General features: G+C 43.0%; 3 protein-coding genes and 1 long non-coding RNA gene across 12 annotated transcripts; 3 read left to right on the top strand and 1 right to left on the bottom strand.

Moving 5' to 3' along the window:
• Nucleotides 1-18,491: 18,491 nt before the first annotated feature.
• On the top strand, nt 18,492-38,092 carry ZBTB21 (zinc finger and BTB domain containing 21). Of its 5 annotated transcripts, none has more exons than XM_030477893.1 (3): nt 18,581-18,637; nt 23,145-23,320; nt 29,704-38,092. In XM_030477893.1, the coding sequence occupies exons 2-3, from the start codon at nt 23,187-23,189 to the stop codon at nt 32,891-32,893; spliced, it is 3,324 nt and encodes a 1,107-aa protein (XP_030333753.1). In that variant the 5' UTR covers nt 18,581-18,637; nt 23,145-23,186; the 3' UTR covers nt 32,894-38,092. The 5 variants fall into 5 exon arrangements, with proteins under 5 accessions (XP_030333754.1, XP_030333753.1, XP_030333750.1 ...); XM_030477890.1 differs by lacking the exon at nt 18,581-18,637 and adding an exon at nt 19,361-19,615; XM_030477892.1 differs by lacking the exon at nt 18,581-18,637 and adding an exon at nt 20,652-20,726.
• Nucleotides 38,093-46,557: 8,465 nt separating this feature from the next.
• LOC115604595 lies at nt 46,558-48,409 on the bottom strand. Its single transcript, XR_003990338.1, has 2 exons — nt 48,343-48,409; nt 46,558-47,207 (listed from the first exon to the last, which is right to left on the bottom strand). It is a non-coding gene; the product is annotated as an uncharacterized LOC115604595 (long non-coding RNA).
• C2CD2 (C2 calcium dependent domain containing 2) lies at nt 47,668-85,767 on the top strand. Its single transcript, XM_030477889.1, has 14 exons — nt 47,668-48,106; nt 50,258-50,356; nt 60,336-60,455; nt 60,880-60,978; nt 64,760-64,882; nt 65,180-65,300; nt 68,327-68,435; nt 71,528-71,589; nt 72,198-72,337; nt 72,616-72,787; nt 73,521-73,634; nt 76,045-76,172; nt 77,323-77,635; nt 82,958-85,767. The coding sequence occupies exons 1-14, from the start codon at nt 47,813-47,815 to the stop codon at nt 83,188-83,190; spliced, it is 2,127 nt and encodes a 708-aa protein (XP_030333749.1). The 5' UTR covers nt 47,668-47,812; the 3' UTR covers nt 83,191-85,767.
• A 4,726-nt stretch (nt 85,768-90,493) lies between these two features.
• Nucleotides 90,494-128,852, top strand: PRDM15 (PR/SET domain 15). 5 transcript variants are annotated; one of them, XM_030476072.1, is made up of 25 exons: nt 90,494-90,595; nt 95,928-95,972; nt 98,474-98,567; nt 101,045-101,198; nt 102,043-102,295; nt 103,472-103,594; nt 106,078-106,176; nt 106,962-107,183; nt 107,911-108,046; nt 109,135-109,316; nt 109,995-110,089; nt 111,010-111,097; nt 113,315-113,482; nt 114,784-114,878; nt 115,976-116,107; nt 117,163-117,297; nt 119,139-119,302; nt 119,767-119,846; nt 120,450-120,569; nt 121,298-121,429; nt 121,856-121,939; nt 122,140-122,312; nt 123,345-123,425; nt 123,650-123,862; nt 124,352-128,852. In XM_030476072.1, the coding sequence occupies exons 2-25, from the start codon at nt 95,936-95,938 to the stop codon at nt 124,826-124,828; spliced, it is 3,537 nt and encodes a 1,178-aa protein (XP_030331932.1). In that variant the 5' UTR covers nt 90,494-90,595; nt 95,928-95,935; the 3' UTR covers nt 124,829-128,852. The 5 variants fall into 5 exon arrangements, with proteins under 5 accessions (XP_030331932.1, XP_030331929.1, XP_030331931.1 ...); XM_030476069.1 differs by having other exon boundaries at nt 122,137-122,312; XM_030476071.1 differs by having other exon boundaries at nt 109,138-109,316; nt 122,137-122,312; nt 124,352-125,076.
• Nucleotides 128,853-143,105: the final 14,253 nt, after the last annotated feature.

Genomic DNA, 143,105 nt, shown 5'->3' with positions numbered 1-143,105 from the left:
ATTTTTTTTATGAAATAATCACTATTTCAGATGCCCAAAATGGTGACGACATTTCAAGACAGACTACTTTGCATTGAGGAAACAGAACAGTGCATTTGGGCAGTATGGGAATCTAACAAAAGCTGTCTTGTGCTCCAGAAGCCAGCATGCCTTCCTGCAGATGTATAGGATGTAAAGATTGAGAACCATTAAATCATTTAACCTGGCCTCTCAAAATCAGCTCTCGTTAAATTTCTCCCAGATACCTCTTCCAGACTCCCACATTTCAATCTGATTACAGCCTGTCAGTCTGAGAAAGCCCAGACTATGGCCACAGCAGACTGTGGGAATGGATGAAGGTGCCACCGGTCCTTCAGATCTCACAGTGGAAATAATAAACTCATCCAGATCAGGAACACAAAGGCAAAACTATGCTGCTAGCTGCCAATGAAGGTGACAAGAAGTTCAGATGAGACCTGATTTCTGCTCCACGATTGTGTTCCCTGGTGCCTGTGACTCCCAGTGAATTTTGTCTTACTGTTAGGGCAGTCTTAAAAAGTGCCCCCCTACTGTGACATTTCAGATGTCTAGTAAGGGCTGAGTTCAAACTAATCCTTCCCATAGTGGGGCGTTGCTAAGGTTTCTTTCATCTTCACTCCTGATCTTTGCGAAGCCTGCAGAAACTTAATTGCCTTTGAGCCTGCAGCTGATCTGTCAAAACTGGCTTGAATTGGTCAGCAAAGCCAAAAGGTGTTAGAAGAGTGGAACAGCCAGAGTTAGCCAGAAGCAACCTTTTTGCAGCTAAAGACAAAACAAAATAAATCACTCCTGCCATCAGGATACAAACTTATTCCAGCTTCTGAAAATCAATACATATAATGGACACCTTAATGTCTACTCCTCCCCACAGAGAACTGAACTTCTCAGAAATTTTAAATATTTAGCTCTCAGAGATAAAATGCTAATCGGCAATTCCAGGGACTTGAATCCCCTGCCCCTGCCACAGACCTCTTGTGCAGCCACAAGCAAGTCACATAGGTCAAATCTGCCACTGCAGTGAAGTCATGATGGTGACAGAAAGCCCACTATTTCAGACCTCATGAAATTCACAGCTACAATACTAAAAATATGCTTTTGCTTATTTTAGCTGAGAAAAAAAGTAGAACAGAAAAATCACTGTTTTGCCAGCATAGACTATGTTGGGATGGCTAACTGCTAAACTGGCAATTTTTAGAAAGGGTCCTCGTTTCTCTGAGCTTCAGACACACATCCAGAAAATGGAATAGTACACTTGCTTATTTCACTGATGTGATTCAGAGAAAAATGCATTAAAGATGAAGGGACATACACAAACGACAGTAAAAAACCCATTCACTTATAGCCTTACAAGTTAATTAGCTCAGCTGTGCAGGCAGAACAGTCTCTCACTGCATTCAGTGATTTGTTCTGTCTCACCAATAAACTGTTCCTCAGGAAAATCTTTGGGTCGTGTTCTTTTCCTGAACACGCACAAACTGTTTTAAAGTGACTCATGAGGAAAAAGTTCTTATTGGTAACAGGAGGAAAAAATATGAGTCAAGCGGAGGTCATGCTGACCCTCTGCCTGGCCTTGCTCCTCCAACTGAGTGCTAGTTGTGCAATCTCAGCACAGAGAAACTCTTGTTTGCTCCAGTGCTTTGACGGCATGGTCCCATTCCCAACACTGAGTTTGGTACCAGATGAGACTGTTGACCACACCTCACATGTGATTTAGCAGCGTTGCAGGGATGTAAATCCTATATAAGACATTTCATAGCATGCTGTTTGGTTTTAACTCTAAAACTGGGCATTTTTGAAAGCAAGCAGTCTGGGCAGTGGGTATTGCTGTTTTCTATGAAGGCTTACTTGGAAGAGAAGTCAGAGGGTCTCCTGCTCAGCATTTCTCCGTGGGGTGCAAGGGCCCAGTCCACCTGAAGGTCCCATTCAGCAGAGTGTTGTGCCTGGCCTGTATCAGCACTTGGCGATGGGACTAGAGCCCCTCCTCGCTCTGTCTCTCTGGCTGGACCATCAGCTCCCTGCAATGAAGGGCTGGGAACTCGGCCCCAACACCGATCTCACGCTTCCCTGCTGACCCAATACCACAAGGCTAAAGAACAGCAATATCTTGCAAACAATAGTGACCAGCCCATGGATGTGGCCAGGCTTCACTGGTTTGTGCCAGTGCTGCTGCCTGTAACCCTAATTTTTGACTGAAAGCACCTGCTGCTCCTCTTGGAAAAAGGATCATTTCCCATTTCTTATGCCTCTTAAACTCATCTGACATACAGCCAGGATATGGACGGGATGGAGAGGACTGTGAATGCAACTGGCAGTTCCCCTTGTGAATCCATCTCTTGCACACACATGCAAAGCCTGCCTCTGTTAAGCAGATTTGAAGCACAAAATAGACCAACCAAAATACACAATGTGCTTTTCGCTGTTAGTCAACGTAAGATTTGGCCCTTACCTTCCAGCCAAGAGATACAGACGTATACACACAGACCCAAGCACGCGTTTCTGATGAGAGATTTTTCTAGATTGTTGCAGAAGATAATCTGTAGTCCAAACCACTGAAAACCTTTCACAATTTGTGTAAGAGCTTTTATCGATGCATTAGATTTAAACGCTTATATGAAGATACTCACTTTGAAAGATCTAAAGGAAAATTGTTTCTGCATGCTCCTGAGCCAGCTCAATTAAAAGCAAAGGAGCTCATGAAGTCAGAGGAGCCTTTCAAAGCAGAAACACTGGACTAAGGGAACCTAGTGCACAGGCAAGGCAAGTGACAGCACTCCATTCCTACTGTGTGAATACTGAGTAAGGACTTGAAGAAAGGTTTGCAAAAAAAACCCAGCATATTTTAACCTGATGAGAAGGTACAAGCACTTGAATAGGTTTGTTTAGAAGAAGGAATGCAGGAAGTTATTTTGGGGAGGTATATAATTTCTTTTTTTCTACCTGTTAATACCTGTAATTGCGATCAACCCAAACACTGGATTACTAAGTACAAGGGAGGCAGGGAGTTCTTTCAGTGGGCAGAAAAACACCAAATGACTAAACCACCAAATGATTAAAAACCATATGGAGTGGAAGTTTGGGGTAAAGGGAAGCTGGGGCTGAAGGAAGAAGACTTTTAATCTTTTTGCCAAAATGTAATGAAGACAAGTTATGAACTCAAATCTGTGTGTCTGAGGGAATCTGAACAATTAGAAAATTCAGTGATATTTTCAGAGATCTCACTGTATACAGTGAGGAAATGCTTCTCTTTTTTTTTTTAATAAAATCTTGGCTTGCTGTCAAGTGTAACTGCTGTTTTGAAATTATTTCTGTTTTGAGATTGATACTAAATCATCAGCGTGATTAAAATCAAAGGATCTTTGGGTTTTCCATGCCCTTGCTCATACCCTTCCCCCAGATAAAGATTACAAACTACTTTTAAGAACCCCTGCACTAGGCATCTGCCAGAAACAAGTCATGTCTGAACATCCAGACTTGCCCAGAAGGCGCTACAGGGCTAAACCACCCTCTGAATTACTCAGCAGGAGGCTATTAGCATCCTGCTCTGACTCTGCATTTTGACACGTATACATTTGCCATCGTTTCGCCCACCACGTGGGTTCTGTCATCTGAAGCATCTGTTGAGTTCAAGCTTTTGCTTTAACAGAAGAGAGCAAAGCTCCAGCTTGCTCAGTGTTTTCCAGCACATCAGCAGGATTTATTCCATCAGTACCCGTGGATTAAGTAATGGAAGAGTGGAAGTCTAATATTAGCCCACAGGTCTCACAAGGGGGGTGCTTTGCAGGACTGTGCAGCCAGAAGGAAGCCTCCAGCCTGGAGCGTGAAGAATTTTATACATTATACTGGGTAAGAACTGTGCTCCATCTCAAAAGAATTTCTCAGCACTGATATTTCCACTTCCAATGCCAGGAAAGCTACTGCTCTTTCTACACCCTCTCCTACATGCAGCCCCTGCCCCAGTTAAACAGCATCACCTGCTTTTCCAGGTACTCAGGAAAAGAAAATTATTCCTACCTCTGAACAGCATCAACTGCTGACACAAGCACTGGCAGTTTCTCTACAATTGCATAGTGCTGAAAGGGGAAGTAGAAGCCTAAATGCTTAGTTTGGAATAAAGACTATATTGCATCACTGGCTTGGTAATCTAAAAGAAACAATCGATCACCTTCTTTGCAAATCTAATCAGGAAAAAGGAGTGATGCATGGCGAGAAAGTTCAATGTTTGGAGTGAAAAGAGACTTCACACCAGGTTTTGGCATTCTCAGGTGAAGAGCAATATGTGGTCATGCACTGTAAAATAGGAGGAAAATAATTTTCTTGATTTTTCTCTCCTTCCAGATTTCAGACCACAAAAACCGCAACTAAAATTATCTCACTCTATTTAACTGGAAAGAAAAAAAAAAAAATCACATTTTGCCAGCTATTGACAGTTGATATTTAAAGCTCAAAAGGAGATGCTTTTCAAAATGTTTATTGGCTTGTGAAAACAGTAGGTTATTTACTGAATCTCTTCTGCACCCTTAATTAGCACAAATGCCAGTAGGGAAACTTCCTGCGTGCTTTCTCCCATGCTGACCTTCCACATGAGAAAAATTCCCTAGTGAAAATAGATTTTCATTCCCTCCTTGAAATCAAACATCTGGCTTTGGTTAAGAGGCACATAACCCCGTCCTTTGTGATATTTGGATCGCAAGTGCTGTGGGGCAGGGAGCATTTTCTCTGTTATTTGCTGCTGAAAATGACAGGGCCTTTAGTTTATAGATGCAATGATGACAATGCTACCACTGAAGGATGATGAGAACATGATTATTGTCATGATTAACATTCATTTATAATTCAAATGCCAAGTATAAATACCAGCATGCATTTTTCATCATTCTTCATCTTTGCAACTATTTTCTATCATATTCTAAAAACTACTGAATATTGACCTACTTGAGAGATGGAGCTCATGAACTGATCTAATGCCTCAAATTGAAAGGTGGAGTCAAGAGTGTGTCAGTATCTCCCAAAAGCTAGTACTGCTGATATAATTCTGTGCATCCGTTACATCAGTTTAATAAGAGAGAAAAGAATATGTGTATGCTTCTTAAAAAGTGGGAGGCAAGTGAAATAGGATTGCATTTACTGTATTTTTGTTTAGTTCTTCTCAGAGATATGATGGGAGGGATGGATGGATCGGGGCACACTGGCAAAGTCAGTAAAGGCTTTAGGACGGTCTACAAACCTTCCATGTCTTAGCTGCAATGGATTTAAGAAAGCAAAAGCTTAGCTAATGAGAAGAGTAAATGAATGCTTTGCCTATATGCCCCTGGTTCTAAGCAATCATGCGCCTAAGAGGAAATACACTGAAGAGCAACATCATTTCCTGCTTGCAAAAGATCTGGTTTTGATGACCTTCTACTTCCAGAAGCAAGAGGGACAAGAATACTTTAGACACCAAAAAAGCTCACATGATGAGCCCCGAGGGCTTATAAACAGCAGCAGATGGGTAGACCCTTAATCATCAGTCTGAGAAAATCACCCTGATGTCACTGCTGGAATTTGATGCTTACTCCAAGATGTGATAAGTAAATTTCCTTACCAGCAACGTAGAAACCTCATGCTGTGGAAGGACACACAAAAGTATCCTCCTGGTAACAAGTGTATCTTTACAGTAACAAGGGTCCAGTAAAAGTAAGAAAGCCTTTATCATATGGCCCTCAACTAAAGCAGTGTTTCCATGTCAAAAATGGGACGGCTGAGTCAGTTTTCCACTCTGAAGAGCTGCAGTGAGCGACAGAAAGCAGACAAAACCTCATCAAATTACCTGGAGCTTCATTTGGCACAAGGGTGATGCAGACCTGGAAAAATGGGCTGTGCAATTCTCTGGCCCTTGGGGCAGAGAAAAGGAGGAACAGACAGAACATTTTTGCCTTTAAGATGCTGCTGAAGCACCCTCCACCAAGGAAAATATGACCAAAAGGAAGCAAAGGTAAATTCCAGAAATACTGGTATTCCGCTTCCTTTTGCTGTGCCAAGGAGAAAAATGGGAGGTTTAGCTTCTCTATTTAAAAACAAACAAACATCTGAGTTTTGAAGTAATGTACCTACATTATGCAACTACATAGTCCCCAGCAAAATGGGCTGATTTTCAATCTAGAGTTGTCTAAAAATATATCTGGGAGGACTGTTTCCAAAAAGGGTAAGGGTTATGCACATAACTCAATGTCCACTTACGAAAACCCTTCTGTATTCCTACAAATAGCATGACTGATTATTCAAGCTGAAAGGTCTTTTTAATCTAATTTACTTTTAGGCCCTCTTCTGTCTTTCCCCTTTTACATTTCTATGTAAACGAAGATGAATGTTTTGCTTAGTTTCTATTTCTTATCATGTCTCTGCCATTATATAATTTATTTTTATACACATATCTTTATATTCACAAACATATGCACATATATATAAACAAATACATACAGGTACATGCATAAATACATACATGTATATACACATATATGTGCAAAGATACAACCATTACAATAGGAATTTGATTTGATTCGGCACTGTTAATATTTAAATTGAGGATGGAACGGTATCAGCCTGTTGAAACCTGATCTTTTGCAACCATGATTAGTACACTCTTTAAGCATCACAACTGATACAGAAAACAACTGCAACAAGGAGGGAGCAGTTCTGTCACAGGCAGATGAGATAGAGTAGAAAAAAATAAGAAACAGAAACAGTGGCTTGCATTACAGTCCCCAGCAACTGCGTGCAACCAGTGAGGAGGGAAATGGATCCCTGTACACTGGATGCTTGAGCTGGATGTTGTAAACACCCTCTAGAAGCTTTTATCTATCAGTTCAGTTTTAGCCTCTATCCTTAATAAGTCTTAACATGCGCACCATAAAGGCAAGTCCCATAGCACCTTATTAACTTGTTTATTCTTTCCAGCTCTCTGCATTCAAGCTAACTCACATTATGCAATTAGCTGCTATGAAAACAAATGAATCATATTTTGGTTTTGCGTGTTTAAGGACCAGTTCAAAATCTGTTCTCTTCAAAAAGTTTCACGGACTGACTTAGGATCAGCTTGATGTCTGAATTATTTTCCTACACTACGAAAAGAGGCTGCTGCTGAGGTTATGTTTAAAACTATTGAGATGGTGCAAAAAAACCCCTGTGACTCAAACAGTGAATTTTGGTGATTTGGACAACTTAATCACCTTACCCATAGGATCAAAAGAATTCATTATTTTTAGGAGGTAGGTGTGACTGGGTGGTCAAATTCCACAAAGTTCATCCTGTAGCATATTAATATTTTTTCCATTGAAAAGTTTAAATATCAGTGTTCAAGTGATTCAGTTATTAGCAACTTCTTCTGGCAAATAAAAGGCAGCACATCTCATCTATGCTACATGACATTTATTTGTATGGGAAAAGGAAAGAGACAGTTACCATGTAAACAAAAGAAAAACAAGGACAAAATCACACTCGCTCAGTTGAGCTCATCACCAGCTAAGCCTAATTTTGATGAGCTCTCCCATCAACAGCAGGATCCACTCTAATAGAACTTACCATAAATGGAGATTTGGGGGTTTACTGTTATCAGAGGGATTGACCAAAAGTTAAAATATCAACGGCAAGAAGAAACTCAAACTATATGAAATTGTTGGTTTCAGTATGCATTTGTTTTCTAAATGTGTAATAGGTCCACTGTGGCCGTCATCGGAATGGCCCTGCATGATTGATTTCATGACCCTCCTCACGGAGTCAGTTCTCACATGCCTATTTCCAGTGTTAATGTGTTCCCCAGAAAACGCATATTGAAGGCATACACAGGGTGTATCCCAGGTCACAGGAAAAACTCATCACAGCCCAAGAAACCATTTGTCCTCCTCTTATCAGTATATTCCGGGAAAACAAAGGCTTCAACTTCTTTTTATTACTGGGGGATGTATTCAGTCACAGAAATATCCCAGTCCTACAAGTGATGCTAAATGCTGTTGTTCGGGGGGGGGTAGGCAGCAGCTTCGGTGCCTGAAGCATACTATGAAATTGGGGTCTTCACATTTTTTTATCAAGCACAGGACATCATGGGTGTATGAGGTTCCCTTTAAACCAAATAATGCATACTGTATGGGCAATAAACTATCATCTAGAGATATATTAGAAAAATTCTTAGTACTCTTTTTAGAAAAGGGAAAAAATTTTGCATGCCATGTGAAGACAGTATTATTAAAAAAGAGTACTTACAAATAAACTAAAATTTATATTATGCTATAATAAGCTATTTAGAATAAGTCCAAGCTAGCTCCCACTGAAAATAAGTGGGATGAATCTGAGAAAACACAAGGGTGTCTTTCAGTAAATATTTATGGGAATATAGAAAGAGGAACAGAAACTTGGCCATAAATTTGCCAGGAAGAATAGAAGGTGTCGTTAACGTTTGCTCTCTCTGTATGAGCCATCGGTTCTTCCTCCTGGGGAAATTACAGTGGAAAATTGTAAACAAATTTTTCTGCACAGCATCATAAAATAAATTCCCAGCTCTGTATTCAGTGCTGGAGATATTGCCAGGCAACAGGAAATGATTGCTGTATCTTGAGAGAATGCCCTGAATTTATTATTTTTAGGTCATCTGTTAGTGACACAACACAAAGTTTCGCCTAGGTTTTACTCCAACAAGCCCACACTTGAAGCTAAACAGATGTCCAGAAATTTCAGCAGATTAAAATACACAAACAGATCTCTTTAGTTCACTAAAATCTGTAGCTATCAAGTGACAACAATCAGTGTGCAGTTTAGCAGGAATTAAGTTTGGCTATGCCCACTCAACATTACCTTTTAGGCTGCCCCATTCAGAGGTTCAGGAAGTCTTGTTAGGGTTTTTTGCGATAGCATTAATTACCTTTTTTGCTTAAAACATATTCAGAGGAAATGGCCCTTACTTTTCTATTTTTATTTTTTTTTAAATTGGAGAGGAGATGATTTTAAAAAGTTCAAGTCTTTCAAGCAAGCAGAAAAGGTAAACCTCTACCAGAAGCTATAAATTCAGGCCTGGGTTAACAAAGAGTTTTGTGGACTGTTTACATGCAGAGGTGCATTACATGATTGTAATAGTCCTCTTTAACATCAGATTTTTAAAATCCCAGCAAGTTCTGTGTAAGTAGTAATGACAAATTACTTCGTTTTCAGATGCTTCCTTTAAAACGTAAATGCATGCATCATCTTTGAACACAAATCTATTAACAATTTGGCATCATAGATGGCATTTTTAAATAATAAACACTTTGATATTCACCATCCTTAGTGGTATTTTATTTTGTCCACCAACTGTCTAAAAACATGTTTACAGGCAGATTTTTCAGCTTAGGCGGCACACAGTAATCTGTTAAACTACAGTTAGCTACAACACTTGCAACAGCCTCTCCATACCCACCAGCTGCACCTAACTCACATATGGAGATACGGAGATGCAATGAGGTTGAGCCCAGTTTTTAACCACTGTATACAGATGCAACTGTTGTTCTTGTGTTGGTCTGTGCTCAGGCAGAGGGCTCTTCTTGGTGGCTGAAGGCACAGGGGAAAAAAGCAAGTATGTCACCCTCTGTCTGCTGGGACCTGCTGCTAAAATTGAACAGCGATAGCTGCTGACACAGTATCTGAAATACTCAGCAAACGTGCTGGTCCAGGGTGTCTCCTGGCATCTGGCAAGGGTTTTAGGGGATACCTGGCTGTAACTTAAAACAGCATGAAAACTCATAGGGACTTTCTTCTGACCTAACCCATGGCTAAAGAAAACAAGTCACATTTTAGCAGCACAGTGAGCAAAACCCTCCTGCTCACTCCCTGAAAAGCTGTAGTGCAGTAAAGATGAAGAAAGAAATCACCTGGGGCTGAGGAAGGTGAGGAGGAGGAATCAGGGAAAGCAGAGAGGAAGGGAAAAAACGAGGCAGGAATGAAAGGAGAAATGCAGGGAGGGAGGAGACAAATCTGTACGTTGTTAGAAATAGCATTTGTCAATTCCATATAGGCTGTAGTAACTCCAAAAGACCCAATTAAGGCAATGGAAATGCAGAAACAGTAATGCAGAGATGAATCATCTGACCTAAAATAGAGGGAATGATGAAACACATAAGGGAAGAAAGTATGTCATTTTAGCTTGAACAGCAAAATAATTCCAGATATAATTTTTAAAAAATATTTGGCCAATAGAAACCACAAGACAGTGTTGGTTACTACAGCTTTATCCAGGTACAGTGGAGAACTTTTATCTATTACAAGCTATCGTTTAAAACGGACATGTCTCAGACACAAAAGCTAGGCAGCACCCAAAGCACCACACATGCCAGCCAGTCTCCAAGAGTGACACCGCCAATGAAGGATACAAAATAGAATAAAGATCAATTTATCAGCTTTTTAAAATAGGATGTCAAATACATTGAGAATCCCCTCACACTTTGCCTCTTGCAGGCCAGCAGTGCACTAATAAATATGAGACCACAGAGTAGCTCTCATCGCAGTGTAGGTCTGCAGCAGTTGTGAAGCAATGGAGAAAAAGTTTCCAGAGTAGACTGCCTGTACATATTCCCAGAACTTTTACAGCCCTAATTTAAATGAAAAACTGTCAGCTGAAGCGGGGGGGTACCATATCCAGGCAGCTGAGCAGCCTGCCAGAGGAGACGACAGAATTTCTGTTCCATATCACACATTTCTGCAGATTCCTGGGAACAAATACGCCCCTTCAGTAACTCCAGAGTCCATTGACAAGACTGCAGGGGTCAGATTCCTCAACCACTGATGTCAGGATTTAAGACTAGCTCTAAATCACTCAAACCTACCCTCTCCTCCCACCTGAAAAATGTTAATCTCTCCTGCCACTGCGTCAGGTTCCAGCAGCAGTTCCCCTGTATTTCATCGCGGCCGCACACATCTGCTGCCTTTTCCAAGTTCAGCTATCTCCATTGTCCACATACAAAGGGAAATTTGTATTTTCACCAGGTTCTCTCCAACAATGAAACTTCCCTTTCATATTTAAAGACAATTTTAATACTACTTTGTGCTACTTTGGAAATAGCAGGAGACATTAAGAGGACAAAGAACAGCCACATACACTGAAACACAACAGTTAGTCCTTCCATGCCACTCTGAGACTCTCGGTATTTTCAGTGCTTTAATTAGCCATCTGTTAAGTGCCATCATCTTTTAACCCAGCATCAGAATATACCCGCATTAGCATAAAGCCAATTTCAACTTAACAGCCAACGTCAACTTAAGATTTCTCTGGAGCTAAGCCATCAGGTATCACAGCTCACCAAATGTCTTCTATGTGCGGTACAGACAATAATACTTTAGACATACAAACATCACAAAGTACAAAACCAAAAACCAGCTTAAAGCCAGCAAAGCTTTATCCTCTTTGCAATGATTCTGTTTAGCTTCATGATTTGTGCAGAAAAACTTCAGATACTCAGCGTCTTGTGACAACATGCCACATGAAGTATAATGCTGAGGCTTCACTGCAGTCTGCTCAGAAGTCTACATTACCTGTGAGGTGGAAGTCCACAGCTGCATTAAAAGCAATGCTTAGATAAGGTGCACCAAGGCACATGTAGCGCATGTGTATTTGCACCACCATACAACCCCAGTTCAGACTGAAGAACTGAGGCACACCGCCTGAAGTCCTCCTTTCTACCATTTCCATCTCGCTGACCCCAGCTCTTTCTTACTTTAATGCCAAGTGAGAATTCTTGACAAGAAACCTGCTGCTTAGCTAGCTGTGTAGGAACCTCCCTTAGGTCTTCAAACTTTCATCAAAACTTTGGGTAGTCTTCCCATTAAAAAGATTTTTCTTAAAAAAATTGTGGGTCTTTTTTTCCTTCCAAAAGGCCCATGACGACACCATGGGAGACGCTGCAAAAAGTCATCAGATTGAGTCCAGCAAACCAAACAGCGTGGCTTATGTGTGTGATTTTACTTTTCAACCAGAAACACTTGTTCTGCAGTTCTCCAGCACATATTCCAGTTGTACTGGTCACACACAGTCTACAGCTACGATCTCTGCCAACGTAACTAAAAGAATGACATTAGTGAGAGCAATGTTTATAACAACTGAGAAAGGGGAAGTCAGCTGTGTAATGGCATAGCCAAACTTTGCCTCTTCCTATTTAGCATTCAAAATGGCACATATACATAGCACTGTGTAACCACATGTACCTACCAAATCCCTGGAATACAATACATTAGAGCCAGCTAGGCCCCAAGCAAGACGCCTGTACTAGAGAGGCAATCGGCCTCTCTGTTGTCCATGCATAATTGGCTCACATATACCGAATTGCCACAGGGAACTGGAGGGGAAGGGAGTTAACTTGACAAAAAAGCAAGTCAGGTGAAAAGACCTCTTCCAGAGCACTGTTTCTGTACTTCAGCAACCTCCACCAAATAAATCCCCATTCTGTTTTGGGCCTGAGCAAATCATGCAAAGAATGTAATCTGACAGTACAGAACTGACAATAATAAATTCAGTCAGTAGCCTGAACATAAAGCGATAATTCAGTGTCTTGGTTATTTTTGCTATGCCACTTGAACTTTCTACTCAGCAACGGATAAATCAGCACTGAGATGACATCAGTAAGGCTGCACAGGCCATAGAAATGCAAAAGTTGACCCATGCATTTACAGGGCAGTATTTCTGTATTCACTGCTTGAAAGCAAGTTTCACTTCCTCATCCCAAATCATGGGCCTGTCTTTATAGCGCACAGAAAGGCACGAGAATAAGCTTAAAGCTGTTATAAATTGCAACCTCTCCTTGAAATATGCATTTTGTAGTCTTGGAATCAGCATGTTAGTATCATATATGAAATTACTTAGGTTACACAACAGCACCCTTGGGTATAGTACCTGAGGAAACAAAAAATAAGCTTTTTTTGATTGCAAAACCAAAAAAAATACCATCTAGAAATAACATTTCTGGCACTATTTGATGAAGCAAAGAAATGCAGACACAGTTTTTCAGCAAGACAATAGGTTTACTTCATAACTGATGCATTTTTTGCTTGAGAGAACTTACCACAAATCACCTCTAACATTTGGATAAAATCTTCTGAAAAGAAAAATAATCTACTCAACATACACCACATTCTTCCAGCATCTTAGCAATGCATGAACACAAACTTGCTGCAATGCTGAAAATTGTATCCATCTCTGCATAATCTCTTAACGCCAGCAGACTGCTGTTTGAGGCCAAACTGTCTGACTGATACTGAGGAAATTAAAGCATCAAGCTGACTTTTAAAATACACCATAGCACTAACAGCATTTTGGTGCTCTCTGTCATTCACTTATATAAACCTTCTAGAGAACTAAGGCTACAGTCATAGCACTTTCTGCCAAGAAACTTGCTCCCTAAAGCCACATATACAGGAAAACAGGACAATAAATGTATCTATTGTAGTGACGTGAAATTTTGCACAATCTTTCCATTTGTTTTTCCTGAAAATAAAAGTTGCTAAACATAAACCAAAAGCCTGAGCCTTCCTTTTTTTATAAGCACAAGACACTTCATCATCCTTTGCTCTTCCTTACTTGAGAGTTAGTGTACAGACAGCATCATAGAATATACTTGCCCTATCATCTGTCTTTCCATTTGCTTTTTCCTTCTTTACATGCAGTTTGTCTCAAATAAAAGGCCAGGATGTACACACTTGTAACTAGGAAATCAAAGCCACTTTCCAATAGTGGCTCGGGCACTTCCACTGTAATCAGAATACTGAGGATTTTATTTTTAGAAGACTGAGACACTGAACTCCAGCTGAAGTTAATCAGAGCTGTGAAAACTGATAACATGAAATTGCGCCCTGTCTGCTGCACCGTGTCAGATTTTGTATTTCAGTTGCTCCTGCAGCTTTTTATCAACGTCTGTCTTTTTAAGTACCCATGAATGGTTTACTAGTTGCAAATGAAAATATTCTTTTAAACAATCATAGTACCATGACCATCTGCCCGCTAAGAGAACGTGTGCCTTAATACTTGGAGCGTATTTTTCTCTGAATCATTGTCTGACCTGTGGAACTATCACCTGTTTAAGTGGGTACCTGTTTACAACTATGTAGTAACATTGCCCTAGAAAACTATCTAGCTTGTCGTGTCTGGCAGTGTTTATCTGAAACTGCCCAAGCCATTAGGCACATGGATTCTGAATGGAAAATATTAACTAGATTGTGCTATCTGCAGAAGAACGAGGGTGACAGTTAAAAAAAAATGTTGAGACTTGGCACTTGGAAACTGCAATACCAGGAATTAGAAGAGTTTTACGTTATAGTATGTTACAGTTATTTTCCTGGTAAGAAACTTAAATCTTCAGAAAGAGTCTTGTCTGTGTACTTTGCTCCACACTGGTTATGGGAACACAGTGATTTTTTTTAATATTCCCATTGTGTACCTTACTGCCTGCTTGTCTCTCTGAATAGCGGTAAGTACTTTTCTAACAAGTGACAGATTTGAAGTGGAAAAAGTAAGATTTCTTTTTACCTGCTAGCATCCATTATGGGAGGTTTCATACAAACATATTAGGAGAAGAAAAACATAAAAATCGAGGCACACTTTTCCATGCAGAGTTGTCAGCAATAAGAAACTGGTAGAAAATTCTATGTCTGTGTTTTGGCAAGTCATTAAGTTTTGGCAGAATATTTGGAATTAAAGCTAGACCTCTAGGGTTTCCAGAAACATTGGCTGCATTCAACAGTGGCTGAAAGGAACGGGTTCATTCAAGTGTCTTCTGTGATCACAAGTGACAGCACTTCATCTCTTGGAAGTTCTGGGACAGAAGCTGGTATCTGACGGCAAGGGGGTAGCAGCCGTAGTGCGTGCTGCAGCATCGGCATTTGCTCCACTGATAAGATTTTGAGGGCCAGCTGAGAGACAAGGCAGTTTCTTAGAGATTAATTATCTCCCTCTGCAGTATGTCCTTGGCAATAGTAATTCCAGAGTTTTTGGTGGGAAACAAGACCAGACATAACACACTGTCCCTCGGGTACTGCATTTCTGTTGTTACAGCAGCTGCGGGAGAACCCTAGGCTTTGAAAAGCCACACTGCTGAGGAAGAGGGAATGCAGCAGCAGCACATATTCCTAAATCTATCAAAGAACAGAATGGACCTCTCTGTATGGACACGAGGCTCAAAGAAAATTTACCAAGATGAAAAACTTTAGCATCTGTACCTAATCAAGGTTCCCCCACTGAAACGAAGCAAAATTAGCCTGTATGGCGTTCCTTCTGAGGTGTGTTCTTCCTTTAACCTTTCTCCTTTCCCAAAACCAAGCTTTTTTCTGCCGAACCCTCCTGCTAACACAGGAGTGCCTCAGGGCATCTGGGATACTTACAAGGGTCTCTAAAATAACCTGATGTTCATGAGTTTTAAATTAACCACACAAAGTCCAAATCTTCACTGAGAAATTTTTAGGGGTCTATATATCAAAAAGGTCTGAAACTACAGATCTAGAAAGACAGCCTAGCTTCAGGATACAACTCTACTCCAATTATTTTTATACTGAAAACGAAACAAATGTTAACATTAAAAAACCCCCCAAAACTATTTACAGTACACAACTTGGACCTATAATACAGTATTTGCACCACAAAAACCAGTAAATTCTCATACTTACACACACAACCAATGCAAGCGCTTTAGTGTGTTCTACTACTGTACATTTTCTCACAAAATCCATGTCTATTAACCCATATTTTTAGAATAGCTTGCTTTACATTCCACATTTTGCAGGCGTTCGGCTTTTAACAAAACTCCAGTGATTAAGCTTGTTGGCAAGTATGATCAACAGTTGATCTGAGTAGCTACTGGATACTCCGAACGGAAAACAAACCTTATACTCAACAAACACGCATCTGGTAATAACAGCTGCAACTGCACACATAGAGATGAAAAATACATCAAACTCAGCACTCCATCAAAGCATTTAAAATTAGAAATGTTTGGGGAAAAATCTTCATAAACAAGCTATTCTTGAAGAACAAGAAAGTATTCAAATAATGTGAATGGCGTATTTGACAAAATTAACCTACTTAAAGACAACTTAAACCCCAAACAATTCTACAGCATGAATTCCTTGCCTAGATTTCATCAGAATCAAGAAAAATCTGTTTTACAGGGAATTGAGGCATCCATACAACTTGAAAAACATCAAGTCAGATTCCATCATGGAATACTGCCAGATTGAGTCTTCTGTCCCTTCGGACCACAAAACCTTTGAGAATTATGTTCAAAATTATCTCCAATCATTTGCTTAAGAACTACAGAAAAAAACTGCTGTCTGGTGCCAGTGCTCTACAAGCCCCTACACAGGCTCCATTCTAACGGGTGTACTTTCACTAGGGAAACTGACAAATTAAAAATACTGATAATAAATAACTGCACAGTAAGGCACACTTATACACCTCTGTGTGTGTATATACACCTTGAAGGACAGTTTTTTCAGCAGGGTAATTCCAGCATGGAGGTTCTCCATCTGTGACACAGGTCCTTTTGGAGAAAGTGTAGACAAGAAAATAATAATGCAAGGGCAGTTTGTTTCTGCTTGGCTGAGAAACAACCAACTGCACATGAAAAAAGCTAATAGGGCCTTCCTAGATTTATGAGCTCAGGTTAGTTTCACAAATGCTTCACCGACAGCATGGCCAGTGTCACTCCATAAACTGGTTATGCAAACAGATCCAACTGCTTTCCTTGTTGTTTGTTCCCATTAGCACTGTTGGTCCTGTTGTGCCTCTGGAACACAGTTGTCTGTGCTCCTGCACAACAAACCCAACTGGGGAACTATTACAGGTGAAATCAAGTGGCTTGCCTAGTTTTCGTGCCGGCTCATCACAAAGCCACACTCATAGAATCATAGAATGGTTTGGGTTGGAAGGCACCTTAAAGATCATCTAGTTCCAACCCCCTGCCACGGGTAGGCACTCCTCCCACTAGACCAAGTTGCTCAAAGCCCCGTCCAACCTGGCCTTGAACACTGCCAGGGATGGGACAGCCACAGCTTCCTTGGGCAGCCTGTTCCAGTGCCTCACCACCCTCACAGGAAATAATTCTTTCCTAATACCCAACCTATATCTCCCCTGTTTCAGAGTGAACCCATTACCCCCTGTTGGGACAGATGCAGCAGTGGTGCAAACCTGTGACTGAACAACCCCACCGCCTTTAGAGGCAGCTTAGCAAGTTGGCAAAACCACCAAAAGTGCCAGCAATAACAAAAAATACACCTGGAGAGGAAAGAGAGGAGCGGGACCCACTGAGGTACATTGCCACTGCTGCTGCCACCGCTGTTGGCAACAAAAATGTGGCAAAAAGGCTTAAAAGCAGCATTAAACACATTACAGAGATTCTAGTAGCTGCTTCAGAGTATTTGTAACTTAGGTGGAATATCTGAAAGCACAGTTTGAAAACACATATGCAGATTAATGTTAATCTCTAGAATTTGATTCATGCTTAATGAAAAGATAATGGGCCAGATTACCCTTCAACAAACCAAGGGAAATCTTGTAATTCTAATTTATATTTTAATACTTGTATTTTGGCACATAAAGCCCTATTCAGGTATTTAATTCAAAGTGGATAATATCAAATGAGAAGCAAGCCTAAAGCAATGATAACGTCCATTATAAATTGTCAAATCACATCACGACGAACCAGCACAGCAGTTACAAAGGGTCCGAGCCAAAACCTGCCACAGCCCCTACTAATTCCGGGGAACAGTGGACTGGTTTGCAAGGCAGGATGCCACGTGCATGCAGCGGGCACAGTGCTTCTCCAGATACTGCGCTGGGCTGTCATCCCCTGCGTTTTAGAAAAACATGAATTATATAAAAAAAACCAAACCCACCACCACAAACCAAACAAAAAACACCCCAAAAAGCAATACCCCCCCCCCGCATAAAAACCCCCCAAACCACCAAAACCACCTCCAAACCCACAACAGAAGAGGCTATGAAACGGGTTTCCTCCTGCAGCCCCCCACCCGCAGTACACAGGGCCCAGGCCAAGGAGCAGGCACGGGTTACCACAGCAGCGCCCTACCGAATCCCGCTCCCACTGCCACCGGCCCCACAACGGGGACACGGGGCCCTGCCTCTCCGTGCGTCCCCCTTCCCGCTGCCTCAGTTTCCCTACGGCGCGGGAAGTGCGGAAAGCGGGTGGGGGTGGCAGCCGGGGACGTGCCGGGGGACTCCCGGCGTTAAGGCACCGTCCCCGCCACGCGGCACCGGAGGCCATGAGCGTGTGTGAGGGCTCCCGCCCAACCGGCACCTGATGGGAGGAGGGGCAGGCGGCGAGTAAAAGGAGGGGATGCCCCGTTACCGTCCCCTTCCCCGCCGCCGCGCCAGCGCCACGGCTCCCCCCCCTCCACCGAGCCCCCCCCCGCCCCTCCGCCGCTCCCCCGCCGGCCAATCGGAGCGCCGCGCACGTGACGAGCGTTCCCTTCGATGACCTCATCCCTGGTGTGGGATGACGTCAAATTCAAGATGGATGGAATCACGGCGGCGGCGGCGGCAGCAGCGCGCGCGGGCTGAGCCGTGAGCAGGAGGCGCCGTGAGGGGGGCAGCAGCGGTGGGGCGCGGCCGGCGGCGGAGACGGTGAGTAACGGCGGCGCGGCGCGGCCGCTGCGGGGGCTGCCCGCGCCGTGCGGGTCTCCCCGTGTACAAAGGCGTCTTTTCCTGACGTAACTCTGAGGTGGTGGTGGTTTTTTTTACCTCCCCTCCCCCCTCACCGAGCGGGGCTGCGGTCTCCGAGCCGCGCCGCGCGCATGCGCCGGTTACGAAACGCGTGTCGCTCGCCTTCGCCCCCCCCCCCGCGCACGCTCCCTGCGCTTTGAGGAAGCGGCGGGCACCCGCTGCCGCCGGCCACATAAGACCTGCGGGGGGGGGGCGGTGTTGCCTTTCGCGCATGCTCCGTCTGCCCCTCGCGCGGGCGCGCCGTGCACCCCTCCGTCTTCCTCCGCCCCTTTCCCTCTCCGCGCGGCCGGAATCCCGCGCAACTGCGCCTGCGCGGCGGCCGAAGCGCCGTCGGGGAGCGCCCGTCGTCGCGCTCCTACTTTACGCGCATGCGGGACGCCGCCGTTGCTGGGCGGGGGATCCCGCGCGACTGCGCCCCGCTATGGGGCTGGGTGGGGCGGTTGGAGGGTGCGCGCGCCCGCCCCCCCGGTCGTGTCGTGTCGTGTCGTGTCGTGTCGTGTCGTGTCGTGTCGTGTCGTGCCTCGCCTCGTCCCCGTCCCCCCTCTACCTGCGCGGGCGGGGGGGTGGCGGTGATGGCGGCGGCACCGCCTCAGGAGGTGGTTCTCCGGCCCCGCCCCGCCGCAACGGCCGCGTGAGGAGCCGCTGGGACGCGGCATCGCGGCGGTTACCGGCGCTTCCGCCTGCGGGGCTGTAGAAGCCGCGGCTGTCGCCGGGCAGGTGCCGGCTCAGGTCTTGAGCTATGGCAGAGGAGCCGGGGGGGCTGCGCCGCGGTGCTGTAGGTCCTCCCCGGTGTGTCTTGAAGGGAGAGCCGCGCTAGCCTGCGCGTTTCAGGGCGGAAAGCAACCCAGCAAGGTTCCTGCGGCGTATAAGTACATGCAGGTATTAAAGTGTAGCTTCATTAGTCCAAGCGCTCTTCGGCTGTGTTAGTCATGAGTAGGAAAAAGTATATCTCGTAGTCTAGCGGGAAAGTCCTTCCTCTGGGCTGCACAGCAGCGTGTGCTGTGCCTCTACATAAAGCTGTGGGAGGTGTTTGACCTGACCACAGCTGTCAGAGAACCGTTCTTTAATGCTTTTTTAAAGTCCAAATGTCACTGCATGTCCAGATTGGATGCAGCTCATATGAAGTACTGAACGGCAGGAAAACTTAATCTGAAGGAGTTACTATTGAGACAGGAAATACTGTGGAATCTCATTCTGTCCTGAGTAAGCTCTTAATAATGAAATGGCACTTGGTTTAGAAGCTGTTTGGTTTTTTGGTTGTAGTTGGACTCAGAGTGGGAGCAAGGGGTAGGTAGGCTGCAGGTAGAAGAAGAGATTGTGGTGAATTCCACATGGTGAGGATCTTGTAGTTTAGTTAGTATTTTTATCTTTAGGTAAAAGCTCATATGAATATAGGGTTTTTTTTAAGTGTATTTTTTGCACAACAAGGCTTTCAATACTAAATGAGGAGCAGTAAATGTGTATTACAGGTAGATCTACTGCTTTATGTTTGAATTGCCTGAAGGCTGCCAGTTACGGTGTTCTGTTCTGACTTTGCGCTAACTGACAAACCAAGTGCTTTGACTAAAATTTTCCACCAGGGTTATGGTGATGAGGGGAAGTTTTCAGCAAACTTTAGAAACTGTTTTTATAAACACTGTTGGCAAAAAAAAAAACCCCAAATTATGTGGCCACCTCTGTGGTGGAAGGGTATCTGACATTCCTTCTTCTCAGAAATTTTATTACTCACATGCTGTATGGTTGTAATCTCATAAGAGCGTTTGGCTTACCTGTAGGGAATCTAAACAGGTAAAGATGCTGCAAACACCCAAAGAGCTGTCATTTGCACTTTCTCAGCAGGGACTTGCAGGGAGATGTCACAGATTTACAACCTCTGGAGTTTTCGGTTACAACGATGTGTGCCAGACCAGAATTTATCAGGGGGTTCTCCAGCTGTGAGCTCCCCTGAGCCCACTGGAGTGAAGACGACCCCTTGGGAGCGGAATGGAGAGTGACCATGTCTCTCAGTCTCAGTGCTGTTCTTGCTCCTCCACTAATTTCAATATTGCCCTGTGATCCCAGATGGGATTAAAGTCGTAATGAGTTAGGCGCTTTTTAATGCATAAGGTAACTTATCCTTTAGTATGTATTATTACTCCTACTTGATATAAAAAGAGGCAATAGATTCCAAGTTCCTGAAGTCCTCTTTGTGCTCTACTTTTAACCGTACACCAGTGTGATAAATGTGGATATTTGCGCTTCCTTTTCCTATTGTGGAGGTTCTCAGTGGCAGGGTGATACTTTGCCAGGTGACTCAAATTCAACACGCTTCTCAGTCTGAGAACCCTGCAGATAACTAGAAGCTTGATATCGCTAAGAGACTGGGGTTTGTGAGCTCATGTTTTTGTGTCTGTGATGCTAGAGAATATCGATAAGCAGAGAATTAAATAGTTGGTGCTCTGATCTTCATAGTAGTGCTGACTATGCTTTCCTTAAAATTACTTAGAGGCACGCTGATGTTTGGGTTTAAAAGAGCAACTTTACAGGAAGCCGTGAGCTTTTGTACCATATTGAGGTTGTTTCTTTTTGAACTTCAGTAGCTGTGAAGCAGTTACTGTGAAAAAACCAAACCATCAAGTCGTTTCCCATTACAGTATTCAAGATTTGGAAAGTTGTTTTACCTGCAAAACAGTGATAACTACGGGCTATAAACACGTGTAGATTTCCAGGGTAGAGGAAGGAGGAGCTGGGAGAGGAAGTTGGGCTGTAACCACCATATGGTTCGTACTGCACTGGGAGGTACTACACTGTGAGTCACACACCACAGTTGCAGCTATTGCCAGATCTCATTAAAAGAAATTACCAACTTTTGAGCAAGTGAGCTGTTTCATAATGAACTCTGCTACGTTTAATGATCTGAGATGCTTGGTAGGGAAGAAAAAAAAATCTTGAGAGGCAGCAAAATCATTCGTTGCTAGTGGAAAGACTGCAGTACGCCCTGCTTTAAAATGTATATTCTGTGCAAAGAGATTTGCTTTCCACAAATATTTATACTGTAGATTTAATATTAGTCTACATACTGTAATCTTTTTTCCTTTTTTTTTCCTTAATGATATTATTTAAGACGGCAGTTCTCTTACATCTTCCTTCATTCAGCAGTGAAATAAAAAAAACAAGATCTGTTGTCTTTTATTATTGGCTACTTTATGTATTAGGTTGTTCCAGAATAGTTTGGGCATATTTTATGAACAGCAAAGAAAGCATTATGCAGCTCTTCTACCTTCCTAAACTCATTCTGCCTCCACCACTACCGCCATCAGTTCAGGAGCCTTGCAGTCCATCAAAAATAAAGTTTTATCACCTAGTCCTGATTGTTGAGGGGGTTTTCTTTCTGAGATTTAGTAAAACACCACACCTCTGTTGTACAAAATCTTTCCATACAATCTGTGATGAAAAGGCATGAAAAATCCTTTGTCCAAATAATTTCAAAAAAATGTTGTGACGCTTTGTCCTTTCATAGTAATTCATTTACAATTAAATTGCAATCTTGAGGAAAGGAAGAAATATTTTCCCCTTTTTTGTCTCAGAGCATTAATCTCCTTATCCATGGTTTATCCTACATCAGCACTTTAGCAGTATGAGTAATCTTTAGGTTGCATTTCATTCTCAGTAATCCCTTTGATAAGTTGTGGTGAGCACAGGGACGGTTCTTACATGGGGGACAGCAGGTGTCCCTGCCACTCCTCGCCCCACATCCCTCTGACCCACTGCTTTCCCTCCACCATTGCGTGGCTCATGCACAGGCCAGCACCAAGCCTGACACCACAGTACGCTGGAACTAGGATTGTGCCACTATTCCCAGTGGGGTGGGTGCCCACGAGCTAAAAAGCATTAAAGATACTTTGGGGTGAACTGTTTGGTGTTCTGGTCTGAATACATTTGTGAGTATCTTCGGAGACTCTTTCAAAATAGTGTACTTGGTACAGTAAATATGCCTCACAAAAGTCCTTTTGAAGTAAATTAAGAAACGTGGGAGGAAAAGCAGCAGAATTACAGTGATTTCTAGTCACTGTTTGCCACAATGCAATCTACCTGTCACAACCAAGAGGAATTAGTTTAATTTGTGCCAGGACGTAACTCTAAGTACAGTCTTTCAGCTATTGAGGTGAACAGCCAAATTCCCTGGAAGTTCAGTAAGAACAGGACCAACTCCTTTCTCATAAATACTTTTGAGGAATAAGAATACGTAAGTGTTCTTGTTCATGGAGGGGGATTTTTAATTATTTTTTTAAGGTATGTGAGATGTTGCTTACCTCCAAATGCACGTGGACTTTGAGTAAGCTGAAAATCTTCCACGTGCTATTCATGACCTTGTAAATCTGTTATGTAAAACTCATGTAAAATTGCTGTTGTCTTTCCCCTTTTGCAGTATCATCTTCCCAGTATCTTGCCGATAATTAACGATGGCTGGATGGAGATGATGGCTGAATGGCATTATCTTTGGATCCCTTCAGTGGGTGGAAGATACCTGCGTTCCCTGAATCACAGCTTTCTCACTTTGCAATTTTTAGGCTCGGGTTTTATATTAGTTTTGCGTGTTTCAGAGTAAGTGCATGACTTTTTCCCCCATCTCTTGTTTTCTTACAGAAATCTTAGTGTAAACACAATTCTGTTGATAGAAAAGTACCTTATATTGGTATAAGTGGCGTCTCTTCCCATCTGAAATATACTTTGCCTGCACGAAGCACCTTTATATTAATAGAAATATGCCCACAAGTATGGCTTGTCATTTTCACTATACCAGCAAAATTAAAAACGGTATGTAGACAAGATTTTATTGTGAATTTGAGCCAGTTAAACAGAGAAAAAGTGGCTTATATAGTAAAGCAGATCACTGAATATTATTCAGTTTGGTAAGTGTATCCCAGGATTACCAGTAAAACAATAAAGTCAACCTGGAGAAAGAATATACGTGTACATGTTTGGTGTGTGTCTCCCCTTCTTCAAATTCTCAATTTCATTCATGTCTTACCAAAAAGTCATACAAAATATTTCTGGGGATGAGGTTTTTGTAGGTGTTTACATTGTATGGCCGTCAAGCCTTTTGGGCTTGCCCCATCAGAGACTAATGGCAGTGTTACGAAACTCAGGAGAATGAAACCTGAAGAGATGTTTAGGGAAAGGTATTTTTAAGTTTTTTAGTCTCTTGATTTAGTTTACAGCAATTTGGATGATGAGTTAGACACTTTTCAGTCGAGGCATTGAGGCCAAGCACAAATACTTTATCAGACTGTGTTTGCTGTGTTTTAATCTTCATGAACTCTTTCAAGAAGAACCAGAAAAGCTCACAGCCAGCGCACATTCCTGCCCTCTCCCTTACATCTAGTAGCTGTGCAATCCTGCAGCCGGCTGGATCAGTTTGCTGATCTGACAGCAAGCTAGTCCTTCCCTGGTGGGGGAGGAGAGATGGACTGCTCCTTGCAGGAGCAATCCCTGGGTAGATTAGACTGAGCATAAAGTGGCATTGCATCCTTAGCTGCTGCTTGTTTGTAAACAAGAGTAAGGCCCAGTGGAGCTTTCTGGTGCTGCTCTGACATTTTGTAGTTTGCTCCAAGTTGGGAGGAGCTATTTTGAGTGTCATTTGGCAGAACTAAGGGTGTGATCTGAGTGTGAAAAGTAGCCTCTAACTTCGAAGATAATTTCTTGTCTGTATCAGGATAACTGTTAATTCTTTGTCTCTCATGGGGGCAAAATAGACTGCACAATATTATAGCATTTCTTCTTTTGCTCTCCCTAAATTTCTGCTTGTCTCTGTGGAGGATAAATGGTTGGAAATTAATACATCAATTTCACACACTGGCAGATATATTATTTATCTGATTTTATGCCTGACTTCATACCGGTGAGTCTCTCCTTGCTGAAGACCCATTGTAAAAGAAAAAAATTGTCTTCATGGAGAAAGTTTGCAGTAGTATTTGCAGTGAAAACAGTGATAGCCATTTAAATCCCATTTAGTTCAGCTCAGAAAGACAGAATCCCCAAACTTGCAACAAGAGATTACTCAAATACTTGGTTAGAAAAAGATTATAGAAATGTAAACAATCTTGCTCTGCAGGTTTGGAGCTTTTACATACAGCTTTTGGGGATGTGTAGTGGGGGGGGGGGTGTGTAAATATATATATGGACTGTAGGACAGTATCTGTGTTGCCAAGCCTATTGATGGGAGAAGATGCATTTGATAAACCGCTGTCAAACTGACAATAAAATCCAGCATATGATCCTTGAGTAGAAGTTTAAGCAGTGTAGGTTTCTTTTGCATCTGAACTCGTGATGAATAATGGGACGTTTTTCCACCCTTGTGTCTAAAGCAGCATGTGAATTGTCAGAGCCATCGAATCCTCTTTTAAGCACTCACAACTGAGTGCAATATTCCCGCGTTTACACGGGGATACACCAGGAAGTCACTTGTGTTTCTTGGCTGACTTATGATTCATGTTTCTTTGTGTTTTTCAGTGAGTTTGCTTGCACCACACTTCTTGTGTACGTTTTCTCTGTTGAAACCCCTGTTCAGTCCCCTTTGTTGCCAGTCTCCTCTGCGTGTTTCCTCCTCCTTCCTTGTATTCTCTGCTTCTAACTGCAGTTTCTCACAGCCCTGGCACCTCCTTGCTGTGACGTTGCATCTCATTAAGTGTTTCAGAAGGTTCCCACTGCCACCCCCAACATGCTATTAACATAGCTTTAGCTGACAGCTATGTTGTTGTAATGGAAGTGCGCAGGCAACATCAACATCTTATTTTAGTTGCTTGTGTATTTGCCAGTGCAAGCCGTGATGCTGAAATTGTTCACATAAATATCTGCCTGATTCTACCAGTAAGGTTTCAGCATCAGTCGCTTCATTGTTTCTTAAGGTGAAGTTTCAGATGGGCAGAGCTGACTGAACCACTTGCTGACAAAGAATGAGTAGGTTCTTGGCTTTTTTTGCTGCAACTCTGATGCTTATCTGACCTCTCAGTGAGCTGGTTAAGCTCCTAACCAATAAAATAGCAATAAGATCTAAAAAGCTGGATTGATTGTGTTTGTTTGTTTCCTGCTTCATTTTAGGGAGCTGAATCAACTTACTGGGAGGTCAGATGAGCAGCAGAGATGATGAAAGGAAGAGAAGGGTACCACAGGGCTGGGAGGAGGAGATGTGAGAGTAAGGGATGGAGGAGAGGAAGGGGAAGTACCGCTACAAAGGCAGGTATGTGTTGAAGATCAATAAGTTGCTGGGCCAAAGATTGAGCTTTTTCACCCTTTGCTTGTGAAGAGCAATTTCTTTTTTGCAGAAAGTAATTTTGAAATGGTAGAGGTGTCTTTTTCTGTCCTCATTTAAAACCAAAAAGAATAGTCTTGCACCAAATTTGGTACTTAGGTTTCTGAAATCTCCTTTGCTGAGATCAGTAGATGGCTGTTGAAGATTGACACTAAAATCTCTTCTTGGCCTCCTGAAGGAAGGCTGCAAGTGCTCCAGCTGAACTCGCCCTTCTTGGGTCTGCAGTCTTGCTGTCACTGGTCCTCCTGAGGACCAGCAGCTGCTGGCGTGTGGCACATGAACACAGACAACAGGAGATTTTCTGATATGCTCCTACTGTTTCCTTGATGTCACCTGTACATCATGGAATTGAAGAGGAAAAAGCTTAGTTTCCAGTCAGTAACAAAGGCGGCTGGAAAAGAATGGTTGGAATAGAAGCAGATTATCTGGAGGATAGAGCTTAGGTAGTTAATGGCAAAATAATCTTCAGGTGAGGAAGTATGAGTCCTCAAACACCTGTAATCACATCTAGTATTCAAGAGACTGCCATGGTTCTGTTATCTGCAGATAGCAGGCTTAGGCGCACCTTTTGTGTCAAGCTGAGCACAGGGAGCCAAGCATTGGCTGTGAGGACAAACTGTTGTAAGGAGTTCTTGTCTTCCTATGGCTGCTCTGCTACCACCCTTTGCTGCTTCTTCAGTTATGCCAGTGCAATTGTTCTTGAGATTGTGGTTTAATATAAAAATTGACCAGCATTGGAAAAGAAATAGTATTTGGGTTTTTTATTTGTTGTCTGATCTGCAGTGTAATACACACCTGCAAATATTTGTACTGGCACAGCTGAAGGAGGAGTGAACTGCAGTGTGCAGGTAAGATGAACAGAAGAGAGCAGGAATGTCTTTGATCAACTTTGTTACTGAAAAGCGTTCATATAGTGAAATTTTAATACATTGTACATTTACTCTCGTAATCTTTGGGGGTTTTTTACATCTAAGTATTTCAGGCTTTCAGTTGATTGGTGTAAACGTCTTAAAATGGTTCTGCAAACCAGTTCTGGTTTGGTTCTTGAAGTATCATAGCTTATTTTATTTGACTGTTGTTTAAAGGCTATTAAACTGAAAGTTAGGCACTTGAATTAGGAAATTCCAGGATTAATGCTGCCTTTGCAGGATTAATTTGGTTCCTCGCCATTTGTGCATGTTGCAGCCTCGGTTACTGTTAAAGTGACAGATTTACATTGCACAAAAGAGTCCTGCCTCCTTCACTGCACAGGAGAGACTCTGCTCAGAGAATGAAAGGGAGGATTGTAGTGGGATGCTTATCTCTGTCTTGTTTAATGTATTAAATTGAAGGTGTTCTACGAATAAAAAGGAGAATGTGGAAAGAAAGATGGGTGACTTGGATTCTGCTTTAGACCTGCAGATTTTACACCTGTCTCTACTAATGGCATTACTGTGTTATGATGGACTATTGTAAGGAACACATAGTAATTAGATGGTGTTTATTCTGCGAGTGTCTTACACAAAACACAAGGCCTGGGTAAAGCAGATTAACATGAAAGATTTGAAAAATATTTCAAAACATTTGACTAATATACTCCTTTCCTACTGTGTTCTTGAAGTATGGGTTCTACAGCAGCTTCTGTTGGACATCTCTATAATACTGTTTCAGTTCAAGTTTCCTTCATAAGCACACCATTCATCTGTTACCTCCATATCCCATGCTACAACTTGCATCCCCAATGAATCACTTGAGTTTGCAAACTCAGTTTCTTTCAGATGAAGCTAAAGGAAAAGATGCATTCCCAGAACACTTGTTCTAATAATGCTCCACGCGATAATGTGTGCTCAGGCCATGAGACTGGATTAGAGCTAGTCAGACTCCACCACTTTAAATTGCAGTGGCATCAACAAAGGAAATGGGTAGCGCTGACAGTACTTCTAAGCAAAACATAGAAAGCAAACTAAGTCAAATTGGTTTCTCAAATTCATAGAAGCTTGACTGCTCTGCTCTTTTTAGGGAGGATGGGGGGAATTATGCCTTGTAACTCTCTGAGGTGAATTAAGGATAAATTAGTGTTTGTGAAATGATAGTTCAGAGCACTGAAACACTCAGTACCAATCCAGTGAGGAAACAGAATTCTGCTTTTGCTATAGCCATGATGCTATTAAGTCATTCAGACAAGGCAGTTTCAGACATGGAGGTGGTAGCTTAGTCTTATGGTATGATCAGTGCCCTGAGACACTGTATGCAGCACACTTTAAGTCATTTCTCAATATACCAATTTAGACTTTGATCACTTATTTGTATCCATTAGTTGTAAGATTTACCACCCTTATCTATTAATCATAGGGTTACAGCTTCTTAATATTGTTTTTTATTGTCAATTTTCCTTGTGAGCTGATGAATAGTGAAATCTTTTTGTTGTAGTAGCATACATCGTGTATAAATTATAAACTAAAGAGTGGCTTCTCAAATCAGCTGTGAAAGAAGAGAATTGCTTCAATCAGAAAAATCACTGATTTGTTTTACTACCACCATGGAGGAGAGTAGTGTAAAATTCGTACAGGTTAACTTGAACAGAATTGTAAGAGCATCCATGAGAAAAGAAAATTGGATATTGCTGATTTCTCTGTGTGTGTGCATATGCACAGATAATATAAATTTCAGTTCGTGTCCCAGAAGTTCTTGGTTTAAACCAACTTAAAACCTGAATCTCTTCTTTTGTTAAGATCTAATCAGGAGCAGGGTATTGAGTTATTGAGACATCTTGCAGTACGGAGCAGGTTGTGTTTTGAACCATATGGAACATGGAGACATCTGTACTGCAGTTTAATTTGTGCTTATTATACCCTTGGATGCATCCAAGGATAACTGTTCCTCAAGTTTATGGGTTGTGGGCATGAAGTGCTCTTATTTTAATGAATAAAACAGAGAGTCCAGTTCTCTGATTGCTTTTAAGATAGAACAAAGCAATGCAGGGATGCTTCACTTATAATTGTGTCATTTCCAAGAAACCAGATCCTGTCAGTGCAGTTATAAGTGACATATTTGATAGCTAGAAGTATATATTAACACTTATTAAGCATAAGCAAACATGATGAATGAACCTAGATGACAGACAATCATCCTGCTTCCTTCTCCCTTCCCAGTATTAATGCTCTTTCCATCATCCTATTAAAAATGATAACAAAATCCCGTTAATGTGTTTAGTCAGCAGGAAACTGACAGGGTTACTTAGCCTCAGAAAGGTGACTTGGCATAACTAAGCTTTAGATATCTGATTCAAAGAGTTTATCAATGCAGTTCTCAAGATAGATCTTCATAAAGCTAAAGCTGAGAAGAAGATGATAGAGACTGAAAGGATTGAACTGTTCCATCATGCGGACAGATGCATTGCAGGAAGAGAAGACAGTCCCCCCTCCCTAGTTAGTTAGGTGTAATATTCTTGGTGTAAGATGACTATTTAGCACTGTATTTGAAAGCGGGCACGTGAGGTGGTTCTTCTCATGCCTGTGCTAACAGTGTTATTCTAATTCCCGTAGCTTTCCTCCAAACAAGATGCTTTCTTCAGCACTGTTGATGGTGGTTTAGCCAGTTTATGAAGTACAGAGGGATTAGGTGTGTTTACTTTAATCTCTAACAACAATTCACATGAGGCAACCTACAACTTCTTTTTGTTGTTGTTCTTTTTCAGAAACATCAGAATCATGGAGGGGCTCTTGCATTACATAAATCCAGCACATGCCATTTCACTTCTAAGCACACTGAATGAGGAGCGTCTAAAGGGACAGCTGTGTGATGTTGTTCTCATTGTAGGAGATCAGAAATTTCGAGCTCATAAGAACGTTCTGGCTGCCAGCAGTGAATACTTCCAGACTCTGTTCACAAATAAGGAGAATGAGTCTCAGTCAGTGTTTCAACTTGACTTTTGTGAGCCAGATGCTTTTGATAATGTGTTAAACTACATTTATTCTTCATCCTTGTTCATTGAGAAAGGCAGTCTTGCAGCTGTGCAAGAACTGGGCTACAGTCTTGGAATATCCTTTCTTACAAACATTGTTTCTAAGAGTCCTCAAGCTCCTTTTCCTGCTTGCCCTATGAAGAAAATAGTGTATCAAGATGAAGATGAAAGTAGTTCTCAGAAGAGAAGTGTCATTGTCTGTCAGAACAGAATTGAAGCACAAGTGAAAAGTATAAATCAAACACAACATGATTTAAGCCATACTTCTAAACCTTCATCCTCTGTTGCTGTCAAAACTAGCAGTAGACCACAAGTAACAAAACCAACTGAAGCCCTTCACAACTTGTCACTGACTGAAAGGAGATGGTTGAAAGAAAGCCCTGTGAGCTATACCAAGGTTCATGAAACTTCTGGAACTGTGGAGGATCAGAGCAGAGGTGGTTTACTGAAAAGGAACACAATACTTCCTCAGATGCCTTTAGCAGAAAAAGAAATTTCAAGCGATGAACCAGGAAGCAGTGGTCAGCTTTTAAGAGGAAAGGCTGCAGAGATGTCGTTAAAAAGATCACGTCCACCAGTCCTGTCTCTGCGTGGCGCATCAGAATCTACGTTTTTGTTGCGAGAGGCAGGAAAAGGAAGCGGTCAAGGTGAAGACAGGAATTTGCTATACTACTCAAAGTTAGGGCTAGTAATCCCATCCAGTGGGTCTCGTCCAGAAAACCAAAGTATTGACAGAAGTGGGCCACTTGTAAAAAGTCTCCTTCGAAGATCACTGTCCATGGACAGTCAGGTTCCCATTTACTCACCTTCTGTTGACCTAAAACCTTCACAGGTATCATCCTCCTCCTCACCGGGAACTAATGATTCCCAGAAGACATTTAATGTTGTATCTCAAAAGTCATCCTTGAAAGAGTCATCAGAGAAATTAATCGCAGATGAAAAACCACAGATAATACACCCACATCGCCTTAGGTCTTTCAGTGCCTCTCAGTCAACCGATAGGGAGGTTGCTTCTCCTCTCACAGAGGTGCGAATAAAAACTGAACCTAGCAGTCCACTTTCAGATCCTGCTGAAATAATAAGAGTTACGGTTGGTGATGCTTCAGCATTGACAAATAAAGACTTTCCGTTTAAAACTGAGGATGATCATAAGGAACCAAGTAGGCTTCCAGCAAAAAGGAGATTTCAAGCTGATAGAACACTACCATTCAAGAAACTGAAGGCAGATGAGCAGGGTTCTCCTGGGTCAGAAGATAACTTTGAGGAAGGCTCAAGCCCTACACACCTTGATGCTGATTTTCCTGATTCTGATGTCAGTAAAGATGAATACAGTGAGTTGGAAGAAGCAAGACCAAATAAGAAATTTAAATGCAAGCACTGCCTTAAAATTTTCAGGTCAACAGCAGGTCTTCATCGTCATGTTAACATGTATCATAATCCAGAGAAGCCCTATGCTTGTGACATATGCCACAAGAGATTTCACACAAATTTCAAAGTGTGGACGCACTGCCAGACACAACATGGAATTGTGAAGAATCCCTCCCCAGCTTCCAGTTCGCATGCTGTTTTGGATGAAAAATTCCAAAGAAAACTGATCGATATAGTGAGAGAGAGAGAAATTAAGAAAGCTCTAATTGTTAAACTAAGACGTGGCAAGCAAGGTTTTCAGGGACAGTCTGCTTCACAAGCACAACAAGTCATCAAAAGGAATTTAAGATCGAGAACCAAAGGAGCCTATATTTGTACCTACTGTGGGAAAGCATTTCGTTTCCTCTCACAATTTAAGCAGCACATAAAAATGCACCCAGGGGAGAAACCAATTGGAGGAAATAAGGCTCTTAAGCAGAAAGATCATATTCATATTGAAAGTCCAGTAGAAAACAAAGAGGTTTATCAGTGCCGTCTTTGCAATGCTAAGCTCTCTTCGCTTATTGAACAGGGAAATCATGAGCGACTCTGTAGAAATGCTACTGTCTGTCCTTACTGCAGCCTTAGATTTTCTTCTCCAGAGCTGAAGCATGAGCACGAAAGCAAGTGTGAGTACAAGAAGCTTACCTGTCTTGAGTGTATGCGTACCTTTAAATCTTCCTTTAGTATTTGGCGTCATCAAGTTGAAGTTCATAATCAAAACACAATGGCTCCATCAGAGAACTTTTCTTTACCTATCCTGGATCACAATGGTGAAGTAACTAGTTCATCAAGATTGCCTCCTCAGGCAGAATCCAATAAAATGAACAATTTTGTTACTGCAAAGGAAGATGGTGTATTCAGTGATTCATCAGAACAAATAAATTTTGATTCCGAAGACTCCTCATGCCTACCTGAAGACCTGAGTGTTTCCAAGCAGTTTAAAATTCAGATCAAAGAAGAGCCTGCGGATGATATAGAGGAGGAGGTCACCGAAACGAGCAGAGAGCCTAAGGAAGTTGTCTCCAATAAAGATGCTGGTTTGTGGCCCTGTGAAAAGTGTGGGAAGATTTTCACTGTACGCAAACAGCTGGAGCGTCACCAAGAGCTCCTATGCTCTGTGAAGCCATTTATTTGTCACGTGTGTAACAAGGCCTTCCGAACCAACTTCCGGCTGTGGAGTCACTTCCAGTCCCATATGTCACAGGCTGCAGACGAGTCCACAAATAAAGAGCCTGAGATATGTCCACCAGCTAATTCCCCATCGCCCCCACCCTTACCTCCCCCCCCACCCCTCCCCAAAATCCAGCCTTTGGAGCCTGATAGTCCGACAGGCTTATCTGAAAGCTCCACTACTACTGAAAAATTGTTTGTACCACAGGAGTCAGATACACTCTTCTATCATGCTCCACCACTCTCAGCAATCACTTTCAAAAGACAATACATGTGTAAACTCTGTCATAGGACTTTCAAGACTGCTTTTAGTCTTTGGAGCCATGAACAGACACACAATTAGCTTTAACAGATACCTTTAAAAGCTGTTTCAGTGGAGGCTGTGTTCAGGATCTCAGATGTATGCCATATAAACTGGAGATTTAAGAGGATCAGAATGACGACAAGGATGACAAAAATTTGGAATCTGTGATGCTGCTTGGATTTGAAGATTAAGGTAAACTAACTTGGTTAGTAGGTAGAAAGCAGAGTAATTTAAAATACTGTGGTCTGGGATCTAATAGTAACAGAATAATTTTTATTTCATTTAACACTGAAATACGATCACATCTGGATTGTATGCATGGATCTTCATCCTGTGATGGTGTGTGCGTGTGTGTTATATATAAAGTTATATATTAAATGAAAGAGCAACAACAATTTGGAGTCTAACTGTGAGTTTATAGTAGTGAAATACTGTAACCAACTTCATTAATTTTACTCTTTTTTTTTAAAGAAATCAACACATGAGCTCCATATAAATAGTTGCCATGCACTTGCGGTTAGGGAGGAAGTGGATGGAGTGTCTTGCTGTATTGACTTAGGTCTTAGAAACCTTTAGCAATAACAAAGAAACCTCAAGTTTGAGTAATCCTGATGTTATTGGATACGAATGTTTGATATTTTAAGGGAACATAGAATTGTTTTGTTGTTATATGGAACTTGTGCAAATTAAAATAGAAAGTCAGCAATATTATTACCAAGATTTTCTATAAAAAGTAGCAGCAAGCCTGCTTTCAGCCATTTAATTATATGTTTCTACGGAAAATTGGGTGGGAGGGTGTACTTTACTTTATATAATGTCCCAAAGACTAATTTACTATAGATACTTTGGTAGTTGAAGTCATTGTATTAACAGCCATCATAATGCAAATGGTACTGTTTATAATATGAAATAAGATTGAATGGATGTCAGACAAGTTTCATAATTTTGTTTCCACTATTTGTACAACTGTTTGTAATTCTAACTACAAAGGAATGTATAACTATTAAATCAAAAAAAGAGAGCTCATTAAGGGACAGAAGATGAGTTGTGTTCCTACACAGAGTAATAAGCTTGGCCATGAGTACAAAGATATGTTTTAACAAAAACTAAAAATGTAAATATTTATATAGACACCTGTATAAATGAAGAAGTATGTATTTGAAATTTGTATTAAGCATACATATCCAGCTCAAAGCAGAGGAAAAAGCATCACACTACAATCACTGCATTTTACAAATACAATGCATAGAATATTTCTTTCTGACGCTTTCTATCATGTGTGATACTGTGTTGCAGTTTTCTGATTTGTTGAAAATCATGGTAATAATGGGATGCAGATATTCTGTGTGGTTCCATTATTTTACCTCAAATCAACTGGAGCATTTAGTGTGAGATCATTGATATTTACCAGAAGCTATAGTAAGGGTCCAAAATTATTCTGTAAGTAAAAGAAATATTTACCCAGAAGTAGGTGGGAAACTAACAGCAAAAAATTCTTCTGCTAGAATTTAAACTTAGTGGAGTGGTGATGGATTAAAGTGAACATAAATGATGCAAACGGTGTTTATGATCCTGACCAACTTTACCCCATGCGGATTGCGCGAAGGGGATTGCATTCCACACTACGTACTCCAAGTCCAGTCTGTGTTCGCTGAAAGCAACAGGAGTTTGGTCACCAGCTCCAGGGGAAGCAGGAACAAGGCTTGAATGTCAGTATCTCAAGTAAGAAGAATTGCAAGCTGTCACCAAGATCTAGCAAAATTAAGCACAAATGTAACTCCTAAGAATCTGAGGATGGAAATCCTTAGTTAGGCACATGCAGGAGGAGATTTTTCTCAGTGAAAGCCCAAGTGTGTCAGAGCACACAGATTTTTTTTATCATTATTATTTTTCGTGTAAGTTAAAAGAATTGACTCAGGATGGATCCCTGATGTTTGTTCAGCTACCAAAATATTGCAGTGTTGCTTTCAAGCCTCTTCTGTTTCATTTTTGTTTAAAATAGTTACTGAACACTTCTAATTGTAACATGTTGTTCTTTTTTGTCCTCTTTCAAGCAAATTGTAGCTGAATACGATTATGCTAATTTGCTAGAATATCAGTTAAACTCTTTCGGTGACATTGCAATTAAAACAAGGTACTTGCTTAATAGTGACATTTCTTGTTAGAGGTTTTTTGTTTTTTTTTTTATTCCACCTAATTAAGACTAAATCTCTTTCTTACCAGAAATAATTAAAAAAAAAAAAGTTTATTGCACTTAACCTGGTTTAACAAAATCAGAGAAACATAAAGCTTCCCTGAGTATCCTTTAAATGTATTTAAGAAATCTGTGCATATGAAATGTGATCAGGGGGTGGGTTTTTTTAATGGTTCCTAAGTTTTTACCAATGATTCCTCTACACAACAGTCTGAAAATTTATATGTAGCCTTTTAAAAATCAGTGTGCTTTCTGAAGGAACATGGCAACTAGGTCAGCTGTGTCATACTCATCCAACTTCCAACTGGAATTCTGCTATGTTGTCATGCAATGATAAATTTCACACATTTAAATGAAAAGCTTGTGCAACAGCTTTGAAGGAACCTTGACATTTTTCCTGGTACACTATGTGTTATAAAAAAATTCATAAAATATTTTGGTCTAAATAGCCTCCTTCTAAGAGTTTGGGGGTTTTGGGTTTGGGGTTTTTTTTTTCATTGTTTTGGGGTGGGTTTTATTTTTTGTTTGTTTTAGGTTTTTTTAAGTTTTTTTGAGCTGTGTGGGGTTTTTTTTTTTTTAATTCAGGTCCTGTTGTTTAATAAAGGAATTCAGGATCTCTGAAGTTTAAATAGGAGATGTTTGTATAGCAGTTCTGGTTTTCTATTAGCTTTTATACAGTATCTTAAAAAGCCCTTGATAGAAATGTTTATTTTGGAGGATACGGAATAAATATGCTTCCACTTATATAACTTTAATATATGTTTTAAAACTTAAATTATGGAAAAGAAAAGTTAGTTGCTTGTTTATAAATAAAGTTCTTTTGAAGAGTGTCTAGTTTGGCCTCAGCCAAAATAAAAGGCAAATTTATTGATACAAAAGCCTGTCTTCATGATATTTTGTTTAATTTTTTAGCTGTGTGCTAAAGTGACACAAAGTTAGAGGTCTTGTTAAATATAAAAAGTGGTTTGCTTTTTTTCTTAAATTTTGTGACAGGAATGTGCAGATGTTTTAATATATAGATTAGAATCTTTAATTCCTCCTTTTTTTGCTGTTTTTATAATCTGTCAGATAAATCTCAGAGAAATATCCTGCTTCAGTGGAAATACAGTGGAAACTTTTCTTGCATTTAAGAGGAGCAGGGTTGAGCCATTAAATGTGTTTTGATTTGGGTTTTTTTTCTTTTCAGGCACTGTGTTGGCAAAGCATCTAAGCCTATGGTTAAGTTCCATTAAGATCAGTCTTAATTTTTTTAAAACATGTGCTTAAGCTCTTTGGTAAATTGGGACCATGATCAACATTCAAAGAGCAATGGCAGAAAATAGGTACAGATTTATCTTTTTTTAAGTCCTAGAACCAAGAGTTTAAATTAATTTTCCTCTACATAAAAACTGCATATGTAGCTAGGGTATAGTTCTGTAGTTTTACAAAAACGAAGGACGTTTTTTAATAATAGAGCCTCTACTTTTGGGGGATTTTTTTGTAAGGGGGAGCGAAACACCCTGTGGCAGTTAATTGGGCAGATAACCTGCTGAAGCAGTGGGCGACGCTAGAATTTGTCTTGTGTATTTCAGGAGGGAGATGTAGCCTTATCCGTGAAGCAAAACACAGCTCTAAGAGTCTTCTTCCTGCATTTCCTATTTAGGCAGGCCTTCTAGTGCCATCCAGTAGATTTTTTTTGTCTCGTGTTTGTTTGTTTTTCCCCAAGTAAGACATGCAGGTTTGGGCTGAAGCTACACATACTCTGTTTTTGTTTCCAAGCTTCCAGTGATAAAACTAGAAGTTCCTCACATGGGATAAGGACAGACTATGCCTAACTTCTTGGCACTAAACAGCGAGGGTGCAAATATCTGGCATGAGCCTGTAATCTGGCAGGTGCCTATACTGTTTAATAAAATTGTTTACATTTTCCTACCAGAAGATTTAGATAAAAATCAAAGCAAGCTTAGGGGGTTGGGGTTTTGGGTTTGTTTGGGTTTTTTTAATGTTGCTGTTAATGAATCAGTGTTAAAATCTTTGTTGTTGTTTTTGTTGAACACAGCCTGATAGTATTTTTTTAATGTCATTGATTCTTGTTTATTTAAAATGACTTGTGAAAAACTGTACTATAACTGTTGTACATAAAGGGACACTATCAAGAGAAAGGTTGTATACAGTAAATGTACTTATCTGTATTAAGAATACTTGATATTAATAAAATCAAAGAATTTAAAACCAGGAATTGAGTCATAACACTTGAGCTGCTTGGGCATCCTCAGTTGTTGCAAGGATGTCTGAAAAACATATCTGAATTCTGTGGGTTGAGCTTATTTTCCATGTTGCTTTTTCTCTCACTATTCCAGAATAAAGGACTCAATTCATTTTTTGCTTTTCTGGTTCCTCAGCCATACACATTACCTTTTAAAGACACAAGCTTCCCACTATTGCAGCAGCATCTTTAATTAAAATATGTACATAAAACCAGAACAAACTATCTTTTGCAATGTAAAATGCAAAATACATATAGAGTGCACATTTTAAGGCTTATTCTTGGCAGTGTCCCTTTTTAAAAAAACAGGAAAATGGGATCACTTTTAGTGCTTGGGTACAGAGGAATAGTTTCCTACAGTTTCTACAAATTGGAATTACCCAATATATTTGCTATGGAGTTTTCCAGTTACACAAAATCACTTGTCATTTTAAAGGATTATAGACCTAAGACAAAAGAAGCTGGTTTTATAATCCTGTATACCTTACAGTCATTCTATATCCATTCAATACATGAGGATGGCTTTTTACTTTTTTTAGGACTGAGACTTAATAGCTTAGGGTAACTTTTTCTTTAATGTAATGTAAATCCATTGCTGCTTTGTACAACTTTTTCTACTGTGTGTTTTCTTTACTTAGACCTTGACTAAGAAATGTTGGCGTCCAATAAACTTACACTTTGTTTCTTTTGAATTACTGTGTCTTATACTGGAATCTCTTGGCAAAGTGTGATGTTATTGTACATACCATTGTGTCTGCGCGATGGGAATTCTGTTTATAAAAGAACATCTTTTGATCTATTTGTTGGATGTAAATGGTATTTTTTACATTACTAAAATAATGGCTTTTTGTTTGTTTTAAGACATGCCCCACAAAACATTTTACTGGAAAATACAAGAAAACCAACTGCTCTAGACAATCTTTTAAAAACTTGAGTACAGCCCAAATTCTGCTTCCAATGAAATCAGTCATTAAAATGGGACTTTGTGGAAGCAAGGTTACATAACTGAGTATCTCTTTCATCTAAATCTGGATCAAACCAGATGTTTGAAAATACACAGTCAGGAATCTTTATGGTATTTTGCAGTGCTCTCATCGAAAGCATTTTTGCTTCATGTATTTCGCTCTTCAAAACCCCTTGTGTGGGAATGTAGTGTGTGGATTCCCATGATGCAGAAAATGTGTCTTTTTGGAACCGGGTTTACTAGGCCTCTCTTCAAAGTAGATGAGACCTATGTTTGAGAACTCTTAGGCCAGTTTTCTCAACGTCTTGGACTCCACAATTGCTGTCCTTTGTGCAGTTTGGTTGAACCCATTGACCAACTTCACTCACATTTAACAAAGGAGACAAGGTCTCCAGAGTTAATCTTCAACAGGTTTCATAAAAATCATCGACTGAGTAGCAAAGAATGGTCTTAGTGGGAAGGACAGGATTTGCAGCAAGAGCATGTGCTGAGCAGTTATCTGTGCTTTTTACCCCAGCACTTGCCACAGTGTGCATGTGTACTGTCTTGTCAGAGTAAGTGGGGCAGTAGGTCGGGTGAAACATAGGGCACAGCTGAAGTACTGGGTCTGCCAAATGGTCAGAATCAAGGATTGAAAGGGCACTTGAAGCTTAAGAGAGTTTGGGCCTTTGATGCTCTCTAAATCTCTTTGAAAATGGGGACAAAGGGCCCCCGACCTGTCCCTCCATGGAGTATCCGTGCATGTCAAAGGCTAGGTGAGTTGTGGAAAAGGCAAAGAGAGGGCTGAGAGCTGCTCTCTAACTTGTTCACAGAGTCATAAATCACCAAAGGTTTGGCTCCCTCTTTCTCCTTTCTGCATAGGGAACTCCTTCAGCTCTTTCTGCATCCAGTTAAGATCTACATACAGTCTTATCTCTGTTAGTGTTTCAGAGCAGACTAAGATCTACCTAAATGCCTCACAGAAAATGCCTGCTGTAGAGACCATTCAACCTGCATTTGACATAAATGTCAAGAAGCAAACCAAAACGATAGAAAGTTACCAATAATGCCATAAGCATTACGCCTGTTCTCATGGTTGTTCTAATTCCAGCTGTCTGCTTCTAAGACAGTGCTCTGCAAACAAATCCAGTAATGTTTACTTACTTTTCCCTTCATAGGATGTTTCCAGTTATCACCTTTTTTTTAATATACAAACACTAAGAGGATGTTTTTTACTATTAGACCTACATGGATAATATTTGTTTCCAGTCTTGAAATATTCTGGTAATAAAATTTTCAAGGTGTTGGCTGCAGTGAAGCAACATACACAACTTTTTTTTCCCCTTCATATTACATGTGTTGAAAGAGTACATCGAAAGCAAAGCCAGTTTCTGCTAACAAAGAATTTGCTTTAAATTGTCTCCGCAGTTTTGATACTACTCAACAATTTCATAATGTCTTGTCCATTCAGACTCTAGGATGGATACAGCTCTTCGATATCACGGAGCCTGGTTGTAGACATTAGCTTAAGCTGGTGTTTGAGGGCACAGGCTCTCATCCAGCAACATGCATCTCTTCAGTGAAGTCCACTGATGTTAAAAACGAGGAAGCGATGAGGCACTAAGACCTGCTGGAGTTACTAGCATCCAGGGATGCTTCTGCTGGAAGGAACAGACCATGCTGAGGTTTGCCGGCTCTGCAGGCAGGTGTCCGAAGGAACAAAGGGCAACAAGCCAGAAGATGAGGTGAGAGAAAGTAGGATGACAACAGCAGAAGAACATAAGATATTGAAGAGAGCACACTGTGGCCCTGCCAAAAACAAACAAATAAAAGAAAAAAAAGGAAATCACGTCTCTTCTGAGGGATCATTTGTGATGAATACAGCTGTTTGGTTCCAGCTTTTTCCTTTCTTCCCTAATGAACAGCTACGCATTCCTGAGGCTTGATAACTTCTAACCCTTTTTGGGTGACAGGAACTGCATCAGTTACTCTACGCCATAAAGTCCGAGAAAGACTTTAAGGGAAGAAAAACTTCCCAAAAGATTGTTTAATAATATTTCCCTTACAGACTTGCATTGAGGAACATTCAGGTCCTCTTAGAACACTCTTTGAAAACTGCGCATCATGAGGGCTTCACCAGGAGTGGCAATTATACCCGTGGAGATACATTTGCAGTTTCTCCACCTTGCCATCTAAAAGTCTTCCTCTCTGTATGGCAGCCGAGGGCTGTGATTAACAAGGCAGCTGCTATTTCCTGCTGCCTCTTCTTCACTCGTCAATCAACTGAGCAGCCAAACGCAACAAGAAGGAAACTTAGCTTTGTTAGCTTGCGTTCAGATTACTTGTCCCCGAAGAAATTTGACTGAGGCATGTAAAAGCATGTAAACACATTTTTTAAAAGCATGAGAACAAAATCCCAAGCTGTAAAAATACCAAACTGTCACTCTGAGCAAGTCTGGAGGAAAATCACTGATACTAAAAATGAGATTTGAAATTGGGTAAGTTTTTTAGCAAGCATTACTACAAGACTGAAAAGGGGGAGACCCACATAGAACCTTTGTTTTATGGAGATGATCCTATAATCTACTATGTACCTCTAACACTGTGTACAGGCACTAGGAGGAGCCAGAAACAAAAGACTGCACCATCACATCCACCTGAAGAGCCACACTTGAAAGCATCACATGGAAGGTGAACCCCTCTCTCTCTGTGTTTGTATGTATGTATATAAAAATGCATGTGAGTGGGTTTAACTATGGCTCAGTTACACGACAATTGCTGAGTCTGGGGAAAATTCCCTATTAGGTCAAAGGCATGTTACAATACACTTCTGTCTAAAAGCTGTCTTCTCTGGTATTTCCTGCACTAAGCAGCAACTGACAGCTAGAAGTGGAGTGATGAGATGTATCTCCAGACTCTTGAATCCTTGGCTCCTGTTGGGACTGCCAAGGAGGAAGCCACTCTATCCCAATGCTGCAGAGACTGCAGCACAGATGTCTAAGAAAATGCAAGAGCATTAGTTGCAACTTAATACCTATTATTATAACATAGTCATAACACTTGAATATAATGTGAACTGAAGACTGAGGAGTTAAAAGTTTTTTACCCTTTGATGGTATGATGATGGCATTCTCCATGTAACTGGCAGGATTTGCATAACCATATTGCACGTAAGCTAAAACACTCCAGGTGTTATCACAGTACCTATAGGGCTGTGCTCTGGAATGACATGCAACACAAAACCGGTACGAGCTCTTGGGCTTTCTCAGCTGTCTAGCTGAGCTGGAGTATTTTCACTGTTCTTCTAGAAGAAGGCATGGGTTCTGAGATTTCTCAAAAGCCTTTATTTCATATTCTTGCTATTGATTTCCTACAACATTGCTTGAAATGTCTTTGCTCTCAGTCTAACATTCGTAGATCTCTTTTAGTACTTACCGAGTCTTTTCTTCTTTCTGATGCCCAACGTTCCCAAAGGTAGTTGGTCTTAGTGTCCTCAAGCATGTGTGTGAGGGACATATGAGTGTTTGTACTGCATAGGAGAAGCACACATCCCTGGGAAGTCAGCATCTCCTGGGCTGGAGCCTAAGATTGAGGAGAGTCAGGAATCTCTTCAGTAGTTCTTTGCTACTTCTTCAGCTCTATCTTGGACATAAGAAGCCTTAACCAGTTGGACACAAAGTTAACTCTGAGGCTAAATTAACCCACAGACAAGAAGCGATGTAGCTGGAATCACCCATCATGTCTAGAGTGCCGTCCGTGAGGAAGGCAGCCCACAATACTGCTAGTGCGTACAGCAGTCTCTTCATCCCAGCACCATCACCTCTGGGCATACTTGCGCTCCCTGGTGGAGAGAATGTAACTGGCTCCAGCAGGTGGAAATAAAATAAAAAATAAAAGAAGCTCCTCTGTCATGTTTTAGTTTCTAAAAACTCACAGTATGTTAGTAAACGTATTTTTGAAATGTAATCGTCATAGAAAAAATACTTTCAAAAATGCTTTTTCTTCTTCCGTTGCAGTGCCAGATACAAGTAGTAAAAGAAATGATCAGCAATTCCAGACAAAACATCTGTTGCTAGTCTTTGTTCCTTTTGCAAACCACTTACAAATAGACTATTTACTGGGTATTGGGGAGAGGGAGAAGTGTGATCCTACAGAGAAAATCAAAATAGTTATAATACAACAAGATGATAACAGACTTCTCTAATTAATGGGTAGAACACTGACGTGCTACAATAAATACAAACACCATGGTGCCATTATTTTTCTGCTTTCTCATCTTCCACACCTTGATAGGCTGTAATTCTCCTGCATGAATGGCTTCAAAAGAAAGTACAAGTATCCAAGGTGTACCAACTTGGGTCCGTGGTTGCTCTAATAGAGCTGAAACATGGCTTTGCAGTTTTGCTTTATACCTGAATACGTAATTTGAAATTATGATTGGTCAAAATAAAACATTGTGACCAATTTCTTTTGAAACTTAGCCAATTTTGTCAATAGTTATACTTATGGGGCATAGTTATTTTTTCAAGACTTTTTTTTAGGGACAAACACGAATATTAAAAACATATATAATAAAAAGCTATAAGAGCAATTTTCTGATCTAATGAAAAACTCAGTTCCTGGCAGTATGCCTTCCTAAGCACTTAAGAGATATAGGCATTTGGGCAAAGAAGAACTGAATGACCTAAATGAATTGAAGTTTTTCTACTATGAGGTCATGGTGGATGTATTACTTCTTCAGTAGAGACTGGTGTTTGGATAGATCACTATCTCCTGTTTTTGCGAAAGAACCAAAAATAAGAGCAGTTAGTCAAAGTGCAAGTCTAATGATGTCAGCATCTCACAGCCTTTTTGGTGTGGAGCAAGACTCCTCTGTTAAGAAGATGTTCTCTGGAAGACATGAGTTGGGGGTAGTTATTCCAGATCAAAAGCCTGCCAAGTGCTGGCCTCCTTGCTCCCACGCTAGCTCCTAGTTATGAAAGCTTGCTTAGTGGCACTTCCTTGGTGCCAAACTGCTGACCCTCTTCCAACAGGGCTTCTCTGGGCATCCCACCTTGCCCTTATTCTAGCTCTTTGCACGCTCGCTTTTTCAGACAACTGTCGCAAAGCAGGGGACAACATTTCTGGTATGTTGAGTCACATGAGACAAGATGGGTCACGCGTGCTGAATGAATCTCACCTGGAAAGAGGCTACAGAGAACAAACTGGAGAGTACACAAGAGGGCAGGACCAAATGGAGGAGCTTTCGCACTGCGCCTCTTCTTGCCCCACAACTCCTGAGCGAACCTGCCAGTCAGCAGGTAGAAGGACATGCCTGTTACCTGCCTCCGGCACAGCAAATAAAAGAGTGCGAAAGAGACTGGAATGCTACATGTGAAAGGGAACATGGTCTCCTCTTCCACAAGTAACATGCCGAGGGGCCACATTTCAGATGTGAAGATTAACAGGTCTACTTCTGCCAGCTGAGCTGTCAATGAAGAGTGTGTGGTGGTATCACCTTAGGCTGACCATTACGCCAGCAAAATTTCATGCTGAAGACATGCTTCTAGCTACCTCACAGGTAAAGCTGGCATCACACAGAGCCCTGGGACACTGGAAAAAATTCTGCTGGCCAAAGTACAGTTTTGCCAAACTAAAATCTTTTATACTATTACACTGTCCTGACAAAGCATTTCTTTCAGACTTCATGTTAGACTGCATGCATGGCCTCTTATGAACCTTGTCTTTCTTTCATGTGTGTAAAAACTACTCTGGAGCTCTGAGGCAAAGAATTATTGAGAAAAGTTTGGAATGATTTTAGCTCTCTGCATTGTAATTGTATGAGTGATCATTTAATCGCAGTGATTGAACCTACTATGCTTTTTTTTTTTTTTTGGTCATTGTTCTGCTCACAGCTTTAAAAACGAAATTGATTAAATAACTATGATCTCATCCTGCTCCCTTTGCTTATATCTATAATGCAGGATGCAGGATAGTCTCAGATGACCACTTTGCAGATGCTAGCTCTGAGTGCATACCCCGCCGTGTCACACTCTGGCATACACATTTGCCTGCACCAAGTCTAAGCCACCATTCCTGCAAGAAATCTAGGAAGTTCAAACAAACAGCCAAGGTCCTAAAATTCTGCCCACATTCTGTCTGTGGGGTGAAAAAGAGCATCTCTGAACAGATGTGTGATGAACCTGGCAGCACTGGCTAATGGATGAGATACTTCTTTGTTGTTCATGTGCCTAGGGTAGCTCTACCAGCAAAACATTCTAGCATAGACTAGGTCAGAGTAAGCTACAGGTCTGCAGTTGTCTTCTTGCCTTTCCAACACAGAATGAAACAGTTAACAAAATTCATACTTCAAAGGACCAAGACAGGACGTGTGGTAACCATGATGAATGATGCATTTATAACTCTATTGTTCCAGAACCTTGTAAAATCAACTCTGTATCAATCTCACTCGCTTTACATTATTTAAACTTGCTTTGCAACCATCACTGACAGAGTTATATACTTGCTAATTAAAAGAAAAGATGGGATTTGGGAAATACAGAAGTTGCTTAATAGAAATACAGCACATAGCAGAGCCTAGGAGCATGTCAGAATCACAGTTCCCAGCTTCAAAGTACATGGAATTATGAAAACCTAATTGCTTTCCTAATCGCATCCCCAGAGCTACGCTTTGATGGGCAAGATCCTGAATGTTAAGAGAGGGCTATTCCAAGTCCACAGGTGCACAAAAAAGGAAAATAATTAAATATAAATTAAATATTTGCAGCCACATACTTCTGCTATACTTCAAAAGTAAAAATGTAAAATATTTCTAGTAACAAGATAGCTGTTAAAGTTCTGTAAAGGAAAACTGTTCTTAATAGCTCAATGTAATCTTTTATTCTTTCTTGTCATTTCATGTTTGCTAATTGGACTCACAAAATTCCTGCCAGTGAAAGAAGACTGTCTGTGTGGCATATGTGGGGAACTGAAACATGGGACAAGCTAAGCGCAGGTTTGTCTGCCACAGCGCAGTGCTGTATTAGAAATCCCTGAACTATCTGCAAACAAGCTGGTACAGCAAAGATACTGGTTTGGATCTTAAAATCAACCAGGCTAACCAATCTGGTCTCTCAGCAGGGTCAATTAACCTGTATATGGAGCTGTGCTAGCATAGCAATATGGCTCTGGTTGCGGATCTCTGGAGATCTCAGCCCCTTGCTCCCTGGTATCATGTAGGTATACTCCAAATCACCTGCCTGCAGTCAGGCAGGCAGAAGGCAGCTGGTCAGTGAACGGAGAGCAGGATTTCCCTGTGTCCTAGGCAAACATTTTAACTTATGAGCAGCCTGTTCTTCTTATGTATGTACAGTAAACTAACTGCAGCAGATAAAGCCATGTTCTGGCCCTGTCAAGTTTGCAGCTTATAGGTGCAAATGTGGACAATGTATTTACAACACAAAATGATCAAACTGCTTCTCAGGCAGCAACCTGTTCCTCTTCCCAGAGGCCTAGCCCCAACATTCTATCATACTGTATTAAATGTTGATGTAACAGCATCCTGATGTTTCAGGAACCCCAGGCCCCAGAGACCAAGGTGAAAATCTGGAGCAAAGATTATTTACATTTAATTGAAAAGGATTGGGTCAGGGAATACTTCATCAAACTGAACATATGTAAGTCCATGGGCTTACATGGTGGAATGCACCCACGAGTGCTGAGGAAGCTGGAGATGTCATCACAAGGCCACTCTGTATCATCTTTGAATGATCATAGTGACCAGGAGAAGTGCCCAAGGACTGGAGTGGCAAATGCCACTCCTAACTTCATAAAGAAGGATGCTGGGACCTACAGACCAGTCATCCTCACCTTGACCTTGAGAAGGTGATGGAGCAGCTAATTCTGGACACCACTTCCAGACACATGAAGAACAAGAAAGTCATCAGGAGTAGTCAGCATGGATTCACCAAGGGGAAGTCGATCAATTTCATAAACTTCTACAATGAAACTACTGGCTTGGTAGATGAGGGGAGAGGAGTAGACATTGTCTACCCAGCCTTTTGACACTGTCTGCCATAAGTGGAGCAAGAACTTACAATAACATTTCACTACCAATCTCAATGACTTAATTGCTGGTTGGTTTGAGCACATGGATTGGACAAAAAATACAAGTGAGGTTCCTTGGCAGTGAGCTGCCATGGGTAAGGAAAGTCACTATGAAAGAAACAAAGCAGGCAAAGGAAAGCACAAGAAAAATGAGGACACAAATAGCGATGAGCTGATAAGGTAGCACTCTGAAAACCAAACAGGAACTTACTAAAAATGAGTGTGACAAAAATAAATTATTATGAAACTTTTATTTACTATCAAAAGACCATTTCCTCCCCTTTATCACAAACCTCATACTGATAACAAGTCATTCAGCATGGTTTGCAGAAAGTACTCAGTTCTGAATTTACACTCCAGGCTGCAAATCACAGGGAAACACAGAATTTTGGGGATTTTTTTCCTCCTCCTAGTCAGTTCGAGGCAGACGAGATAATGAAGCACCAGGAAGAAAAAGGAAGCCCTTGGATGGGAAGCAGACGGAAAAATAAAATGCCTTGTAGTCTCCTCAGCTGTTCCTGCAGTGCTGCGGAGGGGTGAGGAGGAAGAAGCAGATCACAGCCCTGCAAATGTTATCCTGTTAGGTGGAGGGGCGCCCGTCTGAAATGCTCACCGAGGGGCAACGTGGCAGTTCTATCCACCTACCTCTGTAATTCACATGAACAAGGTGACTATGTCTCAGGCTCTGGAACACAAACATTACATCATCTTACTTTTGGGGAGGGAGGGGGGAAAGTCAGGTCTGTTTTGTAGCCGAATCCTGCTGCCCACTCGCAGACATTACCATGTTTATCCATCGTGTGCAAAGACGTGAGGGGCTGTTCGCATTATTTTTCTCTTCCAGTTGTTGCTTAGTGTGCAAACGACATCACTAAGTAACACTGATCTAAGGGGAAACGTTTTGTCGTTGGAAAACCAACATAAATTATTAGTTTGGCGCCTCTTCCCCGGGCCTCTGGACGCTCCTCCTGCCCCGCCATCCCTATAGAAACTCCCCGCTTTCGCCCACCCGTGGGACCGCTCTTCTCGTCCCATTCTGCCCGATACAGCAGACGGCTTCCCGCGAAGCGCCGGCTCAGGGGGCACCTGAACCCGCCCGGCGCAGCCTGCGCCCCCCGACCCCTGCTCCGGCCCGGGGCACCGGGTGCCCCACGGAACCCGCAGTGCTGCGGGGTGCCGGCGGAGCCGCGGGACGAGCGCCCTCCGCCGCTCTGACGGGCCGCCCCGCCTCCAGCAGAGATGGGCCGCGGCCGGGGCCGGGGCCGGGGCCGGGGCCGGGCCTCCCCTCGGCGCCCCGCCGGCAGGGGCGGGCCGGGCGGTGACTGCGCCGTGGGCGGGCGGGGCGGCGCGGTGTGGCGCGGCGCCCGCGCGCAGGCGGCGGGACGCGGTGCCGCTGTTCCCGACTCAGGCCCCCGCGCGGGCTGCCGCTGCCCGCTGCCGCTGTGCGCGCCTTGGTGGGGGCCGGTAGCGCGGCTCCCATTATGGTCAGCCATGGCGTGGCTGCCGGGCGGGCTGGCCGAGCTGCGCTGGGGCGCGCTGGTCGCCCTCTTCGTGGCAGCGCTGGCCACTCTGGCCGTCTACCTGGTGCAGTACGTGCTGCTGGCCCTGCGGCGGGGCCGGCCGCCGCCTCCGCCGCTGCCGCCGCCGCCGCCGCCACCACGGCGGGACGAGCTGCAGGAGGAGGGCGGCTCGGTGCTGTCCTGGGCGCTGTCGCTGGGCAGCTGGCGGCGGCAGTGGCGGCGGGCCTGGGTGGCGGCGCTCAGCGCCGAGGCGGAGGCACGGGCGGTGAGTGCCGGGGACGCAGGTGAGGGGTGGCGGGCGAGAGGGGAGCGGGGCCGCCGCGCCGCAGGGCCCGGCCCGACAGCTCCGGGCGGCTCCCCCGCGCCCGCCGGGCTGGGGCCGGGGCCTTGGGGCGTCCCGCCGAGGCGAGAGAGGGCGATGTGTGCCCTTTCTCCGGCGGGGCTGCTCCCGCCCGGGGCGGGGAGCGGCTGTAGAGACACCGGGACTTGGTCCAGACATACCTTGGGTGCCGTCAGCACGGTGCTGGCAGCGCCTGCTGGTGTGTTACTGTCGCTCGGTGTGCATATGTGCGTGTGTGTATGGGTATGCACTGTATGGGTTTGTATATGTGTGTGTGTGCATATAGATATATATATATACACACATCTATATGCTTGGTGGCAGTGTGGCAGGAATTCGCAGGCAGGAGCTGGCCAGAGGCACGGAGTGGGCACATGTGCTGGAGCGGGGAGAAAGGGGAGGAAAGCCGTGACCCCCGTGGCCCCTGACAGGGGCTTGTACGCCGATAACATTGTTCGGGCGCAGGGAACAGGAAACAATGGAAACTTCCTGGCCTGGGAGCCAGCGTGGGGCCTGCAGCCCGTCCTTCGGCAAATAACTCCCAGAGCCGGGCTTCCTTCGTGTTGTCTTAGGCCCTGCCGAACCTGTGTGCGTGTCAGTGTAAGGCTGAGGGCTGGCGTCCTCCAGGCAGCTGTGAGACGGTGGGCTTCTCGGGTGTTCGTCTGTTTACTTTTAGCCTGGGTCTGGATGGATGCACAAAATGTGCCACCCCTTCCCATCCCATCCTACCCTCTTCCAAAGGGTGCATGTGCCATACTGCTTGTTGGTTTGTGTATGTCCAGGTCTAAGGGTGAGGAGGTTAGGTGGGGCTGTGGCACACCGATTCTCTGGTCCTGAGGACTGAACCCTTGCCATGTCAGTGGAAAATGCTGAGCCTAAACTCTCTTGGAAGTGGCATGTACTCAGGTCTCCGGATTTGCGTGCAGCCCTCTCCCTAGGTTTAGGAGGTTCTTTTCCTGGCTGCCCCAGCAAGCTTTCTTCTTACATCTCAGCAGGCAGGCTGGGGGAGAAGGAAGAGTGGGGCAGTGCCTGTGAATGAAAGATAAGGAAAGTGGTTTAACACTTTCCAGACATCAGTGTAAGTTAGGGCAGCAGAAAGAAAATACCTCATCTGCCCTTTCAAATTGTGCGGCACAGTTGAGAAAAGCATGGGTTGTACTAAGAAATGAAGGTTTGCCTTGTACTTGTGGAAGAGGAGAGCCCAGACAGCTTAGGCACAGGTGCTGGGAACTTAAAGTAACTAGAAACAAGCGGCCGCTTCTCGTCCCTGACTGCAGACCAAAGCCACTTTGACAGGGCCATGCACACCCTCCCTCCCTGGGTGAGCAGCTGCAGCCGTCTCTTGCCATGAGTTCACCGCCTGGCACTGCAGCGTGGCATTCCTCCCGCTGTCAGCCTCCCAAAACAATGTCAGTGGTGCACAGCTAATGAAATTCCTGTGTGCAAAACAGCCCCAGGTGACGAGGGAAGCAGCACTCGGTGTGGGTAGCAGGTGGATGATGCGAGTGCTGATGCCTCTAAAAGCATGACCTCACTGTCAAAACAGGTATAAGCTGTCTTTTCCTTGCTGTCTATGTGAAGACTGAGTAGCTGTCATGACTGCCTGCCGTCACCCATGAGGAAGGATTTGGAAGGGGAAGGCTTCTTTCCTCACCTCTGCAAGATGATATTTGGGTTTTCTTAGTTTTGGCAGTGCAGCTGTATTATTAGTCCAACCCAAAAATGCCCTTTAAAACTGCAGCACTGATTAATCCTTACTCAAGAAGAGCAGTTTCACTGAACTCTGACGTTGCTCATGGGCTTCACTCTGCACTGTGCTACATACCTTGATATTCTGGTACAGAGAAAGAGGAGTTATGATTAGGCCCATAGTTATGTCCTAAGTATAGGTGTTCAGGCTCTACCCTGTATTATGTACTGAGGTGTCATGCAATTAATCCATACAAGTTTTGACATACATTTGCAGTTCCGTCTCCGGTTCTTCCAGGAACTTCACTGGCAGTGCATTTTTATTACTTGTTTTCAAGCGATAGGTTCATCACCTAATGATGCTTCCTTTTTTCTCTTCTTTCTTAGGATTCACAGTTGCTTACGTTTGAGGAAGATGACCCACCAGAACCACTTGAGCTAGAAATTGAACAAGTTGTTAGTATTGTAAAGTCAGCTCAAGAAAAGGTAAACCTCAGTTTGGTTTTGTTCCAGTCTACTTTTGGGCAGGAAATGTTAACTTTTCTTATTAGTGTCAGCGGGAGTTTTGTTTGTCAACACTTCTGTACCTGGGACCTAAATTTGTCAAGGCTGCTGAGAGGCTGCCTCCGTAGAGAACCTGTGCAAACTCTTTGCACTGATTCACTCCTTTTGCAAGTCATGAGCAGAATGTCCTCCGGGCTTTCTACCAAATAGGCAATAACCAGGGTTATGCCAAGCTTATGGGTACGTCCTCAATGAACTCATACAGCTGCCCTCTTTCCCTACCCCCACGATCGGTACAATGTTCCCCATCGCATTGCTGACGTGTGGGGTGGGGGTTTCGTGAAGAAGGAAAGGGAAGGGAAACTTCTCCTCTGGGAGAGGAAAATACCTTTCTCTGCCTCTTGCTGTTTGTGTGGCTGATTACAGGTTTGCCTCATAAGTTGGAGTCAGGTAAGGATCAGTGGAACAGTGCAAAGTCCTGAGGGTGAAGTCTTGACTCTACTGAATCCTGCATTCAGTGAGGAGAGAATGGTCTCTTTCTTCCTCTCCACATACCCTTTCTTCCTCTTCCCCCACCCCACATACTGCACAGTGCTTTAGTGCATGTAAAATGAAAATAAGGCAGAATGTGGCTCTTGAAACAGAGTAAACATGCATTGAAAGGAGAAAAAAAAAGTATATATGCTTATTGGCGGTTATATCTTTTGCATTTTCATCCTGGTGGCTGAAACTACTAGTTATATCTGAACTGGTGCTCTGCTTTAGGTATCTGCATCAAATTAGTCTAATGCTTTTCTTCTAGTTTTGCTTTGTTAATTAGGTTTGTTTGTCTGACTTAGATGTCAAGCAGCTTTACTATGATTCCTTTGAAAACTATGCATGCTTATCTGCCTGATACACAGCTCATAGGCACACCCTCATTGGTGCAGCTTGGGATTGCCGACGTGTAAAGTTGTGCACTTGTTCACGCTCTTCTTCCGCTCTTCCCTCCTGGGATTTTTCACCTGTCAGTGGTCCCTGCCCCAGCAGTGGGACTAGAGAGGCTGGAGTTGGTCGGGCTGTGGAGTAGGCATTAGTGTTACTCTGTGCCACTGGAAGACACCACAATGGGAAATTTTAAGGAGAGGCAACTGGTAGGTCTAAAAGTGGTGTGCTGTATAATATGTGAAGCCAGCAACTGAGGGAGATCTGCTACAAATAAAAGCTAGCAAGTAACAGCACAAAAATAGGTGACTTGCAGCACAGCGTCTAAAACATTGCTGGAAGGCTGGCAGGGCTGCAAGTGTGTTTGCATGGGAGGTGCCCAGGAAGTTTGGGTCTGCTGGCTGCTCTTGGCCAGCATCATAGTTCAGCAGGAGTGTGTGGGGCCAGCTCTGTGTTCAGAGTACCGTGCCCGTGGCTGGACCATGACTAAAACCCACTTTTGCCTTGCCTGTGTGCCAGAACAAAGGCACAGCGCTGCAGTCCTGGGTTTCCCTGAGGTCGTGCTGTACCACCGGGAACATCTCTGCTGCAACCCTCAGCTGACTTACGTGTTGTTTAACAGTAGATTCTGCCTGCCATAGCAGTGAGGTAAGTTAGTGCCCGTGGTGCCCTGTAGGCACCTTAACCTGCTGTGATTAAGCCTGGGCAGCAGAACGTAGCAAGTGCTGACTCCATGGGAGCCTAAGCCCGGGGAACTGTTCGCTGCTGTAGGGCTGTTCTCTTGCTCTCCTCTACCTGTAGCTTTGCAGTCCGGCACCCTCCCTTGTGCAGTCTCTGGTCCTTGTCTGACCTTGGGTTACATCATTTCAGTATGTTAATCAAGCTGTTACACTGCAGCCAGCAATCTAATGTGGTTTTGCAGCAGCTTAAACCAATATAAGCACACTTAAAAATGTATTGGATTAAACCAGGTTCACTTACGTAAAGTGAGTTTTTCTGAACTGTCCCAAAACCCATTTCCATAATCTTGTGCACAGCTGCTGGAAAAATTTCTCTGGATTATTCTTACTTTTTCAGTTAAGGTACAACCTGAATATTTATTTGGATTTCAGTGTATAATAACCTTAGAGTGGCACTCTGATAGCTACTTTCCCTCCTTCCTTAAATGCATGCCTTTCTCTGAAACACCTCAGGAGTTCTCTCATACAGTAGTTGTGTCTCTTATGTATTCCTCAGGTAATACCAAGGGTCCAAAGGTGGTTTTTCCAGTGCTGTTTTCTTTTACCCTCTTGCTCTTCAAGCTCTTTACCTTTGCATATGAAATTGAAATCTCTCTCTGCAGCTTGTCCAAACTCAAACTTCTGATATGTATTTGTAACTCATTACCGGTATGACTGGCTCTGAATGCAGTTTGTCACCACATACTGCATGTTTACCGATGTTGTAGCATCCCACAGAGCTCTGCACTTGCCTGAGGCTTCAGCTGGCACAAGACTGTTGTCCTGCAATTGGTCCAAGGTGCTGCTTTACTTGTGGTCTCTATGGCAAGAGTGTATAAGTGCCTTGATTTATTGCGTACTGTTTCAAATATGTATTTGACCTTGCATCAGAGGGGTTGTGGTCGTCAAAGGAAGTACAGGATGGAGGGTGAGAGATCAAAATAGCAGTAAACATGGGATGTGTAATACTTGAACGCAGCTGTGTGCTGATAGAGCCCTGTGGTATGTCTTTTGTGGCGGGTGGTCCTCTGTCCTCTTGAGTGCTGGGCCATAGGGCACAGCCAGGTGATGAATGTGCCTGGTGCTGGGAGTGAGCCTTCTGCCTGGGAAGTCTTGCTCCAAAACAATATGGGATTGCCAGCCCAACTGTAATTATTGTATTACTGCTGACAGCTCTGTTTATCACCAGGATGCAGGCTGACATGTGCTGTCCTTAGGTCTATACATACTGTCCTGGCTTGGAGAAGCTGAAAGATGTAAAATCGGTGTATGCTCCACAGTGCAGCACTGCAGACATGGTTGGGATAGCTGCTGGTTGTCAGCCTGGCCAAAGCTGTTGTGATGGGGACAGGCTGCTCTGGGGCTGAAGGTTACACTACGCTGCTTCTTGACAAAGCCTCTATTTATGCATCACCTTCACTCCAGTTTTGGGCCAGAGCCTAAATATATAGGATGAAGTGGCCCATTTTCATTGTGTGGTGTTGGTTGTTTTGTTTTAATAAAGTAAACATTAGGAATATTCTTAGCTAATTCTGCCAGCCTTTCCATTGCTGCAGTCTATTTTCAGAGGCTTTGAACTTCACAACAACAAAAAAGGCAACAAAAAAGATGATTCTCTTGGGGACTTGACACAGAGGATTTGGATGGGGCAGGCTACAACAGAAGTCTCCCTTTTCCTGCTTCATACCTAAGTCGAAAGGGCTAAAATGCCCTCAGAGTGCCATGCCATTAGTGAGTGATAACAAGTTGCTATACAAGGAATGACTGTCTTGGATCACAACGGGCAACAGCAAATATGAAAGCTTTGTGTTATTTTTTGTGTGATGGATCTTGCTGAGGGAAATGGTAGAGAGAAAGGAGGACTGTTTCACAGGCTTCTGAGAGGTCCTGTTTTCTGATGAGCTGTGCAGCATATCCGAAGAGCCCTTATTAACACACACAGCTGTCATAGCTTCATCTTGGTATCACTTTGCAGCCACCCTGCTGTGAGCTGGCAGCCTGTGTTTGTGCCATGCTGGGGCATCAGGGCTTCCAGTTCTACTTGCTCTGAAGCAGGTAGAGACACTGTGCAGCAACGGCTGCTTTCTGCTCTGGGAAAGACTGGTTTCTCGTTGTCACTACTACAGTACTAACTGGGATCATTCTGAGTCACCTACATGTGTTTATTTCTGATTATTTTTGGTGGGGTGAACTGCCCTGACCATCATGTGCAGTTCTTATTGTCTTTAACTCCCTGTTTTGCTTGAAAAGCTGTCCTGGAGCTTTGCTGCTTTAATGATGGGGTTTTTTTACAAGCCTAGGTGGAATCATGGCCCATGCAGCTTGTTTCTATACTAGCGTAATTCTTTATTTACTTTTCTTCCATGGTGCTTGCTGTCATATCAAGCAAATATCATGTAAATATATCGTGAAGGAATTCTATTTCCTTGGCTAAATAAGTTGTTCCTTAAGTCTCCTTTCACAATATTGTAAGTCACTTCTGTGCACCCATTCTCTGCAGCAGCTCCAGTTAAATCTATCTACTTGAACTTGACAGCTGAAGTGACACACAGCCCTACAGGCGAGGTCTTACCATGCAAGATTACTGCTTCTTTGTGTCTCTGAAAGTACTTTTCTGATGCATTTTAGGCTTCCAGTCTGCCTGTCCCGTGGCTGCTTCAGGATGTGACTGACTTGAAGCATCCAGGTCCCTTCCTTTGGTGTTCTCCCAGTGATACGCTGCCCTTTGTATGAGTAGTATTTGTTAATTCTCCTACACACACGCTCTGTATTTTGAATAGCATTTCTTTTCTTTTTTTACTTTTTTTCCCCATCATTTCTGTGTGATGTCCTAATCTTTCTTTATGTTGCTGCTTCCCAGCTTGTGTTCCTCAGCATCACGCTTTCTTTCTCTTGAGGGATTTTGAAGCTTAACTGTGCAATTGGGTTGGTGCCTGACAGACTCCTTTGTAACTTGCTTCCAGCTTTCATCTCCCTGCTCACTGTACTGTCCTCTCCCTTTCAAACAGATCCCCATTCACCTTAACGTGGGAATGATGGAGTACAAGCTTAATTATCAGTGCGGTGACCCTACTAAAATAGACAAGACAACATAATGGATCTCACCTACTTAAGAACTGAGTATCTTGTAGAAGGAAAACAGCAGGGTGGGGATTTGTTTGTTTCAGTGGAGATAATACTGGTTTGGGCACTGTCAGGTAGCCTGCCTGTCTTCCAGTTGCTACTGCGGATGTGTATGGGCCTCCTATAGGTTTGTGCCACATCTCCTGTCTTGGCACAGGGGTCAGGGATACCTTAGCACTCCAATGGCGTGATGTGCCTGTGTCTCTGCAACTGAATGTCTCTTCAAGCTACTGCCAAGCTACTGCAGCACAAACTGGGAAACCTCTCCTGCGTTTTATTGTCTTCTGCTGATCTCCACGTCTTCAGCTATGCTGTCTCTCAAATGGTTTGTAAAGACTTGTGTCTTTACAAACTAGCAAGTCTGTTTCTGGTATTTATTTATTTTCTCCCTTTTTAAATGTAAGTACTGCTTCCTGTCCTTGCTCTGTTTGATATTCACATAAGTTGATAGGCGTATTGAAAATTCTTCCTGTCCTGTCTCCTTGTACTCCCTGCTCGTTTGTTTTATCCCACTCTGGTCTCAAAGGAGTGGATAAATTCACATGCTTTATCAGTTTCTGCTTTGTTTCTGTTGCTGACATGGTAACTCTTTTTCTCCTGCACTCATTCCATCACTCACTCTGCCTTCACGCTGGTGTTTACCATGGTTTTGGAAAACAGGTCCAGCGTTGTCTCATTATATTTGCAGGCAAATTCGCTTTGATACCGGCTTCTAAAAATCCACCTCTAGCTGTGCCTGTATTCTCTCCTTCAGTTTATATGTTTCACTTGGTAAACTACTTGGGTAAAGAGGGAATGGTGAAGAAGCTAGAGAAACCCCCTCAAGAGGTCAATGCATAGGCTCTGATAACCAAGGAAGATCATGTAATTCTTATTCTGAACAGTTGTTATGACTATCAAAAGGCAGAAGTTTCTGACTGGAAAGTTTTCTTACAGTTAGGTTTTAAGCTGAGCACACAGACCGTCTCTGTGGCCATTGACAAGGGGAGTTTTCCGTGCCAAAAGAAGAGCCTTCTCCTTCTCAGAGGAGTGCTCCAAAACAAACATGAAAAATTGTGGGGATCCTAAATCTAATAGCGTACTGATCCCTACTGTTGAGATCGAGGCAGCTTTCACTGTGTGGCTGCTTCATGGCGTGTCCTCATTTTCTTGTGAAAATGTTGAAGATTTGTGTTACATACTATGGAATAACCTGCTCTTTCTGGAGATAAATACCAAGGGCAGTGAAAAAAGGCAAGCAAGGCCTGTGATGCTGAGGGTTTTACACATACATGTGACGCGGTCATAGACTGGGGAAGGTGAAGAAGACCTTCCCCTGCAGGGCTGTGAGAGCTTCCCTCTGAAGACATGGCCCTTCACCCTCCCTTGGCCATGGAAGGGAGCCTGCTGCCACATGTGGAGGGGGGAAGGAGGAGTTACAAAAAGGCCATGCATAATACACAGATTGGTGTGTGCCAGTGCCAAAACTGAAACCTCAAGGCGGGAGGACACCATGTGTGAGGAGCAGAGGCACTCTGGTGCTCCTGGAGATGGGGCAGCTTCTGCTGCTACTTCAGGAAGGAAATAAAGTGAAGTTTTGTAGCTCTGTCCGGAGGAACCACAAAGGGAAAAAGTCAAGCTATAGAGGGGGAGGGCAAAGCTGGGGGAAGGGCTTGGATAGCTGTGGGTACACAAGCTTGGACGCTTGAGTTTCTCCAAAAAACATGTATCTTACTCCAACTGTATGCTTTTTCAGTCTCCTTCATTCCTGCAGTTGTTGTTCTGAAATATTTTTTTTAGGATAATTATACTAACAATTTTAGACATATATAAGCAAGGTGTGTTACAGCATCTGCATCTTGTTGGAGCTGGGTGCCCATGTCAGCCAGATGAGGAGCGGAGCCCAGCCACGTCAAGGAGTTTTGCCCCAGCAGCTCACCCACATCGTGGGCTAGTGTGGTCAGGGATGGAGGCAGGCAAGAGGAGAGGCTTCAGGGTGTTGAGGAACTACCAACCAAGAATAACCCTGGCATGGGGGGATCAAGTGCCAGGAGTCAGCTGAGTGTGGGGAGGGATGGCAGAGGGCTCAGGAGGAGCAGGGTACAGCCTTGCTGGTGAAAGCACCTGAGGAAGGGCTGAGAATCCCTTCTGTGGGAGATCCCCGAAGTGCGTGGAGAGACCTTGGCTGGTGATGGGGTGTTTGTGCCGGGGGAGGCTAGAGCTGCAGAGGCACTAGTCCTGCTGGTAGGAGCATCCTGGTTTCTTTGTGCTTTTACTTCATCCTTCAGCACATTCATGTGCTCATCCTATTTCTAATTTAGGAGGTCTTGCTTGTCCAGATGTAAGATAACAAAAGAGAGCTGGGGTATTCCCTCTCGGGGAGTCCAGAATTAGCCAACCACAGCTTCTGTGTGGTGGTCTAAGGGCCTAATTTTTAAAGAACAGTTTGTTGTAAGAATACCAGGTTTTCTAGACTCTAAACCATAAAGTGTTGATGACTGGGGATGACCGTGGTAAGGAGGGGTGGGAGAGAAAGATGAGGAAGATAAATGAAGATGAAGAGCAACTCACTTGCCATTAGTTCAGGTGCTACTGTTTCTTGTGAACATGTATCCTTCCTCTTCTGTGACAACCAGAAAGGTGTGCTTTGCCCGGCCCTTCCTTTTCCTGCTCTTCATCTGTGCAGAGAAAATGAGTTTGAGGAAGCAGGTTGGTTGTGGGCGCGGAAGAAGAGGAGTGTAGCACAGGAAGTCTCAGTATTTTTCTTCATGTGACTGTTCTGGGGAAAATGACCTACCTATTTCTTCTCTGGTCTATCAAAGTCATCCGCTACACTTCTAAAAGAACGTCACTTAGAAAGGGAAGCAGCAGTTGCAGTCTCTTTAATCAGCTTCTCACCATGTGGCAGTATCCTAGATGAAAACGGAATTGCTTTCTCTTCAAATTCTAGCCCAGAATTTCTTTCTCTTAGTATTCTGACTCCATAATCCATCCTGCTGCTAGCATAAAGGGATTCAGCTGATATAAAGGAATATTATTTTCCATTAACAAATGTGGACCACTCCTTTTTCTAACTGGATTAAAAATTAGACCTCTGTACCTGAAGACCACAGTTATTTTATTAAAAGTGAGAGGAGAAGGGGAGTAGGACTCTCTTGACATGGTGTAGGAAGAAGAATGAAAATTGCCCTACCTGCAGTGTCTGTTTCCATCCTTTACTTGGAAGTAAACATAATTATGAAGAAAGTGGCACATGAAACACGATTAAGAAGAAAGTGGCACATTAACTCATCTACCAACTCTCCTGCCACACTTTCTTTTTTAAGCAGTAGTCAGCTCTGTATATCTTGGTCTTAGACATCCAGAAATTCCAGACAAATAGCTTTGCATCACATGTGCAGTGAGTCCAACTTGTTCTGAATGCACTGAACCTCCTATGCATGTGTGGATGAAATGTGCATGGATGATAAACCCACTGCATTTAGGAGAGCAGCTTTTGCATCAGACCTGTCCTTTTCCTCTTCTGCCCTTGAAAAAGAGGGAAGAGCCTATTCATTTTTGAAGTGTTAAAAGAGCCACCATGCCAATCCATCCTTGTGAATGAAAGGAACGATTCTGTGTTTCAACTCAGCTTCTGAGTTGAAAATATAATGAATAAAATAAGCACTTAGGCTCTTTGGTCTTGTTAGCTATTAAAAATGCTTTAAAATCATTTATGTTATATCATACTAGGGGGTGCTCGTGTTGATTATGTGGGATTAAGGGTCAGAAATAATTTCTGAAGGGATTTAGACTTTGAGGGAGAGGTGGGGGAAACTGATTTGTCCACTTCTGAACTATAATTTGCAGAAGATAAATCTGAAAAGGCAAATCTCGTTGCTTACGGGTGTGGTTGGGATTTTTATTTGCCATGTCCACCTCCTCCCCCTGCTCCTTAGTAATTAAGTCTCTACCTTAATGGATGTGCTCTAAAGCCCTTGATAATGCTCTGGTTCTTCTTAAAAATGTATTCTATAGAGCCCAGGGAGATTAAATGTGTTTAAGGAGAGACTGATAAGGATCTTCCAGAAGGTACTTGATTCATTTTAAAGCGTTCAGAATCTATCCCAGTGCCCATAAGTGAAGCAGTAAGTGCACAAACATAATTTAATAGCATGCATGCGGAGTTTGTGTCAACAAATCTTGCAGCAAGTTATTTGTCTGCGCATTGCATTAACCTGGTTGACTTTGCATGAGTCAGCCTAAGGAGGGCTCAGATACCCTTTCCAACAGTGGATATGTGCGGACGGTAATCACAGAGGGACAGTGACAAACAGCTGTCTTCAACCATCAAAGCTGTTTGCAACGTGAGCTTCCCTCTGATGTAATGAGCCATTTCTCACTTCTGTACCTGGGGCTTTTCTGTGACACCAGGTGCTTTCTGCGCACTCCAGGAATTTTGCAGCTCCAGCAACTCAGTTGGTTTGCAGAGGAGAGGGAGGAAAAACCACTTAGTGTTTGTAAACTCAATATGATAACAACTTAAATTACTGCTCTTAGAAGTGAGGGAGTGTACTCAGCGAAGTCTATTACAGTTGAGTGGCATACACTTTTCCCAGGCGTTTAGCTAAATCACCAGATTTCAGGGCCTTTCTTGGTGTGTTCAAAGACTTGAATAAACTTTTAAAGGCTCCTGCCCCTTCCCACCCCACTGGGAACTGAAATTAATCAGACAAAATCCCTTCTACAGCAGCAGGGTTATGCCGAAGTTACACATTTGTAGGATACCACTAAATCAAGTACCGTTTGGTAAAACCATCTGTTCTATGGTAGGCTATTTAGTTCGGAGCAGAAGAGGAAGAAGAAGAAACTTCTTTGTCTCCCTTATGCGAAATTGTGATCGTTGAGCTTTTAAAACACCCGAGTATTTGTCAGGGGAGGAGTTAGTTTTGTACTGGATAACAATACAAAAGAAATTTTGGAAAATACCAGAATTTCCGGGTATTAAATTTCGCTCCCAGAAGTGAACACTTGAACTACGGTTTATAGAAGCTACAGAAGGGGATAGGGATGTTTATAAAACTGCTTAGAAATCTCCCACCTACAGAATTTAGTATAATTCTGGTAGTGTAAAGTCCTTCCTTCTCTTAGTTCCTTTCCTGCCTTCAACAGACCTCTTTTGAAGACTAATTTGCTTTTTCCTTTCTTGCCTCTTCCCACCGCTTTTATTTCATTAGGTGGTTTCTTGCAATGTTGTGGGAGATTCCATTAAATTTGTTGTCACTGTCTCACCCACTTCGTCCGCGGCTGCAGAAGGTCAGTCCTACAGCGTGAAACTGTCTCCACTTCACTTGCAGGTAAAGTGTTCAGTGGTGTTCTCTCTCTTCCTCCTTTTGTTACATCTTAACCAACGGCTGAGCTGAACCTCCTGTTTGCAAAATGCACACAAGATCATGTTAACTGTGATAGAATGTTTATTAATACTACAGTTTCCCTCTGGAGCAAGTGATAAATTCATAAATTAAGCTGCCTTTTTAGGACACTGTGGATAAGTAACACATTGGGTAGACTGCTTGAATGTATAGAACAACAATAGCCTTTTTTGACTAGCAACTACTCTCAAAGCTTAAATAACTTCTGCCTTCTTGGACTGGCACTTTGAATTTACTTACTGAGAAACTGGCCTCATTCTTCCTTTGGCAAGCTTTAGTATGGAGCTTGACCTGCAATTTCTTTATAGGACATCAGAACACTCTCCAATAACTGCTTTTCCATCCACAGCTTCAGCTCTATGTGAAAGACGGAGGAGAAGATGTCAAAGTTGACTGGCTCCTCATTAACACCAATGAAACCAATTTTGAGATCCAGCCACTGCAGGAGGTTAGTCGGTAGATTTTATTTGCTGTAATGGTTGAGAAGATGGGTCTCCATCCCTTCAGCACAAAACTCAGTGTAATGCTATCAGTTAGCAGTAGAGGCGTCTAAGAGCTAATGTATCAGGTGAGGCTGGAAGAGCAAAAATGCCCGTTCCCTTCTGTTGCCTGCCTTCAATAGAAGCATGGGGCGGTTACCTGTCGGTAGTGCTGTCTTGAGCTGCTTCAGTGAAATCTGCTATGGCTCATCCAGCAAACCCCTACATCTCTGAAATCTAGGAGCATTTCTCAAGATTACTGAAGCATTACAGATAAACCAAGACTGTGTTTGACAAACAAATGACTTTGCAAATATTCTTCATCCACATTCAAAGGTGTGAAAAATGCCTTTTCCTAAATGTCTTCTCTCAGAGCACTTCTGAAATAATGATAATATAAAAACCAATTGTAATGGTATTTCCATCAAGCTAATTACAAAGTTGCTAATTCTTCATTAGCTTGAATCAGTTGTGAAATTAGGCAACAATAATTCTGAAACAGCTCTGAAAAAATACAATTATGTAAGGAAATGATGGATGATCTAAAAATATCTTGATGCTTTTAGAATTGTGCCTTATCTTAGTACATAAACACTGATTCATTAAGGGTTTTTTTATTTTTTTTTTTTATTGGGACATCCCCTGAAAGATTTCCTTCATGACTGAGACTCTCTTCTGCCTTTGACCCTTTGCAATGTCTGGGGATTTTTGGCAAAAACGTGCTGACTTAAGCCTTTCTTCCAACAGAGAGTGAAGACTTGATTGTGTTTTGTGAAGCTGGTTTTCTGAATGAAGGCCTCATTAAAAAATAGGTTTATTGTACAGTAAAGCTGCTTCTGAAGCCCTTGTACTAAGTGACCTAGAATTGTAGTAATTTATGACTACAGTTTTTAAACACAAAAATGTGAAACTCATAACACATCTGAAGACAGATGACTCTTTCGAAGCGTGTTTTAATGTAGACTTTACTGTGCACACGTAACAGTTTAATGACCTTCATGTGTTGGGGTGGCATGCTGATTATCCACATATTGAACAGTCATTAAGTACTTACTGACAAGTGCAGATGACTGGTACAGTCAGTGGACTTCACAACCTGCTTTTTGGGAGATGCCAGGGTTTCAAAGGAGTTGCAACTTGCTGTGCTTTGGCACATTTTTAAAATGAGCCTGTTAAGTTCATAATAGTTCGGGGTTTTATTTTCACTTTGAAGTTTCTATTAGCACTTAGGGAAGAGTGGAGGCAATAAACAGAGAGCTAAAGCCTGTGAGCAACCTACACTTTGGAAATTGCTTCTGCTCCTAAACTTAAATGTCAGCTTTTGTGTCATTTCTTCTTTTGGAAGCAATATTGTGTGTACAAATAAGTACCTTTAACTGCTTGTGATCATCTACACAGTGGTTTTGTCTTCAGTCAAACACAACCTATATTCTGTTGATAATAGCTGGATGAACCTGAGTTGCATTGGGCAACGTGGCTGACTGGCAGGGCTTGGGTTTACATGCGGTGACTTCATGTCCTGGTGTGCCCCAAGCTGGGCACGGTAGCTGGCTGTACGCCCTTAGCACATGTCAAACCCAGAGTAAAACGTCTGCTCTTAAGCCTTTTTGGTTGGCGATTAAGCATTATGGCTTGCCTTGTAGAGGATGTTGTGACGAAGCATTACTTTCCAAATAAGTATAGTTAAAAATGAGGTTGAGCTGACAGGAGGCTTTTCAAACAAACTGCTTTCCAAATAACTATGGAAACATCAGAAAATACCTGTAAGTACAAGTCCAGTGACTATTGTTGCTGCTGTTACTGTTAAATAACAGGTATCACATTAGGTTGATGGCAAAGCAAGAGGCAGCTGGGATTTTACAATTTGACGGTGTTCTTCATCAGGATTTAGGTAAGGGCAGGGGAGGGAAATTGCCTCCACAACAGTCAAAACTAACCGCTATTTATCTGCTTATTTAAATAACGTAAGTAATGAAATTATTGAAACTGAGGCTTTAGACAGCCTAATTTACTTTACTATTTTTTAAAGTGCAAGAGTATTATCTGCAAGTTGCAGAAATGTGGCACTGCCTCTTTCCTTGGTGATTGTTTGAAGGAGCACAGTGTGAACAAAGCAGAGTTTCTGTGGGGCTGATCGATGCTGTTGTATGTTTTGAACTATAGGGACCTGTCGTCAAAGGGCAGTTAGGTAAGACGGCAGTGAGACAGGATTTTTGTACACAACATTCCTGGGATTTTTATGAGACACCCTAAATGTTTCTGTAACACTTGAGTAATTGGGAAAGGGCTGTTATTCCAAATCTGTTTGACCTGTTGTGCAAGCTGTAGGACTGCAGAAGTCATTGCATAGTCATTCCTCTACACCTAAGAAAGGACTGAGGCTTTTGAAATGACAGATTGCTTCTCGTGCTGAGAGCTGTCTGTAACAGAGGAGCATGGTGCAGGGTGTCCAGGGTGGCAGAGCAAAGCCTGTGCAGAGATGCAGTTGTTTGAGGCTTCAGCTGTTGCTGCCTCGCAGCTTCAATGTGCTGCATGGCTGCACTGGTGTGAGTCAGGTAGTGCTGAAAGCTGATGGTACACAGACACAGTGTTATCAGAGCAATCTACCAGGATTAGGCCTTCAGTCCCCAACTTGATCTCCCTGCTGGTGCAGATTGGGTGTCCTTGTCACCAGTGTGCCTTGTCTTTGCAGCAGGGCCTCACTTGTTGGCCATAGCACACCAGTTGCCGGCATGTTGCCATCAGACAGCAGCATGCTGAAGTGTACTTTTTTTCTGCTTTGCATTCTCCAGCTATTCTGTATCTGGACCTGCAAATTAGTTCCCTTTCTTTTAAAGCCTTGTTCTGGAATAGTAAAGTCTGTCAGGTGTGGTATCAGGTGAGAAAAGACTGATGAGTCCCCTGTGGTTTAGGTCAGACTTTTTTCTGCTACTTCAATCTTTTCTTTAGAAAAGAAACCTCGCTGAGATTTTCCCTCTGCTACCCTCAGAGCGGTTGGGTATCAGACTGCCCTTTCTGTGATAGCTTAATTTAAAAATGTACTCCCTGTAGGGAGCTGAGCAGAAGAGACTTTATGAGGAGCGTGACAGGGGAAGCAGGCTTCGTACACCTTACAGTTAATCATGTGAAACAAAATCTGTGGTCTGTTCTGATGCCTCAGAGATAGTGGTGCTAAGCTCAGATTGCCATGAGATTTTTGAATGGATAGACATATGAGCCGGTCCCCCAGAGCAGCATGACTGTCTGTCCATACTGTGCACTTTTCAGGAAGGTTGAACACCTCCAAGAGATGCTATAATATTTTTTTCCAGTGCAGCACGGGATTAGCTGCTTCTCAGCTGTTACAAGCTGGCATAACTCCCATTAAATCAGTGGAACAGGGCTGATCTGCTTATCTGATGACCTGATCTGCTCTCTTGGTGGAGTGCAAAGCAGCACAGAAACTTTAAAACATCATAATAAAATGTAAACTGTTAACGAAACTTCTGGTTTTGTGGCTAATAGCTGTGCCTTCCTGACTCTCTGAACAGCATGTGGCTTTCTCAGTGTATATTTCCAGTTTATTGCATAACATAGAAACGTAACTAATTATTTGCATGATCTCGTTACGTTTTGTTGTTAGCAATAGAAACCATGTCTCTGACAAAGTTAATGTTCGATAGCTTTGGTGGTTTACATATACCAGATTAATATATGCCTTAACATCTTTCTTCTGAGTTTTAAGAAGCGTGATTGATTGTTTCCTTTTAGGGACAGACAGCAGGGCCATGTGCAATATCTGAAACGCTCAGAGATGTTTTGAAGAACCTTTTTAGCTCAGTTTCTCCATCTGTAGTGTTGAGTACGAGGCCTACAGATATAAAGGAGGTTCAGGTAAGTCTAATTCCTAAATCTTTTGAGAAGTGTCCTTCTGCTTTGTGTTTCTATTACATATTCATGACTCACAAGTGAGTAAGTTTAACCCTGTTTGGTGATCAGAAACAATTGGAATGTATTCTTTAAAACAACATAGCCTTTGGCAGTGAAGGCTTTGTGATCATAAGTCTCGGGTGGATTATCTGTTGGTGTTACACCCTATCACGTTTGCTTCCCTATATCAATGTGACAGAAGTTAAAAGTATTTGGTGTTTGCATACGTGCGATCCCTCTTGCTCTGCTTGCTTTTCGCAGAATGTACAGAACATAAGCCTTCTCCCTCAGGGCACTAGTCCTCCTAAGCCTCCAAGGGCTCATGAACTCAAACTGCTGGTGAAGAACATCGCAGTAAACCTAACTGATCACAGTGCTGCAGGTAACGTAGCCCATGCGTTGCTGCTCATTTTCAAGCAGGTTTTTTTTCTCCTTTTGGATAAAATAATTTGGAAGTTCCGGGTTACAACCTTCTCTCAAAAGAGGATGTAAGAAATTGCTGTACTCTGAGAGACAGGCTTAATCATGCTTGTACAAAACTATGTATGTTTAGGTTTATTTGAGTATTTAAACACCTTGATCTTCTTGTAAACAAATCCATCATTGTAGAAAGCAAATTGAAATGAGCATGTTTATAAAGTTGGTTGATTATTTTCTGGATTTTAGTTTTAATTTCTAAAAGTTATCAATTTGGGTGTGCCCAAGATGAGGGGCTCAAATCCAACTCTCCATTAACTGTTAGCAATGACATTGGTTTGGTTCAATGTTACCGTACTTTTACAGCTGCTTTACTTTTGAGCAATTTGCTGATTTATCTAAAACTCTCCCCCTCTATGTAAACTCTCCTCAAAGGTGGTGTTTTGTTGTCAGGGATGTTTTCCCCCTAATAAACTACCTCTGCAGGTAGGGGAGGGAATACCTCTTGCAAGAGGAGAACGAAGCCAAAGTCACTGCGAGGCTGCAATGTTGGTTTTGGAAAGAAGCACCAAGCCTGTCTCACAAGTATTCAGGCTCAAGCATGCGTCCATCACTAATTGAGCCACGAGCAAGCATGTTTCAGATTTTGTCAGCGGAAATACAAATTTGAGGCTCTGGTATTTATGGTCACAAAACAATTCCATAACAGTCTTTTTAATGGAAGCTTGTGGCTGCTAAATTGGGCAGGGCACTACTTTTGGATAAATATATCCTACTTGGTCTACTCCTTTTTTTCAGTTAGATGTAATAGGCTTCTGCCCTGGAGTCTTGCATAATGCTGCTTTGCGCATTCTGGTTGGAAGTGATTCCCCTAAAACTTTCTGCAGACTGTTTTTGTAAAAACAAACTATTTTTAAAGCAGTTCTGGAACTCTTTGCAGTGAAATGTCCTATATAAATAAAACTGCTGGAAACTGTAGGCTGCAGGAAAGCTAACTCAGAATTTGTTACTACTCTACAATTTTGTAGTGCAAACTAAATTTCTCAAAAGAGCAGATCATTTTGTCTGCCTTTAAAAGTCTTGAGATGAGATACCTTTGTGTGCATATAGTGCATGCAGCGGAAGATTCATCATATGGGAAACCTCTCTGCCCTGTCCCTGAAAATGAGACGAAAAGGGACAATTGATGTGCTCTACCTTGGGGACCCAGATATTGAGAGGCAAAATCACCATTTGCTATCCTAAAAGGAGATGGAGGGAATTTTGCTGGTTCCCTAGCAACTTTGGGAGCATAAATGCTTTGCAACTGAGTATGAGAAATAAAGCTTCACAGTGGGGTTTAGCTGGTACGCTTGAAATCCAGTGGAAATACTGCACAGCTGGGAAGATGCTAGCTTCTGAACATAGCTTGCCGCCTTTTAATTGTTGTTCTCTTACCCGGCTTTGTCTTGCAGCAATAATTAATTATTCTGTTGCAACTGTGAGACTCAGTAAGAGTGTGCAATATTGCAGGCTAACCTGCATCGATATATAGAGGGTTGGGGAGCAATGGTTTGCCTGTCTTGATCATTTATTGTCCTATAAACCATGGATGCTAACATGGTTTATAGGAGCTTGTGGCTTTCCTATATAGGTATGTTGGTTCAACTGGTGAGTAACCAGTAGCAGAACTGGTCTCTGCTTATGGGCTGTGCCCATTGTTATCTCCTTAGTTTGCGTATGTAAACAAAGATTATCCTAGATTTAGTACTTTATGGCCCACAGTGCATCATCTAGGGCAAAAGTGACTTCTGCTGTTAAGGAAAAAATTGTTAGTTGTGTACACCAGGGCAGAAATGCTGAAACACTGTGTTCAGTGTCAGACTGTCGGTGGCTTTAGCGTAATTTCAGGCAGAGCTGTACAGGTGTTTCTGCCCCAGGGTGCCGAGCACTGCTGGCAGCAAGAGCAGGCTGCAGAGACATATGGCTGGGTTAACAGAAAACCTCCCCAAGTTCATTAACTCAGGCTCAGCTCGCTGTGGAAGCAGCTAAACTACTTACTCCAGGGTTAGCTTGGATCCCAAGTAAGCTGCGTATACGTAGTGCTTTGTCTCCTCTAATAACCTTGCCAGGCCCAAGCTGTTTCTGTATCTGAGATGGGGCCCATCAGAGCCCCAGTGCACCACCAGAAGACCACTGAGAGGTGATGGTAGTAAATAAAAACCTAGATTCTTCTGGAGAACTGGAGGCAGCATATCTTTTGTTCGCTTTACACACGGTCAGTACTGATCTTTTTGCTGCTTTCCTTGATATTTTGGAACGCTGTGACTGAAATGATTTTTGATGCTGTGAGAGCCATAGAAAATAGATTGTTTTAAGAACACATTGTGCAAACTATTTCCCCTTGGAGCAGCGATATAACTGCTCTAATATGCCAATTTGCCATGCTATCAAATTCCAAGATCAAGGTAGAGATAATTCTGCACCAGTACTCTAAAGTACCGTGAACTTGTTAAAAACCACAGTCCACAAAGCCAGTGTTAACTAACACTACTGTCATCATTCACTTGCTAGCAGAAGAATCTTGCTTTGATGTCCAAAGAAACTACTGTGAATGTGGCCAGTAGGAACTTTGAAAACCTCTGGGTTTTTTAAAGCAGCTGAAAGCAACTCCCCCCCTCACATCCACACCACCACCTCCTTGCTGTCCACCTCTGTCTCCCCATCTTTTTTGATCTTTTTATGCCTGCAGGTTTTTTGCTTCATGCCAGAATTTAAATCGGGTTGTCATATTTCGCACTGTGTAGAACAGTGTGTAAGACAATCTTGCCCATTGCCATTAATGTAGATGGTACATAAACTGAGGGAATCAATTTATTCTGTGTTAGTGTTTGCAATAGTCTGTTCAAAAGTGCAGTATGTAAGGAAGGGGATTCTTCACTTTCTTTTGTAAGTGTGCCTCTTGGTGATAAAATTTTAATAACTGGGTATTGATTTTTCTTGCCCTTACAGGCAGCACAAACCTTGTGTGTATAGCTCAGTTGAATGACCCTATGCAGAAGTTTTCCAGCTCTGTAGCCAAAAATGCTGCAAATCCCTTTTGGAAGGAAGAGTTTATCTTGTAAGTAACTTACCTACTGAGAATATTTTTATAGCAAAGCATCTTTTTTTACTTAAACTATGTGAGGTTTTTGAGAGAAGAATGGCATTTTGAAATACTCCAATCAGGTGACCTCAGAGAAATCTGGAGCTGGCAGGGACTCCAGAATATCTAATTACCCTCTGCATGGATATTAGATCAAATAGGTGTCTATGTCATCCCTGGTAGATACCTGATTCTAGTAAATGACAGCAGTAACAGGCATAATAAATCACCCTGTGCTTTCATACAGTGCCAAAAATATATTAGCAAGGTTTTGAAGTCACTTTACCTTGAAAACTGCATTTGAGGAAACCTGATGTGTCTCCATTCTCTCCCGAGTGGGAAATATAAATGTGCAAAAAAATAGACCATCTAAAAGAATGATGACTGTGATTGAAAAGGGAATGTAAAACTAACTAGATTTTTTTCTGTAGGACAAAAATGGGACTTTTGGCAGCCTCCATGGTGTTCTGTGATTCAGACAGCTTCTGTAAATAAGGTCAAAAGTGAGGAGTTCTAAAACTATTTTCATTTCCAGTTCTATAAATAAAGTCAAAAGTGAGGAGTTCTAAAACTCTTTTCATTTCCACTTCCTAGCAGCAGAGCACAAGTATCTGGAGGCTTCTGTACTGTATGAGTTGAAGAAGGGGGGGAATCACTGGTGGCGGTGTGCATCGGGGGATGTTTTTATATTGGCTTGAAACACATGCACAGGCAGGCAGAAGCACCTTCCCAGGGTAACGCGGTAGAGATGCTGCCATACAACATACTGCAGATACTGCTTTCAGTTTTTTCTACCAGTTTATTAAGGTGAGAGGCAATTCCTGCACAGTGGAGTCTCTGTAGCTTTCCTCTCCTATCTCAGTTCCATTCGTTCTACAAATACATATAAAAAATATATATTTCAGAGAGTAATGCTGCTTGGTTTTGTGTGATGTTTTTATTCCCTCTAGTCACAGCCTGGCATCTACTGTATCTGTTCCTTCTCTTGCAAAGCAGAGGCTTAGCTCACAAGGAACTGAGCATGTATTCAGGCCTCTGCCTGTCTGTGCTGAATGCTCTTTACCTCGAGGAGTGGTGTGCACTTCTGAATGCTCCTCCTCAATTTGAAGGGGAAGTGAGCATGCAGTGCACAGATCTTTTTCTGCCTCCTCATCTCAGTCTGCTGGACTTCAGCTGTGACTGTTATGGAGTGTGCACCGCAGAAACAGGAGACTTGAGGGAAGAAGCAACAGGGGCTGCTTGATTTGAAGGAAGATGCCAGGACCAGTCATCACAAGTTGTACAGGACTTGGAGAATACCAGCTCCTCTGCATGTGTGCCAGGGGCGGAGGTGATTAGAAGTCCCTATAGTCGGCAAAAGAAACATAATATTGTAGAATAACGCTGAAAGGCCTCACCTTTTTAAGTGGTCTGATAGGTATGTACAAAGGTTCTTATCCTGCTGTCAAGTGGAAAACCAGCTAGGAAGCTCTCTTCCTTCAGACACTTGTAGTTCAATAACTTACAAGGTCTGATTTTAGTTATGAGGACCTACAGCTTTAGTGGAAAACCACAAATCAGGCAACATTCTTCTGTGAGAGTGTGCTGCATTGTCATCAAGACGTTAGGATTAACATGATGTTGATTTCTTCTTCGCAGTGAGAGGGAAAAAAGTTGCCCTTCTGTGGCAACTTTCTATTCTGGAGCATTTCAGAGTGCTTCAGCCACTGGGTCTGTGAATCACTTCACCCATCTGTTGGTAGAACAGCATCTGTGCTTGGTGTTGCAGAGCAGATATGTACCCAGCAATTTCGGACAGGAAGTTTGTAAGAATAGTACCTTTTCCAACTGAAAGTGCAGAGAGAGGACAGGCAGGATGTGATGAAGTTGACTGGAATTTGGCCCTTACACTAGGGATAATGCTAGGTTTTCCATGCTGCTTTTCTGAAGCGCATGAGGTAAGCTTGGGGACTTTTACAGATAGGTGATCAGGATTTGGCTGCATACCTTCTTTCAAGTCACATCCTCCCCCCTTTTCTTTCTTCAAAAACAAAAATACCCACCAGTCTGAAGAGCAATGTACTGAGCACCATATCAGGCTCTGCTTTAGCTTCTTGGGAAGAGCAGCATTAGTACCATCAGAGTGCTTTCTTTCAAGTTTTGGAGGTGCAGGAGGCAATGGTAGTGGCAGGAAAAGCTTAAAACCTGCTGCACAGATGATGTCCCGCAGCATCTAATGGAGGTGGGATGCCAAGATCACAGCATCCTGAAACACAGACATACAAAAATAAAATACATATGTGTGTGCCCTTAAGATTTGTGGCAGAACAGCCACTGAGAAGGTTGTAAGTTTATAAAAACAAGCATTACTGAAAGGTTCCTCAGTAGGTGCCCCGTTTGCCTCGCTGGCTGAGTTAGAGGAAAGGTTTTGTACCTGTTGTCTAGTCCACCTTATGAAGTACTGCTTGTGCCAGTAATTTGGCTCATAGTTCACACTGGTTTTGACACACAGAAATTGGTTCTTGTTACCTTGTAACATCCTTGAGTCTTATTTTGGAAAAGTAATACTGACTCTTCATGTAAGACTGTAACTGCTTTTATTTACTCGCATCTATCCTGCTCTTGCAGAACGCTTTCCTGCTTTGACAGGATACCCAACAGTTATGAATGGGCTGTTGATCGAACCTGTTCCAGCATATTGACTTACAAATTTGATCCTGCCAGGAAAAAAATAGCTTCTTAGTGCTGTGATTTAGCAGTCAGACTGGGGACCATCATGGGCTTGAAGGGCAGTGTTTGTCAACTGCTGGGGAGAAGGAGAGTCTCTGAAGTTTTAGGAAATCGAACTTGTGCGACAGTGTTGGAGGGAGCCAGGCCATGGTTTTCTCACTATGATCCCTTTAGTCAGTCTTACTTGAGGACAGAAAGATGCTACACATGTGTCTTGGTCAGCAAGTTGTACTGCCTGGCTTAGTGTGGGCAAAGAAAAGTTAGGGTGTTGGCAGCCAGAACGGGAATAGGGAAGACCTAAGTGGGAAAGAAAACCTGCTTGCCTGCAACGACCTAACATAGTTTCATTTCTTTCACAGTGAACTAAGTGCCAAATCAAAATCATTGCAGCTGCAAATAGCAGAAGATGGAAAGTTGGATAGTAAGTATTAAACCTGAATTATTTTGCATGATCACCTTGTGAGCTAAACTTTGATATAAATTGTCTTTTATTTCTAGTCGGCTTTATAGCCAAACACAAAACTGTCAGATTTCTGAACCTGCATTAAAGTGTAGATGCCTTCTGCTGACTTGACCTGGTAGTGAACTTGGGTATGCCTCAAGCATGGATCTGGGCAGTCCCTGGGGGAAGAACAACTGTGCAAGGGAGATCCGCTGAAAACAGCCAGCCAAACATGTATGAAATGGACAGCTTGGGGAAAATTTATAATAGTAATATTTTTAGATGTTTTCTTTTCCCCTAAACATTCTGCATATAAAGGAAAAAATAATGGCCAGAAATAGTGGCAAATAAGTAAGTGTTTCGTGTGTCCATTATTTCCTGCTGCACAATATTATGCCAGGCTGAGGAATAACCCTAAAGTGGAAAGAAAGATGTGAAAACTGCCACGTTTGTGCCCTGTGGTATAGAACCAGTCCAGTTCCTGTAATTAGCTGCCTGTGTTCTTCCTCCTCCTTTCCCATCTTCTCACCCATAAACATATTAACAGCTCAGATGTGTGCTGATTTTGTTAATTTTTTTTCTTCTAGGTCCTTTATCTGCAAAGGTGACTGTACCTCTAGATCTGTTCAGGAAACAACCTTCTGGCCAGCAAAGTTTTGCACTGAACAGCAGGGATAGTGAAAGCAGCCCAGAGCCAGGGCCTGGGCTGGGATCCATTAGTGCAGAGGTACTACTGCATTTGGGTGATTTTACAGTGAATCTTTTACTTTGGGAAGTACTTGCGAATGCTCATCTTGTGCTTTGGACTGTTGTTCACAGCGTGGTGCAATCTGTGGCTGAGTTATAGTTGGATATGCAGATTGCACACTACTTGTGTCTATGAGAATACTTAGTTGTTTGGCTCTTGAACCTCAGCAAAAATATTAAAGGAGTACTAGCTAGAAATCTTAGTCTCCTCCTTGCTTGACTGTGCTTTTAAGGTGACTTGTTTTGTTCTTTTCCTAGTTCTCTTTTATAGAACCCAGTGAATTAAAAACGTGGCAAGTACCTTCTCCAGTGCTGGCCACTAAGATAGAAAAGGATCGCACTGTGATGCCCTGTGGGACTGTGGTCACTACTGTAACTGCTGTGAAAACCAAACCTCGCCTAGAAGGGAGATCATCTCCTTTGAGCACAGGTGAGGAAGTCCACTTTTTCCTGTGCTCACTGTTAGGGTTATGTATGGGGATCAGGAGAAGTTGGGAGGGTGGGATGTAAGGAAAGGCACTGTTGTCCAGGCTTCTGTGATGTGTCAGAGGGGAGGTACTGTTTGTGTGCTTCAGAATCAGGATTTTAATTTTCACGAAACCTTTTTACATGAGGAGTGGTTACTGCTCCTTTTAATACACATTGTAAAGCTTCACGGTAGAGTGATAATGTAGAAGAGCTTGGGTTTGGTACCAGACTCTTAAGAGTATTTTCTAATGACAGGCCATCCTGTGCCTTCTAAGCTTGATCTGTATTGTAATCTCTAATGAGGATTGGTATCATGTTGTGCCAAAGTTTTTTTCATCGTGTATTTCAGAAGTAGATTCTCCGATTCTTCTTGGAATAAGTATGAAAGGAAAACCTCTAAACAGTCTTTGTGAAGTAAGAAAGAGCTGCATTCTTCTAAGTTGTTAAAGCAGATCTTTTACTTAAGTGGGTGTTGTCTAGAATATTACAGTAGAATGTATAAAAAGAATAAAGTCCTACCCTTCGCAGGTCTTCTTGTGTCTGGTTACCATAGAGCATGTGTTAACAATTTGTATTAAACAACTTTCTCAAACACTTATAATTTAAACAGGCTTTAACACTGGTATAATAAATTCTTATTAATTTCATAATACATGTCTTGAGTAGTTTAAATAATCCCAAAACTTGTTCCTCAGATTCTCCTGTGAAAACTCCAGTTAAAGTAAAAGTGATTGAAAAGGATTACTCTATTCAAGCTATCCATCCTCATGGTGCTCCAGTCAGCAAAACTTTATCATCTTCAGATACAGGTAATAGAAATGTTCAAAGCTGCTAATAAGAATATGTCTGTCTCTGCTGCACATGGGATTAATGTAATCCTGTTAAAATAGCAGCAAACCCACATTGCTACTGCCTTTCAACAGGCACTAAGATGTTTCTGTTAGCAAGTACTGTGGTTAGGGATATAGCAGTCTTGCAGTAAGTGTCTGGCTAGAACTGGTGATTTAAATTACTTTTTTTGTATATATAACAATGAGCTGTGGTTTGGAGAGGAGAGGTGACTGCAGAAAAGCCAAGGTGTCTTTCCTCTTTTGAATGAAGAGTCCTCTTCTATAAAGGCATGGGAGACACTGCACAAAATTAAAACCCTGTGACATTTGCCTCTAAGGCCATTGTGAAGTCCCCTCTGCCTGAGGAGAAGGCATGGGGCTGGGCTGATGTAAGGAAGACTGAATTCTCTTCCTAGCCCTGCCACTGGGGTTTTTTTTGTGCTAATGCAAATACACAATCTTGCTGTGCCTGTTTGTCCACCTTCCTAAGTCATGTGGCATACAGTTGAAGGGCCTTTGGAGTGCCAGGTGGCATTGGTAATAACTTTAATTATAGATCATTTTGACTGTATTACACCTAATTTTGACTCTGAGGCATGTTACCTTTTTGAGTTGCAACTCTGAATCCTCAGGATATTTTTCATCCTGTGGATGGTCACCATTGGATCTTTCTGTAGCCCTGTAGGCAACAATACTGAAAGATGTGACTCAGTCTAGCTGCAAATGGCACATGATGTGGAGTTCAGTTTTCTTTGTACAGATTCGAGTGTAGATGGGACAATCTGGAGGTGATCTAGGCTGCTCCTGGCACAGTCAGAAAGCTTTCTGAGAGAAATGGATTGGCTAAAGACAGAAATCTGGGCAACAGCATGATCCAATAGCTGTGAATAACTGTAATAGCACTTGAGTCTTTCCCTACCGCTAGACTAAGAAGTACTCTGATACCATGAAGCACTGGGGTATTACTAAGCCAATTTAGGAAATGTTAAGATAGTGCTAGACTGCTGAGTTAACTCTCATAACTGATATGATATTAAAGATAGAAAGCACTGTTATGATATTAAAGATAGAAAGCACTGGAAAACTCATCTGAAGACAATTTAGAGCACATTGATGTGGACAGTGTTTTTATGGGAGTGCAGGGGAATTTCTGTGGAATGTTTATACAATACAGCAGGAAGAATTACTCATTAGAACAAAGGTTTAAGCCAGATTAAAAAATACAGAGGAGCTTTTGGTATGACAGTAACTTAGGCAGTAGTTACTACAAACATCATGCCAAAATAGCAACAAGCACTATAGAAAAGATGCTGTGGCCATGTCATAATTCTACATGATGACAACAGTAAGAATTAGCAAGTGCCACTGATGCTGTCCTGGATGCCCTCAGCTGTTCCTGGAGGCTTTGCAGTGGCTATGGAGATGGAGAGGTTTATAGTGAGTGTGCAGACATGCATGGGCATGTATACCCCTTGTGCACATACTCTTGAGTTCCAAAAGTATCCAAGATACTTGGTGCAGCATAATTATTGAGGCCTCGTCTTTTATTGTATTCATGTCACAGTAATAGACGACACTGCTGAGTTTAATTAACACTAGTGCTATTCCTGCCTGTTACTGTTAAAACTCTTAACAGAAAAGCCCACCTCAGACAATAAATATGGGGATTTTTGTCTTGTTAACTTTCTTGTTTATTCCTAAGCTTGACAAATTTGATGAGTGTATATTTTTTGCTGTGCCCAAAGTACTTGCATACCAGATGCCAGAAATAGCCATGATTAAAAATAAACTTGTGCTTGGCCCTAAAGAGCATTTTATAAAGAAGGTTTTGTATTCCTGCGCAGTGGTTGGAGGGAAAAGGGGGTGCAGTTTACAGGCTTTGGAGGCAGCTGATAAAGAGCAGAGTGACTGCCATTTTGCCTTCCTCGTCCTCGTCATATTGCCAAGCAAATCTGGAAATGCTGAGCAAGGATGTCTGGAAAAAGAGCAAAACAGCTACCTGAAGAAGTAGTAACACATGCCAGCTTCGTACGCTGTTAGAACTATGGCTTTTCATGACTGTTGTACCTGATGCTCTACCCACTGCTTCTGGATTACACTCGCTGCAGCATAGCAATGCACTGAAACAACTGGATGTTTTGTCTATGCTTCCAAAACCTCCCATGTGCAAGGGTTTATAAGTGCAGCTCAGTTACCTTTACTCAAAAGACTGGGTAGCAGAAGGAAAAGACAAGACTCAATAGCAGCTGAGTAGTGAATTGGAAGGTGTTTTGATATGCTTTTTTCTGCTAATTTCTTTGAATTTCATGTCAAGAACAAACTCTGCCTCTCCTTGCTCTTTTTTTTCCTGGTTTTCTTTCTTCCCTCTGAAATAATGCTTTCATTTCAGAGCTGCTGGTACTGAATGGCACCGATCCTGTTGCAGAAGCAGCCATTCGGCAGTTAAGTGAGTCTGCAAAGCAAAAGCTGAAGTCTCCTAGAAAGAAAAGCACCATTATCATATCAGGCGTGTCCAAGGTAGAGATGAAAACAACACTTCTGTTTAATGCTTAGTACTGTAAAGTCTTTGCTCTGCTGAGTGCAGTGTTTACGTGCATTCTGTTGTCTCCCATTCAGCAGTCTCTGCAGGATCTAGGTCTGTGTGCCAGTTTGTTTCAGTAGGTGGTTCAAATTGAGCCAAATCAGGGTGGGTTTGTTGCAGAGGGTGTTGGGTCTTGATTGTTAGATTTGACAGCCTGACTAAAAATGCCTGATAACCTTGGATGGGAGTGGGATGATTAGGGATTTGGGAAGACTGGTTTAGGTGAAAACAGAGGATTGTCCTTCTCTGTGTTTTGCCCATGGAGGGAAGAGGCACAGAAAAAGTATGAAGATGTTTTCTGTTTTTTTCAAAGTTGTTAAAACAAAACTCTCCGGAAAACCTCCTAGTCCTCTGGGCTCTGTTCCAGAGGGAGGGCAAAAAAAGACTTTCTCATGTGGTACATAGCATTCCTCCAGACATTCTTCATCCGCAGCCTCAGTCTCCCATCTGATGCTTGGTGCCTGCCTGTATTCCTTTCCCTACAGGCTGCTGCATGCACATTTGCTGTCAAATCTTGCTGTTACGCGCAGGACCCCTAAAGGGCTCTAAGTGAAAGCCAGCTCAGTGAGCATGGGTCTCCTCATCATCACTGTGCTGTGATGAGGGGGAGAAATGAGGATCAGCTGCCACAGTGCCAGATGTATCTGCTTGGGAAGTGGAGACACTGGGACTGCGTGGATTTGTGTTTAGTTGATACAGCTGGCACAAGCCCTTCTTCAAGATGAAAAGCTTTGATGTTGGGGTTTTTTTAAGGACCAAAAGGTTGTCAATGCATGCTGATACTTCATTACAGCAGCACATGTAGGAAGGAGTCCCATTATTTACAGTGGGGCTGGGCTTAGGTGGGAGACATGTACTTAATTGGGGGTTTTTTTTCAGTCATTTGTCTTTAACAGCATGATTAAAACTTGGCTAAATGTTCCCCCCCTTTAGTGGAGCTAAAAAAGTTTCCAGTGGCTTTCTGATAGCCCTGAGCAATACACGTAAAATTGTAAAGAAAATAAATGAACCTTTTCAGGGAGGCTTGTGGGTTTTTTTCCAGCAGAGTGGCTTGTGTCAATGTTGTCTCTTATTTTCTCTGGGCAGACCTCCTTATCTCAGGACAGTGAAGCTGCACTGATGATGGACTATGCTGCAGCCATGGACAGCTCCTGCAAACAAGTAGATCCACCCACTGCAGGGGAAGGTGTTGCAAAAGTCACCTCTGATGAAAAGCTGTCATTACGCGCTTCAGAAATAGTACCCGAAACTGATCCACAGCAAAGTGCCCATAAGGCTTGGGATTTGGAGAACAGCAGCCAGCAGTGGGACACCAACACGCTCTTAGACCAAACCTGTGAAGAAATATCTGGGAGTTCATTAAGTGTTTCAGAAACTGGGAGCATGAAAAAATCTAAAGGTATGTGATTCTTACCTCTGCCTCAGTGAATGACTGCTTTCTCTATGTAACTGGCAGTGTCATGCAATACTGTAGTAGTTCGTCCCTTCTTACTGATTTTTGTCCTTAAACTCCTTGTGATTGTGATGTTGGCTGAATCTGTCTTACTAGCAGCCACAGAGAGTGCAGTCCTCTGGCTCTCTGACCCAGGTCAGGCTCCCTTACACTCCCCTCCATCAGGAAACATAAGGGTTCAACCTTATAAGTTGAAGGGCAGCTCACTAAGCCCAACTCAGTTATCTGGGAGAGAAATAACTAGCCACATTATCAGTTCCTCAGTGAAAACCATATCCTTGTAAGCAAGCACTTGTGCTATGTTAGCAGACCCATGAATATGGCAGGGTTCCAGATTTGCTTTCTGATACATTCCTTCTCCTCCTTCACATCTCTGAGCACAGGACAACCCTGCCCTCACTGAAGTGTGTGTTCAGGAAGTACCACAGCTAAACCAGAGGTAGAGTCTCTCTCAAGTGCCTTGTGAACAGTTTTTCCCTTTTCACTGATTTCATTAATACTAGTTTGTTAAAGAAAATGGAAAAAAGGTAATTTAATAAATAAACAAGGGGTCACATCATTTTGCCATTATCGTTACACACCTGGATAGCTGCAGTTTGAAAATGTCTTAGGATTCTTGGTGTTTCCATTATAAATCCATTAACCTCTGAGGCTGTAGCACTGGTTCGTGGCTAAGGGGTAAAGGCAGGGTCTGTTAGGAAGTCTGACACAAGAGCCAGTGCAGGGGACTGTGCCTTGAACAGGCGGCACACCGGCCTCATGGGCTGCACGTTGAAGATGCAAAAATTGTTGGATTTCTCACCCATATCCATCCCTCTTTCACTGTATTATTTTCTAGTCTTTCCTTACCCAGAAATACTGTAAAATGGCTTACTACAGAACCTCAGTATATTACTAGATTATCGTAATCCCTCCCAGTTAAAGCATGCAGTGGACCTCTTTGCCAAGGCTCTCCACTGAGGTTTTCTGGACTTCTCACAACTTCATTGCTCCACCTGATACATCAGGATGATACAGCAACACTCAATTTGACATAGATGGGCAGGCACTGGAAAGTTTTGGGTATGCTTGGTGTGAGGTAAGAGGTTAGTTGTGAAGGGATTTGTCTCATTTGGAGCCTGGACGTTTAGGAAGCTGTATAGCGTATTGCAAAACCTCTGGATTCTTCTTTAACGTGTTATTCTAGAACAAACAAGTGGAAATTTGTATGTGAGGTGTTGTCTAGTTTTGTTTTGCCCTGTGCAGTACACTGCAAAGAGATCAAGCTTCTAAAGATCCTGTTTACACCATGTAGTACAGGACTGCTAAAAGCACAAAGTAATATTTGAGACAGTTGTCTCATCTTGAAAAAATACTTGTAAAGACTGTCTCAGATCCATTTCTTTACGTACAGATCTCTGTGGAAATCTTGAACCTCTGCTTTGTCACAGCTGAGTAGCTTTTGTGGAGTGAGATAGGAAATCATTTCAACCCCCCGTCTTCAGTTAGCTTTAAATAGTTCAAGATTTCTGTTTTGTCAAAAACCTTCCCTTTAAAAAAACAAAACAAAAAGCAAATGCAAACAAACAAACCCCAAAAAAACCCTCAAACAAAGCAAACGAAACACCTTCTGCTTTAAAAAGCCTTGTCTCTATTAATGTCTTAAAGTTATCACTCTGTTCTTTTTTTTATTATTAACTCTTGCATTTTTTTTTTTGCCTTTCTGACTTCCTCTTTCTTACCCATTCCCTTTTATAAACTTAAGAGGACTACTATGCCAGCCAGAATTAATTGCCTACACAGTAAGTTATTTTGTTGGTTTGGTTTGGTTTTTTTTGTTTGTTTTTTTTTTTTTTTTTTTCCTAGAAAATGTAGCTTTACAATGGTTCAGTCATTGTAAAAACGGAAGCAAAACATAGTCTGGCATATGTTTTCTTCTTCTCCCATCCATTTCTTTCCTCCCTCCAAAATTACCTTCCTGTGCTCCCATACTTAGCAGATTAGTCATAACAAGTCATTCTTCTGGTGGTCGTGCTGTCCACGTGGATCACACAGAATGGACAGCAGGGCAGGCCTGGAGGGGGTGCTCTACATTCCCGATCTCTCTCCATTATGCCCATTCCTGTAGTATCTGGTTATCAATCCAAATCTGCTCATGCAAACTATGTGTGACCCCGTAATTGGATATGCATACGCAGAAAGCTTATTTTAAAACCTGCTGCTTTCAGTTTTCTAGGTCTCTTTTCTAGCCTAACTCATAGAGCTACCAGCACCTCAGCAGGTATTTACAAAACCACCTGGATAAAAACTTTTGGAAGCTGGGAAGGAATGGAAAGAAGCGATCTTTGTATCCTTGTAGATGTAGAAGGAAATCTTCACTAACAAAAATGAGATTCGGAAGTGATCCTAGCCCCTCGAGCATTTCCAGAACACCTTAAACTAGTGCAGAGAAGACTATGAAGACCAGTCAGTATGTACAGCACTCTTGACATGCTCTCTGCTTGTCTCCTGGTGTTAGGGGCAGAGTTGGCATATGGATCCTGTTGAACTCAAGAAGTAAGCATGCAAATAGCACGAGCATCGCCAAGCTTGTAATTTGGTGCATGCCTTCACAGCAGCTGGAGCCACTGTCAGGCAGCACATACCAAACTGCCTAGAGACTGATGGGTGGCAGCGGGGATGTGGCAAGCTTCCATGTAGCAATGACCTCAGTACCTCCAAAAACATAGGGAACTTTCATGTCTGGGAGGGGGCTGCTGCTTTTGCTGAGCCTGTGTTGCTCTCAGGGAAGTGCTGCCTGCAGTTTTTCAGCTGCAGCGAGTTGTCCCAGGCCACCAGCACAACTTGTGCAGCATTCTTGGTTCATGTTTATTTCCTAGTATGGGAAATCAGCCTGGATGGATAGAACGAAATAGCTGCTTAGAGATAAAGCCTTCTGTCCTACTCCTGTTGGCACAGCTTCAGCTGCAGCTGCCAGGACTGCTGGGCTGAACAGCTGACTGCTAAAACAAAAGTCACACAGCAGCAAAGCCTCATCAATCCACCCCAGCCTTTGCATATTAACTACTGTCAGTGTCGTGGGGTTGAACACTGTTTCCTTTATGCTGTTGACAACAGCTTGAAGTGGTAGTGCCTTGCCAAAAAGATCAATCAGAGAGTGATGGGAGAGCAGTCAAGATTCAAATCCACGAGTTCCAGTTGCTTTCAGCTTTCATCTCATCATGCCCTGTGAGAAGAGTTGCAGCAGCAGCAGGACAAACCACGCTAGAATATCCTCCCAGGTGCTGAGTGCTTAGTCCTTAAAGTACAAAGTAATAAACCCAAGCACATGTTTGTAACTGCTCTGGTCTGGACAAAGAAGCCTCTGGCTGCGTGCAGCAGAGCTCCCATGAAATACCTGTTCTGCAGCTGGCACTGTGCAAAATGACACGCAGCCCGTGTCAAGTCCTTGGAGCACAAATATGTAATTCTAGCTATTGCACGGTATCACATGAAAGAATTGGCCTGTGTGTTGCTTTATGTATCCATTGGCAATGGGAGGAAAAGCAGAATCAAGACCGTGCAGTGACAAGGATTAATAGCTGAACTGAGAAAGAGTTAGGAAACCTGATAGTGGTACAGGAATGAGGTGTGGAAGCTTTGCCAAGGAGATGACTGTCCTCACGTACTAGTCTGACTGCCAGAAGGCTCCTGTGTTGGCTTGCTACCTGGGTCCTCCCTTGCTCAAATTGGCTTGTGTCACCTGGACAGCAGTACTACCCAATCCTGCACAATTCTGTTGCTATTTTAACATGGGGCTGATGTACTGACACCCAGCTGAGTGTTGCTGGTAGCTCAAAGCAGCATCCCTGCCAGCTGCAGCCAAGCTGCCTTACACATCAGACATGTGCACATTGAAAGGGATGGTGGAATTTGGCAGAACGGTGGCTGCGAAAACAACCCAAACTTGCAAAAAGAGGAGTACTGGTGGCTGGTGTTGGCAACGAGGTGAGATGACAGCTGCAATTGCTTCGGCTGCATAATAGGTTTGACATGGGATCAAGAGAAGGAATACAACAAAATACAGTAGCTTAACTTAGCACAGAAGGGATTTGAGCACATTTCTGAACCTGTTGGAAGCAGATGTAATACTATTTTTAATCTGCTTGAAGTGAATTGCTATTCCTAACAGGATTTTAAAACATCAGATACTTTGTGATTGTTACTCTAGGTGGTGCTACCTAACTCAAATAGGATACATGCTGTCTGGCTTGCATGGGCCTACTGCATGCAGGTTGACTGCCAGGTAGAGTTCTCCAGCACCGACAGTGTCCTTCACCTCAAATTAAAATGCCACCTTCATGTTGTGGATCATGGGCTAATCTCTTCCTCCTTTGATCTTTGAAACAACAAGGAGTAATATTACTTCTGCTACTTAATTCTTTTTATAAAATGCTCTGTAATTCTATTGTATTGGAAAGATTGGATATGCCTGTTTGACATGTGAGAACCCAGTGTACAACCCAGACCAAACGCTGTGCATGTGTATGTTTGACCACTAACATAGCTTTCAGAAGAGCATTTGTAATGAATAAAATGTAAGGAAGGAGACTTCCACAAGATGTGTGGATTGACTTTAGAAGCTGAAGTCAGAGGATTAATATTGATTCTTCATAGGCATGTTTCACTGTAGCTTTCCTTCCTTTTCAACAGTATCATTTCTAAAATGAAGGAAAAATCATTTTTTCTTTAGTGCTCCTCTAGCAATACACTTGAGCTCTTCTCTCCTGAACATTTCTGCTAGCTCTACAAGTGTGTGTATATGCATATATTTAGAACTACCACAGTCTGTCATGATGCGGTTTGCATGATACTTGCATGGAACAAGTTGAAGTGGAGAAATACATTCTTCCATGGAGTCTGAATTTCTCAGTGGTGTTCAGCTGAGAGAGAGCTGGATCAGAAGTGGGGCAAGCAGAAGTCAGTAGCCTGTAGTGTACGTATGCGTGCCTCTGGCTGAAAGCGCGACAATTGCTCATGTTTGCCAGTATCTGAAATCACTTGTTGCAAGGTGGAACTTGTACTGTTATGGCCTCTAGATTACAAACCATCAATATTCTTGCTTTAGATTTAGATTCACCACACTCCTAGCTTTTTAACGTTGTAGTTACCAGGGTGATGCTTAAACTGGAAATGCTAAGACCAAGGCTTTTTCCAGTCGTGCTGCAGTTACAGTTCAAGCTGAGCTCCAAGGGGACAGCAGCCAGTTGTGTCTAAAGCATCCTGCACCTCTGCTGTTTGCTTCCACAGGTTCGATTCTGAAGAAAAGTGCAAAGCTCTTTTTCCGCCGGCGACATCACCAGAAGGATCCTGGGATGAGTCAGTCGCACAACGATCTTGTCTACCTGCAGCAGCCGCTGTCGGAGGAAGCGCGCAAGAAGGGAGGCACGCTGTCACGTATTCTGAACAGAAAGCTCCTTTCCAAACACAAAAGCAAGAACAAACTGAACGGTGGTTCAGCAGAACCATTCGTACAAGACTGAACACTCTGATGGGATACTTGCACATCAATTGACCACTTGTTTACAGAGCAGTACTAGAGAACACAAATATGGCTGATGACTTCCATAAAATTATGTTCACTAATGCAGTGGTCCAGGAACAAACAGAAAACTTATCTTCTTTTGTTTATTTTTCCAGAAGACTTTTTCTCTCTGATCATAATGTTGCTCCTCCAAATACAAGCAGTGCTTATTGCATCATGACAGCTTTTGGAGGACCATGTGGTTTATTGTAGAAGATGAGGGAGTATGGGGAATGGTGCAGGTGGGGAGGACCTGCATGTAAGCACCTAGTTTACATTAATGGGGAGCTAAGAACTGAAACATCATACCTGCTGTATGACTGAACCACTGTAAAGAGAGAAGATACCACTGTGCTTCCTTACTGCAGCCTGAAATAGTAGCAACACAAGTCTCACCTTGTTTTTCTAGTCAGGCTGAAAAGAGAGACCCAGATCCAGTTTGCATTGTAATTTGGAAACGGGTAAGTTTTCAGAAGCAGAACTAAAATGCTGATTAAGATAGCCTACTGTAATAACTGTAGCCTGCTGTAATAACTGCTCAGTCCATGTAGGTGGAGACATGCCTTTGATATTAGCCATAAATCAATAAATTATGCAAATACTTAGACTAGCATATTGTTCAATGTTCTGTGCATAAGTTATGCTTAAAAAAAACAGAACTTTTTTTTTTAAGTCTACTTGAGTCTTCTCACAAAGAAAACATTTACAAATTCTTATTTGTAGCTTTTCTTCCCTGTGTGAGAAGCTGCATTACTGATGCAAAAACTTACCTTAGGGGTTCTAATTCCTTCTCCCAAGTACTTGTTAGACAAGTATATTAACCATCATATCAAATGCAAAGCTAGGAGCAATAAGTGATGAATAGAGCATATTTAACCCTATAATGCTTTTCATTAGACAGCTTATTTTACTTGCCAAACACTTACTGAGATCTTAGAAAACACAGTTGTGAAGAGGGCTTTTTAAAACATAGTAACATTTCCCTTAGTTGTCTTTCAGTTTCTAGATCTGCCAGTGTTGTCATGTGCTGAGTGGTTGGTTGGGTGAGTTTTTTAACTTTTGTTCCTCATTAAATATTGCAGCTGGCTTCTTTAAATAAAAAGGGAAAACTGATGAAAGTAACGGCATAGTTCTTGTTTTGGCTATTAAGAAGAGTAAAATGTCAGTATTTCACAGGTACTATCTTACATGCATACCTGTACTTTTCCATTATCTGCATTCCTACTGAGGACAAAGGACCAAGCCGGTTCTCTTTAACCAAGAAAAACATCCATTCCATCTAAACTGCTGACATGAATGGATGATAGATTTGTGCCTGCTTTGCCAACAGTGATTTTCCCCCTCCCCCTTTTCCTCCCCTTAAGACATCCAACACTTTGGCTGATATTTGGGCTTTCAACTTAAATCACTCGTCAAAAATAAAAAGTTGCTCAAGAACAGAAACACATTTCAAAACTTCTAATGGACTCTGCATTCCTTGGTGAATATTTTACAAAGATTATAAAAGCAGAGGGATTTTGGTTTCTTTTTTACCAGAAAATATTAGAACAAATGAACTGTCAAAATATTTTAACTGAGCCTACTGGTTAAAAATACTGTTTATGTGTAACCTCCTAAAATCACTGTGGTAGTACAGCAGTCCAGACTACCATATAGTTGTATGTTTGAGCATGCTGCTTATTATGAAAACACTTGAAGGCATTTTAATATTCTGTATTTTGAAAATTGGTTACAAATGAGTCTTCTAGAGCTGTAATGTGCTTAGAAATCCCAGTTCAGTAATACAGGTTTGTCCAGCTTGAATGTGCTTGAACACTTTTGTTTATTGTTATTTAATACAGAGTAGTTTCTTCACTTGTTCTACAGTGGTTTGTTATATGAGCATTAAAATAACTGATGTTATGTTCTCTCAACATACACTTTTTCCCTTGACTCTACTAGGAGCTCTTTGCATGACAGTGACAGGGCAGGGTGGGGGTCAAATCTCTGCCATGTTTTAAATGCTCAGTCTTGTTTGCTGAAGAAGAAAACAATAACTACTCACTGAGTGCAAGAAATCAAAGTGAGACTGAGCTCCATGGGTAGCACCCCCTTAAACGAAAAAGGTGTGGAATTGGGAGTGTAAAGGGAGTATGAAACATTACTTGAAGTCTGCTTAAATTACTGAACTGGGATATTAATATATGGAAGCTTTATTGCGTACTGTAGAATGGGGTGGAAATAACACTGAGTAACTTGGAGAAATACAGGGGCAGGGTTTGCTCGTAGCTTACCCTGGGGAACAGATGCACGCTGAAGAAGTGGTTTTTTAGTTCCTCTTTCTTAAGGTCTTGGTGATTGCCTAAACGCATGTCTTGATGGTGGGAACCAAGGACATTATATACCACGAACTGTGTGAAGGTTTGGGCTCGCGTATACTCAAAGAGAATGAATTCTTAAGATGAGGAAAGCAAGGCATTTGTGGTAAAAAGGGAATCGTGTTTTCTACTTGCCTTCACTCCTCAGGAAAATAAACATCGTTTGGTTTGATGTTTGACCTCTATATCTGGCTGGTGTGTTCCTCACCTCTTCCTACTTCTCTACAAATAATTTATGTCCTGCTGTAAAAACAAGCTAAGGTACTAAACACAAAGGGACAACTGAGTTGCTCAGTTGTGACAGCCCCAAAGACCCACAATTCTGAATCCCATTCCTCCCTTCTGAGATGATTAGGTTGTCATTTAATATCAGGAGGTCTGAGTATGTACCTTTCTTGTATACATTAGTGTTTAGGTCAGTGTGAGTTAGATTCTGACAGCCAGCAGGAGCTGTGCTACACGTTGGGGTTGGGAGGACTGGATCTGTAAAATGGTGTTAACTGACACTGGGACGTACGTATCCTGTCAGGTGTTGCTTGTTGCCTGTGGGGTTGTGTGAAGGATGATGGAGGGAATGATTTTGCTCTTTTATGTTTTGCAATCTTCATAATTTTAATAACTACACATCTGAACAGCAGAACAAATCTCTGCATGATACTACACTGAAAACTTACTGTTTTCTGCCTTCCAACTTAATTACTTCAGAACAATAGCTTGGAAACAGCCTCTGAAATCTTTCTTCCTTTTTGCCCCTTTCTTACAGTTTTGTGTTTCTGAATACAGCAGAGGCAGAGGATACAACAAAGAAGGCACAGTATTTGTTTTATGAGGACTAAGAGATGGAGGCTTGCTTTTAATTTCTGAAGAATTTTTCTGCCCATAACTGAACCTTCTTAATCTGTGTCTGTGGTCTGTTTTGCTTTGTGGCATTTTAGCTTTTCATTTGCCTTGATGGAAACAACCTGCATCCTTATCTAACCATGATTTGCCTTGGCTTTAATTTTCTCTTTGTAGATGAAAGCAATAAAACCACCTAATATCTCAAGCGTGAATACAAGCTACGTGACTTTCTTAAAGTGATGGAGATCTCTTTAAAAGTCACTTTAAAGAGGAGAGGGTCCTTTATCCCTAGATCACTAGTATTTCCTATCTAGTTCAATCCAGAAGAAAATGACAGTCATTTCACTCCTAATTATATATGAAACTTGTGAATCTTAAGCAGCAGGAAGAAGGAGGGATGCCCTGGAGGAAAAAAGTTTGTAAAGAACTAAAATACTTCTGGCAAACTTCTTCAACTTAATGGACAAGTCATAAACTTTCAGGCAGAAATAGTGGGCTTTATTCTTATGCTCTCTGTTAGATTTCTTTTTCCCCAACTCTTTCTCTGGGAGAGGGGTTGGGGCTCCAGGTCGTACAGAGCTGTAGTTACTGTCTTGCTTTTGAGAGGACTTGGCTTACAGCACTGGGGTTTTTGAGGTGTTCTATTGCTTGTCAATGATACCAGTTTTGAAGATGAGTGAAATTTTGCAGCATTTCCCTGTACCACATCTCCTCGCTGGTTCTAGGTGGTTTTCACGGGAAAGCTTCCTGCTGTGTATTGTAAAGTTTTGGTGTTCTTGATGCGCAAAGTATTGTAGGAAAAAGTGAAGTTGACTACATAAAATGCTACCAAATGTCTATGAGGAAGCAAAATAAGAATCTTGCTCTTGGTTTAACATGTTTTTCAGCTCTAGTAGCTCTAGGTGTTAAAAGGAGCAAGACTTCTATACAAGGTGGGAGCCACATGGCTTCTTCATTTTGGTTTACTGCAGTTTTCGAATTGCAGAGCTGAAGTTTGAGATAAGTGCTTATCCTGGTACAGAATTAAGTATACTGTAGTTCCAGACTAAGACATTCCCATTGTGAGTGGGAACAGCTGAGCTCATACTTTGACCTCCCCAGGACCTAAGTGGATTTACTCATGTGTTTAAGAGTCAGCATATGCTTCTGTACATTTCTAAGCCACAGCCTTGGTGACAAACAACTCCAGATTAATTGTATAACAAGGGTGACAAAGGTGAATAATACCATTTCACTCAGGATATCCAAACTGCTACTATGCAAGGTACTGGCATGGTATGAAAATAACTGGGAAGGATGAGTCTGAGGTCTTTCCAATACTATCACTCTGTATTTCCCAATAATCACTCTGTATTTCCCAATAATGTATTATGCTCTGATATTCCAGGTGGGGTAAAACATTCTTTTCCAGCACTCCACTGTTACAGTCACTTCTTCTGTGATGGTTGTTTGGGTTTTTTTTTCCTTTTTTCTGTGTGTACACAAAATGAAGTTGGTGCAATTATGAAGTCTATGATGTACAGATTTATTATATCACCTAAAAGCCTGAGAAGAGGATTTTTTAAAGAAATAACTACTGCTGTACATACAATAAAAGCCGATTGTCTCCATGTAGTGTGCTGTCCTACATACCTAGTCTGCCAAGCATTAACAGATGGTTTTCTACTCCCCTTCAGTAACTTGACCCCTTGCTTAACACAGTGCATTCACCTGTTTATTCAGGAGCAGAGTTCTGCCCCTGCGTTGTGCTGGGTTGTTTCCGATAACCGTGGCCATTACCAGGTAGCCCTTCCTTGTTCCTTGAGAAATCACCTGAAACATGGACTGGGAAGGAATCTAATGGAAAAAGGAACTGTGGAACTCACTGTGGCACTCATTCTTTACGTTGTATTATCCTGAAAGCATTTGTAATTTGGGGGGGCAAGAGGGGAGGAGTGTTAGGGCCTAGATCTTATATAGAAGACACCAGTACTAAAACAAGCACAGCTTGGAAATAGGGTTCTCTTGTGATCATTCTACTGAAAAAGTTATGTTCTAAACTAATGCTGCCACAAAGCACTCCCAGACTGAGGGGGGGGGGGGAAACCCCAAACCCACCAAAAACGGGCATTCACATGAAAATAGCTACCATAGTGGTTTTATTTCCCTTCCCAAAGTGAGTGCTGCACCTTCTTTTGCAAGGAAATTGTATGTTACCTTACAGGGTGTTACTGCCCACATTTCTATGCCTGTTTATTTCATATTCCCAAAGCGCTTAGCTCAAATTTCCTCATAGTCTCCCAACAAACCTTCTTACTTTTCCTTCCTGCTCTGATCTTGGGTGAGGTTTTTTAATTTGAGTGATGCCATTTGTGTACGCTAACAAAAATGACAAGATCTATCAGAGCACGAGCAGGGGTGGATGTAGCACAAGTCTGGCACTGTTCAGTTCATCATTCTTAAACAGTGAATGGAAGGCATCTTCATTTTTTTTTTCATCTCTCTACCCCAGTGACCCTGGTGTAGACACAAGTTCACATCGAATGTTAACTCCACAGAAAGGCAGGAATACTGGGAGGGAATGGGGGGTAGAAGGGGAAATAATTTTGCAGCTCCAGGATCCAGACTCACATGGATTGTACATCCAGACTGCTTCTGCTAGGAAACATACAGATAACTACTATGAATTAGTTAATACTTATTCTGACAAAGTGAATGCACTGCAAGTAGGATAACCACCCTTGTGCACTGGTTGTCTCTAGGCAGAGGCCCAGAGACAGCACTGTGAGTGTGCACTGAGATGTACAAGGACAATAAGTAAAAGCAGACTATACAAAACTAAACATTAGCCAGCTTTGATCGCTGAAAAAGCAAATGACCTCTGCATGCACTTGGATCCTGGAAAAATTCCCCTTACTACTCCTGTGCTCACTGAAAACCTCCGGTGAGCCATTTTTAAAGACTGAACGGTTCCCCCTCCTCAAATTAACACTGTTTTGCCAAGAAGCAGCATTTTAAAAACTCAAAGGCCGCATTGTTTCAGTTGACCCAAGCACTTAAGAAGAGTCACGATACTCTCTACACCGGGTGCTTGTGCAGAAGGGGACATGCACAGGTAAGGTGAGAAGCAATAAAGGCCCTGCTCTCAGCCAACTGTTAAACACGTAGCTGTGAGAGCACGTCCCCTGGAGAGGTGCCTGCCTGCCATCATGTTTTTCAGTGGTGCTCTTACTGTGCAGGCTGGGCAGTCACACCACACTGCGTAAGGCTTTTGGGGGAGGGTGGGACTCTGTTGCAGGCAACACGTCTTACCAGAGAAGACTGGGGCACCAACTGAATACCAAAAATACAAAAACCTTAAGTACCTCTTTGTCCTGACCTCTGCCAGAGCGTTCTTGGCTGCACCTGGAGGAGCAGTGAGTGCTGCAGTAACCTGCACTCAAGGTTTAAACTAACTTGAGAAAGGAGGGCACTCACAAAGTTTCCTGGGCACCAGCTCTCAGTGGCAGCCCATTACACAGGAAAAAAGGCACTGCTGGTTACACGTCTGTACTCTATGCACGGCTACAGCGTTTGCTGTCGAGCGCACCATCTCTGGTAACATGCTGGTAACACCAGGCTGACCACGCTGGAGAGCGCAGAACCCGTGATCCTCGGCGAGCCTGGGTTCGGAAGCGGCGGGCGCTTGGGTCCTTGTTCAGGGCTGGGCTGAGGGTCAGCCTCAGGGCTGACAGCCTGCCGCGGTGTCCCTGTGGGCCCTTCACGCTCGTAGACAGCCTGCTTTGCGGGCTGCTCCCTGCTGGGAGGCGAACAGCAAAACCCATCGAGTGCAGCCCACCTGCTGAGCCGAACCCAACGGCAGCGACCCCCCCAGCCCAGCCCAGCCCAGCCCTGCCGAGGGCGCTGCGGGGGCGCCGGCCGGGAGGGGGCGGCCGCCCCGCGCATAGGTGCGGGCCCGGCTGGGAGGACCCCGGCGGCGTGGGGATGACGGTCCGGCCGCCGGCTGCCCTGACGGGCACGGGAGGCGCCGCTGGCGGCTGCGCCCCGGCGGCGCGGCCCTCCCCGCCGGACTACACTTCCCGCCGTGCTTTGCGACCGGCCGCGCCGGCTTCCGGTGGCGCGTAGTTTCCGGAGCGGATCGGAACCCGGAGTCCGGATCCGATCCGGGTCTGGCCATTCCCCAGGCAGGTAACGCCGGTTCCCCGCGCTCCCGCCCGCCGCCTCCCCACACCCTTCCCCGGGCCACGCGCGGGGCTCTCCACGCGGGACCGCCGCCCCGCGCCCGGCCCGCGCCGCCCGGCTCCGCCGCGCCTCCTCTCGCCGCCGCGCCGCTCCTCGGGGCGTGCGGGGCCGGGGCGAGGGCGGCGGCGAAAGCTCCCGGGGCGGCGGCGGCTGCGGCCCCACCGCGTCCTCCTCCTCCGCCGCCGCCTCCTCCATGCCGCCTGTTCTTTGTTACAGCGGCCGCGCCGCGGCGCGCGGAGGGAGGGCAGTAGGGAGGGGGGCGAGGCGGGTCCGAGGCAAAACCCGGCGGAGCCGCTCCCGGATCCCGGGCCGGGCCCCGCCGCCCGCCGGGTTCCTGGCGGCTGGGGCGCCGCTCGCCGCCGGCCGTGCCCGCCGCGGGTGCGGGGCCGCGCCAGGGCCTCACCGTCGCCGCACACACGCTCGCATTCACACACACCCACCCACCCCGCGGCCACGAGAGGCTCCGGCCCCGCTGTCGGGCGCCGGCGGCGGCTTGGGGACGAGCCGCCGGGGCTCTGTGGGGCGGGGGAAACCGGGGGGTGTCCCCGCAGGCGGGGCTCGGCCGGTAAAGCCATTGGTCCGGGGAGGGCGCGGGTCCTGTGAGGGAAGTGGCCCCGGTGGGGCTGGTGCCGCCGGCAGCGGCATGTCCCCGCCGGCTGCGGGAGCGGGGAGCGCCCGTGGGTAAGGGGCGGGGACGCTTCCAGGTGCGAGGGCGAAATCCAAAGGGAAGAGGGTGGGAGGAGGGGGTAGGTTTAGGAGCCGGGCATGGAGACTGGCCGTTAGTGGGGGCTGACCCGGCCGCTCTGCCTTTGCCTGCCCTGGGTCTGTAGGTGCACGCCTTATGGTGTTACAGAATGGTTTGGGTTGGAAGGGACCTTACAGATCATCTGGTTCCAATCCCCTGCCATGGGCAGGGACACCTTCCACTAGACCAGGTTGCTCAAAGCCCCGTTCAGCCTGGCCTTGAAAGGGGTCGGGCAGCCACAACTTCTCTGTGCAACCTGTTCCAGTGTCTCACCAGCCTCAGAGTGAAGAATTTCTTCCTTACATCGAATCTAAATCTACGCTGTTTCAGCTTGAAGCCATTCCCCCCCGTCCTATCACTCCACACCCTTGTAAAAAGTCCCTCTCCAGCTTTCCCGTAGGCCCCCTTCAGGTACTGGAAGAGGTGAGGTGTGTTCATTGCAAGACAAAAGGAAGAAAGCCCCAGCCTGCAGTGCTTCCTACACACAGGTTTTCTGTCATACGCTTGTTTTCTGCTTGTGTTCATTAAACTTTGCACGTACTCTATGTACCCGAGGCACAGTGACCACGATCACAGGAAACAATGGAAAGGCCAGGTGGGTAACCTCAGTACCCACTCTGCTCCCCCTAACTGGTACGTAGTGTCCCACTCTCCCTTCTCAACAGTAACTGATAGAATGGTCATACTTCTTTAGAAATGCAGTGCCTTGCTGTAGTTTACCACATGTTCTGCCAGATAGTTTCTGATTACTTTGAGCAGTAGCATGAACAAACTAGACTACATCATGAAGAAAACAATGTGCATTTTTAAGTGCATTTTGCTTGCACATATGTATTTGCACTACCCATCTGCTTGTGTTTTCAAGGTACTTACTCTCACTAGTTGAAGCCCATTCTAGAACTTTAATGGAAAACTGAAGCAAAAAGAAAGGGGAACTTTAATTTTACTTTGTTGGTCATTAAATACAGATTTTTAGGGATTGAGTTTAATTTTTTCTTACCTGTTCTTTTAAAATCTGTTTGCAAGATCAGAATTACTTAACCTGCCACTGGAGCCTGATTTCTTTCTTCAGCACTTTATAAGGGGAAAGTATGCTGTTAAACCAGGTCTTATTTTTTTGGATAGCTTACAGCTCGAGTGGTTCCCTAACGCTGCACATCATGCTCTGCAAACAGATACCTGTGATGTTGCATCCCCTCAGCATCTGCATTTGGGTTCCCTTGAGTTTCAGACATGTCCAGAGGCCCGTGTTGCAGCTGGAGCTTGCTTAGCTCTGTGTATTACTTTCAGGCACAAAGTCACGCAGTTAATTATACAAGCAGAAAATTCCGGTTTTCTGCCATCAGAATTAGGCCTTGTACCTGTGGTCTAACTTCTGTGTCGCTTTTCACCTGCTTATTCACTGCTTAATGATTGCTCTCTCTAATCTATAATGATTTTATATAAAAATATCTGGAATTCCCAGAAGCTTTTATTATCTCTGCAAGGCAAGAACATGATCATGTGCAGCAGGATGAGTGGCTTAATGGAATATTTTTCTAATACAAATGCTTGAAAAGAAAATCAGATGTGGCCCACAGCAGCAGCAGATGAGGGTAAAAAACTTTGAAGTCTGTCTTCAGTGCTATCGTGTGAGCTTGCATGGCACTTCGTGACTCTGTTTACCAGCTGGGGTGGGTGGCATAATGTCTTCTATTTCAAAAACTCTTGGGAAATACAGCTGAGATTTGCAATGAGTTTTGAAGCCTATGGGTGAGCAGTATGTATGTGAGTGTGTGTCTGCAAAGCAGAACTGTTAAACCCATTTTGGGGCAGCTCTTCCTTTCTTACACCTTTTGTGAAGTAAGAAAGGGGGGAAAAAAAGACCATGCAGCAGTTCATAGCAAGGCCTAGATACAAAGATAAGGTAGGCCTCTCTGCACCTGTGTGTTGAGGTGTTTGTTACCCATTCCTGTTTACTTCAGAGGGAATTATTTCCGCAGGTCATTGTGCTGAGCACAGGAAAGACGGATAACAAATCAGAAATGTTGCAGAGTGGAAAATGAAAGTACTTGCTGCAGAAGTGAGAATTGCGCTAATGCAGATAATAAGTGAGATGTAGTGTCCTTATCAACTGCACAGGGTGTGTTTGAGGGACTTTTATGCTTTTTCCCCATCACCTTGAACAACATTTCCGGTACTATGATTTCCCCGCCCCTTTGTTGCTATTCTCATCTATGGTCCCTAGAACAAGACTGATGTGGCTGCTTCTGTAATGCCGCGGATCATCAGTCTGCAGTTCGTGAAGAATGTGACACAGGAAAGTCCTAGAAGGTGAATGCCTTTGATGAGCAGGTCACGCAGCAGCATTGCTGGTCATTGTGCACTGTGTCCCCTGCGTATCTGAGCCATTGACCAAGAAGAGTATTTGTTAATTCAGCCATATTTAGGATTAAAGTCTTGTCAGGACACAAGCTATCTAAAAATAACTGGATGTACACCTCTTGAAATAGTGCAAAGCATCTGCAAAACATCTTGGTTGAAAAGCAAAGCAAACCATTTTTGACATCAACTTACAATGCAGTTTCTGTTGCTTGTTTTGCACCATTATACTCTAGGATTCTGTAAACACCTGTTGCATTGCTTACAGTACTTTCAGGAAAAAAGCTTTGGGAAATTCCCTGAGTTGCTGCTTGTGCTCAACACTGGGAGTTTGTATACATCTTTAAGTGTTTTATTATAAGAGTAGCCAAGAAAGGCCTAGCTTGTGCCACAGATGGACAGTGCTGGCGCCTTACTGGGGCAGCAGATATTAGGGGGGATTGTGCTGTTGATGTGAGCTGGAGTTGGGGAGGGCAGTGCTTGGGACAGGCTGTGATGGAGTGCCAGGATGCCCAGACTCGGGGACCAAAATCCTCCTTAGGCTGTTGCCCAGATAACTAAGCAGCAGGATCCCTCCTGCCATGACCAAGAGCCACAGCGACCAGGTGTCCTTTTGTATTCCCATCAGTTGACATGCTGGCTTTCCACTCAGCACCCTTCCGTGTGGTGATGGACTGTCCTTTGCTAATTGGGAGTAGCCTATGGATTGGTGGAGGAACTTGTTTGCTGCTTCTGGTGCAGATTTGAGGGGGAGCGGAGTATGAGTGCAGCTGGCAGCTGCTACCAGACATTGCTGCCTGGCGTGCACAGGGGCCATCATGGCATTATCAGGCTTGGCACAAGTATGGAGTCCTTCCTGAAACAGTGGAAGGGGTTTTGTGGGACAGGGACTTCACTTGTGCTGAGAAGTCAGTAGAGCCGATATCTGTGCAGGAGTAGCTGCTGGTCCAGGCTCCAGCCTCAGGCATATTTCCAGGTCCCAGCCAGGCAGAGCATATGAAGCGTCAGTGTTCAACAGTAAACTCATAATGGGAAGTCCTGCTCCTGTGCTGATCCGGAGTAACAGCTGTGCTTATACACATCTCTGGCTTGGCTTTTGTTGTTGTAGTGGCAAATGCATTATATTTTTTCAAACAGGGCTCTGCTAGCTTGCTGTGTCTCTGGTCATGTTTCCTCTCCTGTCCTCCCTCTCACAGGTTCAGCCTCTTACTCCTTCCTGTTTTCTTCTTGACCAATGTGCTTGCCCTTTCTGCAGCCTCATTCTCTCTTAGGCTTGGGTCATGATCTTCGAGTTGCTTTCCCTCTCACTGGGCCGTTGGGAAAATTGCTTATTTGAAAAGGAGAGCCTTTTCATGGTTAGGAAAGGGAAAACTATCTTCTAGATCTTGCTTGTGTCATGATCTTAGCCATACATAATGAGACTATTTGCCAACCATTTAGATTGTCTAGGCATCACTGAGGAGCAATAGGTAGCGTTTATGCAAGTTTTTAATACATACTGCCAAAAATGAGTTATAAAAGTGAGTATAGATTATCCTTATTTTACAGGTGAAAGCAAATTGGTGAGTTACCATTTCATGGAAGGTCAGTTACAGAGATGGGATTTGTTTTCCCAGGTTTTCTGATGCTCGTTACCACAGTCTACCTTTGCCTTTGGAACAAATCGTGATTGTATCTGCAGTTTTTAGGTTCTTGAGTTTATCGTGTTTATTAAATAACTAATCCATGCTTCAGGGGTAATTTTTTAAGCTACTGTTCAACAAAACATTGCACTGAACCAGATGGGCCTTGTTTCTGCGGTGGTTGTTGCTGGCCTGGATTAGTCCTCTGGCTCTGCTTGTTCTGAGGCTCCACAGGAGCTTATAGCAGGGGGCACACAGGAATGTCTGAAGGTTGGCGAGAGGAGGGATAAGGAATGGCATGCGACAGCATTGCTTCAGAGAGAAATGCCTGTAACCTACAGACACTTAGGCTTCTTTGTGGTGAATTTAGCAACACACGTAATGATACAGCAGTCACTGGGGGATTTCTAGCAACTTTAATTTCTTTAACTTTCCGTTGATACTCCTGAAGGGGCAGAAATGTGTTTGGGTATGGCATCATTACACCATAAAGGGGTCCCATAATATGGAAAGTCATTCAGAACTAACCTCATCTTTTGTATTTTGGCAGGTTTAAAAATGGCTGGAGATGGCAGTGATGAGACTATGTTTATCTGTAAGTATTAGAAAAGAAAATGATCTAACTCTCATGATGTGACTTGTCTACTAAGAATGTTTGAAATTAAAGACTAAAACAGACTTAAGTTTTTATTTAGAAAAGTATTTATGTAAAGGAAGCTTAAACAGCTTATGGGGGAGTAGAGAGAAGGTTGCTCATTTTAAGCATACACATTCTCTTGTTTGGGGTTTGTTGTTTCTTTTTTGCAACCACACAAAGAGACCTCTGAATGTGAGTTACCAGAGCAGCTTTTTCTGGTCGAAGTGAGACTGAAGGCCTAACACTAGCCTAAGCCCTTCGTTTATACAGCCAGCTGTAGCAACCAGGGGCATCTGTGGGGAACTCTGACCTCTAGCCTGAGTTAAAGATCTGCACTTCCACAGATGGAGGATGCAGGCTCGTTCTTTCTGGACAGTTACCATCACTGAATATGTATTTCATAGACAAAAGAGAGTTTTGGAATTTTTTAATAGAAGTCTGTGTATATACTTCCCCCAAGGTATTTTACCATTTATCCCATGCTTAGTTTTGTATTTCTGCTATGGCTGCAGTCTCTTGAAAGTGTCACATATGGTGAGTGTAAAAGCCTTGGGGAATACCTGCTGTAAGGCATCCCTTAGACTTTGAGAGACATGCTACACAATATATCAGTATCATGTCCTCCCTGCTTTCGTCATTCATCTGCAAAGGAGCGAGAGAAATATGTAGCTGATTCCCACATGTAGTTTTGGACAATGCTGTCTGCCCCTTGTTGAACCTGGGCGGTGGCTGGTTCTTTGCAGAGGTGAGGAGTGCCCAGGTGCAGTCAAAAGATGAGGAGAATGATGAAGTGCTTCATTTCCTTTGGCAGCAAAGCCCATTTAAGAAGCTGTTGCTCCAGCTATTCCTGTCCCCATTGGTTATGACAACCCTTTGTAGATGATAATCCAGTTCTTTGCAGTAGTCTGGTTTGCACATTCCTCTGTGTCTTCTTCTCCCTGTCTGGTTTTGGAAATTTGTATTTATCCCAGATAATTTCAGTAATATTAAGCAGAGTGTAAGCTATAGGTTCACCTAAGGGCGGTGGTATGGTAAACAGTGCAGGATGGCTGTAGGCTTAGTTGTGATGCTGGTGGACAGCACTTTCCCACTGATCCTTTCCTCTGGTGTAGCTATCTGGTGCTGTACAGCAAACTGGACTGGGAAATTCATTCAGCTGAAAAATAAACTGATGGGAAAAGCTTAATGATCCTTTCCTTGGTTCGCCAGAAGGCAGCACAAACAGCTGTAGAGGAAGCAGCAGCCAGGCTTGGGGGTTGCACGAGCTGGTACTACTGTTTGTCAAATGTATGTGGATTTTCACTGCTAAGCTGTTTTTATTGCCAGAAGAAGAAACAATGTGGAGCTCTGCATTATAGTTTGGGATCCTTTTTCCACATGTAGAAGAAAATTTTTTGCTAGTTCGCTGGGACAGATACTGGGAGGGAGAGGTTTCCAGTTAGGAGTACAGAGTAGCTTTACTGGAAGGGGCATACCCTGGAATGACATGGCTTTTTTCTTGTTCTCTTCCCAAAGTGTAACCACCCTCTACTTTGCATCCTTACTGGGGTTGCCTGACTTGCCCTTGTGAGTCTGGAGCTCAGGTGGAAATCACACTGTAGGAATATAACCCCTGTGCGATGATCTCTTCTTAAGCTGCATTAGCAGCTGATCAGGCAGGGCAGTCTGACAGCTATTTTTCACAGTGAAGCAATGTATATGCATTTGAAATCCTGTTCAGTTAGCTTATTTTAGAAAGCCACAAATTATCCTGGTCTGAAAATTGTTTCTTGGGAACCATTCAGTTCTGGGTAATTTACAGCCACGTAAACTAGAAGTTAATTTAGGTAAGCTAACAGTGAATTAAGAAGTGGCTAAAGTGTACTGTGCAGCCAGCTGACTTGTTTGGAAAGGCACCAGAAGGTACCTTGGAGGTGTCTCTCCCTGCGCTGTGGGTGAGGAGCGTGAGTGGGCCAGGCATGGCTCTGGGCAGAGCTGTGCTCCCACAGCATGCTCATGCACTGCTGAGACCCTGTGCCAGTTCTGCTGCTGGTGTTGGGTTTGCGCCTCCTGTCACTAAAAAGACCACCCTACCCAAGCTCTTTCTAAAAGCCTGGGCGCTGGGAAGGTTTTCTTTAGCTGCTCAATGTTACGGCACTTTGTCTGAAGAATAATGTCATCTTTAAGTAGAATAGTTACCGTAGATGTAAGGCAATTATTTTCCTTTGAGGGAGATTTTTAACAATTGTCTTCTGATAGTACTGATCATGGTGTGTGTTATCTCACCTACACAAGTGCCAGCTGTCAGCTTGATGTTCAATTATACGTGTTCTTTTGAGCAATATAAATAAACATCTGCCTCTGTATGTATGTATTTTGCCTGGTGCTAGATTTTGTATTTGGCTCTTGAAAGGAGAAGGCAGCTGTCTTATGGAAGTGTTTCCCATCAACCTTTCTGTATGCTGTCTGCTTCCTTGCAGGGTGTGAGGACTGTGGGCAGTACCATGATTCAGAGTGTCCTGAACTCGGCCCAGTGGTGACAGTCAAAGACTCCTTTGTATTGAGCAGGGCAAGGTAAGGAACATTTGTGTTAGTTCTGACTAACCCAACACTGATGTTGGTTCTTTAAAGCATATTTGCTGTTTAATGAGTGTCACGCTGACAGCTGAAAAGTGAAGTCCCAATCTATGGAAGGCATATGGCCTTGATTAAATAGAAATGTTGATGCATACCCTTAAGTGCTTTACTGAATCGAAGCCAAAAAATAACTTGCTGCTCATCAGGACTTGGCTTCTTTGCTGAGGTTTCTGGCAAAAAGTCAGATACTGCCAGATGGGGTGATGACTTCTGTCTTGGTTGAGTACCTGCAACTGTTTCCCCTCCTCATATGTACTGTATTAGATGCAGAGAAGTGTGTGAGGATTTCTCGTTTGTATGAATGGTTGTGTCCTCCTGCTTGGTATAACCTTTGTAGTTCCTTCACTGAGAGGCAAAACAAGTTTTTCTTTATTATGAGACTTTATGAATGATTAAGGGTAATGCTTCTGTCAGAAAATGTGTGACAGCACAGCAGAAACATTCATGCTTGCCAAAAGAAACAAATAGGCTAAATCTAATTGGAAGAAAACAACAAGGAGTAGTGATTTTTATAGAGAAAGGCAATCAGGAATGTCAGCAAACTGCATATTAATGTGTAAAATGTAAGGCTAAGGAAGAGAAACAACTATCGTGAAGATGCAGTGCAAATCCAAAAAGGAAAGATAGTTCAGATGGCTTCTTGTATTATATATAACATGCTTAGGGCTTCTGTATTTCTTCTTGGGAAGTCATAGACAGAAAACATGGGCACATGGACTGCAAGTGCCCTTGACATGTGCTGGCTGTGTAGGTCATACTGTGTAATCCCAGTAACAAATACTGAATGTGCTGGGTCTGCCATGTGGGTGCCCTGACCCGTCTCTGCCTGGGCAGGATGCTCTTGGTGTCCCACAGTGTACACTGGCTGCATACCTGGTTTTCTGGGCCTTCCCAGAAAAGGAAGCTCCTTGCAGCTCCTACCAGGCCTTGCCTTCCTAGGCATGGAAACCTGCCATGGATGATCTCCTGCAGCAAGTGTTAATGGGGCCTACTGTCTTAACAGCCCTGACACTATCGTCTCTTCTGCTCTTGCCATGAGCTCCTGGGAAAAGCCTCATTCCTCCATCCCAATGACATCCCTGTAGGTATGCACAGATGGCTGTTTGGGCCCCCACAGCCATCTCTTCCCCAGCCTGTCCTCACTGCTCTAGCCCTTGACCATACTGGTGGTCCTCCCCTGAGCTCAGTCCAGTTTGTCCATGTCTTTCCATTTTGTGAGCCCAAAATGGGAGGCAATAGATGGGATCTAGCAAGTGCAGAGCAGAGGGGGATGATCATTCACCTCAGTCTGTTGGCTGCTCCAGTTCATACTATCCAGAATGCTTTTGGTCCCCTTTGCTGCTGGGTCATGCTATGGCCTCATGTCCAGCTTGCTATCCACCACCTCCCCCAGGGTCTTTCTCTCTGACGATGGTATTGGCTGGGGTTCCTCCTTCCCACATGCGGGGCTTTGCATTTGTCCTTGGAATTTCATGCGGTTCCTGTCAGTGTATCTATCTCTCCAGGCTATTCAGGTCCCTCTGGATAGCAGTCCTGCTGTCTGACTATGTCCTCCAGTCAGTGTGATCTGCAACCTGGATGGGAGTGCACTCCATTGTCCATTCTAGGTTGTTGATAAAGATGTTAAACAATACAAAAGTCCCAGCACAGACCTCTGTGGTACCCCAGTTATGGCCTCCAGGTAAAGATCATGACCCTCTAAACCTGACAGCCCAGCAAGTTATTTACTCTAGTAGTTGTGGGTGCACATCCCAACTTGGACAGAGAGATAGTGTTGAAAGCCTTACTGAAGTCAAGGGAAATGGCATCCACTTATTTTCCCTCATCCACAAACCTGGTCATTTTATCCTGGAAGGCACAGTTTGTCAGGCATGAGTTGCCCTTAATCAATCCATGGTGACTGTTTCCAGTCACCTTCTCATGTGCCTCTAAGTGCCTCCCAAAAGGTCTTGTTCCATGATTTTCCCAGGGACAGAACTGAAGCTGACCAACCTGCAGTTCCTTGTATCATCCTTTTGGGCTTTTTTGAAGATGGGTGTAACATTTGTCTTCAGACATCAGAGGCCTCCCCTGATGCCCATGATCTTTCCAAGACAATTGAGAATAGTCTCACTATGGTATTGGACTGCTCTGTCAGCACCCTCAGGTGCAATCTGTCAGGTCCCTGGGCTTACATGGGTTGAGCACCCTCATTTAACCACCAGTGTGGCCCTCCTCAACTGCTGGTAGTTGTTCTCTTCTGTTCATTTATAAATCCTCATAGAAGTTAGGGGATGTTGATCAGAAAACTTGGCTGTCTCTGGAGATGGGAGAAATACGTGCTGCCTTCTTTCTTCCGTGGGTTTCTGTACTGTTGTCCCATGTGTAATATTTTGGATTTTTCTTTTCCCCTCAATTTTCTCTTCAATTTTTAGATCATCTCTGCCTTCTAATTTGGAGATAAGACAATTGGAAGATGGGTCTGAAGGAGTGTTTGCTCTGACTCAGCTAGTAAAACGTACCCAGTTTGGCCCATTTGAATCCAAGAGAGTTGCCAAGCTGGAAAAAGAATCAGTTTTTCCCCTGAAGGTAAGACAGGGCACAGGGAAAGCAATAGCAAGGAGTCAGTTTACCCATGATGAATTTATGCTATCTAACACTGTGGGAAAAAGATGTGTAGGGGGGTCATTTGGGACATCTTTTAAGCATGCCCTGTAATGGACTAGCTAAACAACCGTTCTCTGAGCAGCATACAGAAGCAGCAAACTATAGCCTCATTCTGTACGTTTGATGTGAACATCCGTATAGGAGACAGGGCTGGGATACAGTCAGCAAAACTGCTTGTCTTTCACCTTTTGCCTGTGATGATACAAGAGTGACAATGACTATGGCAGTTCATTTCAGTTGTTTTAATGAGTTTCTTCAATTTGATTGTATGTATTGAGCGACACACACACTAGGGTTATGGAACATGCAGAATAAATATTTTTTTTCTGTCTTGCATTTTTTTGACTCTTTTCTTGACAAGTCTTGGTAGGAATAATGCTACAGTAAAAATTAAATTCAGTTTTAGTTTTCAGTAATACCTAACTCAGAAGTAAAGATTTAGAAATGTGAATTGGGCATGCTGTTTGCATTCTCCTCCATTCTCCTGTATTGAGTCATTTAAATTCTGTGAGAAACTGGTGGCTATAGCAAGAATCCTTCAGATAAAAGTTCAGTTTGTTCCCATCCTGCCCCTGGTAGTCTGTCTCAGTCTTCCTCATCTGAAGATGTGACAGATACATCACATCACATCACATCCGTGTTGATGAAAGTTGCTTTGTTTCTGATGTGCATTGAATGGAAGCCGTTGCAAAAGCAGAAAATAAAGATTCTTTTTAACTTTGTATTATTTGTTAGAGTTTTATTATATGCATATTTTGTTTGGCAGGTGTTCCAGAAGGATGGACCCCTGGTATATTTTGACACCTCAAATGAAGATGATTGCAACTGGATGATGATGGTGCGACCAGCCACCGAATATGAGCATCAAAACTTAACTGCCTTCCAGCATGACAATGATATTTACTTCACCACCTCCCAGGACATCCCACCAGGAACTGAGCTGCGAGTGTGGTATGCAGCTTTTTACGCCAAAAAAATGGAAAAGCCAGTGCTGAAGCAGGTCTCTAGTATTGCCAATGGTATGTGTGGGGGCCTTTTTTCCTTCCTAAGGGCCCAGTCCTGATAGGGACTCATAGTCCCCTACTGGAGTAGTTGACAGTGCTGTTTTATCAAATAGTTTCTGACCCTGAGTTTGTTAACCTTAGAGTCAGGCTAACCTGCATACATGGTTGCCCTGTGAGAAGAAAGGATAGATTTTTCCTCATGATATATCTGAGGTTTTGAAAATGGATGGCCTAATTGATGATTCAGCATCGTCAGAATAAACAAACTGGGCAAATAGTTCTTAACTAAAGAAGTGGTGGTTGCATCAAAACATTTCTGGGTAAAAGAGCAAAGGAACCCAAGTATCAGTGAAAGTCTAAACGTACATGCAGATTTGCTCAAGAAGCATTCTTTTTCAGTTGCAGTGAAAATGTTTTTGCTTTTGCTCAGAACTGTTACACAGTTCTAAAAACCTCCTTATATCTTATACAGCCTTATATGGGAGCCACTAGAATAAGTTAAGCTCAAGAGTGAACTGCCATTCCACGATTGCTTGTGCATTGGCAAAGAAAGGCAGCAAGTTTTTTAGAATCTGAATTGGAATTGCCAGAAGTCTTTTGTTCCTCTGCCTCTTCATTTTCTTCTGCTTTTGCATTTCTACAGCTAAAAGGCATGTTCCTTTAGCATTGCAAGGACATTTTTGTTCTGCTCTTGAGTTTGAGTACTCCCCGAATGGTATTACTGCTACACTGAGTATAATTTGGGGTGACAAATGGCTTGGGGAGAGGGCATTGCCATCAGCATGCTTTATGGCTGATCTCGATGGTAAGCACTTTCTTAAGTGCTACAGCTGAATCAATGCAATTAAGAGGTTTTTGAATTCTGAGATGTTTCCAGTTGGTATTAACTGAGGTTCCTCTTTAGTTTAACCTGTTCATGTATTTTTGTGTTCATATGGGTATTTAAAAATATTGTTTAGGTACGTCCTGCTTTCTGTGTTCAGCACTTCCACTATACACTTCAGAATATAAAAGGCACATTTTATGAGATTCAGGCTTAAGAATGTCCTAGTTAGGACTTTACATGAGGATGTATTTTGCAGGCCTGCTAAGGGGCAAAACTTTCTGACTATAATTAGTGCTCTCAGCACAGAGCAAGAGAATCAAAGGGTCTGGAAAGTAAAGAAAAGGAACTGTTTTTCCTCTTCACAGATATGTGCTTGGTAGTGATGGAATCTGATAAAGAGGGAAATAAAACATCTTCAAAACCTTCGTCTGCTGTCTTCCCCCATAAAAAAACGAAGAAATCCAGCATACCAGCAGCTGATCCAGCAGGTATGCAAAATCATGGTATTTTTAAAGGAGTCAGAGGACAGATACGGATCTAAAGAGCTGTTATGTGTACCACTTCTATACAGCTATTATGGTTATATAGCTTTCAACAAATACTAATTTAGAGGGATTTGAAAGTCTGGGGTTTTTTTTTTTCTTTTTATTTTCATGGGCATGGTGCTTAAAATACATTTGCAGGTTAAAAAGTGACAGAAAACCACAACCGCTTCTGACTTTGGAGGTGGTTAGTGGAGGCGATAAGGGTGGGGGCAATTCCAAAGAAAATCTTCAGACTTTCTCTGCAAAGTGTAATAGTTCAAATTATCAGAATTTTGCTCACTAATACTAAAAGTAGCCAGAAGAGGAGGAGAATAGTTGCAGATGTGTACAGAGCAATTCATCAGAAGATTCATTCATTTAACTGGATACTGTCACAGCTAAAATGTGAAGTTGACTAGGGAGTTGTCTGTGATTTTAGCATCACTGATTTTTTTGCTGGGGGGAGGAAACTATGAAGAGTTTTTTAACAGCCCCTTCATCCTGCTGTCTGAAAGTCCAACTTCAATAGAAACAAAATGCTGTGTATTATACTTTGGGAGCCCCAAAGTGCTCTCACTGAGAATAATGTTTTGGTTTTTCCAAAACGAAATACGCCTCTCTTGGTTCTGACTATTTGCCTCAAGTGGTACAAAGCAGTTGCCAACTGACAAGATCTGTTCTTCCAAGTAAACTGGGTTGCCCATAGCCATGCTGGAAGCCTGAAGAAGTAGGAACCTGAACAGGACCTGAGTCTTCCTGGCAAACCAGTGCACAGCCAGGGTTTCTAGGTTTACTCCTTGAGGCAGCTAAGGAGCAAGGAAAGTGCAGTCAGGGACAATTTTCCAAGACAGACTTCAGTTTTGCAGATGATGCTTTTTCAGTTTTATTAGCCTGCAACTTTGTGAGGCAGATAGAGTAGCTTGCATGTCGCCTGCCAATCTGGCTGGTTTTTGAAGTTATGCAGAATCTTGGGGTTTAGGTTTGCTGGTTTTAGCCTCCCAGACAGAGCTCTGAAGTTCTTTGTGTAGCCTGTGAAGAATAAACTGATGTTGCTGAATTGTCTAGTCATTTTTTATTTATTTATTACATCATGGATGAGATCACACCTCCGTAGTGCAGAATGTTGAACATAACTTGTAGCAGGGACACTCTTTGCCTCAGAGAATCTTTTATTTTGATCTAAGAGCCAACACTGAAAAGAAGGAGTAAGTTTATTGTCCCCTTACAGATGGGGTCCTCAGGCAGAGACAGATTGAACTGACTTGCTAATGATCATACAGGAAATCTGTGACAGAAACTGAGGCACAGTTACCCACACCGTTACACCGACTGATACCCAGCCCGACCCGAGCAGCGATCTGGGCCTCCCGGGTAACTCCCCACAGTTTATATACTGGGCATGACGTGCTGTGGTATGGAATACCCCTTTGGCTAGTTTGGGTCAGGTGTCCCGTCTCTGCTTCCTCCCTGCAACTCATGGCTTCCCATGCCCCTCCTCACTGGCAGAGCATGAGACTGAGAAAGTCTTTGATCAGAGTAAGCACTACTTAGCAACAACTAAAAACATCAGTGTGTTATCAGCATTGTTCTCAGGCTAAAGTTGAAAACACAGCACTGCACCAGCTACTGAGAAAAATGATTGCTACAGCTGAACCCAGGCCAGCTGCCATTCACTTAACTAATTTCAGTGTCACACTCCTCCTCTGAGGGAACCTTGTAGGCTGGGGAATATTCAGCTTTGTGTGTACAAAAAAAAAAATCTCTGAACCAGTCTAGATTTATCAGATCCTCTTAACAAATTGAGACATATCATCCACGGACTTAAAGACAATGGACAGTGAACAGAATAACAACTGTTTTCCTTTCTTTCTTTTTTTATTCCAGTTCAATTTTCCCCCTAATTTCTTCTTTTTCCCTTTTTTTTTTCTTTATCTGGTGTGAGCTGATATGTTAATTAAAACATCTAATATGGTGGTTTTATAAGACATCTGATTAATGAAATTGAGTTATCATTGTCCTCACCCTTACTTCCATTAATCCGAATGTTCTTACTCTGCAATGCTCTTCACGGAGGGCAAAGAAGCCTCTCCTGCTTCTGTCCTCAGCGGACCCAGAAGAGGACTGGTAACACTGCTTTTAAAGGTGCTAAAAATTGCTTTATATTGTGATTTTGATAATCACAGTTCTTTAGAAAGTGATAAAAGGACCCTCAAAACTTCAAAAGAGCACTGATACTCTCTCTCGGCGTCATTTCTGTTCTGACTTCTCATCTGTTCTGATGCTTCAAGTGCTCATCTTTGGAAAATCCTAAAGTGATCCCAACTGCCCCTGTGGGCCTCTTTACTGCTTAAATTGTGACTTGTGATACTCAGGGAGTTATTGCAAGATGAGTAAAGTTGCAGCATTCCCATTTTCAAAGCTTTTCAGTATTTCTTCTTGTGATTTAGTGAACACTCCAGAAGGCAGTGGAGATGCAGAAGCAGAGTCCAGCCAGTGGACGTGTAAAGTGTGTTCATCTGCATTTCAGGAGCCTCATCTGCTGACAGGTAAGAAGGGCTAGAAATTCATGAGAGACTACTGAGAAGCATCAGAATTCTGCTCTTCCAGAGCAGGACACTGTGAAGCCATGCCCCATCCATGATGCACTAACATAAAGTCTTAATTTTTGTGTTCCTTTAAGAAAAAGGGAAAATGGTAAAACAGTGATATTTTGGATATGGCGGTAGTCAATCTCTGGGCAAATAACTGTGATGTTGCATCTAGAAGAAATAAAACTTATCTAGAAAATGACGTGAATGTTAGGAATATCAAGGATGTGGAACTGCATAAGCAATGTATAAGATCAGTGATGCCAGCTTATTCTTAGTGATATTGTTTGTGTGGCGTTTACAGCACAGATTTGGTAAAGGTAATGAAATACTTCTGGGGTTTTTTTTTACTGCATTTCATTTGCAGCTATTTTATGCAGTTTTCAAAAGAACTTAAAATATTGAAGAGATCTGGCCATCTGATGAATCATTTTTGAAAAGGGAACCTAGGCTGCTGAATAATTTGAGCATTTAGAAAAACATGCCCATTATCAGGGAGCACAACCTTTTTATAGTGATATCTCATAATCTCTTAATAATTCAGTCCCTGTAATTGTTTCAGTGTTTAATAGACTGTATGCTTTTGTTTAGGAAGGTATTGTGACTGCTTTTGAAACAATATGAAGTGGGTCTCTGCTAAGTGACGTTGCCTTGATAGACAGGCTTCAGCTGAATCTATCCATTTGAGTATTTCATGACAGTTTCTTACTTCCTTACTCTGATGTTCTTTCCCATCCACCCAGAGCACTTGCTGAGTCACCTGGAACAAGCTAAAGGTGCCCCCCAAACCAGCCAAAATGAGGCTGTTGCAGAGAAAGCAGCAGAAGCTTCCCCTGTGGATCAGCCAGTGACTTGTGATACAGCCAGTGCCAGTACAGACTCAAGGAGGAAGGCCAGGCGGGGAAGAAAGCCCAAAACAGCAAAAGCAGAAACACCTCTTGTTGCTGAAGAGAAAGATTCTGCAGGTAAAGCAAAACTTAAGAGAATGCTAGGCACGTTAGCATGTGCTTAAGAAAATGCTAAGCATGTACCTCTTCTTCTGTATTGATGCCTTCTTAGAAAGACCTTAAAAATAGCAGAGGCAAGATGGAGACTTTTAGTTAGATCACTAAAGCAGACAATTTACGAACTTTGTTAGTTGTCTCTGAGGGCCTTGTCTACAGTAAATGTTGCAGCACCTACACTTAGATTACCTGCATTCTGTGACAATTTTAGTAATAGAGAGGCTCGGAGAAACATGGGATAGTGGTTATGGCAGACCTGCCTAGCTTTCTGCGGGAAGGAGCAGGAGATAAAGCATCCTCTCTCTCAAGAGGAGATACCTTCCTCTGTCTACCTTAAGGTTTCTTCTTGAAAGGGACCTTTTTTCAGGGCCTTACCTTCCTTCAGGGGAAGTTCTGGTAGGAAATTTCATGATGCCTGATCAGCTGACACCTTAGTAATAGGTTGGAAAGGTAAGAAACTGCCTCCCTAAGAGATGTTGACTACACCTTACTTGTCATTCAATAGTGACTTTTTCTATCTTGCAAGTGCTACCTACCTACTCATTAGCAATCCATTATTTATCATGGACAAATAATATGTTTGTGAATAAATAATGTGTTCAGTGCCACATCTCATTACAAATTCTGCATTTGAGGCTTTATTTCTACCTATCCACGTTAACTCTGAATTTTTATGATGTGTTTGCAGTGGAACGTGTAGCTGACGTTGTAACTGAGGTCCCACCAGAAGAGGTAGCCCTGCCTTCAGCTGCAGAAGAAAGGATTATGGAGTTGGTTTTAGGAAAGATGCCTAGCACCACAAATAGCATCAGTTCAGTGACAAAGTAAGTGTTCTGGGATGCACTTTCATCTTAGGCGTAGTTAAGATTCTGTAGCATGTAACAGCTCTGCTCAACTTCTGGGCCCACAGATGCTCTTTTTCATTAGTGTAAAATTGTGTGATGCTGCTGCTGCTACAAGAGCTGACTCTGAGTGCCAGAAAGATGGCTTGTGCACTGGAGGATGGTGGTGCAGAGATGGTGAGATTGGTGGTAGAATTTTGAAGCATAAACAGTGAGAATTTAATTTTTCCTTATGATACTGCTTTTATTCAGTGTGATTGCAAAAGCCTCCTGCAGCTGCAACGTGAAATATTACTCCCATTGAATGTTGATGAGAAAACAGGCAAAGAAATTTTTGCTAAAAAAAAAATGCTAACCATTATTATTCTGTTTTGCATCTTAACTCATGAATGATTTCATGTTGATTTGTCCTCGTGATACTTCAGATTTTGAGCAGTGGGAGGGGAAAACTTCAGTATAACAGCGCTTCAGGGAGATTCGTAAATATAATTTGACTAATTTAGATTCTTTATGTCTTTTTGTCTTGGTATAATTGACTTTTTCAATTATTTTTTGTATAATAAAGCACTTGATTTTTCAAAATTGGCTAGTAATGCTATATATTGAAGTCCTTAGCAGGCACAGAGCCATCAGAAATGCATTTCAGCAGGTGGTTGCGCTGGGAAATAGAACAGTACTGCTTCTTGGCGCCCTGCTGCCCTCTTATTATATACGCCTTTTGCATGCGAACTGCCAAGCTTTCTCAGCTGAAGAGTGCTAATGTTTTCAGATGAGCAGAACAAATCCTTTATGTTCCTCTGAGGGGCCTTCAAAGAGAATCTCTGAGGCTGGTGGCTGCTGCTTTTTTCCTCTTTGTGCTGGGTGAAGATAATTTGGAGTGAGCTGCGCTCTGACATCTGCCACTTGCAGGGGTTGGCCAGGAGGGCACCTTGGCGATGAGGAAGCCCCAGGCCCCTTCCCTCCTGCCAGAAGCTGAGCATAACACTCCTCTAGCTTTTGCCAGCTGGTGGGGCTCGCTCTTGCAACCTGTGGGATACCTTTCAGTCCCTGCCTTTCTTTCTCTAATCCAGTAGGTTTGCTCATCACCAAAACACCATGTCCCTCAAAAGAAGTTTAATTCTCTCCAGTAGACATGGTATACGGCGGAAGCTGATAAAACAGCTTGGGGAGCACAAGCGAGTCTATCAATGCAGTATCTGCAGTAAGATCTTCCAGAACAGCAGCAACCTCAGCAGGCACATCCGTTCGCATGGTGGGTTTGCTTTTGTCTTGCTTGCATATTGATTTTGTTTCTCATTGGTTCCACCTTTGGGTAAAAGAGCTAGGCCATTTTTAGATATTGGGATATATAATTTTAAGAGAGCTGTTTGGGGGGTTTGGGGACTTTTTTGTGGGGTTTTTTTTTTAAGTCTCTCTAGGAGACTTTTCGTTATGCAGACCAAAGCATGCAAATACAATAGTTGAAAGTTGGAGTATTTAAAATTTGAATTTAGGTACATACTTTAAACGAAGGCAAGGATGCAATTTTCTTTCCAAAACTGTTCTTGCCTTTAAATACATACATAATCACCCCACCTTCACAGGCACATGGGCAGCATTGGTGTGTAAATGTCAGCTGAGTGCTTTTTAGCTTGTGATCTGCAGTTGCAGGTGTCCATGACCTACTTGGAAGGATTCTCTGAGAAATAATCACTGAAAAAGGGTGGGGGAACCAAACAAAATTGTTGTCAAAATTGTTGGAAAAGGTTAAAATCCGGTATTTGGATCTCCTGCATTACTAAAGTGGCTCATCACTAGCCTGTTTGTTTGCAGTTTGTGCTTTGGTTTCTCCTGCTTGTGTGTGTTTGTGCTTTGGTTTCCCCTGTCTTGCCTGGAGTTGGTTATAATCAGTCACTGACTACTTTCTTTTTATGTTGATTGATCCCCTCAGGTGACAAACTATTTAAATGTGAGGAGTGCGCAAAGCTGTTCAGCCGTAAAGAGAGCTTGAAGCAGCATGTTTCATACAAGCACAGCAGGAACGAAGTGAGTGGAAATGAGTAGCGGGCTCTTTCCGAGGTTAGGTGAAAATGTGCAGTGAGCTTCCAGGTGCTGGCTGGAGAGCTTGGGTCAGTTGTATTTGAGAAGGTACCTCTGTGAATTAGACATGACTGACAGGGAGAGGTAACATCTGTTAGAACAGTTGATGCATTTGCAAAGCATGGACATGCTTTTGGGCATACAAGTCCTTTTTCGTGTCTGAATTTCCTAAAGGAAGTCATTTTCAGGCGTCAGTTACAGCAAGACAAGCTGGAGTTAGCTGGATCTGCATGATCTAGAGATGAGATCCGACTTCAGTTTATGGCACTAAATGGGATCGTTCCAGTCTTGTTTGCTTGTCCTGTTTCATTTATCCCCACCTGTAGTGTCCCTCAGTGTATGAACTCTCTGCATAAAGGCTGTGTCACTAAGGGCTATGCACACATGTGTAAACCTGCAGTGCTTATAGTAGCAGCACTGTGGCTGTTGGTGGGGCTTTTCAGTGCTGCTGCCATTTAAGTATTAAACATGGTTGTAGTAGTGTCTTATCAGCGAATATTTCCATTACTGCTTGGCATTGAGGTCCTAAGCACTCAGATTGCTGGAATCTGTTCTGGAGCTGGAGGATGAGTCAGATTACATCTTGCTTCTCCAAAATCCTGTCACTATATTGGACTGGGGGTTATCAATGAGACTGTTCCATGCGCAGAGGTGCATGGTCTACTTTTTATATAGAGCTCAGATGTGGGAACGTGGCAGGATGGTACAGCATCAGAACTTTGCATCAGTGTGTATTTAAGTGTCCTGTTGCAGGAAGAAAAATCAGAAAGACAGAAAACAGAAAAAGTAGTTGAGATTTACCATGTCTCTGTCAGATGTGACTTGGCTTTTTTCCCACTTAAATGCTTACCATTTGCAATCCTCAGGTTGACAGTGAGTACAGATACAAGTGCACCACGTGTGAAAAGGCCTTTCGGATAGAGAGTGCACTGGAATTCCATAACTGCAGGACAGGTAAGAATGGCTAACCATTCTGTTTCCTCTGGCATCTCTGCTCATTTTGGAGGGATGTCCACAAGTGCATGTCAGCATAGAAACTACAGAAGTGGAGAAGAAATTTAGATTTTTGGCATCCTCACAAGAAGCAACCTGCCCCCTTCTCTCAAAAAAACTCCTCTTTTGTGAGACGTATAACCAGTAATCCATAGAGCAACACATCTATTTAACATATTGCTTTTTCTAATATTTCCTGCTCAGCTGCCTAATATCCTCACTGCTCTTTCATTTGTATGTTCACAGATACCCTGTCACCATCTCTGTTTAATTTTCTTTCCTGAAACTATGTTTCACCTCATTTCTCTGAAATAGAGGAACTGGCAAGGGGGCGGGTACTATTGATAATTTGTAGTTTTTTCTGGGATTGCAGTTTTCTGCTTTCTCATGCTTTCTCTATACTTGCAGTAGACTCTCTACATGGTGGGGTTTTTTTTTTCCTCAGTATCAATAGAACCTGTCCTTTTCTTCCATAGCCATCCCTTGAGGTTATTCGTATTATTTATGCTGAGGGATCTTATGCTTAGAAAATGACATCCTGGTTACTTCTATGGACCCTTAGAATAGTACAATCATAGAATAGTTAGGGTTGGAAAGGACCTTAAAATCATCTAGTTCCTGCCACTTTTTCCTGGAGGCACCAGTAGCGATCCTCTTCACTGGTGCATCAGCTGGTTGTTCATTTGGCGCAGTGTGCGTTTCCTTGTTAGCCCCCTGCAGAACTGCGAAGTGGTTCTGGGTGGGGATGTTGGATTTTGGAGGAAGCCCCTTGCTTTTAATAGTCCTCTTCTTTCTTTTATTGTTATTTTGTTACTAGCTCCCTGTTTCCTGCATTAACGCCCTCCTCCTTTTCTGTGTGCGCTAGGGTGGACGCTTGTGGCCCCTGCACAGTTCGGGCCCGGAGCAAGCAGTCCAGCTCCCTCTCAGCTTCCCTGACATCTTTCAGCTACTGACAGCGTCCCGCAGCTCAGCCCCTGCTGCAGGAGAACCTCCACCAGGGCGCACCGAGCGCAGCCCTGCCCATTGCGCACCCTCGCCCCAGGAGACCAGCGCAGGCACTTTGTGCACCCCGAGGCCCTCCCCTCGGCTCTGTCCGGTGCCGCCACCGCCGGGGCAGCCGGAGCAGAGCTCCCGGAGCGGGCCCTGCCCTGAGCCGAGCGCTCCCCGCCCCGCCCGCGCTGCTCCCGCGCTCCCCGGGGCGGGTTCTCCCCACTCGGGCGGTGCCTCCCTCCCGGCGCCGCCCGCGGTGAGTCCCTGCGCGCGGCAGCGGAGCTGCGGCTGCGGGGCAGGGCCCGGCGGGGGCTCGGGGCGCTCTCGGGGCCTCCCGGCGCTCAGAGCTGGGGCTCCGGGACGCGGCGTTTCCCCTCGCCCTGTCAGTGTAGACTCACCTGGGTAATGGCCCTTTACAGCACCAAAGCAGGTTTTCTCATTTCCTTTCAGAGGGTACAGCTTGTATAAAACTCAGCTTTATGAAGAATAGAAAGTAATGCCAAGTAACCTCAGTATTCTGTTTATTCAAGGGCAGCAGCTCATTTCGTCTTGTGACTTGACCACAACAAGCAGCAGTTTTTACTCTGCTCTTCAAGGCATCCAACTGTTACTTTGTGGTTGGTGCAGCACTGGCAGATTCCATGTGCCAGACTGTGCTTTGGTGTTCCAAGAGAAGTCTCAACTACTGAATACAAAACAAATTCCCTATAGGCCTATTGTCGTGTAATGGTTTATTTTTGAGATCTTATACCTTCTTCTGGAATATTCTGTACTGGCTGGTATTAGGAGCCAGTGCTGGCAGAAGGATTCTGGTGGTAAGACACAGCTGTTCATGTGATGCTGAGGTGTTGTATGTGTAGTGATGTTACCAACATCAAAAAATTGAACCAACTGTAACAGAATCCACTCCAAACATAATTTTAATGTATGCTAGAAACACAATGGAAAGAGCCCATGTAAGGAAGTTACTGTGCCAGATTCCGTGTTCAAATTAGCATCATACATATTTATTGCCTTTTAAAAAATTTTAAACTAGAAGAAAAATACATGCTTTTGCTTTTCCCTCCTCAATCCATATAAAGATGGATTATATTTTAAAATTCAGATCTAACAAAAGAACTGCCAAAACAACTAACAAAAGAACCTGTTTTCATCTGTAAAGAGCTGCATGGTTTCTCTTGCTTACAGATGACAAGACATTCCAGTGCGAGATGTGCTTCAGATTCTTTTCTACAAACAGTAATCTTTCAAAACACAAGAAAAAGCATGGGGATAAGAAGTTTGCTTGTGAAATCTGCAATAAGATGTTCTACCGGAAGGATGTCATGCTAGACCATCAAAGACGACACTTGGAAGGTAAGCATGCTACAGATCAACCTAATTATTACTCTTGAAACAGCAGTAGACATGAGAAGGTTAAGGAATTGATTGTGTATTAGGTTCTTCTGGATGGTAGCTCTCCATTTGGGGTTTTTTTTGTCAGTTGCCTGATCTTGAGTAGCAGGATTCAGCAAAATGTGACATTTATTAAAAATAATAGTAACAGATCCTGGAGGGAACTTATCTAATGCTACGAAAAACTTTCCAGTTTTTCGTAGGCACCTGCCTTTCACAGGCACTTACCTTTTTTTTTCAGTCTCACATGACTGAATCCAGTGCTACTAACAGTCATGTGAAAGTTGCTTGGCTTATTCTGCAGTAGTTCAGAGTAGCTGATGGTAATTACATCATTTTCTTTCTTTGAATTCTTTCTTTAAAAAAAAAGAAGTGTGGTAACTTGAAAATTTGAAGGCATGGAATTAACTTGCAATGTAAAAGTGAAAGTGATTATTGTATAAATATAGTATGAAGAGAATGCAATGTGATGTTGTCTTTCAAATTCTTGAGAATATATTAAAGTGAGACTATAAGAGTTTACTGTTCAAAACCTCAAACATCTAAGGATGTTGTAGGTACTCAAACTCGGGAAAAACTTGCATGATGATAGGTTGCCAAAATACGTATTCAAATGCTTCTAGCAATCTAGATGATAAAACCAAAGGTGATTTAAGAAAAGCATCCAGATTGTCTAATTTAGTGCTGTGGGCATAGCCAGCCACCGCCAGCTGCTCTTGTGATTCAGACCTTTGTGTCATGAAGCTGGAGGACAGCTAGACCAAGGGGTTGAATGGCACTGGCAAGGCATCTCATGTTTAAGTGTCACCAGAACAGCAGCAGCCCTCTTCTTTCCTGAAGGTAGTAGAGAAAGAGGTCTGAAATCCTCACCGAGCATTGAAGATGGTGCAGGATGGTTGCTTCTCTCCTTAGAGGCTGCTAGGGGGAATTTTTGGGCCAGATATCTGATGGAAGTGTCAAGGCCTACTAGATGTGCCTGTTTCCAAGTGCTGACAATAAATGTCTGTTTTCAGACACTTTATAATTGGTGTAAAAACCATTAAAGCCATAATGCATCACTTTGGCAGACTGCTTTTATATTCTTAAGACACTGTTTTAATTTAGACGTTATCCTTTTGTTAGCAGTTACATTCTGCATTGAGGCTCTTCCCAGTGTTTCACTCTTCTTTACAGTATTCACCTGAAAGGGCATGCAGATTGGAGTGGAAAACCATGGTTTATTTTTTTTGTTTTGTTTTTTTGATGGGGACTGTTCTGTTAAGGGGTGAGGCGTGTGAAAAGAGAAGACTTTGAGCACAACACAGAAAACATGGTTCGCTACAAGAAGGAGCCTTCAGGATGCCCTGTGTGTGGGAAGGTAGGTGTCTTTGCCAGTGTGCACCATGTGAAGCTCTGCACTGTAGCTCCAAGGATACTGCAGGTGTGCCTCAACCCAGCACCTCCAAATGAGTTACTGCGGCATAACAAGTTACCACCCGTGTATTAAACCACAGTAACAGCCTACCTGGATAGTCACACAGCCCGCCAAAAAGTTGAGGTGAATGACTTGCGCTGGGGTATGTGCCAAGTCAGATTACCTCACAACTCAGACAGGCACGAGGTTAGTTACCAGTGAGTTACCCTGTTGTCCAGCCAAGACATTACTCTTCAAACTGCCTTAGCCCCATTATATATCCAAGCGCACTTTGGCCATGGCTGGTGGGAGCTGGAAGGGCAAAGAGAAGAACAAAACGGAAGTTCAGACTTGACTTCTTTTCAGGACATGTAGCACAATGTAGAGTGTAATGTGGTCTCTGTGTCTCTCAGTGAAATGTGATGGCTTGTGTCACTTAGAGTGAAGTTTTTCTGCTGGAATGTAAACAGCTGGAGCTGACTGTGCACTGGGAATCATTTTCTATTAGAAATCAAAGTGAATTCATGGTATAGTCATGGCACTGTTGTATTTGGGTGTTTAACACTCATGATCTTAAGTTGCTGTTATCACAGGTACAAAGACTGTGAGTTTAGTGATTTTATAGTGCAAGATGTACTCAAGCAACTCAAGCTGGTGTGCAGACCTTTCATTTTGATGCTTTGGATATGTTACATATCAATGAAGGTAGATTCTGTGGATGTGTCTTTTTTACAGATAGGTGGAACATCAGTGATTCAAAAGACACTGTCTAAATACTTCTAAATCTACCCTATGTAATTCTGGTGCAGCTTTTTTGGAAGTCTGCCTCTGATGAATGGCCAATTTCAGCCAGTTCCTTGGAACTGTAAACCTGTATTTTGCTGTGCTAGCAGTTTCTGAGGTAGCCTGCTGGCTGGATAACAGGAGCTCTTACATGTTTCTGGCCAGAACGAGTGAAACAGGACAGTAAATGTGTTCTGTGCTATCCATTGCATAACTTGCAAAGAACTCCAGCCCTGCTGGACATGATACAACTCCCTTTCCTTCCTCCTTCTCTTTAGGTATTTTCATGTAGAAGCAATATGAACAAACACCTGTTAACACATGGAGACAAGAAATACACTTGTGAAATCTGTGGACGTAAATTTTTCAGGGTGGATGTGTTGAGAGATCATATTCATGTCCATTTTAAGGTATTGTGTTAATTTATTCAAAAGAGATGTTATTTAACAGACACATAGACATTTCAATAAATATATTGAGACTGTTATGGCCACGTGTTCATACTTGCAACATAACAGTGATTACCTACCCTGTGCAGTGATGTTTCTACAGCAGCCTCACATGAGTTGTGCTCTGATTTACCCATGGCTGTTTTGTTACATCTGGATTGCTACAGAGTATGTGGACTATCATATTTTAAGTTGCTTATTTTAAAGTGGGGAGAATAACTTAACAGTAAGGCTGCAGACAGATGTTCCAGTTGTAGTTTGGTTGAGCTGAGGGGTTACTGTCATGCCCTGTCTTTGTGAGGAAAAAACAAACTATCCAAGAGAACTAACTGATCCTGCCCTTTCCATGCCAGTGATTGCGATTCTCTTGTATATGATAGCATAACTGCCTACTTACCAAGTTTCTTACCTGGTTTTACCAAAATATTCCAAATCATAAAAATACCCTTATTAATAGTGCTTAATCAGACCTAGATTATTTTGATGTCCCTAGGTTAGCACTGAATTGTAAGGAATTTAATTGAAAGGGAATTGTATCACTCGGTGGTGCTCATAAAGATATTTTTAGGGATGTAATACTGCACCCGTTCAGTCTCTGCTTACGTTAAAGTTCACAGAATCACGGAATGGTTGAGGCTGGAAGGGACCACCGCAGGTCATCCAGTCCAACCTCCCTGCTCAAGCAGGGTCACCTAGAGCACGTTACTCAGGATTGTGTCCAGATGGATCTCGAATATCTCCAAGGGAAAGGAGACTCCACAACCTTTCCGGATAACCTGTTCCAATGCTCAGATTATACACAAAAAAAAAGAGTATTACTAATTTGGATAAACTCCTTATTTAGTCATGGACAGAGAAACTTTGTTTACTTGAATTGAGTGAATCAGGAGGATATTTTAAGTAAATAATGTTACAGCAATTGCTAGTGCTGCATGGCAGCAAAACTTACCAGGCATTACCTTTTGAAATAGAAGTTTAATCCATTAAAACATAATATTCTTTCCCACCCTACACAGGACATAGCACTAATGGATGATCACCAGAGAGAAGAGTTCATTGGTAAAATTGGAATCTCATCAGAGGAAAATGATGACAACTCTGATGAAAGTGCAGATTCTGAGCCTCACAAGTATAGCTGCAAAAGGTGCCAGGTAGCTTTAAATACTTTCAAATTAACTTGGTTTTGGATGGGGGGAGGGAGTAGACATGTCCATAAATCATTTGGAATTTTAAATAACATTAAGGGTTCACAAAGCGAAGGCCAGTCCACAGGTCTGCTCTCTTCTGCAGTGCTTCTTACCTCTAATCTATGAAGTTGATGCTATTGCATAAGACTTGAGGTGGTGGTCTGTAAGGTGAATGCTAAACTCTTAAAAAGAGAAATGCACATACATGTGTTTATCTGTGTGGAAGAAAGCAAGTGAGCAAAACTGGAGAAAGAAAGGAACATTCAGATCTTACACTACCTTTCAGTTATGTGCAAATTAAAATCATTACAGCATTTCTGAATTATACAGTCCACAAATTTATTAACTTTGATGAGATCAGATATCCAAGTTAGTGGATATCTAATTTGGAGGATTAAGACTGCTGCTTATGTTAAGTGTGATTACTTATTCATGGCTTACTCTTATTACTAACAGGATGGCATTAGAAGTACTGCGGGAACATCTGTGCCCTTACTGGGCAAGCACACTGTGCTGGGGTGTGGAGAATGCAGTAGCAACCACTGAGAACAGCACAACTAGCCAAACTGACATAGGGAAAGGGGAATTTTAGTAGTTAAACCACTGAGTTGGCCCTTGGAAATTAGAGCTTATTTCACAGTCTACACTTAATGTCGTGAAAGTGTTCAGCTTATCTTCATTTTAAAGACATGAAGATAATAATGCTTGAGTTTTCTGTTTCTATCTGTGAACTGGTTTTAAGTGCAAACTGATTTTAAGCTTATGTCAGTGAGCATAAGAAGATGGGTATCACAGCAGTTAATTACGTGCTTCCTTTCAATGTGGTGATTTTAATGCCTGACACTTAATGGGTCCTTAAACTATATAAAATTGTATGCTTCCAAATGAGGGCAATTGTGCCATTCAGATTACAAAGCTCTTTTTGGAACTGGGTCTTTTAGCACTTTTGCAGGTGTTTGTGAAGTAAACAGTTGTGTAAGCCAACAGCTGTGGAAAATGAATGTTAGCTGTGATGAGACGGGGAGTCTCTTTTTGGCTGAAAACACCTGTTCATGCATCCCTAAGGGAGAGCAACATACGACTGAGTCTTAGTGAAATATCTCTTCTGAGCTCTTTCAGAATCTCTGTCTTTATTTTTTTTCTCATCCCAGAATACACTCTCATCAAGCTGTGCAGTGCTGTCAGAAATACCCTGGCTAGTTCTGAAATCAGAGCAAAAGATCATGTCATTATGGCCCTTTCTCGTGATACGTTGGAGCACATATGCGCATGCAGGGTTACTTAGCCCAGAGAGCCGAGTAGTGGAGCACCTGTCTGTTGTAGTTGTAGCTCTTCCAGGAGCTGAGCTACAATCACTGCCTGCAGTGCCTAGAAATACCAACTCTTCTGGAGCTAATGCCAAAGCTTACTATGCAGAGTAGAGTTTACCATGCCGCTAGAGCCTAAAAGACATTTTTTCCATCTGTGGCATCCTTGCTTTAACAGCTTGTGGAGGTTAGACATGGCTTTCTCTCAGGCTGTTCCTTAGTGCACAAGTAATTGGAGGTCCTCTACTTGTGCAGCATAAGAAGCAGAAATACCATCTCAAACTAGTTTTCCAAATGAGTTAACTAATGTCCTGTAGCAATGTGCTTGTAATGGCCAAAGGGGTTCAAGCCTAAATCCAGCTTTCACAGATTTTTCATCTAGTGATACACAGGATATTTGTCTGCTAGCTCTGACTCTAGATCTCGTAATGTGTTGCTAGATTGTTGTGTTCCCAAAGACATTTTTCCCCTTTCATTCACTATTGGTTCATTCTGCAGTTGACTTTTGGCAGAGGGAAGGAGTACCTGAAGCACATCATGGACGTTCACAAGGAGAAAGGCTATGGCTGTAGCATTTGCAACCGACGTTTTGCCTTGAAGGCAACTTACCATGCACACATGGTCATTCATCGGGAAAACCTGCCTGATCCTAATGTGCAGAAGTAAGATGATGTGTTGGACTGATAAGAGGAGCTATCTTTCTGAAGTTACAGTAGCTCTGCCACCTGATGCTTGTAGAGAATTGGGCTGTACTAAAATATCTGAAACTGTATAATGGGTGTTAAAATGTCTATTAAAAGTTTTAAATATACATCACTAATGATTCACTTCACACTGATGATTAGTTGACAGTCTTCCAGTTTGGGCTTCATAAAGTGTAAATCTATGATTTTGGTGAATACTTTCTAAAAAGTATGATTTGAAGATTTAGCACTGCCTGACTGCTCCAAGCTTGCAGTGAACTTATGGGTTTCCTAAGGCTCATTTTAAAGAATGCATTTATGTTTCAGGGAACTTTTGTAGTAATTAATAAATATTTCCAAATGAAATACAGTTACTAACAGAAATGCCTGAAAACCACCTCTGTCTCAAGAAAAGAATCATGGTTTCTGGTCTCTGGTTTCAGATACATCCATCCATGTGAAATCTGTGGAAGGATCTTTAATAGTATAGGAAATCTGGAAAGACATAAGCTTATACATACAGGTAAAGATGTTATGTTTCTTTATTATTATCAATATTAAAAAGAACTTTCTGTTGCCAGTGCCTGCCTTATGTTTTTCAGGAGGAAGCAAGTTATGTGTTTTTACTGTAAGTTACAATAAGATAAATGTTATATTTGTGTTTTTTTCTAAAGCAGGTAGTATTAATGAAGAGATTTGGTCTAGGCACACAATCCAGGTTCCTCATTAATATGATGCAGGATTCACCTGGTACAAATCCTAATTCTGAATTCTGTTCTTCCCAAACTCGTATCCATGCTACCTTCTCACCATTACACAGGCTGAAAACTGCTATTGCAAAATCATTTTTAACAGCTCATTATTATTTCATGCTATTCAGTATGTTCCTACCTCAGGCTTTATCTTTTTGTTTGTTTGTTTTAAGATTTCACACGAAAAGGCAGCTTTTCTCTCTCTCTCCAAAGTCTTTTAATTTAGTTTGAGCTACAGTATGCATGAAAGATGTGGTTGACAACACAGGTGGACTGTTGCCCTCTAATTCACCAGATGAGTCAGATTTTAGGAGATGCACATTTTTCATTAACATCTTTTTTTGTTTATGTTGTCTTTCAAATTTATTTTTAAGGTGTAAAAAGTCATGCTTGTGAGCAATGTGGCAAATCATTTGCTAGAAAAGACATGTTAAAAGAACATATGCGAGTCCATGATAATATCCGAGAATACTTGTGTGCAGAATGTGGGAAAGGTATGTCTAATGCCTCATTTTCCATTAATTGTGATACTGAATAGCAGATGATCATCTGAATTAAACTTCAGAATCGAACTTCCTTTCTTAGAATATTGGGAAGGTCCTTGGAGTGCTCTAAATCCTGCAGATTTGAGAGGTAGAAACTGTATTAAATCAACAGCCGTATGGTTGCATAAACTATTCCTAATTCTATACAATTTAGTTTCATGGCCTGCAAGCCAAAACTGATTTTGATAAAATTTGCTTCTGTCAGATGGAGGGAGCGCTTGCCTAACTGAGTCCCAATACATTTGCAGCACAAAAGTGAATACAAGTTAGTTTTTCCATTCTACGTTGTTTTCTAGATAATTTCTCTCTGTAAGAGCCTTAAAGAGTCAAAGTTGCTTTGACTTTCTGAATTGTTCAAGTTTATAACTTGAACAAATCTGAACTGGTATTTTAGTGGCAGGCAGTAAGTCTGACATCTCTAATGATGTCTTGTCTTTGCTTGTCCCTGCTATTTTGCTTCTTCCTCAGTGGTTACTCAGATGTTTTCCAGAGCTTTTTTCCTGGAATTAAAATAATAATGATAACATACACTGCTACCTAAATAATTAAAAATATGCAATTGTGGACACACAGCAAATATAATCTTAGAGCTCTTGGTTAACAACATGTTCATCCTGAGTTCTCTTTTAAGGTGGGAGCAATGGACTAATTGTCACACTGTACCCTTTGTCTCACAGGAATGAAGACAAAACATGCACTTCGTCACCACATGAAACTTCACAAAGGGATTAAAGAATATGAATGCAAGGAATGTCACCGAAAATTTGCACAGAAAGTCAACATGCTGAAGCATTACAAAAGACACACAGGTGAGGTCTCTAAACATGTACAGAAGTTGCACTGAATCAGTTAAATCCCTCCTGAGAGAACTCTTAATCTAGAATGGTCTGGGAATAAGAGGAAGACCAATAAAAAATACGCATAGTCTGCTTTTTGAAAAGTGAGATTTTCACCTTCTGTCAGCCAAGACCACCTGATATGCAATTAAAATGCATAGTTGGGTTTGTTTTGCTTTTGTAAGAGAGGTTGTTTTGGTCTAGGATAGGTCTAGAGTGTTTGGTTCGTTTTAAGTTAGTCTTCAGGTTCTCATTTCCTGAAAATGAAAACAAGATTTTACCTCCCACATCAGTTTCCTTTGGATTCATTTTCTGCCAGATATGGTGGCATGGCACTTGGAATTGTCCCAGATACCTTAAACTGTTTTCACTCTGATGCTAAATGTGCTCTTCATGCAGGAATCAAAGATTTCATGTGTGAGCTTTGTGGCAAGACGTTTAGTGAAAGAAATACAATGGAGACTCATAAGTTGATTCATACAGGTAAATCCTCTTCAAAACAGTATCCAAAGACAGTATCTTAATTTTGTTCCTAGGCTTGCTTTAGACTTGCCAGTCTTGGAACTAGTGTTACACAGCATGTTACCAACATAAAATTGTTCCTCTTGTTGCGATGCTGACAATACAGTCCTCATCTTTGGGGGCTCTTGCTAACAGCGTTACCTTCCATCTGCCACCAGTAGGAAAACAGTGGACATGTTCAGTCTGTGATAAGAAGTATGTCACTGACTACATGCTGCAGAAGCACATCCAGCTTACTCATGATAAGGTGGAAGCCCAGAGCTGCCAGCTGTGTGGGACAAAGGTTTCTACCAGAGCGTCCATGAGTCGACATATGAGGCGTAAACATCCAGAGGTGAGTTAGTTTGGCATTTTAGGAAGTGTCTGTTAAGCATGCACTTAACTGAATCAGCCCTTTCTTTATGTTATGCTTCAGTAGTAAACATACCAATTGTCAGCCCCTAAAATTGAAGTTGGTCTGATTATTTAAATCCCTTTTCTTTTTCTGCCCCAGCTTAAATGTATATTTTTTTCCTGTTTTGTTTTCATCCATTAGTGAGTATAATTGATTCTTTTTTCCCCATTATGTTCTCTGTATTCAGAAGTGCTCTGAAAGAGGTGGTGAATAGAGAGATGATGGCAGCATCTGCTGATGATACAAAATTATTCTTAGTATTAAAGACAAATGCTGACTGCAGAGAATCTGGATTAGAGGGATGTTTTGTCTAACCCAAAGGGGTTCTTTTCTGCATTCTAAATTTCTGAATAGCTATTGTGTTTCTCCTCAGCATTTCTTGTTTAGGTTGACTGAGGCCTGTCTATTCCCTTTGAGGCTTTTTTTTTTGTCATTAGTATTGCTTTGCCATGAACATTTTATTATCATGATGACTGGGGAGGAAGTTAACAAAAAGCTTTCTTTATTGATTTTTGGATTTCAAATGCAGCTATATATCTGCAATCCAGAGGGCAATTTGTCTCAGTTCTTTGATAAGCTGAGATTTATAGATTCAGCTGAAAATAATGGATTAGGACACAGTTGATAGATTTATAAATAGAAAAGCTAAAATAATATTCTTTCAAACACATTGTTTTCTGTAGAATTTATCACTTGTGTTCTGTGTAGACTATGAAAACAAACATATTCTTCTACTGTTGTCCTTAAACTTCGCTGGTTTTCAGCAAGAAGGAAAATATTAGATGCCAAAAGGTTTTGGTTCTTTTTTTAAAGCCATGGTTGAAGCCCTTGTATTAAATGATATGTGTAAAATGTTAGATTACATCATTTTCACTTTGTGACAGGATTTGTTAGGGCAATGCTGTATTGTTTGACTGTGGTTGTGATTGTTGAACTGCTGCAGTTCACCAGCAGATACCTCTTTGCCTACAGATTCTGTCGGTGAGGATTGATGATTTAGAGCAGCTGCCAGAGACGACTACCATTGATGCCTCCTCAATCGGGATTGTTCAGGTAAATTCCTTATTGCAGAATTCTGGTGGCAGCTAGGTTCCCAGCCTACTGAAGGGTGAGGTGGGGACATTGCTTTTTTGGTACATAACATAGCTGGGCACAGGCTGATGGGCAAGGAATGTGCTTTTTTAGAGAGTCAGCCCCAGCTTAACATGTATAAGCAGATGCAAGCTGTTATCTGTTTCATTGGTTAACATGGGTGCTGTTAAAATGTGTTTCTCCAGCCAGAATTGGCCTTGGAACAGGGAGAATTACCAGAAGGGAAACAGCATATGAAAGCTCCTAAACGTGGCCAGAAACGAAAACAAAAGTCAGGTGAGGAGGAGGAAGCTCAAGTGCCTGAGGACCCTGCCTTCAGTGAATACACAGAGAAGGAAGGTGAATTCACGGGGAATGTTGGCGATGAGACTAATTCAGCTGTCCAGAGCATCCAGCAGGTGAGCTCCAGTAGCAAGGTGATGGGTAGCAGCCCTGCTTAGAGGGATAGTCCTTTTTTGATCCTGATAGCAAACAGAAAAAAGTGATGGGAACATCTAGAGCTAATTTGATAAATTGTGGTAATATGAACATGGGCTTTTAAAAAACAAGGAGTTGGACCAGTAAGGTCCTCATGTTTGTTTTTATTTCCTTTGGTGTTACCATCTCCTTGTTTGCCAGAGCACTAACTGGCTGAAGCTGCGACTGAAAGTGTGAAAGTTAATTTGGCTGCTTGTTCTGAATGCTGCATATGCCTCCCTCCTGTTACCTTCTCATTTCTCCATGGAAGTTATATTCCAAGCTTTCTATGTTCCCTTCTATGTGTATGACTTCTCTTGCTGGCAGTAGCAACGTGAGCCCATGAGCACTCAGGTGATCTTTCTTGATGCTTGATATTTGGTGGTCAGCTGCCAGATACAAGGCTGAGTTACCTTTCTGTTTTTCCTCAGGTGGTGGTGACCCTTGGTGACCCAAATGTCACAGCCCCTTCCAGTTCTGTCGGGCTGACAAATATCACTGTTACCCCCATCACGACGGCAGCTGGAACCCAGTTCACAAACCTCCAGCCGGTGGCTGTGGGCCATCTGACAGCTCCTGAACGCCAGCTACAGCTGGACAACTCAATTCTCACCGTGACGTTTGACACTGTCAGTGGTTCCGCCATGCTGCACAACCGCCAAAATGACATTCAGATCCAGCCGCAGCCAGAGGCAGCCAATCCTCAGTCTGTGGCCCATTTTATAAACCTGACCACTTTGGTGAACTCCATTGCTCCCCTAGGGAACCAGATAACGGAACAGCATCCTCTAACATGGAGGTCAGTGCCTCAGACTGATGTCTTGCAGCCCCAGGCACAGCCAACGCAACAACAGTCAGGACAGCAACAGGTTCAAACAGAGCAGCAACAACAGATGTACAGCTACTAATTTATACTTTGACAAATTTTGAAATGGACAGTACTCAGAGACAAAAACAGACATTTGGAACATTTCTAATAGGATTGTTTGCTGGATACCAAACAGAGATGGGCAAATGTTTATACAATGAAATGTAAGCTAAAATTGGCATAGCACCCTGCAACACCCTAATCTTGAGATTCTCACACTGTCTTCAGACCTTGCACTGTCTTAAAAAAAAAAAAAAGAAAAATTAAACAAATCTCACCATAAATTTAGCACCTCCTTGCACTGTGTATTTTATGCAGTAAGATCGAGATTTGACAGAAGCATCATAACACATCTTAAACAAAGCAGGGAGATCCTAAATATCACAGCATTGGTGATTTACAAAACAGTTTCAGCCATACCACGTCACTTCGTTCCAGTCTGGAAATTACATCTGAAGACCTTGTTCACAGTGAGGTGGAATTCATTTGCGGTCAGCTGGTAGAGACTGAAATGTAAAGACACAAATGGGCACCACAGTAATTGTCTTGTTTTTTATCTTCTTTAGGTCTTGTATCTAACAACATTGATAAAGTAGGTGGAGGCTGGGGCTTCGGGGTTGGGGTGAGTGTGGTGTGGAAGAAAATATACCAATTTCACAAAGTATTTCCATTTTAGTCATGGGAAAAACCATGTACCCATAACACAGTGTTAGTGCTACTTAAATCAGATAGCTGGTCTAATGCTAAAGCAACTTTTATGGTCTTTAGTCAAGTTTGAATCCACCCTATTATGAACTGAAAAAAGAATGTGATATAGTTTTATGTAATTTTTCTAAGTGCTCTTTCAGGCTTGCTTTTAGCTACTAGGCCTGAAGAGCCAGCAGTCCCCTTTGAGCAAGTTCAGGATGTGAGGGTTTTTTTCAAATATTATTCTTTCATCACGTAATAAACAGTTGAGAAAGCATTCTTTTTATATATATATGCATACATATATATATATATATAGCCTTTGTACTGTACTGTGCGTTCCTGGTGAGTATTTGAGTGAAAAGCACTGATATCAATATGATTCATTATTTTTTTCATCCCCATATTGCCCTTTCTCACAGAAATAATGTATGGGTTCTATTCCTTCTCTTTCCAAAACTGATTTCCAAAATTCATAGCCATGCACAAGGTTGCGTGAAACGCAGGAACAAAGAATGTCTGAAGCGTATTCTGCCACACGGAGGCAGCATGCCCTAGTGTATAACGGGCAAGGTTTGCATGACTGTTTGGGCTATAAATAGTGGGTTGGGTTAAATACATCGTTGCTGATGCTACACTTTCATTCCATTCTCCATACATTGATGTGCAGTGTGGACTTTTGCATGTCAAGAAGATAGTATCTTTCCCACAGAGAAAAAGCAGCTGATAGCAAAAAGGAATAAACTAAAAAAAAAACCAAACCCTAAAAAATGTTGCTGCCTGGAATCCTGAAAGGCAAATCTGTACTTCCAGCTGTAGCTGAAGAACAAGGTGCTTTGGGGCAGCAGACTGAGCCACAGAACCGTGCTAAAGCTTTTTGCTGAGGATAAAGCAGCTGCTGTGTTTGACACTGAAGATAGATTGATGGTTGTAAAAATCCTGTCTGTGCCTATCGTATTTATGAAAATGTTCTATGTATTAGCAAAAAATATGAGTAGGAATGACTTCAGCTTTGAAAGTCTGTATTAACATGGACTACTTGACCCCTAAAGGATGCCTTATAATCGCTACAACAAACTTTTCCAAAGTATAAATGTTAATTAAAACCAATCTGCAGTGGTTTTCTTGGTGCCATAGCAGTGTCCAGATGCTCACTATGCTAGGCTCTGTGTAAAGTTTAGTTGGAGCAGGACATGTAGGAATGGGGTTTCTGGAGACAGGTTTTGTGTATCAGGAACAGAACTGCTTGTATGTAAATGTCAGTAAGTCTGTAAAATGTCTGCATGGGAGGGACCTATATTTGATGGGACAAAGATGCATATCTGAAAGAAAATACCTCTTACCGGTGTGGGAAAGAGAATTTTTCATTCCATGGCCCCTTCTGTTTTTCTCAGATCCTTTTCAGACAATGTTGTGAGATCCTGTAATTTTATTAGCGTCCCAATATCCTGAGAAATACAGTTTTATGCCCCTCTATTACCTGAATTATTTTGCTGCTAGCTTGAGCCAGTTAAGTTTCTCATCAGCTGTCCTGTCCACAAATGTCCCTTCACAGCAAACCCACTGCTAAGAAGCAGCTAGATTTTATTTATGAAATATGTTGTATATGTTCTTGAAAGTACTTGAAACTCCCTTCCCCCCCACTCCCCATCACTGTGTTTGGTGCCTAATTGTAAAGGCACATTATCTTTTGGCAGGGTACTTCAGAGGGGTAAAAAAAAAGGGGAAGGAAATCAAATGGAGAGGTCCTAGGTAGGTTGAGCTGTTACGGTAAATAAAAGATGGCTAACATCCAAAAATATACATTTATATATGTACACATACACATGGAGGATTACAGTGCTGCATGTAGAGTTTCTACAGGAAACAAGATCAGGGTTTTGTTTAGACATCCATAAATGGTGATTAAGCTTTTCAGTGGGGAAGGAGAGGTTTTTTGCCTTAGCTGCGAAGTGAGTACATCTGCTCTGTGTTAATACTCCTTATAATAGCATTCATGATGCATTGAATCAACCTGAGTCATTTTACTGTGTAATTGTCTGTTTGATAAGAATTGTGAAAGAATGGAGATAATCAGCCATTATGGAGTCCTCTCTGACTTCACAAAACCTCTTTATCCTAACGTGATTCTCTGGTATTCTGTACTCTTAAGCTGCCTCGCATCCCTCCCGTGTGAATCCCATTTAGGCAAGTCAGCATCTTACCCTTTGGGTAATGATTGGTTCTAGCACATTTCAAAAGGAATGATCACACAAATGCTTGTTGTGACCATGTTGGTGGTCACCCAGAGAAGAAACGTCTCTCTTTAGTCTCTCAGTATCCCCAAGCTCATAGAATCACAGACCAGCCCAGGCTGGAAGGGACCTCTAGAGATCATCTGGCCCAGCCTTTTTTGGGAAAGGGAGCCTAGGTGAGGTTACCTAGCACCCTGCCCAGTTGCATCTGGAAACCTCCAGTGAGCGGGACTCTACCATGTCATAGAATCATAGACTAGTTTGGGTTGGAAGGGACTTTCAAAGGCCATCTAGTCCAGCCCTCCCTGCAAGGAGCAGGGACATCTTCAACTTGATCAGGTTCCTCAGAACCACAGCCTAGCCTTGAATGCCTTCAGGGATGGTGCATCTACCATATGCCTGCGGAGGCTGTTCCAGTGGATGACTGTTCTTACTATAAAAGATATCTTAAATAATGTTCTGCTTTAGAAGCGGAAAATATAACCACTGGAAGGGCTTTGTCTAGGCCAGGCAATGGAGGGGTTTCTAAAAGCTAATCTTCCCAGAGCACTCTTTTCTGAAATGATCTTGACTTTCCCTGCAACCATTGCTATGGTATCTCATCATCTCTCAGTGTGATTTTATTATTACTGCTGTTACTAACACCCCTATGAGAACACAACTGTATCTTGGGTGTGCTGCAACATGAGAAACTTAAATTGTTTTATTTGATCTTTATTTCAAACAAATTTTGTTTGGAGATGTTGGAAATTGATGCCCTTTTGGACAGAGCTTACCTTGGACAAGCAGTGACTGTCATCTGCTCTCCCAGCTAAGCCTTTTTCAGATGAACACCAAAGTTATACTGATGCCATTTCAAACTGCACAAGAAATAAAACTACGTAAGGGATGTGCAATCTAAATTTCCTCTGCCAATCTGTTACTGGCCTTTTCAGCTGTAGGATGTGAAGGTTATTGTGTTCAGCCATGTGCTGGAGATTGTGTGTAACAACTGTTCAGCAACAAACTGGAACTACTTTGAGCCAAAGGAGTGACGTTGTGTACTGTCCTATGTATTGTCATTGTTACTGCTAAGGCTGTTATTTAACTGAATGCTGTCTGTGGCATATGGGATCTGAAGTAAAGGAGCATCAAGGTGCAGAACCCTTTCTCTACCAGTGTTATTCTTGCTCGATCCTCAATGCAGCAAACACTTTTTTCTTTACTTTCAAATCACAGAGTCTCCTAGGAGCATCTCAGACTGAAGAAAATCATTCTAAGCCGAGTTGATAACAAACACGACAGAAACGCTGTTTTCCTTTATCCTGTTGCCAGCATGGCACTTCGGGCATGCTTTCACATGAGGGCAATAGCCCTCATGTGAAAGCAGACCTCGGCAGCTGATCTCACAGGTGCAAGCCGCTTGGCTCCACACCCTGTCTCCAAAACGACTTCAAACAGAGCTCTGCTCCGCGTCGCGGTGCATTTCCCGACGTGAGCGCCTCCCGGGAGGAGCCTTCAAGCCCGGAGGGAGGGGAAACGCCGCGTCCCGGAGCCCCCGAGGGCACCCCGAGCCCCCGCCGGGCCCTGTCCAGGAGCCGCAGCTCCGCTGCCGCGCGCAGAGACTCACCGCGGGCGGCGCCGGGAGGGAGGCACCGCCCGAGTGGGGAGAACCCGCCCCGGGGAGCGCGGGACCAGCGCGGAGCGCGGCAGGTGGCGCCGGCAGCGCGGGCGGGCAGCGGGCGGGGCGGGGAGCGCTCGGCTCAGGGCAGGGCCCGCTCCGGGAGCTCTGCTCCGGCTGCCCCGGCGGTGGCGGCGGCGGCACCGGACAGAGCCGAGGGGAGGGGAGGCTGCGGCGCGGAGCTCGGGGTGCACAAAGTGCCTGCGTTGGTCTCTTGGGGCGAGGGTGCGCAATGGGCAGGGCTGCGCTCGGTCCGCCCTGGTGGGGCTCCTCCTGCAGCAGGGGCTGAGCTGCGGGACATTCAGTAGCTGAAAGATGTCAGGGAAGCTGAGAGGGAGCTGGACTGCTTGCTCCAGGCCCGAACTGTGCAGGGGCCACAAGCGTCCACCCTAGCGCACACAGAAAAGGAGGAGGGCGTTAATGCAGGAAACTGGGAGCTAGTAACAAAACAACAAAAACAGAAGGAAGAGGTGATTGTCCTGCTGTAATCAGTGCTGGTGCAGGCTCACCGTGAGTAGTGGGTGCAGTTCTAGGCCCCACCATTTAGGAAGAATATGAAAGTCCTTGAATACATCCAGGAGGGCAACAAAGCTGGTGCCAGGGCTGGAAGGCATGTCCTGGGAGGAGCGGCTGAGGACACTGGGTTTGTCTGGTTTGGAGAAAAGGAGGCTGAGGGGTGACCTCATTGCTCTCTACATGTAGCTCTTCCCAAGGAGGGGAAATGGAGAGGGAGGTGCTGATCTCTTCCTGCAGGGATCCATTGGTAGGACGTGTGGGAATGGTTCAGAGCTGCGCAAGGGAAGGTTTAGAGTAGATATTAGGAAGTCAAGGGGTTTTCAGCACCAAAACCACTTTCAAAGACACAAATCAGAAAGGTTGCACGTGGAAAGAGTATTTATAAATAAAGTTATTTATCTTATTTATTATTTATTTTAAATTTATTCTTACTATTTAGTTAATTATTTAATTAGTTTAGTTAATTTTGGTGTAGTTTAGATTATATTTTCTTTTTTTAAATCCTTCAGGGCTGATGTGCACAAGCACTAGCACGATGCACATGTGTAGCCAGCAGCAGGCTGGCACATCCTTCAGTTTAGCTGGAAAACACATCCCTTGCAGCCTGACAAAGGAAAGCCGGGGCAGGAGCGGTGCCGTGGTGGTGCGAGAGCAGTGAAAGGAAAAACCCAGCCGGAATGGGCCAGGGAAGACCTGACAAGGGGGGTGCTCAATGCTACGGAGGACAAGCAGCAAGTCCTGGGGCCACGCTGGGGCCACCCTGGGAGTGAGTCCCGGGGCCACACAGGGGCCACCCTGGGAGTCCAGAAGGCTGCCTCCCCCCGGATGTGGGGCACGAGGGCCACCTGCGTGGAGCACGAGCAGCAGCCTTTGGGCCACAATAGCCCAAAGGAGCCCCATGAAGGGGCTGTGCTCGGCTGCGGAGGAAGGCAAAAAACCCGGGGGACACTTGCCAGTCCACCCTGGGGGCAAAAAAGCCTTCCCCCCCCAGCTGCAGGACACGAGCGGCCACCTTCGTGGTGCATGAGCACCAGGCGATAACCCAGAGCACCAGGACCAGAGGAGCCCTGATAAGTGGTCGTGCTCAGTGCTCAGAGGAAGGCAAAAAACCCCCGGGGACCAGTGCCAATCTGCCCCGGGGGAAAATTCCTTCCTGACCCCAGCGCTGGCGATCGGCTACTCCCTGAGCACGTGAGCAAGACTTGCTCCCTGTCCAGGGGCTGGTTATGCCTCTAAGGGGACACTGGCACTGCCTTTTCTGCCTCCACCCGGAGCCATCTCAGGGGCTTCCAAGAACAGCAAAATGCCGCTGGCCTGATCAACTCTGGGGGCAAGAATCCTTCCTGTGCGGGGCAGTGGGAGCTCCAACGCACGGGGGGAGGGCGCTGGGCCATCTGCAGATCCTATTTCTTGCGGCTGCTGCCACTATCTCCCCAGAAGATGAGGACGGTGATCTCCCCGAAGACTGAACCAGGATTTCCATCCATCCGATGAGCTCTGGAGTGTGGTCCCTCCAGGAGCGGGAATTGCAGCAGAGAACCTCCAGCAGCTTCGGGCAGTCTTCTCCCCTCAGCCCCTCCAAGTAAATCCACCAGTGCCTCAAGGAGTTCCTCTGGGATGCCTTCAGGCTGCCAGCTCTGTCCTGGTGGCAAAGCCGGGCACTCTGGCAGTGGGACGCAGGAGGATGCTGCCTTATACTGCCCCAGAGCATTATGATGCTGTGTTGGCAGGTGGTGGCACTATGACACGGGGGTGACGCAGCCCCCACAGCCCTGCCCACCGCAGCCCTGCTGCTGCCCCTGCGCCCAGCATGCCTTGGAGAAACGCCTTTGGGGTGCTGGCCCTGAGGCAGTGCCTGTGCCCAGGAGGCCCAGGGGGATGTCCGTGCCCATGGCGGCTGCACACTGGGCACCGCTATGGGGTGTCCCTATAAATTAATCTGTATGTCCAGACTGTGTCAATAAAGGCTTTTCTGCCACATACAGTCATTTGAGTGTGGCAGTCCCAGAGGTGAAAGAAAGGGGTTTTGGTTCTCTCTGCATGAACTTTGCAGAAACGTAGAGAGCATACAGGATTTCCTCACTATACCTTATCAATACACCAAGTGGCATTTGCTACTACACTGCTTATGGTGAGGTCTTCTTCTTGGAGAGAAGAAGAATTTAAGAAATCTCTGCTGTGTTTGTTACACAGGGTGTTCAGATATTTGGTTGTGTTTTTTAACATTCATGTGTCTGGTTTGGGGGTTTACCTCTTGTATTACTACTTGAATGCAACACATCACTGACTGCTGCCTAATTCTGTGTTCTTGATAGCTCAATGAAGTGTTTTGATCCCAATTCAGTTTGAACTGCGTGGGCTGAGCAGGTTTTCCCTGCAACACTCAGGAAAAACAAGTAACTGACTCAGTTGTGTAGAAGAGTTTTAAAACCCTCAGCTAAGTATCATGGAAGGGTACTGTATATAGGGCAGAGATTTAGAGATTGGCAACAAATCCACCCAGCACATTTGTTAAAATCCCTGAAATGCAGAATGACCGCTGGTCTCTCTCCCATAGGCTTATTTCTTGAATGATCTGTCAGGGATGAAAAGGGAACTCACTGAGTTTATTAGAGATGTTCGTGTAGGCTGCAGAAGACGGCCTCAGCTGGGTTCCTACCTGAAATGAGGAAACTTTTGAGTCTGTCTGAACAAACTGTTCTTTTAGGCAAAACACTGGTGTTTTTCACGTACAATAGTAGAAAATGCTACTGCCTCTGCCCAGTTCTGGTAGAAAGTGAGCATAATCACCTCTTGGAAACACAGCAGACACCCAGACAGAACGGATGAGAGGGGAAGCTGCAGCACAGACCTCAGAGGGCAGAAAGTGCCTCCGCGGGTCTCTTGAGGCAGGGGTGCATAATGGACAGGGCTGCGCTCGGTGCCCTGGTGGACGTCCTCCTGCAGCTGGGGCTGAGCTGCGGGGCACTGTCAGTAGCTGAAAGATTCTAAGGCCCAGTTAGAATTAAATCTGGCAAGGGATGTGAAGGATAACAGGAAGGGCTTCTGTAGGTATGTAGCAAACAAAAGACAGACTAGGGATAATGTCGGCCCTCTCTGGAAGCTATCGGGAGAACTGGCAGCCTGTGCCTCACCACTCTCACAGTAATACCTACCCCAAATCTATCCTGTTCAAAAGCAAAAAGCTTAATCTTATCTCATGGAACTTTGTACATCCTACAGAAACACAGCATAGCATTCAGAAATATTTATTCTCTCACTTGTTACTGGGTACTAACAAAGCAGAAGAGATTGAATCTTTCTTGGCTATGGTTTGTGGTGAGTTTTCTCAGGAAAACCTACTGTATCAAGTGCTGTTATGCTGTCTAAATTTGAAATTTTCTTTAGATATGTCAGTATGAGAAGTATTTTTGCAGAAAACTACCAGTCTCCTGTCAGCCTAACCAGCTGCATTCTGTAGCTTTTTTTTGGTCCAGAAATTGTTTGACGTTAACAGCCAGGTAACGATTGAATGTCTTCCTAGAACTGAATTTTCTGTCAGTTTGTCAGAGTGATTTGCTGGTGTTATGCACACATAAAGATGCCTAAATTTCTCATCTTGAAAACTAGGAATGGAAAAAATGCCATATATCCAAATGACAATCATATAAAAACTATAGGTACTACATGAAAATGGATATGGTAAATAGCTTGCTTTGTATGGCTGTGTGAATAATTCTTCAGTCATGAGATTTCCTTGTGCTGTTTAAATTCATAATAATGTCACTCCAATTTACTTTTGGCCTGACATTTGTTATTGGTATAGGCATACCTGTTGGAAAAGCTCTAACCCCTTGTATTTTTGCCATTTTTTTTTTCATGGTGGTTGTATGTTGGCCTCATCTGGTGTAAAGGGAGAAGGAAATATTGGAGGAGGATTCTGCTGACCTGCACCATGATGCACAGCAAAGCTCTGCTTGAAGTCGTTTTGGAGACAGGCTGTGGAGCCAAGCGGCTTGCATCTTTGAGATCAGCTACTGAGATTTGTTTTCACATGAGGGCTTTTGCCCTACAGCAAACCCGAAGTGCCATGTTGGCAACAGGATAAAGGAAAACAGTGTTTCTATCGCGTTTGTCATCAGCTCGGCTTAGAATGGTTTTCTTCAGTCCTGAGATGCTACTGTGATACTTGCATTGTAAATGGCAAGAAGCTGTTAAATTTTCTTGATTAAAAATGTTGGAACACTGTAAAAAGCCACAGGTACTTCACCTTACAGCGTAACCATGGTTGGAAGACACATTTCTTGCCCTAAAATGCTATGAGAAAGCTGTTCTGGATTTACTTTCCCTCCCGGGTGCTGAGGTGGCAGTTCAGTTCAGGCAGGGTTCTCTTGCCAAGCCCCTGCAGTACAGCTAACAATGGCTGACACGCTGGATCGCTTTTCTAGAGTCCACCTCACTGATGCTAAGCTTAAATTCCCAAGGGCTGAGCTGAAAGGGGCAGAGAGGGTATGCTTGGAGTGTGGCAGGGAAGGTGAGGCCAGTCCAGGATGCTTCAGTCTCACCCCTGGAGTCAGGATTTCATCAACACCTGAAGTGTAATGTTGTTGTCTCTCTGCCATACCCATGAGCAGCTCTGAGCATTCACAGTGCCTGGTTAGTTGCTAACCCTTTTGAAAAGCTGGTTATTAGGTGCAATACCTGCAGAGCAACAATTAAGGCGGCTGAGTTTGGGGATTTATTTCCTCTAAAGCCAAGTTTTTCTGTTCTAATGCGATTCTGCTGTCAGTTGAGTGCTTCCCTCTATTTTTCTGTTTGTTCATAGATTTTGATTCTAAAATGTTTTTATGGTGTCCCGAAGTGTAGCAAAATTTAAAAGACTAGAAAAAAAGGTAATGGCAAAATGAAGAGTTGAAAATAGGAGAAACTAACAACACTCATTTACTACAGATTTCTGCTCCTCTCCTGCCTACAGGAGTCTGAGGTTCCTGCCCTGATGCTAGCTCAAGGAAGGAGAGAACACATGGGCACATGCTCTGGCTCATTTGTCAGAATGACTTGTATAGGGATTGATGCGCTTGGGTGTTGTTAAGGAGAGCAGATACCAGCTGAGCTCTGCCAGCCTTCCCCTCAAGCCACGTGCCGGTTGCAGGATCTATTCTTACTGACACAGCTAGCTGTTTCCACAGAGCTCACAGTAATGTGTATCTGAGACTTGTACCTCTCATGTCAAAACCGGGGGGAAAGAGCAATGAAATAGATTGGAAGAATAGCTAAAAGCTGTGGGGGAGAACACATACTTTGCCTGCCATACCCAGCTGTGTGGCAAATTGTGTTGGATGCAGCACTGTTCACTAAATATTAGTGATTACTGCATTCAGGTGCTGGGTTTTTTTCCTAGCAGAACCTATATTCTGTTACTTGTATAGGGGAAAGTGTTAGTGTGTTTTCAGTTTACCATAAATTAAATTCAGAGTAAATTAAATTTGAATTCACATGCTTAGTGTGTTATATGCAGCAACATGCAGAAACCAAAGAGTAAGATGCTCAAATGATAAGAGGATGAAGTAGGTGCACATATCATCACTTTGGGGAAGAGCAAAAGCAAGGCTGTGAGCAGCATTTCCTCAATGGTGGCTGTCCTTTGCCATGCACAGAATAGACTTATGGGACATCTGGATGCCAGTGGGGCACAGGAGTGTCATCAAGGGGATGACACTGGAATAAAGAGGGGTGGTTTACAATCAGAAAAACAAAAAATCAAATCAGCTCATTAAAGGAAAGGGTTGGGAAGTTCTAACCCTTGTTCCTTGCACTTCTGAGGAGTGTGAGATAAAAAAGAATGGTTCTCAATCTATTATACTGGCTGGTAGGTAAGAAAAATAATAAATTAACTGCATATGTGAGCTGTTCCATTCTCTCCACACCCATGCGTCCGTTAACATCCTAGTCTGAGCTTTCAAAGGAGTAAGTAACTTCATCTGACTGATGTACAGATGGCACTTGTACCCAAGGGCCCTAGTTATCGTACAGAATTCAGCATTGCTTTTCAAAGTAAATACAGGTACAGAGGTTGGGGGTGTTTGGGCAGGAGTAGGTTCTTTTTGGGACTCTCTGTGTGTGTGTGTGTGTGTGTGTGTTAAAAAGTAAAGAACAGTGGCTTTATTGCCCCCCATGAAGCCCATGCTGACATACTCAGAAGATTTTTGCTGAAGAGACAGTGGAATCAGTGACAAAGCCACATTTTTAAAGATGCAGACAAGAAGAGCTTAGATTGCATAACCAAAGAGAAAAATGAGAAACTTTGTCCTAAAGGCAAATGCACCTACTTCACATTCACTCTCCTCCCTTTTCCACTACGTTTTTTCCCATGAAATACATGCAAATCCCAACATGCACTAAGTTTTCCTCCAGGCATGATATACTTTTGTGGTTATTTAAGTAAGAAGTGGGTTGAATAGAGATATGAGCTGTTCCTGGCAGAAAGGTCTTGGAAAAGAGAGCTCTATTTACTGCTGTTGTTTTAAAATTATCCAGTCACCCCTGAGAGCATTTCTAGCTAGTAAAGGGATAGCTGTCATTCTAATTACACAGCGCAAAGATTTCCTCCTTACAGTCTTCTCACAGTATAGTCAGGATTTCTGAGTCTTTAAAAAATGTCTAGAAATTACGGGTAAGCATTTTATCAAAATGAAGAGTGGTTTAAGAAGTAATTCAAGTTGAGCAAGAACTTGCTGTAATCAATTGATGCTTGCGAGAAATCACAAATTCTGGTTGCACAGGACACTTTATCAGAGTCTGGGAGCAGTAAGTGAATGTGTGTGGTCTCCTACACTTGGCTACAAAGACTTCGAGCTCTCAGTGGCATGCATTTCCAGCTAATACACTCTTACCTTTAAAGGTACCTGCGTTTGGCATGAACGATACTGAAAACTGTAGGGTTTAATATAAAAGAACAACACTGTAAATAGAAGAATTAAAGGGTTGGCAGTGATGAGTGGCATTGTTCAGTGGTAGCTACAACAGCAGTCATAGGAAGATGTGTTTTAACCACCCTAAATGGGTTCGCTGCCCATTGCTGGCTTCTCTTCTCCTCTGGACATTCACCTCCCACCAGCAGCTCCCCCATTGCTGCTCATGACCTGGCAGCTCAGCCTCAGCTCCACCACCAGAAATCACAGAATCGTTAGGGTCTGACGGGACCTCTGGGGATCATCTGGTCCAACCCCTGCGAGGCAGGGCCACGCAGAGCAGGTTACACAGGAACGTGTCCAGGTGGGTTCTGAATGTCTCCAGAGAGGGAGACTCCACGACCCCCCTGGGCACCTGCTCCGGTGCTCTGACACCCCCAGTCAGCGGGGGGCTCATACCCGCCGCGGGCGCTAACGGCCGCACACACACACACACTGACACGGACCTCGGGCTTTGCCACCGCGGGGCAACCCCCGGCTGCACCCGCGGAAGGGGAGCGCTGGGCAAACCGAAGCCTGGGCTCGGCTACCTTTCCGCCTTTCGCCCTGAGGTGAAGGACAGCAGCGACCCGAGGACACCCGTGCCCTCCGCGCTCTGAGGGGACAGCACGAACCGCCACCCGCGCTGAGCTGGGCTCTGTGCATGCGCAGCCCTGCGGCTGGACAGGTGCGCCCGCACGCCCGGCTCGCCCTGCAGCGCCCCTCGGGGTCCGTTAGTGCTGTTGGTCAGGCGTGTGGAGAGCCCCTCCGGCCGGGCCAGGCAGCGGGGCGCGGTGAGGTGGAGGTGTAGAGATAGCAGAGCGGGCTGCGGGCGGCTGAGGTGGGGGGAGAGGCGGCGGAGGGGGGCGCTATGGGCGGCTGAGGTGGGGTGAAGAGGCAGCGGGATAAGGGAGGGGTGCTGAGGGTCCGTGTCGTTATGGATGGGAGGGTTTCAAGGTCGCTCCCAGAGTTTTATCCCAGATATTATGGATACTGGCATTAGGGCCACAAGGATGATGAGGGGTCTGGAGCATCTCTCTCGTGAGGAGAAATTGCAGAAGCTGGGCCTGGTTAGTCTAGAGAAGAGCAGACTGAGATTTAATGCATGTAAATATCTCAAAGGCGGGTGCCAAGAGGATGGTGCCAGCCTCTTCAGTGGTGCCCAGGGTGAGCAGCACTGGCCACAAACAAAACCACAAGAAGCCTCATCTCAGCATGAGGAAGAACTTCTTTACGTTGATGGTGGCAGATGGTGGAACAGGTGCCCAGGGGGGTCGTGGAGTCTCCCTCTCTGGAGACATTCAGAACCCACCTGGACACGTTCCTGTGTAACCTGTTCTGCGTGGCCCTGCCTTGGCAGGGGGGTTGGACCAGATGATCCCCAGAGGTCCCTTCCTACCCTGACCATTCTGTGATCTGTGACTGGTCAATTAGAATAATTATAGCTGGAAGTATTTTGTTCCATTAGTATTAATCCTGTGTCTGGAATAACGTTAAGAAAGTACTTGACAATGGATTATTTAATGTGTAACATAAATGGTAGTCTGCTCACCTTTCTGTCTGTCTTTAGGGATGCCAGCTTTTCCCGCTTCAGGTCAGCAAGATGGGGCACTGGAGAATTAAAAGGCTTGGTTGTAGCAGTTTAGATTAAACTGTTACAATGTGAGAAGAGTCCCGTTTGCAATACAAAACCATCAGTTCTCTCAGAAGCTTTCTGGTAATTAACTTTCTGGAAGGGGAATGCTTCCAGATTGGTATTTTTAGTAGCTGGAAATACAAAGATTCTGCCAGTTTTGTTGACAGTGTTAACACCACTGAGTTGGCATACTGATGCCTGCACGTTTTCCCACTTGCACACTGTTGGAGTTTTTTTACCCAGTATTATATCAGTGCTTAACTTGTTTGAATCAATAGAATCAGTAAAAGCATCAGGGAAGACACAAGCTTTTGTACTGATGCTTTAGGCTATTGGGCAGAGTTTGTCTTCTAGGTCTGTATGTGTTGATGAGAAAATGAAGAAGCTCCTCCCAGCTGCTTGTTACTATCCTCCTTCCAAAGTTTGCTGCTGACTGAGATTCATCAGCTGATCTGCTTGGAGGCTATTTAAACTCTTAAAACTAATCCAGATTGCTGGGAATAATGCAAGTTAGGGAGTGTTCCTCTGAGCAGCTGAAGTGGCAGATCTTTGAAGCTAGTAACACAGGGAAGAGTAGGGAGGTGGAAAACCACTGAGAACAGGCCAGTAGTTTTTAAGTTTGCTATTGTTGTATCTGTTCAGAGCCATGAAAAAAACAGTGGATCTATTTCTCCTTGGCTTCCTGTGGCTTCCTTTATTCCAATACAAACATGCATCCAGTTGAGCAGAAAACTGATTTACCTATCTCTCTGTCATTCCCCAAAAAGAATTAGCTTTCAGTTGGATCCGTTTTCTCATGAGTTTAGTGGCTGGCTGTGCCAGTTCCACAGCTGGTGGATGAATGTGGTGGATGGAAGCAGCCCTGTTCAGTGGGAGCCCACACTGATGACAGGTTAAAATGACTGTAGAATTGCACTCTTGGTAATGATTGCTTTGGTTTTCTCTGTGGAAAGAGGTTTTACAGCACTGCTGTGGAATTAAATTACAATAAAGGCAGCCTCAGCAGATATTTGGGGTGGTGATCATAGGACTCTTACTTTATGGTTGTAATGAAAATGTACAACTTGTGGCTTCTGGCAAGGTGTAATTGTTTGCAAAATATGATTTTAGATTCTTAAAATAATGTATCCAATAATTAAAGAAAAAAAAAGAAAAAACCAAAACCCACAAAAAATGCTCATATCATCTAGGAGCCTGTAATCTTAACCGCTATTTTCACTTGAGGAATTTACAGAAATGTAATATGATAACTAAAACTCCTCTGTACTTCTACAGATTTTAGGCAATGGCCCCTGGAAGCAAGTTTAAGAACACTGAATTGATATTACCCTGTGAATGGAAGGAATGCTGCTTCGTAGGGAAATGCATGGAGGAATTTTGTAATCATATTGCAGAACACTTGGATGAGTACCTACAGCCCCCCCTGGAAACAGCAGGTCATTTATATCTCATCTGTCACACAGATTACGTTGCGGCTTGGAAGATTATTCCTAGCCTAGAAAATAATGCTGACTTCAGTTTACCTGCACCTTGGCTTTTCTAAGGCCCAGCTGCATGGAGCCCTTAGACAAGGGCTTACTCCTGCTTTTTGCTTCATCTCTGATTGTCCTGGGTTTTTGTTTGTATTGATAGATATTACTAACATGGAAAGAGACTGGAGACATGATGTCATGAGAACTTCTGCTGAGGATTTTTTCTCTTTTCCCTAAGATTAGGGCCTCAGCAGGTGTCTAAAGCAAATCTTAGCAAATTATTTTTGAATGCCAGAGTTATTCCCTTTTGGGGAACTGTCCTGCTGCTTAAGACTTCTAAGTGTAAAGTAGCCCTTGTATGAATCTTTATAGAAAAATGGAAAGGGAAGCTTTTATTGTTTGTACAGTATTTGTCTTATTTAGATACATACACTGCTGGTGGTGTAGTTCACATCTTTTAATAGTATTAAATATACTTAAAAGGAAAACAAAAAATCCGATTCTGCAGAAAATTATAGGCAGTCTCTGTGGATGTAATAGCAATAATATACTAGACTTTTTAATATAGCTATTTTGGCTCTTGTGTATCCTGCTCTTTATTCTTAACGCTGTAATCAAGTGTAATTACAGGTGTAGACATTTTAATTAAAGGTGAATGAGTTTTAATTAAAGGTGAAAAAAGTAGAATTGGACCAACATTAACAATGTCTCTGTGACCTGAGCTGCAGAGTGTCATAGCATATACCTAAGAAAATACTTATTTTTACAGTTTTTTGCCACTGAATCTATGAAGTACCTTTCTGCAAAAAGTTGTGGTTTGAGGCACAAAGCACTCCAGTATTGCTGCAGTTGTGAGACATTGGAAAATCTGTTTGCTACCGAAATTTACAAGTCTTATCTATTGCATTATCAGTAGATAGCAATTACCAGCTTCTCTGCTAAGGTTACTTACAGACAGTGAAGTTATTATAAACCTAAGTACTCCTGGCTTTCTCTCTGCTGTGGCACATGGTTGCAGATTTCATGCAGTGTTCTGTGAGATCTTACTTCTTTCTCGTATTTAGAGCAGTACCGGTGTTGGTGGAGAAGTTGTGAATTTGAGGCAAAAGATTCAAGAGAGCTGGTAACACATGTCAATTTTCACAGCTACCACACCAAACTGAAGTTCAGAGGCTCTCAGTTACGGGCATTGCACCAGAATTTGCCAGTGTGTTTGCAGAGCAGCCATAGCTGGCAGCAGTTACCAAAGACTTCAGAGGAGTTTGTTTGCCACTGGGAGAATTGTGACGTAAGTGAAATATGTTGAGATATTGCCATTTCTTTTCCTTTCCTAACTTTACCTTAGCACTCTTTGGATTTGACTTATTATTGGGAATTCTTGCTCAATCTCCCCTCTGAACAATGTTCCCTACTGTCTTTGTAAGTAATGCATAATTCTTATAGTAGCGTTCCCAAAAATGTAAACAACATATTTGTATGACACCTGTGACCTCTAATTCAAATTTTCTTTCTCTTTGTGGTGACTAAAATGATCTTTTTGACAAAATGCAACTTCTCTTGTGTTTTAAAAGCATGTGTGCAAAACTTTAATATACGCAGTTTAGTAAGAAATTAATGAACTTGGTAGTTTGTAGAGAGGTCCAGAGTGTTTATTGTTTGCCTTAAGAAAGGCAACAGTGTATGTGATGTTTCCCTGGTCAGTTAGAAATGGTTTGAGGTTTTGGTTGGTTGGTTTGGTTTTTTTTTACTGTGACAGAAATGAGTCATTTTCTGCTTCTTGGAGGTGTTCATTCCTGATCAAAGGTGGCTTTGTATTCATATGACATTATAGGGAAGCACTTTCTCTGTCACTGTTGGCCTCAGAAACTCAGAAACAGTGAGCATTACCTGCAAAGGTATGCAAAGATATCCACAAGTGTGATGCCTTGCAGATGACATTTTCTTATCATCTCCTTTTGTGTAACTGTTGAGCAAGACAGATAATTTTACTGCATTACTTCTTTCTCTGAAAACTATCTGGTCTACATTGTTTTTTTTCATGTTGTATGAGGTTTTTTCTTTCATTTGGGTAAAGTGATACAACTGAAAATGTAAAATGTTGGTGAAGAAGAAACAACTGAAATGAGTTGTACTGTAAAAATCAGAAAAACTGTAAAACTGAATTTTGCAAACCTCATATGGGCAGATCTGATGGAGGTTTAGTAGTGCCGAACTACAAATCAAAACAAAAACATTAATGTTTTTCAAAGGCCTTTCATTCTTTTTTCCTGATGTCTCTCTAGGCCTTTCAAAGATTCATGGGTTATCACCCTTAAATCATATTTCTCTGTTATCTATGACTTTTTCATATCAAACTTGTGATAAAATTAATGACATAAACTGTGGTTTTTGAGGTTATAAACAAACGCTAATGAGAATGAAATTATTTCCATGCACAGGAATGTCAGGCTGGTGGTGCTTTACATAGGTATTATATCCCTCACGTGCGTCACGTTTTTGAATTAGAGTCAGTGTGATGTTTGAGTAAATGTACTGCAGTGATGAAGTGAATGTACTTTTATTTTCTGATGGTGTTTATAGTCCATGCTTTGCTTTGCTAACCTTCTCCTTACTAGGGCCAAAGTTATTTCCACTTTCCTCTTAAAATTTCAGCTTACAGTTTGTTTGTGCCATAGCATATATAAAAGATGAATGCCTCCTCATCTGTCTGTTATTACTGGACAGAATGTCTAAAAATATGCGTTTGGCTCTTTTGGCTCTGAATTTAGAATATCTGCACTCACATAATGCTTTGATACCTTTCTTTTTATTAATTTTTATTTACATGAAATAAGGAAGGTGACATTTATAGAGAGAGGTAATTCTGTTAAGTCAATCTGTGAGAAAGTCTTTTACTTACAAGATTATGTATGAAGTACCCCATTCTCTTCTTTTTAAAGCTATAAGCTTAAACATATAATACAGAGCATTATTTATGATAACTTTGTTTTGTTTACATCGTTTGATTGCAAACTATTGCTACAAACAAATCTTATTGCCATTATGTCTCATAGCTTCTAAGAATCATATTTCTTGCAATACTTATTTTTGTTATTGACTCTTTTTAATACACACCACTGAGTCTTCACTCGCACACTACCATGACTGCTCTATTTATTTGAAAAATAAAGATGTCCGGAAAAA

This window comes from Strigops habroptila, chromosome 2, assembly GCF_004027225.2.
Source record: "Strigops habroptila isolate Jane chromosome 2, bStrHab1.2.pri, whole genome shotgun sequence".
NCBI classification, from domain to species: domain Eukaryota; kingdom Metazoa; phylum Chordata; class Aves; order Psittaciformes; family Psittacidae; genus Strigops; species Strigops habroptila.
The sequence above is the reverse complement of the archived record's forward strand: the minus strand, read 5'-3'. Positions and strand labels throughout refer to the sequence as shown.

What these genes read in the sequence shown, in the direction of transcription:
- ZBTB21 (XM_030477890.1), top strand. An exon ending in TTAGTTTTGCGTGTTTCAGA is followed by an intron (nt 23,321 to 29,703) that starts GTAAGTGCATGA and finishes GTTCTTTTTCAG; the next exon opens with AAACATCAGAATCATGGAGG.
- C2CD2 (XM_030477889.1), top strand. Translation starts at nt 47,813, where the DNA reads ATGGCGTGGCTGCCGGGCGGGCTGGCCGAGCTGCGCTGGGGCGCGCTG. An exon ending in CAGATATAAAGGAGGTTCAG is followed by an intron (nt 64,883 to 65,179) that starts GTAAGTCTAATT and finishes TGCTTTTCGCAG; the next exon opens with AATGTACAGAACATAAGCCT. An exon ending in TGGAAGGAAGAGTTTATCTT is followed by an intron (nt 68,436 to 71,527) that starts GTAAGTAACTTA and finishes TTTCTTTCACAG; the next exon opens with TGAACTAAGTGCCAAATCAA.
- PRDM15 (XM_030476069.1), top strand. Translation starts at nt 95,936, where the DNA reads ATGGCTGGAGATGGCAGTGATGAGACTATGTTTATCT. An exon ending in TTTGTATTGAGCAGGGCAAG is followed by an intron (nt 98,568 to 101,044) that starts GTAAGGAACATT and finishes TTCAATTTTTAG; the next exon opens with ATCATCTCTGCCTTCTAATT. An exon ending in ATAGCTGCAAAAGGTGCCAG is followed by an intron (nt 117,298 to 119,138) that starts GTAGCTTTAAAT and finishes TTCATTCTGCAG; the next exon opens with TTGACTTTTGGCAGAGGGAA.